The following is a 144,179-nucleotide window of genomic DNA, read 5'->3' as shown; positions in this document are numbered from 1 at the left end:
AACAGGCCATTCCCACAAATTAAAAAAAAAACGTACCAATAGCAGCTACATCCAAAAAAAGACAAGCATCTTAGATACCAGTTAAATGTTAACAGTGAATTTGCATCCATTAATCCTAATTATTGCTTTTACCTCAAATCTCACTCACCTTCTATACCACTTTAGCCTGTATTCAGGGTCGCAGGGACCTGGAGCCTATCCCAGGAGGCTTAGGGCACGAGGCAGGGTACACCCTGGACAGGATGCCAGTCTATCACAGGGCACACAAACATGCATACACTATGGCCAATTAGCCTAACCTGCAAATCTTTGGACTGTGGGAGGAGATCGGAATACCATGCAAACTCCATGCACACAGAGACGGAAATCGAAACCAGACCCTGGAGGTGCGAGGCGACAGTGCTAACCACTATACCACCGTGCCGCCCTAACTCAAATCTATAATCTTTTATTTTGTTTTGCCCTAAAGTGTATGTCTTTAAGCCATTCAAAATCCCACAATCCTGTGAGGTTGAATAAAGTATGAGAATCCAATTCATGATGAGCATGTTCATCCTTGTTCTTGTAGCACTTCAGGCTATTTTTATGAGGTGCAGGACTAGAGTCAAGCCTCGAGCCAAAGCAAGAGTTTAGGAGGATTCACTAACACTAAGATCCTATCAGTCCAGCGGGCGTGCCGGGGTTATAACACTTAGACACTGAACGAGACATCATTTCAAACATTGCTTCCTTCCTGCCCACCTTTTAGTGCTGACCACTAAGAGACTCATTATGAGTTCAGTGTCCTGGAGAGAATTTTGAGCAGATAAATGGATAAATTCAATTTTAAGAGCATTAAAGGGCACATAAAGAGCATTTTGAGCAGATAAATGGATAAAGTGCATGTATGAGAACATGTCTTCTGCAAGAAAACGTGGATTGCACATAAAATGTATATCTCTATAAGCATTAAATATATATTAAAAATTTGTAAATTGAATAATAAATAATGTATACTGTAATAGGAAAATAATCAACAAGAGGGTTAAAGAAGTGGCGTCATGTCGGGGAATTGTTATATTCCATAATATGTGATCAGTATTGTAATAATTTCTATGTTGTGCTGTGATAGAGAAAAATCAATGCGCAAGTGCTGTAAAGAATTATCAAGTTACGACTCCGAAGGTTGTTGGCACAACAATGACTTGGTCATAATTGCTTTTCTGTTATTAAAGAACGACACATTATACTTATGTGTCTATAGCTAGTCAAGCTTTAGTCAAGCCTGAGAAGGGTGCTGTAAGAATCCCCTTGGTGTACATTGCAATGACAACTCGCCATCCAAACTTTCCTGTCTGTAGCATGCTTGTAGAACGTCAGTGAAGACCCTAAGAGGTGTCAGTTACACTGTTAAGTGATCAATGCCGTAATTACCATGTTCTTAATAAGATCTTATTGCATCTTGCTTTTAATGCATCTTTACCGGGAATTTTTGGAACATGCCAAAAAAAAAGCATGGCAGCTCCAGGTCAAGGAAGACAAAACTCAAAACTGCTCACATAATCTTTGCTGATGTAGTGTGAATGTGGCTTCTCATATATCTTCTCAAAGGACAATACTATAGAAATAAAACTTAGTGTAGATATTTTAGTCATTGTGCAGCTTGTATAACAGTATAGATTGAATGTCCTCTGAAAATAACTCAACATACAGCCATTATTGTCAAAATAACTGGCAACAAGAGTGAGTGCACCCTAAGTGATAACAGCTGTAACACCATGCAAAGTCACATGACCTATTCACATGATGGTCACATGACCATCATGTGCATGTGTTTGTCAGTGGCCAAGTATGTCTCCAGACCTAAACCCTATTGAGCACTTGTGGGACGTCCTCAAGTGGACGGTGGCGAAGCCACATGTGTCTAACATCCAGCAGCTCGGTGATATCATTATGGAAAAGTAAAAGAGAATCCCAGCAATGTGCAGTCTGGTGGTGCTGTGCTAGACAATTTCACACAAAATACTGACACTTTGGACAAAGTTTTGACATGTTCACTTAGGGTGTACTCATTTTCATTGCCAGTTATTTGGACAATAAAGTCTGCATGTTGAGTTATTGTTATTGACTGTAAATCTGTACTGCTATATAAGCTGCATATCAACTACACAAAGGTATATTAAATTTTTATTTATATAGTATTGTCTCTTGAGAACATGTACTCACTTTTGTGAGATACTGTATGTATGGTATATTGTATCGTATCACACCACATCGTATCATATCTTATCATATCATGTTGTATTATAGGAGGCATAGTGGCTTTATCTAACATCACCGTGATATTTAAAATCTGGACTCTTGTCCGTTTAACCTTTCTCCAGATACTTTTCCCCAGAATTTATTCTACAGTCCAAAGAAATTCCATGTAGGCTGTTCTTTCCGAATTGTACCCTGTCAATGGTTGGCACCCCATCCAGCCTTGTGCCCTGAGATCCCTTGTGTAGGCAGCAACCTTTGTCCCAGGAATCCTGGCTGAGAATCTGCGTATACGATATAAACACTGTTTACGGTGAGGGGGTGCAGAAACACTTCGACCACTTACCGCAATAAATCAACATGCTAATAGTGTGTATGGTAGTTTCTTTCAGACACTCATCTTTTTTATTTTCAGTTCTGTATTTTTTGGCACATACTGTACAGTATATGCACCTTGTAATAGAGATAACAGATACATCCCAACAGTTTGTTTTGACAATCATATCTGCTGATGCAATATCCCGAGGCTCGCGAACGGTGCTTTCCACTAGCGTAATAAAAGCCGAATGGTTTTTTTGTTAGCGGAAAATCAAGTTGCTTAAGTGAGAATTACAACATTGGCCTTCCTTTGCTTTGCAATTATAACATAATGTGCAGGTTGGCTAAATACAGGTCTGCAGCTTCTGTCACTCTGTGTGTTTGCTCTGTAATTTGCAATTAGATGAAAACCCTTTGCATGTTGGTGTTTGGGATGGCTGTATTAATTCAACTCCATTCCCAGAAAGGTGTGGAAACAGCAACCACAGCAACTGACACGACTATATCAATAAAATCGCGACAATGAAAGATATTTTTCCATGCAAAACTATTGATGTGAGGCAAAGCGTTCATTTAAAACGCCAGCCATATACAGTATAATGCACATCTTATAGTAAAGAAATGGACATGTTGTCTCTGTGAGAGAAAAAAATGCTCATCATGAACATTTGTAGTCTTGTTAGAAACAAGGTAGGTGAGACAGTCTGGGAAGCGCATGAGGAATGGCCTGTGTAATTGTGCCTAAAAGCACTTTTTCACCAGTTATGTGAAGAAGAAAGAGTTCTAAACAGACTGAAGGTCATGACAGCTGTAATTCAGGGATTTTCTCCCATGGGAACTCGGCTGTTTTCCATTAAGCCGACGCTGGTGCGGGCATTCTATTGGTGCACAGAAAAAAAAGCCTTTAAGAAAAAAATGCAATGTATGTTTAAGCCAAAATATAGTTTGTTTGTTTTTTTAGGGAAATAATTAAAGCCTTTTTTATTAATCATATTTTAAAAAATCTTATTTTTCCTGTTTGACTAACAAATTAACTATTTAGGTGATATTCTGGCAAAAAGGGTAAAAAAAAACACTCTCGGGCTGAGCAAACTGTCATATCTCCATGACCGCAAGCTAATTATTAAACCTCATTTGGATGCATGAGACGTGTTAACAATGAGAATGTGTAGTATAGTTATACAGTACTGTGGAAAAGTCTTAAGCAAGCAAATATTTTGGTCTTCTCCAAGGAGCCAGACTTACAGGTACTAGTAATTTTGTGATGTAGGGCTTAGGGAATAGTTCTCTAGGCTTTTTGAAAGACTCTTTTAGCTCATATTGTCAGTCCAGTCCCTGTACCTGAGCAGTTTCAGAGGGGAAAGTGCTATCCCTCCTCTTCTGTGTGTGGGGGGGTTCTGGCTTGTGTTGCTGTGATTGACAGTGGCTGGGAATCCCCAGTACAGTCCTGAACTTACTCTTAGCCATTACAATTACAACATATTTAAAGGAGTTAAAGGGAGGCCAGCATTTCAGATGTGAAGCAGGCAGTCTGATCATGGCTCTGGTGTACTGAGAAAACGTTTTACCTTGATGGTATTCAAGCACTATAGTGAAAGTCCCGCTTTGACTTGAACAGGATTGTATACTTTCTAAATACACTACCGTTCAAAAGTTTTAGAACACTTTCTAACTCCATGATGGTTCCTGATTTTGTATTCTTTCTACATTGTAAAGGAATGCTGAAGGCGTCCAAAAAATGCATTAATCTCCTTTGAACAGTTGATGGTGAGATGTTTCTGCTACTTCTGCTCTGTAAAGACTTCATAACGCCTCTAATCTAAGGTGCTGGTTGTTAATTGGTCATTTTTCAGGCTGATAACTCTAAATGAACTTCTCGTCTGAGGCAGAGGTAGGTTTTGGTCTCGCCCTCCTGGGACGGCCTTCATGAGAGCCAGTTTCATTATGGTGCTTGACGGATTTTGCAAATGCACTTGACAATACTGTTCTTGCAAGAACTATTACAGAAAGGCTGACCTCTGTGTCTTAAAATAACAACTAACTGTTGTTTTTCTTGTTGTTACGTAATTACCTAATTCCATATGTGTTATTTTATAGTTTTGAAATCCCCAGTATTGTTGTAGAATGTAGAAAATAAATAAAAAAAAAAAACAAAGAAATTTGCAAGTGTTCTAAAACTTTTGAACGGTAGTGTATATGCCTTGCATGAATAGTTACACATGCACATAAAAGCCACTCGGGTCATTCGGACAAAATATCTCACAGTCACCAGTTCTAACTCAAACCTTTTGGGTGCTCATAAATAGTTGTACTGAAGTGTGTTGAACTCCTTAGTCTTTGTAATGAGAGGTTGCTTTCTGGAAAATAGAGGAATTATAAGACTTTGACAGATATTTATGAAGGTGTTTTTTTACAGCATGTGGTTAAGCACGAGAACTATGCAGGAAGATTAGAGGTCCGTGTGATTTAAATGTTCGGCAGTTTATCGATGCTGCTGCTGGCATGTTCACGAGTATTTTGTAGTTCAAGTGTTAAAGTGTAGTGGATCCTTTTTATTAATTATATTATTTATAAATTAGTTTATTAATGAAAATTTGCCTTTTTGTTATCTACGTGTTGTGCTTTAACTCATACGCGGCTTAACGCATTATGTCTATAGGCTTATAATAAATACCATGTGGATTATTATACCGCTTAGGATCACAAGGTATGCATTAAAAAAAGGCGTTAATCCTTCGTCTGTTATTTTTACCTCTCTCGGGTTGATAATTTTTCACCAACAGCACAAGTTAAAATGTTTTATACTTTTTATACTTTTGCAATTTCCCCATCCTTGAATGCTTCCTTTATAAAAGAACACACCAAACTTTTTTTTTTCTATTTATAGAATAGAACGTCCAAAAATCATGATAGTTCTTGTGCTATGTTATAGCAGCTATAAATGGTTGTTTCCTGACCATCCTGGTTTTTTTTTTTATTAGTCCAAAACATAGCTTGTCATGTTACCAAGAAACAACAAAAAAAAATAATCCTGATGTTACAACTTTACCGGTTACAAATCACTGACACTGGAGACTCCTTCCATAAATGCTACGTCAAATGTGGTAATTTGACCTTTTTCTAACCAATCAGATTTGAGAATTCGAAATCATCATAGTGTTTAAACCAACAACCAACCAACATTATCTCCTAACATAGTTAACAAATCCTTTGCTCTTCTTTCCACCTGATTTCCCAGACTCACAGCAGAGATACCTAAAGGCAATGAAAATGGTGTAATGGAAATATCTAGGACCTCCTGGGCTTCGATTCAAGGGGATTGTAATAAAAATAAAAAATAATACAACAGCACGCTGTCGGCACACGCTCTCCCCGATCGGATCGCCTTGCCCGGCTCCTTGGCACAGCGGTGTGGGAGGAGATTGGGTTAAAAGACGAGTGTTCTGTCTTGTTAGGAGAGGAGGATTTTGGGTTTCTTCCCCTCGCTGACTCAGTGGAGGGGAAAAGATAGAAGGGGAATAAAGAAGGGGCAGAAGTGAGTCATAACATAACCCTCACTCTCACGTAGAGCTAATGAGCAGGAAGCACTGAGGAATTCCACAAACTGGGGAATTTACCTCCAATGAAAATGATCTATCACTAAATACATTACTTTTTATTTGTGTAAATAGATGCTGATTTTCCTCAAAGTATATCCTCTAATCAGTGTAACTAGGAAACCTACAGTGTGTGTACAAAACAATTCTTTCTGCTCAGTCATCATAATTTAGTATACACTCTCCTTTACAGCCGAAATGCAATAAATTTTTACCGTTGGTGTGCTGAAAAACCATGGGATCGATCTCAACACCGACCTGCATACTGTGTTTTTCATCACATTGAAATTATCATGACCTTTACAATAATTTACAGTACAAGGAACCCTTCAAGAAATTTCTCATAAATGAAGGTGTACAGTAAAACTGATTGACATTTCCAGAAGACTTCAAACACAGTACGGAGATAAGACTCTTACGTGGCTTGGAGCGCATTGCAGTCATTCCCGTGAACATTCAGCGATTGGAACGTCTGATCCTTAAAAATCAACATTTAACTTGTCACCAACTTGCAGAAAAGACGCATCAGTCTGTTGGAACTGTACACACAATCATTCACCAGCACCACTTGCAGGTTACAGGAACTCAGCTGGGAGTTATTGCCATTTCCCCCGTACAGTCCTGACCTCGCTTCCACATGTTTGGGCCATTAAAGGCGATCCTGGGAGGCCAGCATTTCAGATGTGAAGCCGGCAGTCTGATAATGGTGTTTAAGCAGTAATGAAACCGTGGGATAAGTGCATTAGTGAAGCGGGGGATTATATAGAGAAATAAAGAGTCTATAAAAACTGGTTCAACTTGAACACCCTTTGTATATAAATTTAAGTTGATTTATTAGTTAAAAAAATAATGACTAAACGTGATCCGAGATGACTTAAATGCTCTGTGAAGTTGCATCATAAAAAAAAAACACCAGCAGAAATCAAAGATTCATTTAATAGCAAAGTTAAGTCTTTGCAAACACACAATGTGACAAAAACTCGGACTGTAACTGACAACTGCAACTGTCTTAGAAACTTGAAATTAGCACTATCGTCCTGCACCCCCAGGGTTGGGGTTCGATTCCCGCCTCAGGGTCTGTGTGCATGGAGATTGCATGTTCTTTCCATGCTTGGTGGGTTTCCTCAGGGTGCTCTGGTTTCCTCCCTCAGTCCAAAGGCATGAAGATTAGGCTAATTGGCGTTCTCAAAGTGTGAATGCTTGTGTGAAAGTTGACCCGATCCCTACCACCGAGGTCCTACCACGATCGTGAAAATGGGAGTATATAAAATAATGGTCTCCACGATCCCTAGTTGGACTTTAGAGGTTCCTAGATGGATGAATAGATGGAATGGATGGAATGACATCTGCACACCGTGGAGAAAAAGAGTAACCAGGATTGAAGTGGATTCCCCATTACATCTTTAGAAGACCCACAAGGTTAGAATGATGAACTGGGTCACAATTTAGCTCTCAGTGTAATTCTCTTTTCTGCATGTTTGTACTTTGTACTTTTTTTTATGACTCTGTACTGTGTGTCTCTTTTCAGGACCCAAAAACACACCTTGTGGTTCAGGTTTGATTTAGCTGAGATTTGAATGAACCGAATTATGGCACCATACCTGCACGTCCATAAGCTCATTCATACTGCGACAGAACATTCCAGAATAGTGAAATAGGATGTTTTAATGATACTGATTACAGCTCAGATGAAAGAGACGTGAGAAGAAAAAGGAAATCGCTATAGCTTTGCTCGAGGCCAAATAGCCCAATACCTGTAAAATTCCTGTACAGACAGAAACGTATAACACTGATCTACACCTCTCACTGACTGATAATATTCCTAAAACCCTGATTTATGCCTGAGTTGATGACATGACAGCGGTCTCTGTTTGACAGGTTTGTTTTCAGTAAATGATGTCCTGTAGTTTGTCTTTATTATGCCTTAGGAATGAACGTTAACCAGTTTCCTTTCTCACTTTAATGGTTAAAATTGAGAAGGTAAAATGAAAAGAATATCAATCATGTAAAATAAGGTTTAATTATATTTTACGCAACATTTTTTGTGTGTCAGTTGGTCAAAAATGCCTAACATACATGTTTCTTCTTCACTGTCTAATTATAAAATAATTTTTTTACTTATATGGAAAATGCCTGTTAATTTTTATATATATATATATATATATATATATATATATATATATATAAATTAACAGGCATTTTCCATATAAGTAAAAAAAATATTTTATAATTAGATTAAATAACATTAATTATATACCATTTATTAAAAAACTTTATTAAAAAAGTATTTTGCTTTTACACTTATCACAATATATGTTTTAGTTTTACATAATATTTTTCCATTAGTTTTTATTAAACTGTTACTGTATGATGATGAATATTTAACAAATTATTAGAAAATGTAACTGTTGCTTCATATTTTGATGTGGAAATCTATGTTTTGTTCATGCTATCTGCACATGTAATACAAAGGGAATCATTTATCAGTTAAGTCAAGTACCCTTGATGTTAGAACCATAATGTACCTTCAATTCAGTTGTACCTTAAAAGGTAAAAAATTGGATCATCAGATGTCTTTCCCGTGCCATTATGTGTACAAAAAAAAGAAATATAAAAGGGTAAAGATGTAGTAGGTGTGTGTGTGTGAGACAGCAACAGTGAGGATTGAAACATCAAGTATGAAATGAAATGTGTGTAACAGCAGTAGTGTCATTGTCCATGTTCAAAAGTGCAAGTTAGTCCTAGAACGCGAAATGTGCAACATATGAGTGGTGAGGAAATGTGCGATGTGGCAAGTAATGTGTTCCATCATAACACTGATGTGTGAGCAGAAAAGCAGGCTGTGTGTGCATGTGTTTATGGTGAGAAGGAAAAAAAAGTCAGTTGTTTCTTTATGTTATAAACTAACATTGGAACAAGTCTATTAATATAAATGTGTGAGCTGAAGTTTCACTATTGTCAGAGCCGCTGTTATAGAGAATTAATCAACACCTTTTAAACAATCAGAATCCAGAATTTAACAGCACTGTGGTCACGCAGCAATGCTTTCAATCCAACCTCAGTCAATAATAATAATAATAATAATAATAATCTGGAACCCATCTAATAATCAACATATAAATATAAAAGTTAAGACTTATAATAATACATAATAAAAGACAGAACACAGCCCTAAAACCATACAGCAATGTAAACAGATATATAGCACTACTTACTACATTCCAGGGTTAAAAAAAAATATACCGTAATTATACAGACTGAAGGTGTTTACAGGTTTGTGGCCGTACTCTCACATTTTTTAGCTGCATGCTTTTAACACTTCTGCATAAGGATCCGCTTATGCCAATCTTCGGAAGTCCTAAAATACGTCCTGTTTCACGAAACGTGATCTTCCTGGAAGCTGCTGTTCATGGTGGTGTTGTCAGACATGTGAAACCTTCAAACTTGTGCATCCTAAAATTAGTTTGGGAAGTTCTGTTACGTGATAGTGTCTGTTTGATGTGTTTTAGATGTGATGACATACCGTGGAGTTTCGATTCCATGACATAAGTTAGTGCACTGAACTGATACAGCAGCGCTAGCAAGAAACATGTGTTGTGCTGAACAGTTTAGCCAAAGTAAACTTTTATCCTAGAGCAAAATGTACATGCTTACTTACTGTACAAATACATAATACATATATACAGAAATGTGTAAAAGTTTGTACCCCCTTTTTAAATTTTATGGGTTCTTGCGTAAAAACATAATAAAAATTACCGGATTGTAGAATTTAAGAGGGTAAGTTGCAGCCACTTGCTGCTAATCATCAGCCCTTGATTAATTCATTATGAGCAGGTGTGCAGATGTCTATAAAAGCAGGACCTTTTGCAGTTTGCTTGTCTAGAGCGTTGTGTTAACACAATGCCAAGAGAGAAAGACGTAAACAATGGTCTTAGAGAAGCAACTGTTGCTGAACACCAACCTGGAAAGAGTTATAAAACCATTTCCAGACAATTTGAAGTTCAACGTTCTACAGTGAAAAGGATTATGGACAAGTTAAACTCATTAAAGACAGTTGCCAATAATTGGCAATCTTCGTAGGAGCTACAGCTCAGGCTCTACAGGCCTCACAGAGCATGTTAAATATTAACGTCTATTACAGCACAATTAGAAGAAGACCGAACAAGTAATGTTTGCTTGAAAGGGTTTTCCAGGAGAAACCTTTTCTGTCTGAAAAGAATGTGGAAGCATGACTGGGGTCTGCTCATGACTGAGATTTTTGGAACAATGTCCTATAGAAAGATGAGACCAAGGTGGAGTTTGGTTGGGATTAATGCCAACAGCAGAAACACCTCATACCCACTGTCAGGCACTGCGGTTGAGAGGTGCTAATTTGGGCTTGTTTTGCAGTCACTGAGTTGATTATGAACTTTGCTGTATACCAGTGTATTCTAGAGTTGCAAATGTGAGGCCATCTGTCTGACAAAATTGGGTCATGCAACAGGACAATGATCCGAAGCACACAAGGCAATCTATATTACGATGGCTGAAAAAAGAAAAATCAAGGGTTTGGAATGCCCTAGTCAAACTCCAGACCTCAACCCAATTGAAAAGCTGTGGCAGGACCTTAAGAGAGCTGTGCATATGCGACTACCCAAAAACTTGAATGAACTAAAGCAATGTGGTGAAGAAGAATGGGCCAAAATTTCTCCACAATGATGTGAGTGACTGAGGAGACAGGGGTTTAGATGTCTTCATCATTGTAAAAAGAAATAAAAATCAGAAGAGAAAATGAAATTCGAAGGTGTGTCCAAACTTCTGTATGTATGTATGTATGTAACTTCTCGCATACATACTGTACATACATACAGTACGTACAAGCACGCAGTGATTTCATTTTTAAAGATTAATTGTTAATAGTTATATATTTAGGCCATATTGTTAGGCCTACATTTTCTTTACTGTTAATATTTTCAGTGTGACCTCTGGTGTGTGTTATATAACTCTCACACACACAAATAAATACTGGAAGCATACTGATTGTTGGTGTGCCCATGAGTCTGGTCTTACTCCCAGATATTTAGCTGAACGTTTTGAAACATCCTGCATAAGGATCTGCTCATGCTAATCTTAGGAAGTCTTAAAATATGTTTTTAAGGGGCATGTTCTTCTTTCTGCAAGCCGGCTTTCATTGTGGTGTTGTCACGCTTGAAACCTTTAAACTTGTGCTTCCTAAAATTAGTTTGGGAAGTTCTGTTAGGCAATAGTATCTGTCTGAAGTTTTTTAGATGTAATCGCATGTCGTATAGTTTCTATTCTGTGACCACAATGACATAGGCTGATGAGATGAGTTGATAAAGCAGCACTAGCAGGAAACCGTTGTGGAACAATTTAGCCAAAGTAAGCCTTTATCATAGAGCAGTAAGTACGTTTAGGGGGGAAAAAAGCAATTGTATGTTAACAGCTGATTTTCTTTAGGAGGAAATAATTTTATGGTAATAATTCTGAGTGGTGGTTAGCACTGTAGACTCGCACCTCCAGGGTCGAGGGTTTAAGTCCTACCTCAGGTTTGTGTGCATGGAGTTTGCATGTTCTCTTGGTGCTTGGTGGGTTTCCTCCAGGTACTCTGGTTTCCTCCCACAGTCCAAAGACATGCAGATTAGGCTATCTTTCCCCATAGTGAGTGTGTGTGTACTTTGTGAGACCTGCGATGGATTGGCACCCCCTCCAGCATGTGCCCAGAGTCCCCTGGGATAGGCTTCAGGCCCCCCACAACCCTGTATAGGGTAAGCGATATAGAGAATTAGTGAGTTTGAATGTAATTCAGTAGAACAAAAAAATTCAAAAGCAGGAAAATATGAGCTACTATTATTTGTTAGGGAAAGAAAAACAAAGAATGAAACAAGCAAGGGGTAGCTCAGTGGTATTGAACTGCTGATTGGAAGTTCCGAAGTTCAAACCCCAGCACCACCAATTCGCCAGTGTTGGGCCCTTGAGCAAGGCTCTTAAATCTCAGATGTGAAAAAAAATGAGAAAATGTACTTTACTCTGGATAAAGGCATTTGCAAATGCAAGTGCAAGCAGATATATAAGGAAAAATGCATTAAAGTGTGTTAATATAACAAAGAAAAAAGGAAATAAATAATTTAAAAGCTTTTTAATCAAGAAAAAAGGAAATGTATGTTAAATTATTCGATTTAGATTTCAGTTTTGTTAAACAAACCAATCAAAAGTAACTTGTGGTTATGAATTTAAAGAACAAATAGATACATAAATGATTTCATCCATCCATCCATCGTGCAGGGTCATGTGCGGCCTGGTGAGCACTGCGGATGAGGTAGCAACCCATTTCAGGGTACACATGCATACGTACTCACACAACATGGAAACACCAATCAGTCTACACTGCATGTCTTTGGACTATATGAAGACGCTGGGAGCACCTGGAGGAAACCCACCAAGCACGTGGAGAACATGCAACCTCCACATCCTGGTGGTGCGAGCTGAGAGTGTTCCCCTAAACTGTTGTGCTGGCTGCATGAAAAAACTAAATAAAGTTATTCATGTTTAAGTAACAGCATTGCATTTAGTCGACATTTTAGTCACTATCAATATCTTAAGAATGATCTCTGTGTTATAAAATTCACAAACTGTTTTAAACTGATAACGCACTTTGACTGACCTCCTCTGGTAAACCTGAGACAATACAGCTGTTTATCTGAATCAGCATTACAGTAAGCGGTGGGCCTCTGGACACAACAACTCCACCTGTGTCATCACATCCATTATATTAGTTATTGAGGTTATATCACTCTTAGCCTGTTAGACTAATCCATCAGAGTGCATGGGTTTAATTTAATCCTAAATATCATATAAATCATCTCATAAGAAATGTAAACTTGGATTAAATGACATGCTAAGGAATTCAACATTAGTACAAAACATTATTGCGTATATTCAAATATACTGTAAATGTGTATAAATGTGGACTACATGAGTTTGTTTTATTTATTTTAGCGTTAAAGACACTGTATCTGCTTACACGAATTCTCAAGAATTAGACATGATAATGTTTATGTGCATTATTGTTCAAATAATCAGTACAACAAATACAATGTGATGCTGTATCAGTGTTCACGAACTATATGGCCAAAAGTTTGTGCACCCATATGTGCAAACGATTCCAGAGTCATTCCACTTTATGATAATCTCTTGACTCTTCTGAGAAGGCTTTCTACTAGATTGTGGAGTATTTCTGTGGGAATTTGTGTTTATTCAGCTACGTATAGGTTTACAGCATTTGGCAGACACTCTTATCCAGGGCGACTTATACAGTACTATATTTATCTCATTACACATATGAGCAGTAAAGGGTTAAGAGCCTTGCTCAAGGACCCAATAGTGGCAGCCTGACACGACGACTGTCCCGTTGGAGCAGCGTGAGTTGGCCAACTTTGTGGCCAAGGCTTGGAAAAGACCCCATATGCATACTTGACATTTTACAGTGAACTAAAGGGGAATCTGTGGCTCCGGCAGCATGCGGATCCTGATGTCCACATGCTACCATTACCTGTGAATGTAGTGTGCGGTCAACTCACTGCCGCAACTCATACTGTTTCTTCTGCCTGTCGTATGTGCCATCGCTTTCGACGCATTGCAGTCTGATCCAGGATTTCAGTAGCCATGAGCTTGGCCTGACGTACCTCTTTTGAGTAATAACATAAAAGGTGATGATGATACTGACTACTGTTACATCACAGCATGACATAAAACATGATGATGACGACACTGCCTACCATTACGTTCGATGAGGAACACGTCTATGACACGCCTGCAACAGAACTAACTGTGCAAACACACGACCGACGCCCAGCACCCACTGCGGATTCAGCGAGGTCGCTGCCTCCTGTTACATTGGGTGAGGAACACGCCTGTGACCCGTGACAGTATGGCGAAGCTGATGATGACACTGCCTACTGTTACAGTCGGTGAGGAACATCTGTGACCGGATACATGAACCTGGCTACTAAAGACAGACCCGACCACACGGTTCAGTGTTTTTGTGTGTATCGAAACATGTAGTGGGTCTAACAGCTGAGATGGAATGCATGCATTGGACCGTTTCAAACTGTTGACGTCCATATGCTGCGCCTCAGTCCAATGCACTGTGAGTGCAAAGCAGGTCCGGTCCGCCTCTCTTACACATTCATAAAAGGTTCATTTTAAACATAGAAGTATTAAAAAAAATCCCATGTGCTACTGTATATTCCCTTTTTTGATGTAGTCTATAAAAAGCTCTAGTTCAATCCCCAAGTAAGAAAGGCTGAGCATAATTCTACAGCTTTTGCACTTATTTACAGTAATGAAGTATGAATTTTTTAAAATACAGTAGTAGTCCTATAGTTTCTAATAATTATGCTATAGGAATTATCAGGGTGGGGAGACATCATTACAAAGTGTGGCAATGTACTGTACAGTAGTAGAGATTGTGAATAGCCCAATGCAGAACCTCAGAAAGGAGACTGAAACCTCTTTAGACAGCTAGAACAGCCGAGAAAGAACAAAGAATGGCTTCCACACCTTGATGTGTCATACATGTCTGATTAATACAGGGTCAAGGTCATACCGTTTGGCACAAAGATCATTTAAAGGTATATATTCGAAGTGCAAGTCTATGCATGATGCCAGACTTACAGGAAGGCTTACAACGAAAGGGCAATCATGTGTACAATCTTAAGGTAATATTTGCTTTTTTATAATACACGTGAAGACATTGACATGTTTTTGAAATGCCGTGATAATAATTCGAAATAAATTCTTGATACAGTGCTTATGTGACAGTCATCTAAGAGTCCCTGCTTTAGTTGTGAAAATCAGGACCACAACATCTGCAGAGAATGAAGAAATATAATGGATTAGTGCACTAAAAAGTGAACAGGGTGTGGTTTTGGACACATCCCGAGTCTTGCACCGAGCGAGTGGAACAAAACAGCGGCTGCGGCGCACTGGCGCCTCTGAGCGCAGCCGGTGATTGGGTCTATTGTAGGGCTGTTCGAGTCCAAAAAAAAAAAAAAAAAAGGTCAGAGTCGACTCTGATTCTGGTTTAGAGGTCTTGGGATTCAATGGAGTCGATTCAAAGAGTCAGTTCCCCACAATGGTTTGTTTGTAGATCACCAAACCTAAAACACAGGATTTAAAAGGGAGATCTTGTGAAATAAACCGAGTGATTATTAATATTTAATAAGTGTGTTGTTATTATTAAGCAGTATTATCACAGGAGGCATAAATGAGGTTTTTACATATTATCTTTACATGCTGTTATGCGAAGAGATTTGAAAAGTACTGGTATTACCATTTATGCCTGTTTTCTGCCCAATTGTCCCGAGATCTACCACGGCCATGAAGTGCACACTAAAGATAAGAAAATTATTTAAATGTCAACTTGGATGTAGTGTGTTCTGTAGGTGGAAAGTTCAGGAATAAAAAGCTCTGGGAAAAGGAACAAATTGAAAAAGACGCCTTTATTTTTGATGCATATACATTACAGCACAGGGAAATTCTCTTCTTCACATATCCCAGCTTATTAAGAAGCTGGAGTCAGAGTGCATGGTTGGCTATGATACGGCTACCCAAGGGACCAACAGGTGCAGTTTGTTGGTGTTGAGGCTTAAACCGCTGACCCTTTGATCCTGTAACCCCGAGCCTTAACCTCCGAGCCAACATTGGCCCAAATACAGGGACTAACGAGTGATTTCTCTCTTTGCACACAATTAAAGCAGCACCTTATGTACCCTAGGTGGCACAAACCACCCATAAAGCACTATACTATTGAGCATGGCAATATTTCAGACTGAATGTTTTCTCAAGAAGCAAGGCAAGGTCCCAAGGTCAGATTACCGTGTGTGTGTGTGTGAGATAGAGAGTTTTACATGATCTAATTATGTCCGTGTAGATTTCCTTTGGGTTCTCCGATTTCTTCTCACCTTCCAAAAATATGCCAGGAGGTGGACTGCTGAATCTAACTTGCCCTTTCGTGCGATCGAGCGTACCAATGCTAGAATTTAACAGCTCATAATTTTTTTTTTAAGTTTCACTTGTAGTCATGAAATCTTCAATTTAGGATCCTCAAACATCAGGGTAAGATTTTCATCCTTTTTCTTTTGTCCGATTCAGTGTATTGCATTGTGTCAGTAATCTATTTATCCACCATACTGAAGAGTAATTTCCAGTCAAAAGCATTTGTTCTGCTGATTAACAAATAGGATTAATCTTCTATACTAGTTTATTCTGTACGGGGTCACAGGAAGCCTCTTATCCCAGGGCAGGGTACATTTATACAATTCAATTTGGGAACCCAATTACCCTAATCCACATGTCTTTAGGACAGTTAACCCATTTTAACCCACAATTCCAATCCATCCATTCACACACTACAGGCAGGTAGCCTATTAGCCTATTGTGGCGGGTCCACAGTGCTAACCATTATGCCACTGAACCTCAGCATATGAATTTAATTTATTCTAAAGTCGAGTTCTTAAGGTAATCTTCCATATTTCCATACAAATTTTATACAAATTCCATAAGCAATAACACAAATGCAGACAGTCAAGAACATTACAATATTACAAAAAAAACATGAAAAATTACGTAGCTTCTTATTGTGTGCTAACGCAACGTCGGTAACGTGGGTCACGTTTTTTGAAACAGTTTTACTGACAAAAAAAAAATATCGTAAAATTGCTTCAATTGGCATTCCAGTGACGCAAAGTTTTGAACAGTTCCCGGTTGTGTGTGCCACTTAGCCGGCGTTCTGTTCGATTCAGTGTATTGCATTGTGTCGTGTTGTTACTCTTGTTTGCACATTTGCACTAGTGCACTTTAATGTCATTTTTTTATAGTAATGTTATTTTTTTATAGTTGTATAGTTCTTAGATAGTTTTGGTAATTTACAGTATGGTGTTAATTTGGGATGTATGTAGCACCTTGATCCTGGAGAAACGTTGTTTCGTTGTACTATGTACTAATCTGTTTTCTTTTGTTATCTCACACAATAGACACTCAACACACATTGCTGCTAACACACCAAGTCAGGATGTAACACACTACTCATTAGGTTGCACGTTTGCACATTTACGCACATGGCTTACATGTTGCACACCTCTGACACTTTGCACATTGCTCTGCTCATGTTTGGACGTTGCTAATATTTCACACAAATGAGGACTAACTGCATTTAGCTGTAATTTATCCTTATACATTGACACGTCATACACTTCTATTTCATTAGCAACCTTGTACATGTTGTACATTTTTTCCAATTAATTCTCGCAGAGAACCCCTACTCTTTAGGTCACGGGTGATCATGTAAGCATTTCACTGCATATCGTACTTTGTATGGCATATCCTACTGTAAATGTGACGTTAAAGCTCTCTTTGGGAGTGACAATGATGGATAGGATCAAGAACGGGTTTGTCAGAAGGACAACCCATGTTAGATGTTTTGGAGATAAGGTCAGAGAGGCCAGATTGAGGTGGTTCGGACCAAAGAGGAGATTTATGGATGTACTGTAGTGAGAGAGGACATGAAATTTTCTGGTGTGACCCTTAAGAGGGAACAGCCAAAGACAAAGGAGAAAAGAAGATGGCTGTGTACATGAAGAATAAAATTTTTATTTGAAATTTTTTATTATTTAAAAAAAAAAGCATGCTTTTTTTTTGGCAAAATTTTAATTATTAAAGCGAAATTGTTTAAGAGAGGGCATTCGTATGCTGAGGTTCCACAAGTGTATTGGACCAGTTAAATATGAGCAGTGTGTGTGTGTGTGTGTGTGTGTTCCTGATTTGCTCTCAATGTTCCATGAATACCCTCCAGCACTGGGAAGACCAATGAATGAATGAATGAATGAATAAGTGTCTTCTGCTTGTCAAACTGACTGAACTGAATCATTTACACAGAATCGACTCATGAATCACTGTCTCTGCGAGTCGTTTTCTGGAATCGACTCTTACCCTGGAGCTCTACTCTTATTGCCCATGTCTGTGCTGCTCCTGCTGTGGTGTACAGACCCAGCTGAGCACATTTCACTGTTAATGACACTGTTATATGGCGGAGCGGCCCTGCACAGGGGCGACACGGCTCAGTCACGGAGAGGACGATGGACCGGATCGATCGAGATTACCGGTGAACGATGAGCAAAGCTGCCGTCAGATCCAGGACGAGGAAACGCAGACGAAGAAAACAGGTTAGTGTTTAGCACCTAGCTTCATTCTTGTTTTTTTGGTTAACTTCTTAAAAACTCTTCAAATATCATCACACGACCTCATAATGCAGCTCTTGTGACACGTTACAACTTCTCTCATGGCTGCGATTTGAGCTTCATTTAACGCTTGTCATTAACTGCAAGATGGGTAAATTAGCTAGGCATTTTTCTTTTTTTGTTATTATTAGCTTTCGGGAAATTAGCAAGTGTGGACATTGACCTTGTGCACCGGCTTCCACCCATGCTAACCGAGTAATATATTTTACAAAAATCTATCATGGCAGTTTATTGAAATAATTTTAGCGTTTAAAACACGACTTTTACATTCTTTTTATTCATTTCTCCCCTCTTTTTTTTTTTTGCTTGGAAAAATAACACGAATTAGCTCGCTCGGCTTTCCACAGCGACACTAACCGGCTCCTGTGGAATGCCGCTAAGACGGTTAGCATCGCTAAGCTTATTTCCTGTCCGCCATCTTGGATTTTTCTATTCCTATCCGCATTCTGGGTAATCCCAGTCCCAGTTTGTGATTGGCTAGTTTAACAGGTCCTGCCTTCGGATTGGGCTATCGATTGATGCGACCCACCAATCACAGAACAGGAGGGCGGGTTGTGCCAGAAAACGGGTGCAATGAAGGACGTCTATGCGGGGAGGGGGTTTCGAAGCCGATACAAACTTCCAAATTTCATGGTAGCCTCAGGGGATGACATTATTCAACACTGGACACATGAGACTAATATGTGTGTTTTGCAGGTAATAATTAAAAGTGATCCAGGATTTAAGGGTATTTTTAGATAACTTCAACCCTAGCTAGGATGAAGAAGCTAGCTAGCTAGCATGCTGACAGGCTGTAGGCCCTGTTGCTCAAGCAGGCAGTCATGTGAGAGTGCAGAAGGCCTGACTGGAATTGCACCCACAGAAGAAAAAAAAGAAAAGAAAACTATTTACATCTAGTTAGGTACAATAATAATCTGTCTTAGTTTATAAAACAAGCTTATCAAAATGTTATTAACAATTTATAACCATTCCCCCCCTCTTGGTTGTAGTTTGCTTGTCGGTGATGGCTGAGTCAATCCCACCGATGACAAACATCAGCTTTACAGGCAAAAAGATTTTAAAAGTAATACTTAAACGACTACTTACATGTATACAAATCGCCCAAATCCTCACCTATGTCCGTAATATAGTCATTTTGTTCGACTGTAACATATTCAGGTATCTTTAAGGTGTTACTTTCATAGGATGGGAATCACCAGGGACCGGCTGATATGATATGATCACAGTATTTCTATTGTGATTCTGTAAATATCATGATTTTTTAAAATTAAATAATTAACGTTGAGGATGTGAAACGAAGCAGAATTTCACCAGTCACTTCTCGATACGATGTTATCACAATACCCAGGATGCACCCTGATTTAAATCGCGATTCTACAAGTATTAAGGTTTCATATCCCTATTCGATATTGGATGACCTGATGTTGTTACAGTTTTAAAAAATTAAAAAATAAAAAAGTTTAATGGGTAAATTAATGTAGTGCGCTCCCTATAAAATTAGTATTCTTAAGCACAAAAGCGCACCATTTAGATAATAAACTTAAATATTAAATGTTTACCTTGACTTTAAATTAAATTGAGCAAAGAAAGCTAAATTTTTGCTGATCAACTCATCTGTCATCTACCATAATTATTATTTGTAAACGAACTTGGCAAATAATTACAATACAATAGTACAAAAATACTCTTTTTATAAGTCGCTCTGGATGAGAGCGTGTGCCAGATGCCTAAATGTAAATAATTCAATCCTACCACATGGGATGAAAAACGTGTAAATAGTGCAGAGTGCTCCACCTGTAGGAGTATAAAGAAACATTTTACCCCCTCAAATGCCTTCCAATGTGACGGTGAGCGTGCAGAGTCTGGTCACTGGCCGATCGACTGGTTCATCTATATTGTAAATGTAGAAATAGTTTTTTCTTTTTGAATAAATATGTGATTTATTACACAAAAGAATCATGATTCATAAAAGAATTTAAAAAAATCCCACTCTGTAGTTTTTTTTATTGTACAACAGGAATGGTTTTAGCAAAACAAGTTAGTTCCTGTTCTCACTTATGTTATTGCAGCCATAAACAGTCATCCCCACACCAACTTCTTGTTACTGAAGATAAAAGGATAAGAAATTTTTGTAATTTTTTTTTTTTTTTTATATATAGAATCCTGCCTGCTATGGTAATGATTGGCTACAAGAAGTTAGTTTCATCTCAGATTGGTTAGATTTTTACTGATCAGAAAGTGTAAGCCAATCCTAGAGCCTGAAGGCGGGACTTACACTGTAGTGTTTGTCGACACAGATTTCACCATGTGATCGATGTTTCTGTTTAAGTCATGGTGTCAATCTATTTTTGTATCAGTTTAAGTTGTTTTAAATGTGATTATTAATTGTATGGATTATTTTAAGCTAAAGATACAAATGTTGTTTTGTTTGTTTTTTTGTTTCTTTTTTCTTTGCAAGACAACACAAAAAATTACTACTTTTTTTCTCGTCTAAATTTTTCTTTAGTTTTCAGCTACTAAACTGCCTTCCTCAGCACAAAATCGTAGGTTATCAAATAGCTGTAGTTTTTTTTTTTTTTTCTTCTTTTTCAGGGTGACATCAAATTACACAACAACTCTACTTACTTTTAATTGAAGCTTCTGGTTTAGCTTTAGATTAATTAACATGCATATTTGATTGACCTATATAACTGAATATACAGTGCAACACAAAGTCAATTTTCTTTTGTGATTCAATTCACAATGTGAAACTTATATATTCAGATAAATCCTGTAAAAAGCATGATTACTGCATATCAAAGTGGCTTGGCATGGAGGCGATCTGTCTATGGCACTGCTGAGGCGTTATTGAAGACCAGGTTGCTTTGATGGGAGCTTTCAGTGCATCTGTTGGGTTTGTTGTTTCTCCTCTTCCTCTTGACCATAGCCCGTTGATTTTCTAGGAGGTTTAGGTTGGGCAACTTTGCTGGCTCTTCAAGTGCAGTAAAATCAAACCAGTTAGTGATGGTTTTGGCACTGTGGGCAGGTGCTATGTCCTGTTGGAAAAGGAAATCAGATTTTCTGACCACCGGTCCAGTTCTTATTCTCCTTAGTGCAGGTAAGACACTTTTGAAGTTGCCTCTGGTTTAGGAGTGGTTTGATACTTGGAATGCAACAGTTGAGGCTCTTGAGGCACTGACTCCAGCCTCACTCCTATCAGGTTGTTGAAATGACTTGTCTTGGCAATCTTAATGTCTACAGTACTCCCTGTTGTTTTTGCCCTTCTAGTCAACTTTCTATGAATATGCTTTAATACAACAGCTTCTGTAACTTGCCCTCATTGTAGAGGTTGTTGATGATCATCTTATGGACAACTGTCAAGTCAGCAGTCTTCCCCATATGTGATCCATTTCAGTCCATACATAATACATAAACATCCTTGCAGAAAACTTTGCCAGATCAATAATCATTCTTTGTTAAATAGCATCATGTTTCTGAAAACTCTTTTCCATTTTCTAAAATATTAGTGGCTTAAATGTTTTTTTTTTTTTTTTTATAACCCCTTTTTTTGGAAGGAACTGACTTGATTTTAAAATCCTTCACTCAATCTTTGGAATTTTTGTTTTATTTCTTTTTCTTTTTAACATTCATTTGTATACATGTTAAACCTAAAAGTTTTATGTTTTTTTTTTTTTTTTTTTTTTTACATGTAAAACTGCTTTCTTTTTTTTTCTTTTTCCTGGCAGGTGTGCTGACAATACTAAAGATAATGAAGTGTATCATGTATCATAACATTGTCTTGAAAGAATGACAATATGATGTTTTTGCCCTGCTGCCAAAATTTATGTTCTCTGTACAAGTCCCTGTCAGTGAGCCGTCACTATAGAAAATACATTAAAGTGAGCACATTTATATTAATGTGTCATTTGTTGCTGCTGAGGAATCGGCAGTTAAAAATTTGACAGCTAAAATGTTTTTAAACGTAATACTTTTTTTGCATCTTTGTCAAAATAAGAAAAAAAAAAATCTTCAGCTCCTGGAAACTTCGTGAAGTTGGCTGACTGAAATAGCTCTACTAAACGAGATTATAATCTGGTTGTTTAGCTGTGAGAATAATTAATTCTAATGTGTCTAATGTTGATGTGCTAAAGCTCAGTGAACATCCCTAATATGACTGGGCTGCATTTGGACGTGTCAGTATAACAGAGGTTAAAAATAGGAGGAAGTCAGACTATCATTGAAATCAGCATCACCATTTTTAAAGTTTTTATTATCTAGTCCGTAGCATTATTTAAAACATGACTGTTCTATGTTCCATAGATTTTTTTTTTTTCATATATTTTTTTCTTGTCAGCATTTTCCCATTACCAGAGCTTTGGGTTTAAAGCGTCTACCATGTTTAGTTCCTGCGATACCAAGGTTGCTGTCTGCAAGCTCGTTTTGCTAAGTTATGCAAAACATCAGAAGCATGGCGACGACATACTTTAAGAGAAGTCGTTTGATGCGTTGTATGAAAGGTCCTGTGGCGTGTCAGTCAACTTCACTAGTGTAAATAGCATTAAAGACATTAGTGGAAAGCCGAAACGAAAGTGTCCGAGCGGGTCCAGTGCTAATCTAGTATTTCAGGCCATTACCTTTTACCTTGCAAATGTTGACTAGGCTCCTGCAATGAGAACTGGTTTAGATTTGTACTTGATCTCTTGTTAATCAGATGACTTAGTTTGATTTTGTTTTAATTGCCCATGTGGCCTTTTTCTACCCACAGAGAATGGAAAAATAAATGGATTTGTAGTTGAGGGAGAGGAGATTCCCACTTCCCTTGACCTAGACAGCTCTCGGCATTCAGTGAGCCAAAATGGTAACAAACTCCGACTAGAATCCGACTTGAACCCAAAACCCTCTGGACAGCCCCCACACACTGGCCTGAAGGGGGAAAGGAAAGGCAATAACACTAGTAGAAACAGTATGGACTGCAAAAATGACAAGCCCTCAGAGTTGACCACACATGAGGGCAAGAAAGAGGCCCTTGTGTCTCTAAACGGCATAGTGACACTGAACTGTGGGCCACTCACCAACGGTTATCCCGGCAAGCCAGGCACGGACAACGATGGCAGTGGCTCAGAAAGCGGTTATACCACACCGAAGAAGCGCCGAGCCCAGAGGAACGGCAAATCTTTGGACAATGTGACTGCTTCAAGCCAGGTCAAGGCCATGCAGCAGGCCAGTAAGCAAGAATCAGGGCCGGCCACTCTAGAGCTGGTCGACAGAACCTCAGCCGTGCAGGTGGAAATCAGCCGAGCCTCCTCAAAGACAGACAGCCATTCCAGTGGCTTTACAAAAACTAGGGAGGCAAACACTACCCCACCTGCGGTACTGACATCTGAGGTTTACCGGAAAAGCACTGGGAAAAAATTTGAGGATAAGTCCACTAAAACGAAAGTGGCAGCATCAGCTAAAGAGGACTCGTGGACTCTGTTCAAGCCACCACCCGTCTTTCCTGTGGACAATAGTAGCGCGAAGATAGTGCCTAAGATCAGTTATGCAAGCAAAGTTAAGGAGAACCTCAATAAGGCAGCCCAGGCCGGCACTGAGATTCCCGCCCCTGCTCCGCAGGTACCTGGGAGGCCATCACAGGTGCCTATGTCAGCTGTGAAAACCATCACCTCGGCCAGCTTTAGCAACGGTGACGGCAACACCTGCCCTCTGCCTGGTCCCCACTTCAGCTCGGTCTCCAGTTCCTCCCCGGTGCCAGTCTCTTCAGCAGGCTCTGATCATGTAGCATCTTCCTCCAGCGGTAGCTGCAATCCATCCACCTCGACTACCACACCTGAGCCCAGGAAGCCTAATCTGTTTGTTTACCCCCTTTCCGCCTCCTCCTCTTCCAATATGCAACTGTCTCTCCCCAGTGGCCGTCAATCCGACCCCCCACCCAATCAGAAATCTCTGGGCGACATCTTCCAAAACCAGTGGGGTTTGTCGTTCATCAACGAGCCCAGCAGTGGCCCGGATGGTCCGGCGTGCAGCTCGGCAGCAAAGGACAAACCCGGACAGGTGAGCTTTCAGGGAGGCTGCACTGCCGCTGTGGCAACACAGACACACAGCTCCCCCCAGAGGCTGGATACATCAACTTTCCCAGACAAACGGACTAGCATTCAGAGCGCGAGTAAAGGAGGACATCCCACCCCATCTCCAGTCAGCGGGTCCACCGACGACTCGCTTCAGGCCTTGACCCTCGAGGTGGATACACAAAAAGACGATTCTGGGGTTTCTGGTGCAATAGTGTTTTGCTCTTCATCTAAGGACGTTGGGGCGGAGCTTCCGCAAAAGTCGTCTCTGCCCAGAGAAAGCTACACTAAGGGCTTCGAGAGGAAGGCCAGCTGGGACTTTTTTGATCTTAAAGCTGCTGTAGTATATCACACTAAAGGTGAACAAATATAATTTCTTATTAATTGCACAAATATATTTTTATAATTTCCAGTTTTTAATTTGATGTGATTTGATATGTAAGTACTTATTTAGTGTACCTTGATGATTTATATGTTAATGATATTAAAACTTGAGTGCACTAGGTTAATTTCAGTAAAAATATTTCCATTACTTTTTAAGTAACCCTTTAAACTCGTAGCATGTCCTATTCTCTAAGTTGAATTTTCTTATGCAAAAATTTGACACGAGATTCCGGACAGTTTATGTAATTTTTTTTTTGTTGTTGTTCTTTTTTTTTTTTTCAGAAATGGAATATATTTTGAATTTGCAAAAGCAAGGTAAGTTTCTAAACTTTTTCTTTTTATGTGATTTTGGTTAATAAAATGCATTTTAATAGTTTTTTTTTTTTTTTAACTAATTACTTTCCTGATATTAAGGTACCTTAAAGGGTAAAGTTTTATTTTAAAATGTCTGAAAAATTATCTTCATGTAATAAGGAAGAGAACCAGACCAATACAAGTCTGATCAGACTAATATAAAACCTAAAATTAATGCATGCCTGTAAATAACGCAACGTATTACATGACAATATTACATAACATTTTCAGATGGAAACTAACACAAAAAATATTTTTTAATATAGGCTGGGTTTTGCATGAAAATAGAAAGGAGCGAGTGAGGCAAAGTTAACAGAAGAACTCATATTCCCCAACAGCTCAGTAGAACCTACCAGCTGTTTTACTTACAGCACTGTATAAATATAAATATATCTCCAAAGGTATATATGGCCACCAGACTCCCATGTGATTGTTGAAAATCCCTTTTCATACGTCTTTCGCTTGCCACCACTCTCACACTGGAAACACTTTAAACCAGAGTGTGGATTTTGTTTATTCAGCTATTAAGACCATTAGCAAGCTCAAACGCTGAGGAGGCTCCGGTTTCATTTCATCTCAAAGAGAAACAGTGGGGTTGAGTTCAATCAGGGCTATGTTTAGGGCGCTTGTGTTCTTCCAGTCCACACTTAACACACCATGTCTTTACAGAATTGGCTTTGTGCACGGGGGCATCGTCATGCCGGCACACAACCCCTGGACTCTAGAGCAGTGTTCTTTGGAGTGATGAATCACACTGCTCTGTCTGGCAATCCAATGGACCAGTCTGGGTTTTGCGATTGCCAGGAGAACAGTACTTGTCTGGAGGGTACTATGACGTGGGGTTGTTTCAGTTTCAGTGAAAGGAATTCTTAATGTTTTAGACATTTTGGACAATTGAGTACAGTTTGGGGATGACCCCTTCCTGTTCCATAATGACTGTGCACCAGTGCACAAAGCAAGGTCCATAAAGACATGAATGAGCGAGTTTGATGTCGAAGAACTTGACTGGCCCGCAGGGGCAACCTGGCCTCAACCTGATAAAACACCTTTGGGATGAATTAGAGTGGAGAATGTGAGCCTGGCCTTCTTGTCCATCATCAGTCCCAAAAATACTTGCAAAGGGTGGGCCAACATCATATTAAACCCTATGGATTAAGAATTGGATGTTAATCAAGTTCAAAAATATGTGAAGGCAGGCAAGCGAATACTTGTGGCAATATAGTGTACCTTTTCTTTACCAAATCTATTCTAGATGAGTAAAGCACTTTTGTAGGGTCAGAGTTCTCTATTCGAGATGAAGCTGAACACTGAACTCGTGAGTCATGCGTCGTGGAGTTTAAGGAAGATAATCAATCAGCACTGATTTGCGTCAAACCTCTTAACGCGAATGTAGCCTCTGGATTTTTGTGCTTTTATAAAATGAAACCGAATTAAAAATAACTAACTACTTCTCTTCTCTGTTTCCAGATCCAAATCGTGTAGTGCTCTACAGTGAGTCTAAGAATGGTCCTGATCAGTGAGGCTCAGTCGGGACACGCCGTCTCCCTAGCCAGACTCCGCTACGGTTAAAACACAAAAAAAATAAATAAATAAAAAAAAGAGATGCGCTTCAAGAAACCCGGTCGCAGCCTCTGACTCGGAAATAAAACGTCGTGACTCAGAAGAAAGGACGCTCTTGAGGCGGAGCGTTGAAAAAGGCTGAGCACAAAGTGGAGAAATCGGGTTAGCTGAATAAACTATGAGAAACGAGGACCTGGAGCCAAGACGCTCTGCTTTTAAAGCAGGCCCTGTTTTTTTGTTTGTTTGTTTGTTTGTTTGTTTTGCTAAAAACAATAATAATTATTATTTTTTGTTGTGGGGGGAGGGGTGGTTTACAAATTCACAAACTCGTACAGTACGGCTTTTCTTTCAGAAACGGAGGAGATGGCAGACTTGGTCCTGCTGGCTGCCTGAGATGAGGAAGCACCTCGCACCCAGACGCACGTGTTCGAACACACTGAAATACTTTTGACGGGCATGTTTAAAAAAATAAAAAATAGATATATATGTCGCCCTCTAGTGACTGGGGGGTTAAATCACTGAGATGAACTGTTCAATGTTTTAGGGGACACAAGAAACCGTTTAGGTCGTGCTGGCACTTGCTAAGGCCTTGGGGTAATTGTCTTAATTTTTGTGAATGAGTTTGGACACGATTTCATTGTCTGCTTTTTTTTTTTTTTCCTTTTAACTTCAGTTATACTTAAAAAGGAAATGAAATTGTAAGGTTTCCAGGGTGCACTTAAGTGAGAATAGACTTGCGAACTGCTGTCTGCGTACGTCTTCTGGAAGATTCACTAGTCTTACCATCGTCGCCGCCATCATCATCGTCGTCGTCTTTTCACCTTCCGCGTCACTTTGTAATGCTGCCCGCGCACCTATGGCAGACACGGAGCTATAATCTGACTCTTTTTTTTTTCTTCTTTTTTAAATCATTTTACATTTTTTCAGTTTTATATTAACTTTTAGATCCTAGTGGACGAGTAGATAAGATGCGATACACCACAGATGTTAAAATCGCTTCAGCACCAGTATTTTTTAATTCATTTCCTTCAAGTCTCTCTCTCTTTCTCTCTCTCTCTCTCTCTGTCTGTCTGTGTGTGTGTATGTATTTTTTGCACAAGGAACCGAATCTGCTGTTGTGGTGCGAGTTGTATTTTAGGGTCAGAAGGCCACAGTTTCGCATGACACGATAACAGTTTGTTTGATGCACCCATTTCTTTTTTTTTCAGTGCACATTGCTTATTATTTTCACAGTTAAACAGGGCTCTGTTCCTTTAAGCTCATGGATTTATAATGTAAAGCCGGCTTTACGTTTGGAGCTCGGCTTCTCTACTTGTTTGGTTTTTATTTTTTTGTTTCTTTCTCTCTTTAGCGTCAGGAAGCAAATATTAAGATTTAACCTTTCATTTTCCATCTATTTTATCTCATCGCAAAATAATTGAATCATATGTTTTTTTATATATATATATAATGAGTAGCACTTTATGTAATTTTAAATCGTATTATCTTCACAGAACGTCGACAGATCAGCGCGTAACGGAAATTATAGCAATTATCGATAGGAGACTAATTTCTAACAGAGGTCCTTTTTAAAGGAGAAAAAAAAACGTGTTAAAAAGATTATAATAAATAAATAAAAGGAATAATTTAGAGAATAGTGCAAGGAGAGTGAAATGAAATGTACCAACAGTGTTATTGCCAAAAATGAAAACAAGGATGTCTATGTTTGACACCAATATTTTTCTTTTTTTTCTTCTTTTGTTTATCTAACAAAACTGATTTTAAACTCTAGTAGAAAGCCAAGTGCATCATTTATCTGTGTACTATCTCTCTCTCTCTCTCTCTCTCTCTCTCTCTCTCTTTCTCCCTCTCTGTTTTTTTTTCCCCTTTACACAGGGTCCTAAACACTGCCAGCTCCAGAGGTGGAAATAATGTACAGCGATTATATTATTATTATTTTTTCCTTATTATTATTATTATTATTATTATTTGAGATGAAATGCTGTAACAGTTTCTTTGCCTTTCTTTTTTTTTCCTGTCTGTATTTTTTTTTCTCCTCTCTTTCTGTTTCTGAAGCTGGCTCACGGTTCAGCCCTGGATTATTACAAGACATTTCACAGCATCAGCCAGATAATGAACTCGTACATCACAACCGTTTTATCTATATAGATATATATAACGCTAAAGGTTATTTGTTTGCTTTTAATATTTCTTTGAGATGCTGCTTCTCTTTCTGGTTTAATTGCTCTTTTTTCCCATCCATTTTTTTAAATAATTTTTTTTTGTTGTTGTAATGCACTTCCACTGCTTTCTCCTTGACTTCCTAACAGTCGTGTTAAAAATCAGTTCGCCTGAGTCGCTCCCTAACCATTAGCGAGCATAGTGTTTACTTTAAAGCTTCTTTTTATTTCTTTTAAAAGAAGGATGTGATCAGAGAGGAACAGAGCTTCTAAAGGGACCCTTTAAAATTATTATAAATTGATAAAATAAATATTGTTAAAGCTGGTGAGTGTTACAGCATGTGCTTTTCTTTTTAAAAAAAAAAATCGTGAAAATATTTGAAGTACATGTGATCCATTTCCAGTTTCAGATTTTTTATATTCCCCTGAAACTGGGGGGCATATGTGATAATCCCCTTAAAATTTGTCATTTATTTGCTGCGAAAGAAAAAAAACGTATACAAACAAAAAGATTATCGTGTGCATTAATTATTTTTTCTTTATGTGAGCCATTTACATTCTCATTTTTCTATTTTATAGTTGTTGTTTTTTAAGTAAAAGCAAAAAATTATAGTGATCACGAGAATATTTTGATTTTACAAGATTTTTTTTTTAAACATACATTTGGTGTAATGCTTTTTTTTTATCTGTTCCTCAAAGGGAATGATTGTGCATGAACTCCTTAAATTCTTGTTTTCTTAAAAAAAATAATAAGAAAAAGAAAAAAAAAATGTGTCCTGGACATCATATTATGTTTTTAAACCTTTTTTTTGTGTGTTCATTTCATTTTTATTTTTTTAGGGAATTACTGCTTATGCACTCTTGTGGGGTTTGTTTGTTTGTTTTTAAAGAAACATCAAACAATCCTGTGGAAACTCTAGATGATCATGTGTACGTGTGGGAAAAATATTTTCATGATTTTTTTTTTTTTTTCCCTTTCAGAAAGAAAGTAAAATGTTTTGTTTATCAGTCATTTAAGCGTTTGCTTTAAGAACGTAACGAAAATCTTGTGAAAATGGAAAATTATCTCTTGGGCAACATTTTCCTATTTTTACAGGATTTTAGTTTTTTTCAGGAATTGTCGCAAATGTCCCTTTAGAGGCTCCGTCCAGTAGAGGTGTGCATGAGACTTTTTTGAGCCCTTCTCCTTTTCAGTCCTGCTCATATTTTCTCACAGGCATTTCGCAGAAAAAAATGTAAATAAAACAAAAAACTCCCCAACAATTAGCAGGATGGAGAGACCCTAAAAAGAACAAAAATGTTATTAGTTATTGATATTTAACATTAATGGAAGGAATCTCCAGCATCAGCGCTTACACAGCGCTGTGTAAAAGTAAATGCACCCTTGTCTCACATCTTTTTTTTCTTTCTTTTTATTATTTATTTATTTACAGTGGAACCTCGGCATGCGAATGTCCTTCCTTACGAATTTTCACATTAAGAATTCAAATTTTGCAAGAAATATGCATTATACAGTTACACTATAAAAGTTTTTTTTTTTTTTTTTTTTTTTTTTTTGTGTGTGTGTGTGTGTGTGTGTGTGTGTAAGGGAACTAATGATCTACATTTACATTATCATGGGAAAATGCGTAATTTTCGCCTTAAGAACTTCCAGAACTAATTGAATTTGTAAACTGAATTTGGTTCTGCTGTATTTATTTATTTTATTTCATTGTTTTTAAATCCTTATGCACACCTCTAGCTCAACTGTGTAGTACTACAGCAAACGCCTTCTTTTTTGTTGTTCTTGTTTAACCTTTGAGTGTGCTGCAATTTTTTTTTCTTCTTCCTTCCCGCTCCCTGTGTGTGGAGCTTAAAGACTCTGATGCACATTAAATCTAATCCCTTGTCAGAGGATACACATTAAGTCTTTATTTGATCCGATAGAAGCACTTATTCCCGTTGGTTGTAGACTGAATAGAGTAAATAAATAGAAAAAATAATTATAAAAAAAAGATATATATAATAGAGGTATGATTATGCACACTGAGCGTCTAAGCCCTTGATTTCCAGCTCATGAGCGAGTCAGGACGTGCGAGAGCAGGGAGAGATCATCATCATCGTTACTGAATCCAGACTGTTTATTCTGTACATTAGAAACCTTTCTACGTCCGCGTATACATTTTTCTACTACACGTGTTATGTTTGTCGCGTCGTTTCCAGACTGGTGCGTCTGGCCGTCTGTGTGTCCGTCCGTCCGTCTGTATGTCTGAGCATGTGTACACGTCTACATCTAACCGCTCAACCACGCGCAGTGTTGAGAACTTGCTTACTCCCGAGTCCAGGCCGCGTTGCCTGCGCTGTACGAAATACTAAACCGAACCATCAGAACATGGAGAACAACAACAACCCGCTCTGTCTCTTTCTCTTTTTCTGTCTCTCTCTCGCTTTCCCACATCCCCCTACTCACCCCACACACACACGGTTTAAGTTGTGCCATGTATGGACTGTTAAATGAGTATCTGATGGTGCGTGTTGCTCTGTCTGCATTTCCTCCTGCGGTAATGAAGACGAGGCGACGCCGCGCTGCTCCACTCTTCTTCCTCACTGCTAATAAACTCCATGAAAAGGAAACGCTGTGTGTGTGTTTAATGTTCATCATCATGCAGGGAACGAGCACACAATGCCATCATACACACGCACCCACACCGGTTATAGGTGTCATGACTCCTGTGTATGAGGGAGTGTGTGTGTGTTTACAGTAGAACCTTAGATTACGATCACAATTCGGGCTCATATTCCAACACACTTGTAAATCAAAGCAAATTTCCCCATAAGAAGTACTGGTAACTCAAATTATTCGTTCCACAGCCCCAAAAAATAAATACATGAAAAATAATTAATACAAAATATAAAGTAAAAATAAAACAAATTAACCTACACTTTACCTTTTAAAAAAAAAAGTAAAAATAAATCCCGTCGTTTATGCGCGCAGGAGCTGTGTGTGTAAAGCTAAAGTAAGAGGAGACTCTTACTTTCAGCCCCTCCCATCTTCCCCTTCTTTCCCCTTCTTACAAAATAAACCTTTTTCCTCTCTTTTTTAAATTTCACACAAACACACATTAACGGAAAAGACTGGGTGTAAAGGCGAGAGAGAGAGTGTGTGTATGTGAAGAGGCAGGGTGTCAAATTACGCGCGTGCACACATGACAGGCTGAAACAGAGGGAGAGAATATGGATTTTTACCCTCTAATGAGACTTTCTTTGCTTTACATGCGCGTGCGCACACGTGTTATAAGAAACAGTACAAGCGCTGTACACACGCGCTTACAAACACAAAATAAAAAATGTGGTCACCACGTTATAGCAAACAGTACACACTCGTAAACCAAGACTTGCTCGTTATTCAAGTCAAAATGTATTACATTTTTTTGCTTGTCTTGCGGAACACTCGCAAACCGCGTTACTCGTAATCCGAGGTTTCACTGTATTTGTGAAGAGAGAGATTGTGTGTGTGTGTGTGTGAAGAAAGATGCGTGTGTGTGAGAAGAGACGTGTGTGTCTTTGTGAGGATAGAGAGGTGTGTGTGTGTGAGAGAGAGACAAGAGATGTGTGTGTATTTGTGAAGAGAAAGAGATTGAGAGTGTGTGTGTGTGTGTGCTATGAATCTCCTCAGCTCTTTTACATGATTTAACTCAGATTAATAGTTTTCTATGATATTCTATTTAGTGTTGAGTCTCGACATAAAATCCTGTGTGTGTGTAAAAATCCAATATAAACACTAGTGAATGATGTCGTTTAGATAAACCATAAATTGAAATCATCCAGCTTCGTACCCTGCTGTGGAACATAATGCTTTACTACCACTAGGTGTCACTGTTGTCTTATTTAATTGGTGTCATGTGAATAAATACAGTTCATTTGAATCAAATCTAACAATCAGACCACATTAAACATGTCTATTCATCACTTTTTTCCCCTGAGCAGATCTGATTAGATATACAGCTCAGAGCCGAGGAGGTCTAGAGGAAATATTTCACCGAATATTACGATAACGCACAACATTTATTAGGAGTTTAATAAACGTTATTTGATCATTAAATCATTGTGTACGGTTAGTGTCATGATGCAGTATGAAGTCTGTAACGTAATAAACACGTAATGAGGGGAAGTGAGCACACTGTAGGGCAGGACGACTCGAAAGCAGCGGGAACAACAGAGAACGTCCTCCACGATCATCTCCATTCCTACACTGCATGCTCAAATTAGCAGGGAAGAGATGCACACCTGAGAGCATTAAGAGGAATCAGAACTCTTGGAACGATCAGCCGAAACAAAGAAATAAGCCAAAGGCTCTCTGGAAATAATTCAGCTACATTTGTATGGGGAAAGAACACACAATGTATTGTATTGTCAAGGACGCCACGTTAAAAGTGATGAATCACGCATTTCCAAAAGGTTTCAATGAATAATATACAGTAGTTGCAAGAGACGATGAGCGGGCCCAAGCACCAGAAAGACAGCAGCATTGAAAGGAGACATATTAATACTATTATGACATAATTAAAAAAAAGGGGGAATTAGGACCTAAAAATCTTTCAGCAAATACAAAGAAAGAAGAAAAAAGACTGAGCGGTAAAAAATAGCACGAGAGATTTTACGTCGTAAAGATCAGATCATTCGTCAGAAGTGTCTCGAAGCAGCAGTGTGTGTAAGTGTGTGTGTGTGTTCTTTGTATTCTTTGTCTTGTTTGTGCTCCAGGTCACCTGTTTTCTGCCCCACTTACACACACACACACACACCACGGTTTGCTTCTTTGTTCCACTCAGCATTCCTGTGTCCTCTAAACCCGAAAGCCTCGAGCCACACGACACACACACACACACACACACACATTCACTCCCCCTCTCTGTGACTCCACCATTACTCTGTCATGTAGCACTTTATTTTTCAGCACTGAATCCATAAATACACACATTTAATAAATGTGTGATAAAGAACAATATTTAGTTTGACCGTGTGTTTGTAGTGCCATTTTTTCAACAACTACCCTATGTCACGCCACAACATTTAGTCTTCTCCATCAAGACTTTCAATGTGGTCAAGGTCAGGGATGAATGTGGTGGCCGGTTCATGTGTGAAACTCTGAGTCCTGGAAGTATACCTGTTCCATCAGGGAAGAAGCAAAACTCCATTTAGATGTGATAACCGGGTCATTCAGGTCGTCAGCTGACTTTATTTTATTGCCACATAACGTTGCCGAGTCTAGACCTGAGCGACTGAAGCAACCCCAGATCATACCACTGTCTCTAGAGGCTTATACAGTGTAAGTGATGCATGATGGGTGATTTGCTTCACGCGCTTCCCTTCTTACCCTGACACGCCCATCGCTTTAGCAGAAAAAAAAAAGTTTTTGGTTTACTAGCGAGTATAAAGATTAGCCTTTAGAGCGATGGGAAAAGGTCACGTGACCTGATAAGTCCAGATTGAGCCTATTCCAGCGTTTCCCTTCTTACCCTGACACACCCATCGATGAGGTCACGTGACCTTTTTCCATTACTCTAAAGGCTAATCTTAATACTCGCTAGTAAACCGAAACCTGTTTTTTCTGCTAATCCTTACTGTTTACTCCCAATCCATTGAGTTCTCATCACATTTTGTGTCTGGGTGTGTATGGAAATCTCTCACTTTCACTATTAAACATAGCATGAACATGATTTCTACTGTTTGTTTTTTTTTGTGATAGAACATCACCAAGCATTTAAGTCATCTCCAATCACATTCATTCATGATTTTTCCATGAAGACTCCTCCTACAGGTTTTAATCATGCTTTTGACAGTCCTTTACCCAATTCCGGTCATTTCAGTAAACCCCCTTGCTTGATCCAGGATGATAATTTGACTTTTCTGAAACACAGTAACATCTCCACCATGATACGGAATCCAACATGGTAGTTTAAGGAATACGAAGCTCCTCACTGCATAGGGTTAAAAGAGTTGTTCCCACCTGAAACATTAATTACTGCAGGAATTCTCCAATCATTTCAATTATCTAGTACATTATTACTTATTATGAATTACATATTTTTTCTTGTATTATTACTTTTAATAAGCAATGAGAGGGCACTGGTGGCTCAGTGGTAGGTGTTTCCCTGCCATGTGGAAGGCCCAGGTTCTCTTTTCAGTCAGTGCCTTAACCACGACCACTGGATGCAGTGCCGGTCCCACGCCCGGATAAAATGGGAGGGTTGCGTCAGGAAGGGCATCCGGCGTAAAACCTGTGCCAAGCTTGTATGTGCGGACCGGATGGTCGCTGTGGCCACCCCTTGCCGGGAGCAGCTGAAAGACCAACAACTTTTGATTAACAAGGCTGTATTTTTTAATAAAGTCGGTATCACACCTCGAGGTCACATTATTAATGAAGATAAAGACAAAAGAAAGAAACAGCTCCTTTCTTCAGGAGAAGAAACGAGGAAAGAACGAAAGAAAGAAAGAAAAGGAAGAAAAAATGGAAACCTTTTGGAAACTGTTTTTCAATAATTAACTAGTTTTATTTATATATTAATGACAAGATTATACAACTGTCAAAGTATTATTATTACTGTACGACGTCTTTAAAAAAATCATTGTAGTTTCCTGATATTTTGTTTGTTTCTTTCTTTATTTTTATTGCCATTTATTATTTTAATTGATTTCTTCATTTCTTTGTCTTTTTGTGGCTCGGAGTTGAATAACTGTTTTCATTAAGTCTTTTCTGTGCAATTGAGCAAAATAACGAGCAAGATATTGACTTCCTCGACTGCTGCCATCAGTACTGCTGAACTTTCTCCTGTATCTAAGAAACCGTGCTATGGTTAAACGATTATTTTTAGAGGATGATGTGAGGAACAAGAGCGAAACGGAACATTCGTTCTTACACTCACTGTAAAGTTCACATTCATGCACAAAGTGTCCTTTATAACAACTGGAGTTAAGTCAAAGAACAAAGCCTTAGAGTTTAATATGAAAAAATAAAAACAAAGCATTTTTGTTGACTGGAAGTTTGATTCTACTAATTATCAATTAATTAATTACATAGTATCAGAGTATCTGTGCATTACATGTTATTCTAGTACTGTACATATCTTTAACATCTTCATGTTTTGGCTTTAAAGAGCCAGACTTTCTTGTCTTCTAATGTAGTCTTGAGAAATAGCTCTCCAGGCTTTTTTAATTGTATCTTTATGCACTTTGCAGGCTGTCGCTGTAAAACATTATACTGTTTCAGTGGTAGGTGGAAGGCCCGGGTTCGATTCCCAGCCAGTGCCCAAACCCCAGCCACTGGATGCAGTGCCGGTCCCAAGCTCGGATAAAATGGGAGGGTTGCGTCAGGAAGGGCATCCGGCGTAAAACCTGTGCCAAGTTGTAGTGCGGACTGGGTATTCCGCTGTGGCGACCCCTTGCCGGGAGCAGCCGAAAGAACAACAACAACAACAACAACTCTATCTATCCAGTAATCAACCCCTTAATTACTGTAAAAAAAATCTGCACAAACCAATTAAAGGCAGACCAATGACATTATTAAATTAAAACATCATTTTAAGCTTTAATGAAGAGATGCTCCAAAATATAATTCAATCAATCTATTTAAGCATTTAGTGATGGATTGGCATCCTGTTCAGGGTGTACCCTGACTTGTGCCGTAAGTCCCCTGGGATAAGCTTCAGGCCTTTGCGACCCTGTACAGGTTAAGCGGTGTAGAACATAAATAAATCAATTAACATTAAGAAATTATTAACAGTATATAGTTAAATGATGTTTAAGTAAAAAATATTTGATATTAAGTATCAATGTTATGAACAAATCACGTTGTTGGACTGTTTACACTTCAGTATAGAAATGCATGGCTTATTTATTTATTTTTTTGCACACCTGTTATAGACAATCGATGAACTTATTTGAACTGGACATTTGGTCTAACCTTACAAATTAACATTTTCCCTTTATAGTAATTGATAATTAATGATTTTAACTTCTGTCCACCCTTATTATGTATACAGTACAAATATACTGTACAGTACTAATAACACTTTTAACTTGTTGCTATTTTCTCTTTATGAGTGCCAATAATTCTGCGGTGCATTCTGTGCATGTTATATAATATCCATGAGTTTCCTCTTTGATAATTACCGCATGTAATAAATTCTGCTAATGTTTCCTGCTGAGCTGCTTAGCAACACATTGATGATTAGAGAACACATGGCAAGAAGCTGAACTGGAACAGAAGTCTTAGTATAGAGTTAAATAAGTGATGAAAAATGTGAATATACAAAGAAATAGTGTTTATAATATTGATATTAATATGAATATATCATTTCTACAGCAATCACCATTAGCTGCACCTCACAGCACGTCCTCAGCGATTTACGCAGCTTGTTCGTGATTACGCTCAAGGTTGAAGGAAAGTGCTATTTTTGTAACAACATCTTCCCTTTTACAGCTTGGGGTTATCTTTATAATCTGTAAGCTTAACAGACACACTGTGAGTTTAGTTTGAAAGAGCACAAAAGCCTTTAAAAAAAATCAATCACCCACCAACAGCGGGGCTTTAATGAGACGAGGGAAATTCATGAACAAGTGGAAAACTGTTTTCTGATTAATGTGCATTTTGCAAAAGACTTTCTGTTTAAGGAGGCTTTCCCACATTCTCGAGGCGAAATCCTTAGTTCACTGAAGACAATTAGAACTGTGCCAACCCTGTGAGTAACTGTCCAGAACTGTCTAAGAACTTTCAGGATTTACCTACCAACTGTTACAAAGTACCTACTACACTTCATGATTTGCTTTAAAATGCCAAGATTTGTACAAATAATAAATCTATTAGAGCATACTATTTAGTAGTTAAGTGCACAAGTTGGGATTTAGTCGTGGATTAGGTATGTATTAGATGGTACTATTCAGTAGTTTAGTGGAATTTAGTTCTGGATTTGGTATCTATTAGAGCGTACTATTTAGTAGTTTAGTGTGCAGGGTGGGATTTAGCCCTGAATTTAATATTCATAAGAGCGTGCTATTTAGTAGTTTAGTGCGCAGGGTGAGATTTAGTTCTGGATGTAATATATATTAGAGTGCAGTATTTAGTAGTTTAGTGCGCAGGGTGGGATTTAGCCTAGGAATTTAATATTCATAAGAGCGTGCTATTTAGTAGTTTAGTGTGCAGGGTGAGATTTAGCCCTGAATTTAATATTCATAAGAGCGTGCTATTCAGTAGTTTAGTGTGCAGGGTGAGATTTAGCTGTGGATTTTTTTATTATTTATTAGAGTGTACTATTTAGTAGATTAGCCCTGGTTTAGTATCTACTAGAGCGTACTGTTTAGTAGTTTACTGTGTAGGGTGAAATTTAGCCATGGATTTAATATCTATTAGAGAATACTATTTAGTAGTTTAGTGTGCTAGGTGGGATTTAGTCGTAGGTTTAGTACAGTATCTATTAAAGCGTACTATTTAGTAGTTTAGTGCACAAGTTAGGGTTTAGCCCTTGATTTAGTATCTATTAGAGTGCACTATCTAGTAGTGTAGTGCACATAATGCGATTTAGCCCTGGATTTAGTATTAATTAGAGCATACTGTTTAGTAGTTTAGTACACAGGGTGGGATTTAGCATCTATTTAAATATACTATTTAGTAGTTTAGTGCAGGGTCAGATTTATTTGTGGATTTACAATTTTTTAAAGCATTTACTCCACAGATTTGTTTATTAAAGCATACTATTTATCAGACAAAGCCGAGGTTGAAAACTTTGTATAAAGTGTTTGTGGGGGCGTGGTCAAGAGAAACAGTAACCGTGTTATAGAAATTCTGTAAATATCATCAGTACCATAAATATTTTTTCAGGTTTTCACTCAGGATTATTTCAACCTATAAAAACACATCTAACTTACAGTATTATCCTTGTGCATTCTATTTAAAAAAATATCTCACAGCATTGATCTGTGAATACAAGTTTAATTTTGGTATAAAGTGCAGTTGAGATTTTGGTCATGAGGTCAGGGAGGGAAAAGTAATCATCTCCCACTTCAGAGCAGAAGGAGCCGCAAGCGGTCCGCTTTCTCTAATATCCATGTCGAAATTAACTCTCGATGTGGGACACGTCACGGTCCTTCAGCAGAATCAGGACTGCACTTAAAAGAGGACAGCCTTATTTTAAACCCGGCTAGGGGATTAATTGCTGTGTTTTAATCAGGGCTGATACTTAATGAGACACGTCGAGCCATCACCTTTCCTGGAATTTTCCATGTTGCTTGGTTCACCTTGTACGAGCTTAATCTTAATTGAATTGTATGAGCTGCTTCCACACATTTTCTGGTAAAGGATCAGCAACTTAAATATAATAAAATATATACATACGCTGTTTACACATTGAATGTTTCTAATGTGCAAGCGGCTTTTATATCTCAACTTTATAGTAGGATCTGACCATGTAATTTAATACTTCGTCTTTTAATATTTCTTATTCTGTTATACACCCTTAGGAGTACAATGACAATAAGTACTATCTATCTATCTATCTATCTATCTATCTATCTATCTATCTATCTATCTATCTATCTATCTGTCTGTCTGTCTGTCTGTCTGTACAGACCATCACCACATATCAAAAAAAAAAAACTTAAATATGAGCTTCTTATTTTATTTTATAGCTCTTTTTTTATATACTTTTAAAAATATTTTATTGTACTTTGATGTAACATATTTTCCCTTCTATTGGTGTTTTTCCTTTAGGTTTCATTTTAAGATCTATTAATCTTACCGATGTTTGTATTTCATTTGGTTTATTTCATCCTCACTTGCTTACTCACTTGGTCATTTATTTTCTATACAGCTTATTCTGTACATGGTGGCAGGAGGCCTGGAGCCTACCCCAGGAGACTCAGGGCATTAGACGGGATGCCCCCCAGGATGGGGTGGCATTATAGGAAGCGTTTGATTGCTGTAATAGCGAATAAAGACTTTTGTATTTTTCTTTTACTGTCACAGGCTTTCCTTGAGAATTTAATAGCTGGCAGCGTCATCATCACCTTTTATGTCACACTGTGATGTAACACTAGGTGGCGTCGTCATTAACTTTTATATCATGTCACATTGTGATGTAACAGTAGGCAGTGTCATTACCAACTTTTATGTCACACTGGAATGTAACAGTAGGAAGCATCATCATCAACTTTTATGCCACACTGTGAGTGTCACAGGTGTCCCTCATTGTAGGCAGCAAATAGGACAAGCAGAAGGGCTGCCAATATGTTGAAGCAGCGTGAGGAGCGGCAGCGAGTTGACCACACACTCGATTCGCAGGTAATGGGTAGCACACAGGTGTCAGGTTCTGCATGTGGGCGGAGCCATGGGTAAACTATAAAATATATATTTTTTATTATTATACTGTATAAAATATAAATATTTATAGTATATTAAGATGAAACCATTCAAGCATAACGTGTTCATGTTATGTTAAAGAACCTTTTTATTGTTTTTTTCCAGTTAAAAAAAAAATATTGTAAGCGGAAAAATAATTAAATATTGAATTCAAAGTATATATATATATATATATATATATATATATATATATATATATATATGTATTTTAAATTCAATAATATATATATATATATATATATATATATATATATATATATATATATATATACTTTGAATTCAATATTTAATCATTTGTACCCTCACAATATTTTTTTTTATATTTATATTTTTTTATATTGTATATACAGAGTCATCAAAAAAAATGTATACACACTTCAGGAAAAGAAAAATAGGATGATGCTTATTAAATTAATATAACAATAATATCATCATATTATTATCATATTATTATCATATACAGTATATAAATACTGTATATAACATATAGCAATACATTTTGTATTAAAATATTTATACAAGTTTTTTTTTTCCTGAAGTGTGTATAATTTTTTTGCCTGCGTCTGCATATGTATATAAACTCAAATATCATTTCCACTATTACTGAGTTTGGTGGCAAGGTGGATTAGTGGTTAGCACTGTCACCTTGCACCTTCAGTGTTTAGGGTTCTATGCCTCCCTCGGGTCTGTGTTCATGGAGTTTGCATGTTCTCCTTGTGCTTGGTGGGTTTCCTACGGGTACTCTTACAGTCTAAAGACATGCAGGTTAGACTAACTGGTGTTCCCACATTGCCCGTGGTGTACCCTGTATACAGGCTAAACAGTATAGACGATGAGTGAGTGAGTGCTGAGATCTGTGTGCAAATACTACATACAGTAAATTATCCAACCGTGTTGATTGTGCAGTGAAGAAATATAAGAATTCCCCAAACTTTAATATTTAACCTTAAACAGAAATGACATTACACTGTGCTCCATGATGTCATGCCATGGAAGTGAAACAGGATGTTAGAGGAATAAATAGGCCCAGTATGCGTATGCGGATAAACTTATAGAGTTTTGCTTTTCATTTTAATATTACAGAGTGATAAGTTCATTCAATGGCAAGGACTTATGAAATACAGTCCCCTATATATGAACATTCAAGTTATATTTAATCGTGGAAGTTACTGTAGATCACATGTCTGGTGTACATTGTCAAGTGCAAAAAAAAAAAAAAAAGCAGTGGCGATGAAGCTAGTAGTGCTGAGAAGCGTCAAGCAATAACGATGTGAAAATAATTGAAGGAATGTGGCAAGGTGAAAAGATGGCAGATGTCGCTCGTTCAGATCAGATTAGCACGATTGTAAAGTAAAAAAAAAAAAAAATTACTGTAATATGCTGCGTATAGCTAATTGTCTTGGTATCCTAGTACCTAGACTATGAACAAATTGGACTCTCGGAACAGAACTCGTCCATATGTAGGGCGCTTACTGTATTTATAAAGCATATATAAACTATGAAACGTCATTTACTTATTTACAAAAGTAAAAATAAAATAAAAATAAAACAAAATTTATTTAACACACCTGTCCAGGTGTGTGCATTAAATTTCAAATATCTTACAGGCTAAACCAAAAAGCAACAAAAACAAAAAAACAAAAACAACCAGATCTTTTCGTTTGTCTTTTGTAACCACTGACAAAGACAATAAAGTTACACGAACGGTGATCACACAAACTTGGCCGCCCTTTACCTTTTACCCTGGGCTAATCAACGATTTGAAGAATAATTGGCCAGCGAACGGTGGCAATCATTTCAGCCCTGAAACGCGCTTCAAGTGGCGGCTGATAATTGGTCGCTTCGCCTCGCCTAACCTCGTCCGTGTGAAACAAACCCTCCGTGAGCCGCCATTTTGGCTCCGGGTTTCCGCGCCACCGCGTGGAAACGCGCGGCTGTTCCTAGAGCCGCAATGGCGTCAGTTTCGCGGCTGTTTCTCCGCCAACGTATTGGCTCGCGTGCCTCGAACTCGCTCTGTGATTGGTCCGGGCTCCTTCAATCACAGGTGGGAAGAAGGCGTTACAACGTCTCCGCGAGGCAGAAGATCAAAAGGCTGATTTTGTTGCATCGGAGTGCACTTACCGAGCGCGCGGGAGCCTTGCTGGCGAGCGCGCGAGTGTAGGGATCGGGCACGGGATTTGGGATCGAGTCGCGGTTTGAGTGAGTGAGTGAGTGAGTGTATGTGTATGTGTATGTGTATGTGTGTGTGTGTGTGTGCCTCTTTAGATCCTGGCAGCACCATCCGGCTAGAGGGTGAGCCGAGGAGGACACTGACTGCTTGTTTTTTTTGTCACTTCCAGCAACACTGGATGTTTTTTATCATGATTTCTTCCCCTCTCTCGTGCTAGTGGATTTCCTGGATCTACCCATCTGTATTTCCAAACTGGATTTATTTATGATTTGTGCGCTTGGATCTAATAACTAACGACGCAAAACACGCACGCACAGAGGAATCGATGGGGAAAATAAGTTGACTGCTGTCTTGGGAGATTTGTTCCCCCCCCCCTCCCCCCTCCTTCTAGGGAATCCACTGCTCTTATTTTTGATCACCAACATGGGGATCTGGGATACCTAGCGCGGCTTGGGTGCTTGTCACATCTTGGGGTTGCGAGCAACAATTTCGGAGTGCCAGCCATCCAACCTCCTGGAGGAATATAAAGGAAATAAATGAAATAAAGAATTCCAGCCATACCGGTGATAGGATCTATAGATCGATAGATCGACAGATAGATTCACGCGCACCCAGGCAACGATTTTTTTGGGGCATATATGGAGGGAATCTGTTCGACTTTCCAGCCGTGCGTAAAATAACTTGTTCCTCCTTGCAAACCCCGCATGCAGTCCCGGAGGTGGACGCGGCCTCGGTGCATGGATCAAGCGGTGAGATCTAAAAGATGAACGCAGCATTTCGCACGCTGACACGCATCCGTCGGTTCCCCCCTTTCACACTGCAGGAGAGGGAAATAAACCCGAAGGTGGAGCAGATGCGAGGCCAGGTGCTTCCCACCTCCACCATGCGGGAGATCTAAGGCCGCGCACTGGATCATCCACCACGGGGGGAGAGGGAGTTTTTTCCATCACATCAAACATTATTTTGTTTAGTTTGGCTTTCTTTCTCTTCCTAATTCTTTTTTTTTTTTGCTCCTTTCTTTTATTTGTTGTTTATTTGTTGTTTCATTTCTAGTAGGGATCTACTGAATGCTTGGCATCCTGCCTGTAAGTTAGTCAGAGAGAGAGAGAGGGATCTTCTTCTCAGAAGTAGGTCAGATCCTGCAAGATAAAGCTGGCCAAAATGGGAGTGACTCTTATCACTCATGCCGATATGACATCTTGTTTACTTTTCTAAATTTAACCTCCACTGGATCCATGACCGCTTGACCCCCCTCGTTGCTTCTTCTTCTTCTTCTTCTTCTTCCTCTCTCATCATCTCGGCCTGTCGGGTTTCTGCCTCGGCTCTTGATTTCTCGCTTCCCCGACATCCTTCCCCTTCTTCCAGGCTCTACCAGAAGTGCGTATGGCTCTTTGCGGGACCACGGCTGCTAACACGGCTAAAATGATGGCGGCGTACACCGGAGGCGCTTCGGCCGTGGCGTCGGCAGCCCACCATCCACACCACCACCACCAGCTGGCGCACCTGCCCCCTCCGCACCAGATCCACCACCAGCAGCACCACCACCATGCCGGGCAGCACCATCTCCAGCAGCAGCAGCAGCAGCAGCAGCAACAGCAGCAGCAGCATCCCGCCCCAGGTTCGGCTGCCGCCGTCCATCCTGTCCAGCAGCAACATGCGTCTGCTGCCGTCATGCTCAACCCGAGCCAGCAACAGCAGCAGCAACCGTATTTTCCGTCGCCCGCACCCGGCCAGGCCCCTGGTCCGGCTGCGGCTGCGGCGCCCGCTCAGGTGCAGGCTGCGGCTATCAAGGCGCACCATCACCACCATCAACACCATCTACAACAGCAGCTGGACATCGAGCCTGATCGGCCAATCGGATACGGGGCATTCGGCGTGGTCTGGTAAGTCACAAGCGGTTTTGTTTGAAATGCTCTTTGGTTCTGAGGTTATATTATGGAATTGCTATTGGACAATGATGGTGAACAAATGCAGTAACTTTGAGTTTCTCCAGGGTTTCTCAGTTTCACTTTGGAATACACAGTTCCCAGCGGTTCCCACCCAGGTTCCTGCTCTCTGTATATGTTAGTACTGTATGTGAGTTGTGTTTATGAGTACAAAACATTCAAAACGTTGCAGAGCAATGGGTAAGGAAACCTTTAACTTAAAGATTTGGTCACAACCTGACCAACTTTTGTGCCTAGTTCTGCTGGTTCCTTTCAATCAATCATACCTGCTCCAACTGAACCAAGACACCAAAAGCACACTCCTAACCTAACAAAATATAGAGCGGTTGTCCTAGATGTGGCGGATTCAAGGAAAAGTCAAGCTAGGCATAAATGTTAATCTTCTGAATTGATGTCACGAATCTCCTGAACGCCAATGGAAATTTCAGTGTATCAAAGTGTATCAAAGCCTGGTTGGCTGCTTTGCTAAAAAATTCAGTTCCAGAAACAGTTTCTATCTGGCTTCACGTTCTAACTTAAAACATGCACGTTCCTCCCACTAGATGTATCTTTTCACCAGCATTCTAATGATAAAACCCTGATTGAAGCTAAACTGGAGATCTGGAACTCCATCAGTTGTTTTTTTTTTTTCTTGCCAGGGTTAGTTCCTCTTTTAGCAGCCAACATCTACTTCAAACAATATGTGTTTTCCCAGGTGCATGAGGTTCTTTAAAGGGGCTTGAAATTGAACTACGTGGTATGATTTTGATCTCCACAAGGAGGAGGCTTGGCAGATTATTGAAACTGGACTCTGGACCTTTTCGTGACCATGGCTGACCTCTTCTGCTCCACATTTACATTCCATTTGCGTCTCTTCATTTGGCAGACGCTTCTATCCAAAGTGACTTTTACGTCTGAGACGGGACACAATCCAAGCGTATAGATGAGCATTAGAGAGGGTTAGACCTTTACCCAAGGACGTTGAAAAAAGTGCTTATTTTCTGTGATTTTGGAAGCCGTAGTATTTTGAACACCAACCCGCTGGCATTGACAAATCATTAAGTCCTTTGATAGGCATGATGGTTGAACATGCTTTTGTGCAGTTTACTGGAAAATATTTATAATAGCCAACCACTGGAGCTGAAAAAATTTAATCATGGTATGGCAAGCTAGTGAACTAAGACAGACGCATACTAGTATAAATTCCTCTATAGGAGATGACCAGCCATATTGGATATTCTTGAGTTAAGCCCATTGTGTTTTGTGACCCTGTCAAAAAGTTTAACCTTTAACTTTGAGTAATGGTTAACTGTTTGAGTTGAACTAATCGAATGTGGTTTATGCGCTTCGCAACAGGCTTTACTGTAAAGTTACTAGAATTATAGCAGGAGAGTAACTGAATCATATTGAGAATTAAAAAAAAAAACATTTGTTTTGCGCCAGTCTTTCATCGTAAAATGAAGAAAAATAAAACGGTTGTGACCCCTAGGTTGATTAGTCAAAGTGGCATTCTGGCGTCTGTGATTTATAACCAGTCCCTCGTATCTAGGTTGTAAGTTAAATTCACTAGCAAGTTGAAATGAGCCAGGTTAATCTAAAACCAAGTGAAAATAACATTAAAGGGTAGCTATTCTGAAAAATCTTTTGTCATTTTCCAGGTAGGTCTCTTGTATGGGTGCACAAACCAAAAAACGTCCTCCTTTATGTCCCTTTTCCATTTTTGTACTTAGTTAGGATCTAAACAAGCTTTTTAGATTCCCATCCTGTTGTGATGTCATATAAGAAGAGCCCCGCCCCCAGAACGTTGATCACCTCTGCAGTTCTGTAGTAGGGTGTGGCTCAGCAGTGGCTCATTTTTAGTTTGCTGTGTAGAAAAAGCATTATCTGAGTGGTGTTTCCGCTGGAACACTGTCACACACACACACACACACACACACTTTAAGACACTCGTTAACTCGTTAAAACAATAGTAAAATATGGGACCATTAACTCTAAGTGGAATTTTATTAAAACGAAGGAGTCGTGTTACTAAAAAATGTAAATCTACATATGGATGAGTGGGAAGTTCAGGAGCGAAAGTCCTTCTGGCTTGATTAGATTCATCTGATGGAACATATTGGGCTTTTTTGGGATCGATAATAAGAGGGTCTTTAGAAATTATGTTGCTCTGAAAAGGGTCCCTGTGTGCAAAAAAACCCCTGAATACCAGGCTTTTTTATTAAAAAGTCACTCGATGTCTGATGTCTATCTACATCCACGCTTCTGTAAGCCATGGGGAGGAATTTGTCCCAGTAAGTGATCTCTATATCGGCCCTGATGGGAACAGAGCAGAACGGTTTGGACGAGATCACCTCTCTAGGCGGACATCGCTGATCACTGTATGTAGCAGAAATGATTTCGCTAGTTCAGTGGTAGCCGGCGGAACAGATCAGCATTACCTGCCTCAGCACAAACGTGGTCTACTACAATAAGAAATGTGTATGATTTTTCACACAATATTTTGGTCTATTTGATATTTCTAGTGATTTCACATTTCAGAGATCCAACCTACTAACCCGCTCCTCCATCTACCCATATGTGAAGAGTACGACGAAGTAAAAACATTAAGAACTAAACACGATTTGTCAGAGCACTTAATCTTCCTGGGTTTTCCAAAGATGAGCTCCAACGCCTGCGCATATGGCAGCGCCTCTGGTGCTGGTCCATTTATCGACATTCACAGACGTGCAGCCAGACGCTCCACTTTCAGTCTGTTCCTGAGGTCAGGCCTAACCTGACAAACACTGGTTTATATTAAATTAGATCAAAGGACAAAGTATTCTAGATCTTTGATATTTCAACCAGAATGCAGAAAGTTAAATTTCACTAACCAACATGTGGGTCGATGGAGGGCAAGGTTACCGGGTTGGATCTCTGATGCTGTGCCTCTCTCTTTCGTGTGCTCTTAAATCTTTTTGAATATTCATATCTGCCGGGTAACTGCATTAAAATCAGCGGGGTTAACATTAGTCAGTCTGTCTCGCTAGCCCCCGCTACCCGAAGAGACGTTGCATGTAATCCTGTTGCTAACGACAGAGCAGAGTTGCTGCTTTCTTTCATAGAATCTTCTATATAAGTGGAGTTACTCCATATGGCCTGGTGTACGATCCACTGTGCCACGTCTGCCGAGAATGCCTTCATCCCGGGATCCGTTGCTTTTACTGCCTCTCAGTACGCCGCTCTCGCGGTAGCAGAATAAACAGGTACAGAGGCGCTACAGTGCGAAGGAACTGTCCTGTACTAGTTAATCGTCCCCGATAGCGACCTTCTCCTGGATGGATTTTTAAAAAGGCTGGGCAAATACACTTGAGCCATGTCGAATACAGTGCATGTGCAGTTTCAGTTTCGTGCATTTAGCTGTCAGGTTTCACTTTAGGTTCAGACACAGAAGACAGCGAGAGAGGTTTGTACTGGTGAGAGTTTGGCTTTAAAATGTCATTTTCAGGAGGAAACCGTGTTGAAGTTTGATAAAAGGTACTTCAGAAACAACATCCTCTTACTAGCATGTGAAACGTTGTTGAGAAGTGTGAACTGAACCGGTGGAAATCGAGCCTTTTAGAAAACGAGCGAACTTTTTAACTAGACTCTAATATTGTGTGTGTGTGTGTGTTTTTTTTCTTTTCTTTTTTCTTCCTTTGTCTTTTTTTTGTGTGTGTGTTTCCACATGCATGCATCAGCTCATCTGTTAATTACCAAATTATTCAGGTGTGTTACCGCAGGGAAAACGGCGTGCAGTGATGCGGCACCCCGGGAAACAGCGCACAAGCTCAAGCAAGGAGTGTGTGATTGTATAAGCCATGCTATAAAGCTGTTTTGCATGTGGCTCAACTTACTATATGATATTAGGGATAGGAATCACCAGTCCCGCCTTTTGTGTGCATGGAGTTTGCATGTTCTCCCCGTGCTTGGTGGAGATTAGGCTAATTGGCGTTTCTAAGTTGGCCGTAGTGTGTGTGTGTGTGTGTGTGTGTGCCCTGCGATGGATTGGCACTCAATCCAAGTTTTTTGGAGTAGGCTTCAGGCCCCCATGCGATACAGGATTATTTTTTACCGGTTTTGTTTTGTTGCGATTCTCATCAAACTCTACAGGAAGCTGTTCTGCTTTCCAATGTGTGGATAGTTCAGAGTGCACCACCTGTAGCGCTATAGAGGAACAGCAACATTTTACCACCTCAAATGCAAACATATAGAAATTAAAATTAGATTTTGTAGTCGGTGTAACTATGCATGAATTTCCATACAAAAGTATTTTCCGCAGTTTTAATTTCAGTGTGCGCTAATGTGACTGTGTGTCCGAATATACTCGAAAAAGGCCGACCTGTGAATTGGTAAGCTAAGGCATGGGACACATCAATACTGCCGATGTTTTAATTCCTCAGATATTTAAATGATCCCACCCTGAGGTCCTGCCCCTTCCTTCCTTGTTTCTCCCATGTTCCTCACTCGCGACTCACACAGCACAGACACAAGAAGAACCTTATAATCGGCGTGTACCTGGTTAAAAATAGCCGCGAATGACGTAGAGATTTGCGCACTTTAGAAAACGTTTTTTTATTTTTGGAAGACCGTCTCGGTACCTCCAGCTCTGACTCAGCTCCCATGAGTCAGTGTGGCCCAATAAGCCAAGTGTCTGTGTGAACAGTGTTATCAGAAATCCAGAGCGCCATCAATCTCCAAACGCAGCCTGGGTCTTTTAGGCATGACGAGGAACACGCGGAGCTTCCGTGGCTTTTTCCGTCACCCTGCTTGCCTGTGCCACAGGAATCTTCCCCTGACCTTTCCTCAGAATCGCTTCCTGCTGCTCATTGTCCGATTTAAATCGCCTCTGTTCTCTGCTGGTGTATTTTTAGCTATCCTCCAGAGATCCAGGCTGAACTGCTAGACCCATCCAGGGTTTCCTCCATAGATTTATTTGCCGAAAAAAAAAAAAAAAAAAAAAAATGTCCTCGCTTAACGCGCGACCCTGCTTTTACACCTAATAGTTTATTTCTCGAGGCTAAATCAGAACAATATCGATCAGTTTATTTAATAGTTTTTATAATGCACTTACAAAAAAACAAAAAAAAACCTTGCTTGAGGAGTGTGTATGACTGTAAATGTCTTAGTAAAACATGGAAACATCTCACCCAAGCATGGAGAACGCTCAGTAGTAGTTAAAAAAACAAACAAAAAAAACAACAACATATATACACTGTATATTAGGGCTGCAACAATGAATCGATTAAATCGATAAAAATCGATTACTAAAAGCGTTGGCAACTAATTTCATAATCGATTCGATGTGAAAACATTTGATTATTTGAAAACCAAAAACAAATGTAGTTGAGCGCAGAGCGCAGTAAACACACTCGGTCTCGCGCACTGATGCTAGCAGAGTTCAGCGCCTCGTAGACAGGGCGGAGCAAAAATTAAAAAACGAGCGGAGGTAGAGAAAAGATACATAGCGAAGGCGGGAAATGCCTAATCGGGTAAATGTCTCCCCTGCTGGGTCCTAGTGCGCGTCTTTCACTGGTATAATCAACATCCGCGCACGTGTGTACTGTTTACTATAACACTGTGACCACGTGTGTGTGCGTGTAAAACTAAAAAAAAAAAAAAGTATTTTGTGTCTGTATGTGTGTGTGTGTGTGTACGGCGCGCGTGTAAAGCAAAAGCAAGTCTCATTAGAGACGTTAAAAACCCATCTTCTCTCTCTGCTAAAGGCTTAACCTGCTCTTTGGCTGCTATGTGTGTCTGTGTGTGCACGCGTGCGTCACAGTGTCCTACTTTCGCCTTCACCAACACACACAAACACACTCTTTCTCTCTGCTCTACCCAGAAACTCTGCTCTGTCGAGATTCTTTTCAAAGGTGTAAAAAAAAAAAAAGTGCAGGTTAATTTGTTTTATTTTTACTTTACAGCAGTGATTTCGTTAGTGTGTCTTTAAAAATTTAATTTGGTTTACGAGTGTTTTGGAATAAGAGCCGCTTCCGGAACGAATTATGCTCGTAATTCAAGGTTTCACTGTATACTGTATATTTGGCAGATGTAAAGCATACATGTCTGTTTTTTGTGTTAGTCCATTTTTATTTTATTATTATTATAACAGCTCGAAGAGCAACATGTTTGTGCACTTTGTAAAGATTTTAGTTCTGTTTTTAAATAAAGGTTGGAAATAATTAAATTTCTTGGGTTGACAGATGAATCGATTATTAAAATAATCGTTAGTTGCAGCCTTATTGTATATAATGCAGCTTTGTGCATGGCATCTTGTTAACATACAGGACACATGGCATTTTTGCAGTTCTACAGCTCTGTCATTTGGTTTAGCAGTTCAGCATCTCGCGTCAATAAACAGTGTGAAACCCAAATCACACACTGTGTTTGATTCACTTCCTGCCTTTGAGTCGATTCCGGGGTGATTTCTCTTGCTTACTGTGTTTACCTGGATGTTGTCGCTCACCTGTAGGTGTGGGCGATATGACAAAAATATCATGTTGCATGCTTCGGAAAAGAGACATTTCCATGCATTCTTTTAGGCGTTTTACGTGTATCATATAGGTTTATATAGGTTTTTAGAGCCGTGAAATATATGTAGATTTAACTCGATTTTATTTTTAGCCATTGCATTTTTTTATTAGATTAGATCCGATCAGTACATGTTCAGAGCCAACGAAATGGGTTTAGCTTCTAACCAGAGGCACATAAGCGTAGACTATACAGTAGTGCAATAATAGGCATAAGTCACTGGAAAAAAAAAAAAGCTAATTCTCAGCCTGTTGGCGCCGGCTCTGATGCACCTGTTAGCGTCCGCGCGATGGAAGAAGAGTGAATAGCCCATGATTGGGGTGAAGGGAATCTTTTATAATGTCTCTCGACCCTTTGAAGACAGCGTTTCGTCTCTGATTCGTTTCAAAAACGCTAATGTTTGTCTTGTATGCTTCCAATAACAATATTGAAGTATTAAAAACTACAAAAAGTAAAGTGCTGTGTAACTTATGTTGTCGACTGTGAAATTGTCATGTCTCATACAAAGCGATTATATATTTGTTTATTCGCTTTATACTCCAGTCCAGTAGGTGGCGGTAATGCACTAGAAGTGATACTCTCACAAAATGTGAAACATTCTTCCAAAAAATATATGATTTTTTTTTTTTTTTTCATTTAATGTTTACGTTTATAAATCATTTTACATTTGGAAGTGAAGTGATTCCTAATAAATAAAAACTGGTAATTGCAACAAAAGATCAATTAATTTGCATTCCTGATTGAAGTTGCAAAATGAAGAAGAACATTCCACCCGGATGATGTCGTTATCTGCTTAAAGAACTTGAAGGGGTGCACGATATGACAAAAGTATCATATGATACTCGGAGAGGCGGCACGGTGCCTTTGTGGTTAGCACTGTCACCTTGCACCTGCGGGGTCCGATTTCGATTCCCGTGTCTGCGTGCATGGGGTTTGCATCTTTTCCCCATGCTTAGTGGGTTTCCTTCTGGTACTCCGGTTTCCTCCCACATACTAAAGACAAATGCAGATTAAACTAACTGACGTTCCCAAATTCCCGCCTGTTGCTCCAAGTCTCCGGGGATCGGCACCCAGACTTCTTACGACCCTGTATACAGGATCAAGCAGTATGGACGATGCGATGATGAGATACTCGGTGGATGGTGGAACAAACAAACGAAACGTTATGTACTTGTACAAAATGTTTGTAGTATCATGGAATAAAGGTTTGCTAACCAGATGCCAGTGAAGCAGTCACGCTGTAATTTTAATTATGAAAAGCTGAAAAATATATATTTATACTTGTATATACAAAATGGCAGTATGTTTAAATAAAATCTGTTAAATTGTAGAAATTAGAAAAGTGTACACGATATCGTTTATCGCAATGTCGATACCGTGTCGTCATATCACTCAGCCCTACACCAGTGTTTCTTTCATATGGACCAAGTGCTCGGTATATGACTCAGAATTATATTTAGCGTTTACTGAAAGCCCGATGAGGTAGGGGATTTCCGTTTTTAGACCACGTTTCTGAGCTCTAACCCTGACTCACAGCTGATCCTGCGTGCTCTTTATAAACCTGGTGCTTTTTGACCGACTCCTTGAATAGGCAGCCTCGGTGCACTTACTCTAATAGCCCATGCAGCAGGGCTACGGAGGCAAAAGTAACCCAGTGTAAAAGGAGAATTAAAGCCAGGTTGGGCTGTGTGTAATTTGCTAAGCGTGGGTTTTTGGAGAGCGCGCTAAAAGTGTAGCAAGTGCTCTCTGATGCGTGCAGCTGCGAAAGGTTGAGTAAATTGGCTGCGGCGGTGCCGCCGAGAGCACGCGTGTCATGTGTTGGCTTCGCGTGTTCTGTCCAGATGGAACAGGGCTTTCCAAATTAAAATTTAATTCCCTGCTGTAAAACCACTTGATTTGCAGAGTTAAAGCCTGGTTGTATCCACACAGGTTTTACATACGTTTGCGCGCGTGTGTGTGTGTGTGTGTGTGCGCGTGTGCGTGTGTGTGTGTGTACGCACACGGCTGGCCGCAGTGCAGGATCGCATCGCTTTTTTTATTTAACGCACGGTTTACGTTTCTTTGCGTAGAGTATGTACTGACTGAATAGCGTCACGGTTCATTAGTTCGTGACCCTTTTGGAAGGAATTCAACCTGGAGGAAAATGCATAGCAGACAGTAAACTAGTCAATGAGCGTTTCTGCTGTGTTCTAGCAGACAGGAAATGAAGTGACGCCTTGTTCCTAGACTAAAGTGTAAGGAAATACCCCGTTTCACATGCATTATTACATTAGAACCTTAAAAAAACAAACAAAAAGAACCTACTGGCAAACATGATGAACGGAGAGCTAACTGGGAATCCGGATGTACTTATCTCCTTGCAGGAATGTTGTCCATGCAAAGATCTCACTTTGAAACCGCCTGAGCAAGATCGGACTAATATTAGAACAACAAAAGGAGGAGGAACTTTTTTTTTATTATTATTTTACATGTCGCAACTTCTCTAGCAGGTGTTTCATTTAGCAGTTTCGCTATAAATACCTGAGTTCCAGTTATAGAATTTGCTCAAGGAAGTGTTTGAATTCAAAATCATTTTTTTATTTTTTTTTACTTTATCTTGTTTAAGAAACTATCCTAACTGTCATTTAGAGCGTCGGTATCAGAACATTGTCAAAACGTGTTACATGCGAGACAACTGTGAGGCGAAGAAAAACATCAGCTTGCTCATTTTCTTGAAGTAACATGATGTGAGTCGTGAATTGAATGTACTAAATATAGTTTTTATTAGATATTTAAAAGCTTGTGAATGCAGACTGAAGAAAAGTGCCGTGTTTGAACTATACCTGTGTTGCTGTAGTTTGGCTAACAGGTTAAATTATGCTACGAAATGCTAACTAGAGAGACGAGGGAGGCCGCGTTAAGGATAGCAACGAGATATCCATGAAAGCTTGTGAAATCTTATTTTAACCAGTAACATTGATGAGCATTATGATTTTTTTTTTATTTTTGTGCAACTTGCTCTTTTGTTTTGCAAAGGTAAAAAAAAAAATAAAAAATGGCTGCAGCTGCCGTCACTAGCATTAGCCGCTAGTCAGTGTTTTTTACTAACTTTATCACTTGTTAGCAAGGTCAAGAGTGCTGGAAATCTGAAAGTCAAGATTGTAAATAAATGTAACTATGAGCTTCAACTATAAAATGTTATGACGTTTTTATAATGCAAGTGCTATGTGTTATACACGAGTTACTTATTTTAATAAAAATAAACAACTAGAGTCGTGGATTCTAGCTAGACTGTTGACTTGATCCAATTTGTTTTTGCGATTTTTATTCTTGTTTAAATTAATTAAGGATTATTGTCTGATTTGCCTCAAGCAGCTATATTTTTTTCCAAGTTTTAAAGAATTGAAAACTACCTAAAGTATTTAATAAACTCTGACGCGTTGTGTAACCTGTGGTGTTGATTGTATACGACCTGATATTTAAACAAAGTGATAATCCTTCTCCTCCACACTGGCGTTATTGCTCCAACTGTCGACTTTAAAATCATAAAACGATCCAATTTAATAAATTAAACTGGCCAACAAAAGATTGAAAAAAGATTAAATTGAACAGATCTTTCGATAACACACCGTGTCATTCACGTCTTTATCCTTGTTCAGCATTTTAAAGGATAAAAAATAGTAAAAAGTCGCTTTTAAAGCTGAAAACAACGTGTTCCAGTGGAAAGAAAAGTAATCGTCTATTGTCGTCGTCAAACTTGATAGATTAAAACTATCACAGAAGCTAAAGGTGATTCACAATATTATCGTCAATTATTAATTAAGCCTATTATAAATCCAACAGTTTAAGAAACGTATTTTTTCTTAAATTTTATTAATATGTGTAAAAATGTACTTGTAAAATTTCACTAATATGGACGGTCAATAAAATTAGGTTTTATTGTTTTATTAATATAAAAAAAACACATTTTGAGGAGAAAAAACTAAACTTTTTTAAAGGTTTTAAAGCTACAGTATACAAAGTGCTTTGACACATTTTACATTTCCAATAAATTGTGAGATTTATAATGTGTATATAATGCGAATATACAAATATGTTTTCGTGAAACATTATTAAATTGTCACTTAAACAAGCTAAATATAAAAAGGCATGATCGTAAAATGGGGAGGAGCTTAACACTTTGATCAAAGTGGCCAAGTTTCAGTATATATAATGATTGGGAGCAGACCAACATAGTAAACAAAAAAATCCTGTTGAGTTTAGATTTCCTTTTAATTTGAAATTCAATTTACCTTTTTTTTTTTTCTAATCAAGATTTAAATTTAAGCAGTGATTTAAAAAGTCCAGCCGTGGTGTAGAAGATTAAATTCAAGTCACGTGGGATAACGCGCTGTGTGACCCCCCCCCCCCCCCCACAGAGCAGCACACAATAACAGCAATCACATCCCGATAAGAGACGTCTAGCAGCTGGACGTGTGTATGTAATTTACAAATAATATATGCCTTCCATTAGTTTTCCTCTACTGCTAAATTAGCGTTATCTATCATTAGCCACGCTCAACCTTCTTCTCCACGGCCTCTTAGAGCAGCATCAAAAGGCCACATCAGATAACAATATCTCCGTCTGGATCGCTTAATCGTTGCCCACATGACTGGTGCATGTTTACACGCGTGGCCTCGTTGGCCCGGTCGTTAGAGTAAGCTCAGGGGAGCGCTTCGGGAAGAAATTCCAAGCCACGAATGGTTTATTTTTTTGAGATGTGTGTTTCGTGATGGTGTATTGATTCAGGATTCAGCTACGTGTTTACTATATTGACATCCAGAATGATCTAGTGAGTCAGTTACTGTTGTTAAATTATTTTCATAATTAGCTTGTTATTCTAATGTACAGCTTCTGTGATGAATTTACCGCCAGCTGGTAGACAGATCAGTTACGCGATTCCTGCGTTTACGATTTCCTGACATTTTCTTCTGGAGACTTCGAGGTGGATGGATCTACATTCTGTAACCATGACGTCAGTGCCAAAAGCATTTTGTGGGAATTTCTTTACACTGTCCCTCTTTTTACTGTAAAGTAAAGTGATTTTGGACTCGCTTCTGTTTGGACTTTTGGATACGAGGGTGGGCGAAACTGGATCACTAGGAATTTTAGATTTGATCTACATGTCATTTTAACGGGATGAGATTTAGCAGAATAGTCGAACTATCGACCCAGTGCACCTGATGTCACCGGTCCTGATGTTTATGCTTCCTTTGCTTTTTTTGGAAGTGATTTATTAAACCTGATCGAATGTTGTAACCGATTACTGAACAACGCGTGTTGAATTTGTTGATGTGATGGGTGTGCCCAAGCGTCCTGTGACTTTTCTGAGATTGGAGGACAAAAGAAGGTATATAAAGTCAGGACATTTGCTTGAGCATCGTTTTAGAATGTCTCACACTGTCTGAACCCGTATTCATTTGCACAAGTGTTTCTGTATGTAATCATCTTTTATTTAAGCCTGATAAGTTATTATATCATATACCTGGACATTGACACGATATACGATATACAATGTTTAAGAATCGTTACCAATAAACCTCGTATTGATTAAACTCGTGGAAAATCTTCAAATGTGATTAAAAGCCATTGAGGTTTAACTCCTGTCCATCCTGGTGCCTGAGACGAAGCTCTCACTTCATTATTCACTGTCCTCATTCGGCTGCCAGCGTTCACGCTTCACTTTAGCAGCCTGTCGAGTTTGTCATTTCAGATCACGAGAAGAAAATGTAGAATTATTCCACCAGATGATCAGTAGACATGTGGCAACCGCTGTGGAGATATTCTCACTGTTGCAATAGGACAAGGTTTAATTTCTTTCTTTCTTTTTACTTTTACATTTCAATTTTTTTATTTTTACTTTTCTTTCTGTTTTTTTCTTTAGCCGTTTCCCCCTAGTTTACCCTTTTTTTTCTTCTGTTTTATTCTTTCATTTATTTTTACTAATTTTATTTCATTACAGGTTTTTTTCTTCTGCACTTACAGTAGGTGTTCAGACTTGCCATATTTTTTATTTTTTGTTTGTTTGCTTATTTCTTTTTCTTAATTTTTCAGTTTCCTTCCATTCATCCTCTTTTTCACTTTTTTATTTGATCTTCTTTTTTCTGTTCGTATTTTTCTCTTTCTTTTCTTCTTTTCTTCTTTCTTTCTTTCTTTCTTTCTTTCTTCCATCCATCCATCCATCCTCCCTTTCCAGCATGTTCACACTTGTTCTTACCTTATAACCCCATTTTTTGAATTTTTTTTTTCTTTTTAATTCTTCCGTATTTTTTTTTACTTTTTAAGATTTTTGTTAAAAAAATTTTTTTATGTATTTTGCTTATATTTTCAGTTATCATGTTTTTTCCTTCCTCCCTTTGTCTTTTTTTTTCTTCCTTTTCCATATACAATTCACATTTACATTATGTGCTTCTCATTTATTTAACTTTTTTTTTTTCACTTTGTTTTACAGCATGTTTTAGAAGTTTAGGCTTTCATATTTGCATACTTATCTACTTTTTTCCTTTTAATTTTTTTTTTAACTATTTTAGTTTCCTTTTTTTCTTTCTTTTCATATATATCTGCCTTATTATTATTATTATTAATTTATTTTTTATCGTTTTATTTTTTCCCATTAATTTAATGTTTCTCTCCTATTATGTTCCTCCTCTTCCCCCGGGTTGGGCCGCTATAGTGTGGTGGTGATGGAGTGGTAGTGAAGGCTGTAGCTCTAGAGTCTTGCGACTCACCAGTTAAGGTAAAAGGAGCTACAGGTTAAAGCCTGAGAGCGCTGGGTTCTGTGGGACACGACTCTAAGTGTTGGAGTTAACATTAGGGTTCTCTCTGCAGAACTCTAGCCGCTGGGCTCGCTCACCTCGGCCCGCGGGTCTTACGCTGTGATTAGCCAGACGGCCGATTAGTTCCAGACGCCATTGTTCACATCGGTCAATTATTCCTGTGTGTGTCATTATAAAACATTTAACACTGCTTGGTGTGATGTCGAGTCGATGTGTAGCTCTGCATGCCGTCGCTCGTCTCCTGGTCCTGAGGCTGGAGAGCAGCAGAGCGCTGAGCCGCGGGCACGCATCGCTCAACGCATCGCTAACAGGACGAGAGGGCACTTCTGGGGTGTGTGTTTGTTTTCTGGTGTGTATGTGAGTGTTAAACAGCAACCACAGAAGCAGCTCGAGAGGCCCTGTGTGTTTGGCAGATCCACAGCACGATCCGAGCGACGGCTGAGCTTTGAAGTGCAGGCAGACAGACGTGCAGGCAGACAGACGTGCAGGCAGACAGACGTGCAGGCAGACAGACGTGCAGGCAGACAGACGTGCAGGCAGACAGACGTGCAGGCAGACAGACCTGCAGACAGATTTTATATGCTGTACATTTAATTATTATTAGTCTTTCTATACTATTCTGTTTTTCTACTGCTGTTATTTTCTTGTGCCTTATTTCGAAGCTTTGGCGATACGAAAGTAAATATTTGTCATGGCAATAAAGTAGCTTTAAATCTTGAGAAAGAAAGAAAGTCTGTGAGAGTGAAAGACTGAGATGCAGGTTAACCTATATTCCCCTCCTCTATCACGCTTGTCCTACGCTCGTAGCTTCTGTTCTTTTGATCTTGATGTTTTACTTTCATTTTTATGCCGTGTCATTTCTTTCTTTTTTTTCTGCTCTTCTTTTTACTCTGCTTTATTCTTTACTTTCTTCCTTCCTTTCTTTTTTTGCTACTTTTCTTTGCTTTCTTACATTTACACTTTTAATTTTTTATTACGCTTTTAATACTCTTTCTTTCTTTTGTTTTTCCTCGTATTGCTATTTGTCTGTTTTTCTTTTTTTTATACAGTATAGATTTTACTTTTTTTGCTTGTTGTTTTCTTTTCTCATGTTTCTTTTTTACTTTTATTATTGTTCTTCCGTCCCTTTTTTCCTTCTTTGCTTCTTTTCTTAGCTTTAAAAGAAACATTTACACTTCACGTTCACATTTACATCTTTTTTTGTGTTTGAGTGTTTTTACAAATTAAGATGTTTTGTTTTTAACTTTCTGCATTTTCAAGCACTTTTTCCCCCCCTTCTTTTTTAAATGTATTTTTTATTTGTCGGTTTTCATGTTTATCTCCTTTTTGGCTTTTTGTTAAGTTATTGATTCTTTGCTGTGACCTTTCTTCACTTCCGTCTCGTGTCTCCATCACGCTCCTCTGGGCCTCGGCTTCATCCCGACCTCGACAGCGCCGTCTCTGGACCCGTTACAGCACTTCTATTCACCCCAGCTTCCTTTCTCTCTCTCTCTCTCTCTCTCTCTCTCTGTTCTCTCAGTTTCCCTCTCGTTCAGCGCGGCTCTTTTCTATTACTCGGCGTCGCTGCCTGAGCTCATAAAGGCTGCGAGTGCTTTAAGCTCCGTCTCATTTTCCCTCAGATTTAATCAGGACTGAGGACCTGGAACTGCGTGGAAGCGTCCAGACGACGTCTGTGTGTGTGTAGGTGTGTGTGTGTGTGTGTGTGTGTGTGTGTGTGTGTGGTGTAAAGGCTCTAGAGGTTACGTCGTCTCATGGTCTGAGGTTGGAGATGTTAATTACTGAAGCTGCTCACAAGGAAACCTCTCCTCTCTTCCTCCCCATAACACAACCTGTCTCTTTCTTTCTTTTTTTCTTGAACTTTTTTCCCTTTATTTATTTACTGTACTTTTCTTTAGTCTATAATTTTTTCCGTTTTTTTTTATTCCCACAAATTTGTTTTTTATTGTTTTCCTTTTCCTGAAATCTTTCTTGTCTTTGTTCTTGTTCTTCTTTCTTTGATCATATTTTCCAGTCTTTTCTGTTATTTCTTTCTATCTGTCTATCATTTACTTTCTTGTTGTTTTTTTTCTTGTTGTTTTCCTCTCGTTTTTCATTCCTTCTTTCTTTTCAAGCCTCTTTTTCAAATTCTTTGTCTGTCACACTTATTTGAAAAAATACTCTTTCACTTTTAGTACTATTTCTCTCTCTCTCTCTCTCTCTCTCTCTCTCTCTCTCTCTCTCTCTCTCTCTCCGTGTTAATTGAAAAGCCCGGCTCTAGCTAGCGGGGGAATCTTTCCATTTCGAGCCCTGACACTTGCGACATTCCTCATGCTTATTTCAACCGTCTCATTAAACGCCACTCTCCATACAGAGAGTCATTTATCTGCATCTCTCTTAGCTCTGTGTGTGTGTGTGTGTGTGTGTGTGTGTGTGTGTGTGTGTGTACCTGCAGTATGCAGTGTATGCTTGTGTGTGCACTGTATGAGCTACACGAGACAATAAGAACACACACCGTGTATTAATGACCTTAATAACGCTAACGACATGGCGGGGGCGCGCGTCTCTGCGCTAGGATGTCTCTCTCGCAGATGCACACGTCCCTGCATTAGCTGGTCTTTGCGCGCGTCACGTCTTGTCTCGTCTCGAGTCTTAGCTACATTCTACATTGTAGAAAGCAGTGGAGGCAGACTGGCTTTAGCTCCCATGGTGCTTTGCAGCTGCTGTACTGCTCCATGTGACTGGGGTCAGGTGATCAATCAGCTCCTCACAATCAGACTGAAGTGCGTCCCGAGTTAAAGCCCTTCCACTGCGCTGTTTGAGACAAGCAGCCTGATTTTATTTATATATTTCTGCAGCGCTGTGGAAGCTGCTCTCGACACGCTTCCTCTGAATGTCTGCTGTGATTAGTCTCCAGCGCACACTGAGACAAATCAGTCGAGCTGCCATGCTTCTCTCTCCTCTCAGCCGTCTCTGTCTCTCTCCTCTCAGCCGTCTCTGTCTCTCTCCTCTCAGCCGTCTCTGTCTCTCTCCTCTCAGCCGTCTCTGTCTCTCTCCTCTCAGCCGTCTCTGTCTCTCTCCTCTCAGCCGTCTCTGTCTCTCTCCTCTCAGCCGTCTCTGTCTCTCTCCTCTCAGCCGTCTCTGTCTCATTCTGCTGAGCCGTCTCTCTCGCATCAGAGCCGTCTCTGTCTCTCTCCTCTGAGCCGTCTCTGTCTCTCTTTCTCTGAGCCGTCTCTGTCTCTCTCCTCTCAGCCGTCTCTTGTCTCTCTCCTCTTAGCCGTCTCTCTCTCTCCTCTCAGCCGTCTCTGTCTCTCTCCTCTCAGCCGTCTCTGTCTCTCTCCTCTCAGCCGTCTCTTGTCTCTCTCCTCTCAGACGTCTCTGTCTCTCTCCTCTCAGCCGTTTCTGTCTCTCTCCCCTCAGCCGTCTCTCTCATTTTGCTGAGCCGTCTCTCTCGCATCAGAGCCGTCTCTCTCTCTCTCCTCTGAGCCGTCTCTGTCTCACTCCTCTCAGCCGAGCTGTCTCTCTCTCTCCTCTCATCCGTCTCTCTTGCATCAGAGTCGTCCCTGTCTCTCTCTCTCTCCTCTCAGCCGTCTCTCTTGCATCAGAGTCGTCCCTGTCTCTCTCTCTCTCCTCTGAGCCGTCCCTGTCTCTCCTCTGAGCCGTCTCTCTCTCTCCTCTGAGCCGTCTCTCTCTCTCCTCTTAGCCGTCTCTCTCCTCTGAGCCGTCTCTGTCTCCTCTGAGCCGTCTCTGTCTCCTCTGAGCTGTCTCTGTCTCCTCTGAGCCGTCTCTCTCTCTCTCCTCTCAGCCGTCTCTCTCTCTCCTCTCAGCCGTCTCTCTCTCTCCTCTCAGCCGTCTCTCTCTCTCTCCTCTCAGCCGTCTCTCTCTCTCTCCTCTCAGCCGTCTCTCTCTCTCTCCTCTCAGCCGTCTCTCTCTCTCTCCTCTCAGCCGTCTCTCTCTCTCCTCTCAGCTGTCTCTCTCATTCTGCTGAGCTGTCTTTGTCTCTCTCTCTGTAACCCCCATCATTCTCTCGGTCACCTGTCTCTCCCTCTCACCTCTGTCTCTTTCTTCTTCTCCTCTCCTGCGAGCAGTCTCTCTCCTCTCAGCCGTCTCTCTCTCTCTCTCCTTTCAGCCGTCTCTCTTTCTCCTCTCAGCCGTCTCTGTCTCCTCTGAGCCGTCTCTCTCTCTCTCTCCTCTCAGCTGTCTCTCTCATTCTGCTGAGCCGTCTTTCTCTCTCTCTCTCTGTAACCCCCATCATTCTCTCGGTCACCTGTCTCTCCCTCTCACCTCTGTCTCTTTCTTCTTTTCCTCTCCTGCGAGCAGTCTCTCTCCTCTGAGCCGTCTCCTCCGTGTACTCTCTGTCCTGAGAGACGCTCAGATATTTACAGGCTTTATAAAACCAGGGGTTTGTTTTTATTCTCCAGAGTACCACTTAACACTCTCACTTTCTTTACTCTTGTTTTTTCCCCACAGTTTTCTCATGTTCTTTCTTTTCATCTATTGATATTTTATAACTGTTTTCTTATGTTTTTGTTTTTTTGACAATTGTTGAAAATTTATGTCTATTATTACGTTTTCCTTCCTTTTTTCCTTCAAGTAATCTTTTGTTTTGTCACTCCTTTTCTTAAACACTTATTTTTTCCTTATTTATTATTTGTTTGTCTTTCTTTCTTTGATCCTTCTTTTTGTCTTTTTTATTCTCGCTGTATTTTTGATTGTCTATCTGTCCTATATATATATATACACAGTATATATATATATATATATATATATATATACAGTATATATAATTTTTTAATTATCATTATTATTTTTTTATAATTTATTTATTAATTTTTTTGAGTTAGCTGTACATGAATACGATGCAGGTCCGGGTGGATAAGTATAAGGAAAAAAAAATTAAGGAATAAAAAAGCTGTATTGATTCCCCGCTGCTGTAAGGAGGAGCGTGTTTCTGACGTCCTTACGCCGAGCCCTGGTTGTGTGATTTTTTTTTATTTTTTATTTTTTATAAAAAAAAAATTCCGAGCGACACAAACGGATTTGGATGCAGTAACCATATCTTCCAGTATGCTGCCTATTTTAACAATGGAATTTGAATATGTCTGGCCGTCTGTCTGGTTTGTTTGCCATCCATTCAAAGCAGAAATGAGGAGTCCGCCTTGAGCCAAGCCATCCGTGTTTGTGTTGCTTTCAGAAGAGCCAGCTGCGGCCGCTCCCTACGCCCACACGGGGTTACGCACATTTAACGCCATGCTCGGCTCCGAGAGCGCAGATCCAGATCGGCCTGCTTCGTGCCTCGACTAGACCCGGCTTGAGCAGATGTTGATTTTTTTTATTTATTTTATTTTCCTTTTGATTTAAAACATGATGAACTGATTCTATAAGACAGTGAAACTATCGTTTCCCCTATTTCAGGTTTAACGAGAGTACGTGTGAGGGTGTAGTGATGATAAATGTCAAGAACCATCTGAATCATGCAAACCTCACTGGATGGTGGATTTTCAGGTTATTCCATCCTTTCACAAGTGCCGTTCAAGTCAAAGCGGGACTTTTGATTGTGCACTACATCAGAACATGGTTAAGAGAGTAAAAACTCCCTTTATTTCTCTATATAATCCCCTGCTACGCTATCAGACTGCCTGCTTTATGTCTGAAACGCTGGCCTCCCAGGAACTCCTTTAATGGCCCTTTAGAATTTAATGAAAAACATCTTGGTTTGATCATCAAAGGCGTTCTGTTTGTGCATGACCTCATACTGTAACACATTACGGGAACTTTGCTGGAAGTTATTTACACAACTCTTGTACAGTTCCAACCACACTCCAAGCTATTTTCACATCTTTGGGTTTTTAAAGGAGTTCATGGGAGGCTATACAAGCATATAATTAACACCTAATTAATTTTAAAGCGTTCAATTAAGCAGGAATTCAACCGAACAAGTTCTTTTGTCTCTGAGCAGGAAAAAGTAAATGCGAGCAGCGTCAAAAGCGAAAATGTCGGTCATGAGCACGGCCGGTTTGCGAATACGCTATGAAGATGGTGTCCCGTCAGACGCCTCGCTTTACAACTCCTTGCCAAAGACTGGTCTTTCTCCGCTCGCGTGTCCGCCCTCGCTGTGTGTTGGGAGAGGAACGGAGGATCAGGAGGTCTGACTCAGTGTTTGCTTCACGCTCGTGTCAGCGTGGTACCGGTGTACATCTGCTCCCACATCACACACGGCTTCGCAGTGGGCGTGTAATGATGGAGTGGACGAGAGGACGCCGTGTTAAGACGCGCCGTTTCGGGGGACGAACACGTCCACGTTAGAGTCAGATAAAAGCTAGTTGGAATTGTGAACCGTCATGACATGCAAAGCCGATCAAAAAAAAGTGTGGCAAAGTTTGGACACCCCTTCAGTTTCCAGTCTTGTACTAGACTGTACTAGAAAATCAGTCCACACTGGATTAGACTGGAACTAACTGTAGCCTTATTGTTGACCGTGTAGCTGAGAAAGGCAGAAGGCCGAGGTGATGAGGTGAGAGATCTGCGTGTCCCTCAGCACATTCTGCGGTACGGTATTAGAGATAAATCCGGGGCTGGAGCTCGAGCCTGGAGCCGAGAGAGAGACAGAGAAGCGAAGTGACTGGCTGCCGTTACTGGAAGCGTCTCGAGCCAGAGCGCTCCCTAGACGCGCTCTAGACGATCTGTCTAGCGTCTAGAGCATTTATTTTGGCCTTCAGAAGTGGCAAACTGAGCACACACACTGTTTGGACCGGTTTCTTCCTCTTAGAGCCTGGAATGTCTCAAATTAGCTTCTTTATACACGTTTGTGTGTTGTTTATTTTGTTTTTTTTTACGATTTGTGCTTTTTCTAATTTGTTGAAATGACCGGAAGATGCTTGGGATTTATTTATTTAAGTATAATAGGTGATAATGTTTTTTAGAAAGACATTTTAAGCGTTTATCCACAGTATAAACCATATCAGGTAGGAAAAACGACTCGGAAGAGGTCGGCCCCAAAAGTATTGGCACCCTTATAGGTTAATATTGATTGATTTTCAAGTTAACGATACAGGAACACTTTTTCCTCCTTTGTAATAATAATAATAAAAAAAAAATAGTATTAAGTTAAAAATAATGCCTTGATGATTAGTAATGATAGCGATGATCATTCTTAATTATAAACTGCCGTTAGTACACGGCGTCGACGTTGTAAAGAGTTTGTGAAAACAGTTAGAAGGTTAAAGATAAAAATAAGCTGATCAGCATCTGGCACATGACTGCTCATAACTTCCCCTCTGATCAACATTTACATCATGTGGTACAAGGTTCAGTTTTCATGGTGTACGTCCCTTTTTTTTATATATTTTTTTTTAGAGTAAGCCATGATGAGTCGGACTGTTGTGTAAGTGTGGAAGTGTGTGTTTGTAAGTGTACAGTATATGTGTGTTTGTAAGTGTACAGTATATGTGTGTTTGTAAGTGTGTATGTGTGTTTGAGTAAGTGTGTATGTGTGTTTGAGTAAGTGTGTATGTGTGTTTGATTGTAAGTGTGTGTGTGTGTTTGATTGTAAGTGTGTGTGTGTGTTTGATTGTAAGTGTGTGTGTGTGTTTGATTGTAAGTGTGTATGTGTGTTTGATTGTAAGTGTGTATGTGTGTTTGATTGTAAGTGTGTATGTGTGTGTTTTCGTAAGTTTGTTTGATTGTAAGTGTGTATGTGTGTTTGTAAGTTTGAGTGTGTTTGTATGTTTGAGTGTGTATGTGTGTGTAAGTAAGTGTGTATGTGTGTTTGATTGTAAGTGTGTATGTGTGTGTTTTCGTAAGTTTGTTTGATTGTAAGTGTGTATGTGTGTTTGTAAGTTTGAGTGTGTTTGTATGTTTGAGTGTGTATGTGTGTGTAAGTAAGTGTGTATGTGTGTTTGTTTGTAAGTGCGTGTGTTTGTAAGTTTGAGTGTGTTTGTAAGTTTGAGTGTGTTTGTAAGTTTGAGTGTGTTTGTAAGTTTGAGTGTGTATGTGTGTGTGTATGTGTGTGTGACAAACTCTGGTTGAACAGACGGACTTTTCTGAGCCTGGATTCAGGTCCTCCGGTGTATGAAACGTAAAGCTATATGAAAGAGTTCTGACTGATGTACTGACACAACCTTTCTTTTATTTATTTATGGTATCATAATGTTCTCATCTACTTGCTCTTATTGTACAGTAAGACTTGTGTTCACCTTCATTAAGAACGTTTCAGTGCATTACATTGTAAATTGACTGGAAAATCGTGCTGAGTAATTAATAAAGAAAGTAATGTGTAATTGGTATAATCTGTGCGGAACAGAATAATCTCTACACGCATTATAACGTGGGCTGGAGGGGTACAGTTAGAAATAAAACTGTTGCCTCGTTTTCTTAAGATCAGTATGACGAGTAGTATTAGCAAATAATTTGGATTATGAGCTTTAAAAGTGTTGAGGGGAAGAAAAATTAGTACAAATTTGGAGTAGAAACGCATTGTGTTTGTGTTGTGTTCCAAACAAAAGCAAAATACAAGGATTTTGGACAACAATAATGCATTTATTATTATTATTTTTTTTTTGACTGCTTCATGTTCAGAATAAGTAAAAAAAAGTGACAGAAGCGGCACAAACGCCATCGCCAGACCCTTGAGTTTTCGTCTCCAGCCTGCGTTGTTTTTTTGTTTTTATTTTTGGAGTTTGACTTTTTTCATAGTTGATAAAGAAACTTTTAGTGAACATTTAAAAAAACAACTTTTTTTCACACTTGGGTGTGTCTTAGTGTGGCTTGTGTGAAGGTTCCCGAGACAGAGCAAGAGGAAATTACCAAACACGAGAGCGCAGGGTGGGGTCCTGAGCCGTTATCTGTGTCGAACACCTTCCCCTTTACTGATATCACCACCCTAACAGCGCTCACATGCTCTCACACACACATCTCACACACACACATATGCTCTATCGCACGCTTACCCGGGTGTATTGGATCTCGTGCACTTGCTGGCTGTAGCAGGTGTGTGGAGAGAGCGAGGCTCAGGAACTGCAGCGCACCTCAGGACAGTGTGTTTTATGGGTTTATTACATCTCTCACTCTCTGTCTTATTAATCTATTTAACTGTAAAAATCACAAACCAATCATGATCTGGACAGTTTCTCATCTATCCTAAATTAATTTTGGGTTATGTCGCGACCAGCGCAACACGCGACATGCTTCGGGAAGCGGTTTCCATACTGATGTGCGCTCTCGAGTGGCACAGTGGAATCGTGATCGCCCGGTGGCGCACATACAGCAGTTATTGTGTAGATGTAAACGATAAAAAAAGAAAGTTACGATTGTGTTTTTGTGTACGGTCAGTTATAGCTTTTTAATAAAGAACAAAGAAAGAATCGTCAGGTCCTTCTTAAATCTTTAATATCGGCCAAGAAAGTTGCAATCGGCGCATCTTTAGCAGCACAAAAACTTTTATTTTACAAAGAAACCTTAGTGCACCAACTGTTTAACAAGAGATAGAGCTTATAGTGGATATTAAATGGAAAAATTTATGACGCAGTTCAGATAAAAAAAAAATCGTCTTGCAGGCACTTTTTATCATGATGTTTAAGAGAAAAAACACATTTTTTCTCAGTTTTATTTTTGCAACTAAATGCAACTTGATGCACCGGTATGTTGTGGTGCGTGTCATTTACTGCATGCAGTGTGTGTAGAAGAAATGACTTGTTTTTATTATTATTATTATTATTATTATTATTATTATAGCATTTATATGAATAAAAAGCAGCATCTATCCTTCATTTATATTAATGTCTCGAAATATTCACAGCTTAGAAACCCAGATGTGGCTGTGGTCTCTTCTTTCTAGAGAAATAAAAGAAAATAGGGAAGTTTTAGTTTTTTGTTGTTGTTGTTCTGTAGGTCAGTGTGTATAAGGTTGTCATTACTCGTTATTTCAAGGCCAGAGAAGCATCACTGTGTTTTTCTTGACCTCCGTCTTTGAAAATCCTTCGCTCTAAATTGGCCATACGGCTGATCCTATTTGTGAGGGTTTACCTGAGGGCAATGCGCACACGCGCACGCTCTTATATACGTACACACACACACACACACACACACACACACACACACACACACACACACACACACACACACACACACAGGAGCTGTAGTGGGGATTTAGGGGAGTGGGGAGAGAAGTATGAGGAATGTGAGGCAGATTAATGACCCGCTGCTGTATGAAAGAGATTTGTGTGCAGGACTCCGTCCTGTGCGATGCTCTAGACAAATAATCCACAACATGGTGGCGTATCGTAGCGGAGATATTTGGCTCCTTTCAAAATGGACTCTATTCCAAAAACAACATGAAGTGTTTTAATTCTTTTGGCACTACAACAACTTATTAGCCAATATCCACAATTTAAATTTTATTTCCAAACGAAATGTTCTACTTTTTTTTTACATGCATTTTAACATTGTTTAACAATTACTTAAATTGGCTCGTCCTTGATAGAAAGAATATTACTGTCACTTTACTTCGTTTTCATATAAGTAACATAAGAGTATTTTATAAGAGACTGGAGTTTTTCTCGCATTGCTACTGGCAGGTTTTGAAACTTGAACGTGCTAAAAAGACTCGATGATGAACAAACCTGCCAATCATGAACTAATAGAGTGAAAATTAATTTTTTTTGACTGAATTAGGCTTATAAACTTTTCTGAAAGAAAAAAAATATGTTCTTAACTTGTGTTTTATGTTAAAGTATTCCTTGTTTGTTATTTTTTGCCTGCTTGAATCGCCATCCGATGACAACCGAATGATGGATCAAATAAATACCACTTGAGAACGGATTTCATGCCCACTCTCATGTCTCCTCCACTGGTCACACTTGCAGGATTCCCCAACCCCCTCCTCCCCACACTCTTGTTTTTTTTTTTTTTGGTTGAACCAAAAGAGTCATGGTATAATCCATTATCTGCCATCTTTCTTTTGGACTTCTGTGGCCCTTTTACTGATCGATCTTGACAGCAGCACTGTGTGTGTGACAGAGAGAGAGAGAGAGGGAGAGAGAGAGAAAACAAATGTGCATTCTTTGTATTTTGGTATGAACCTGCATGTATTCAGCCTTAGTTTGCTATGATTTTTGTGCAATAACTCTGCATTCAAGTAAATTTCATCTGACAAGTTTCTGTGCAGAGGTTCATACTGTAGTGAAGAGCATGTGTGTGAAAAATTGTAGTACTAAGCGGTACTATCACCATGTTGGAACCAAGGGGTAATCTCCGGTTCTGAAAAATGAGTTCAAAATGTGCAGTTCCTCAAATGTACGAAAGTGATTCAATCCCCATAGACCCCCGTGTTAAACTTGCATGACTTTGAATGACCATGTTTGCAGTAAAAAAAATATATATATAATACAAATTTTTTTTTTTTTGGTCTCAATTGCTAGATTTCCTATTTATGGCAACTGTAGGGGGTAAATGTTTATTTAACTCATCAGTTAAAATTACATTAGGCCATAAAATTATGCGTAATTAGGGTGCGGCTGGTTTGAGTGATGGTCGCATTCGAATGAAATAAAAAGGGATTGGCATGTGGCGTAAAATCTGTGCCAAGTTAACTTTTCCTTAACAAGAACAGATGAAAGAACAAGAAGAAAAAGAAGAAAAAAAATACAGAAAAGGCATACTTAAATGAAAGTAGAGATATTGTGTTGATTTCTTATAAATAGAAGCCTCTCCAGTTGTAATTAAAAAAAGATTTAAAAGTCTTGATGAAAATTATTTTAATAAAAATAAATAGAATGCAGCTAAAGTTCTAATAGATTAAGACTTAAATTTGCCCATTTTAAACCACTTTTAATCAATTTATTTCCTCTAGTTTGAAATTATTAGATTTTTAAAAAAGATTTAAGAAGGAATAAAGCGTCAACATATTGTTTTTGCTTTTATTAAAACTTCATATGCATGACAAAAAAAAACAACGGTTTTAATTTTTAAAATATTTTTATATTATGTAAAATGTATGTTAAATATTAAAATATCTATATCTTGAGATAAATTTATACTGTATATAAAACTATTTGTGAATATGTTTTCTGAAAAGTAACTGATAAAATTTTGGTATATGATTTTTTTTGTTGTCCATTCTTAATTAGAAACTTTTTTTATTTAGTTTATTTTTATGAGATTTTTGAAGATAATTTTATTAAGATAACGTGAAAATATCTATTTAGGTAACACGTTCATTTGATTTAAATAACTTTAGAAATCTTTTATGTTTTTACTCTTTATTTATGTAACATCGTTAGTATCCCAACAAGTAATATATTATAAAATTATTTAAAAAAATATATAATATTTATTATAATTTTTTTTTTTTTTTATATGTATGTAGAATAGTTTGGCTTACTGAGTCACAGATATTTTATATATTTTACTACTTTCAGTAATACTGTCGCGTCCTTCATGGTCATAATAAATTTAATGTTACATTCACAAAAGGAAGCCACACTGGTACAGCAAGTTTAATTCTGTTTTTGCAGAATTCGCTGGTATTTTTTGGAAATTTGCATACACATAGTGCTTTATTGTGCTTTACAGCGTATTTTGAAATGCAGCTTCTTTCCCTGGAATTTCCTCATTAAAGGAAATGGTTTTCTGAAACAAGTGGCTCCCCGAAGACCGAAAAAGTTATTTTATAAGCTCGAGCGCTAAAGAGCCACGGGCTTCGCTATGTGCGGAGAAGTAGAACAGCAGAAAGCAGATAATAACAGATGATAAGCTAATGGTCTATTATCTCTCGCTCTCTTCCCTCTCTCATTATTTGAACAAGCACCTCTTACTGCAGTAATATTTACAGCTCTGTGATTCTCTCTCTCTCTCTCTCTCTCTCTCTCTCTCTCGGCTGTGTGCATTGTTTCTCTGCAGTGACGCAGCACGCTAAGTGAATTAGAGCGGATCGCTGTGTGGGAGTCGCAGGTTAACTACCGTTAACCTGCTCACATTTAATATAACCAGGTGAGGGTTAACAAAGAGCAGGGCCGCGGTATTGTCTCGACAAAGATCTCGCTGTTCTTATTCCAGCACTCAGTGTTTATATATATATATATTTATTATTATTATTTTTTTTTTTTATTAAAATCAGTGACTAGCTATGGTTCATTTTTTTTATCTTTATGCTACAGCACTAAATTATGGATTCTGTTTAGTTAGATGATGTAGGTGATGATTAATTTCCTAAAACAGCATCTCTGACAGTGGTGTAGCTGCCAATTAAAGGTTTATATTATTGTACTTGTTGTATTATAATACCAATATCAATACCAACCTCGGATAACATGGGAGGGTTACGTCAGGAAGGGCATCTGGCGTAAAACCGCTTTTGCGACTCCTTAACAGGAGCAACAGAAACACCTTCTGAACCAATTTCTTCTTCTAGTGGGTCTAATCCTCGACGTAGCAATAACCTTAGCTCAGACTATATACAGTAGCTTGAACTGATCATTGTATCAGCAGCTGTTTAGAAATGACTCCTGACTTCCTCTTTCTCATGGCTGCCCCGAGCTCCCTGGATTTTCTCGCTGTGCCGTGTGTCAGTTTAATCCAATGCATCCTGTGGGACAAACCCGCTACCAGCTGTAGTCCATCATCATCACCACCACCAACAGGAAGTTGAAAGGATTTGACCGTGGCCATTTAAAAGACATTTCTGGGCTTTCCACATTGCTAAATGGACAAACTAAGTGGGTGTGTGTGACCTCAGATATCATAAAACCTAAAATAAGTTCAACCATGTGTTCCAAATTCTTGAATTTGTTATTCTTTAATTAAAGATGGATGTTATGAAGCGTTTCGCCCCAGGAAAGGACAAGTTCAAAGAAATCACTGAAAACCCCATATTGCCATGACAGTCATGTTCCTGCAAAAACATTATACAAGCTGCTCATGTTTAGTTTTCATATGACATGGCGGACTTTTTGGCTCACGAGCCGAATATGATATCGATGATTGTCTGGAAAGCTCTTATGTAATGAATGATGATGATAATCAGACTAAGGTGTACAGTGGTGGCCAGATTATTAATACAACATATGACTTTCATATAACGGATGATGTTACTAATTAGTTGGAGACTATCTGGGTGAAGGGTGGAGATAATGAAAGGGTGATGTGACAATCGTGTTCAGCTTCTGGAGCCATGGCCTCGGTCCTGAACCCAGGAGAAAACTGTTAGATGATGAAGAAGGTAGTAACCGTCAAATGATCTTCAGGAAGCGGTCAGGCAGGCATGGATTGGACGAGTGACACCAGGGTATCATTGTTGTCTTTTTTGACTCTATGTCCAGCTGAATCCAGCAGGTTTTGACGAATGAAAGCCTGCATATGCATAATTATCTTGATTTGGATTATCCTTAAAACATTGAATTTCACTTGCGTCTCAATATTTTTGGCCACCGGATGATAGAGTAAACTGATTGAAGCTTGGTCCAGACGAGTTCCATATCTGATCAAATAAGGAGTATCTTTTTTCGGCATGCGTTATTTTACGATATGATTTTATAGCACTGGTTATTTTTAGCTTTGTGTCTGGGTCAAACCCTGAACACTCGTATCTGTTTAATGCTGTTTGACTGTCGCAAAATGGATCTTCATAATCCGCTTTATGGACAGATTAGATCAGAAAGTGGAGGTCAAAGGGCCAAAATCCTTGGCAGTGATTTTCCCTTGTTAAAAAAAAAATAACCTGAAAAAAAAAGGAAATATCTTTTTCAAACTTCTCCCCTTTCTGCCAGTAAGTTGGATTTACCCGTCCTCCTTTAAACCTTTTTATCTTCTTATTTAATATACAGTATAGCACTGAAGGCTTGTTCTTGTAATATGTAACATGTTTCATTTTCCCGTAACTGGGTCAGTGACCTAAATCTGCAGTCACCTTGTGAATGATTGCCGAAAGCCTTCAGATCTGTTAGAAAAGCCTTGATACAGGGCTGAGGATTGAGAGACAACACACAGATTCCTCTGGCTGCTTATCTCACACATACTGAATCTCACATACAGGCTGCAGGAAATCAGTATTAATATGGCATTCTATTGGCTCTGTACATGTAATCTCCACGGTAACAATATAACACATGACATCGTAGAGTTCTCCAAAACATGTCTGTTAATTTTCTAGCTTAAATACAGTTTAGATTCTGCTTTCCCGATTTTTAAAAAAGTGCCATTTCAGTGTTTGTAGTTTTAAACATCCTGTTCTTGAATGCCACGTTTTGAGCGATGTGCATTTTCCCAGCCAATCAGAACGCAGAACCTGGAAACAGCTGGCAAAAATACCTCCTTTTAAACCGTTAGTTGTTTCTAACCTGAATTCCAACGATTTAAGCACAGGGGAATGTATACATTTATACATTTTTGATTCAACGTTAACCGATTTAAAACTTACAACACAACTAAGAAGGCTAGGTTAGCCGTTAGCCGGTCACATAACAATCTTTACATTTTAATAAACAGGTGGCCCGGGGATGTCGTTCCTGTGAAATTTAGGATATCATAACGAAATAACGTTTTTATATCCACATAAAGGATCTGTTGCTAGTAAACGCCAACGAAAGCTACAGTTTTGCGGTAGAATTAACCTCACCGCGCGTATAAATACAACAAACAAGTTTAACAAACGGTAAGTTTAAAATAGTAGCATTACTGCTATAGGATCCTGTAGCATTTAGCATTTGCGCGAAATGTAATCAAAGTTCAATGTGACATGTTATTAGCAAGTTAAAAGCAAGAGGTAGAAACAGGTTGAAACGATTCAGTGTAGCTTCAGGTCTATCATACTGTATCTCTTGTAGTGACTCGTAGACTAAGTATTGTTTAGTCTACATGTCGATACCTCGATTTTGATTCCGGTTTCTGAATGATACGTTTTTGAAAGCGATTCCATAAGATCCATTTTAGCTACATACACATTGTATGTAGCTGTGAACCCTGGCCGCCCATGACCTTGTTGCCTTGTTTTCCTTCCTTGGACCTCATTTGGTATGTCCTGACCCCTACAGAGCTGCAAGTTGGGGAATTACTCTGACCCAGTCGTCTAGACACAACAGTTTGGCTCTTGCCACAGTTACAATATGTTAAAGTGGGTGGGATTTATTAGCCGTTAGGCAGCAAGTGAACTTTTTTTTTTTTTTTTTTTTTCCCCCTGAAGTTGATGTTTTAAAAGCAGAAAAAATGAGCGTGCAAAAGGATTTGATCGACTTTCTTTTGAAATGTGACGTCTAGACGACTGGGTCCAAAACTGCAGCTGTTAACGAGACTTTTAATTAATTAATGAATAATTTTTTTGCGCATAATTGCAATAAACATTGAACCTTGTTAATTTGGACAACATATTCTTTTTTTATTTTAATTTTGTTTCCTTTTCTATGCTTCGCTCTGTAGAAGGGTTCACGGTTTCTGTTTCGAGTGTGTTTCAGTATCTGTGTGAGGAGACCAGACGTCTCACACTGACTCCTTGTTCAAAGCGCTACTGAAAGTGTGTCAGGCGAGACGTGAGGGGACTCCAGATCTCACCGCAAGACGCGCCGCTGCCTCTGCCTTTTCGATTTATTATGCAGACGTATGCTAATCCGTGTCTCGCTAATCCGAACATGCTCCTCATGCTGAGGTTGGTTTTTAATGCAGTCGGCATGTTTAACGAGCTCAGCGATTTTATTTATTTATTTATTTATTTAAATAAATAAAAAAGTAAGGTGTTTTAGGTGATTAACATGTTTAGCAAAAAGTGACGAGAGATTAAACGAACCGAGTAGCTGACCAGGAGAAAGCTCGTGAGCTCTGATGCTGCGAAAGGAGCCGGGTCCGGGTTAATTAGAGGAATCAAAGTGAATGGGGAAGACGAGTTGGAAACACTGCAGCCACTGTGTTCTCCCCTGCTGCTCTATCAAAGACTCGGATTCTCTGTAATTCTCTTTATGTTTGTCCGTCGTGACGGGTGAAACAGGACATCATTAGGTTTTCTCACGAGATGTGTGTCTGCAGCGCGTGAACCGTGATACCTGGCGAATATCCGCGGGAAAATAATGAAATAAAATAGATGACACACTTTACTAATTACATCATCAGACATCACCAGATCGGTGTTTGATGTGCGTCTGCTTCTTTAGTCTTGTGCTCTGGATTACATCATGCCCCATTCATCAACCTGGACCTGAACACATTGATTTAAATTTGTAGTTTTATAGGTTTTTTTTTTTTTTTTTTTTTTTAAAGAAATGGTTTTTGGAAACACATTTCTTAATGATTTTTAATTGAAATCTGTAGATAAATCCAAATCTAACCAAGGAACCATTGCACATTCCCTTATTTAATTTTAGGGCAAAACACGCCCAAACCCGGGCTTTCAGAGGTTCAGCTAAAGGTCAAGGGTCGTCTTCCATCTGTCTGACCTCCTGACTCGTCGGAATAACCGGATCTAATCGAACATGCTGCGAGCAAACTCGCCCCCTTTTTTCTCTTCGTTAAAAAGGAAAATCAGTTCATAATGCTCGCTCGTGTCTTGATGTGATTTCTGTGAAATGAATTGCAAATTGAAAACGCTAAACAAGTTTTTTTCCTATCACAGGGAGCTGTTACCGTGGTAACCAGGTTAACCATCACTGTGCAGTCGTTAAGCAGTCATTAGGCTTCCTACCCGCCTCCCGGAGGTTAATGTGCTGTAATAAGATATAATTACGGAGTCAGGCGTGCACCTGTGAGGGCGGACGCCTCGGTTCGATAGACACCGCGGCCTCTCGAGTGCGGCGTGAGCGGCGAGCTCGACGCGCCGCTTTATCGATAAATAACAGGGTGAAGCGACGTTTTTGTAACTTAATGATTGTTCCAGGTCTGCATTCGCTTCTTGAAGTTGCTTAGGAGAAGAAAAGCGTCGTGGTTCCAGCCAGGCTTGGATCACATACGGATAATAAATAAATTGATAGAAGAAGCTAACTGTTTGAATCTAATCTGAGTTCAGGCTGATTTTCGGGTTGACGCGGCGTTCTGGCTGAAATCGTCTCGTATTGATTCGAACGAGTCTGGACAATCTGTCTGAGACGCAGGGTACAGATTTAGCCATGAACAATCGATGTGCTCCGAGGCACAGGACAAAAGGCTATCTCCTCCGAACAGCGTGACAGGAGAACCCGAGGATTTTCGCTCGCTCGCTCGTACACCATCGTCCTACACTTGGAGTTTCCTGAGGGGAAATAAAAACAAACAAAAAAAAAAGTTTTTTCTTTTATTCCCTACCGTAAGGTGTGAGTCAGTGTGCTGCAAGCCAGTGGCATGAAAAGCAAAGCCAAGACTCCTCCAACACTCCTGCTTTCTTTAGCACAAACTCCATCTCTGGAAGCCTGCTACGGCTTTGTGTCTCATCACGCTAAGGACTCGGAGTGGCCGCGGGTGGCTGGTTGGGGAGCGTACCGCTGCAGGAAGTGTGAGCCTGATCAAAAAGCAAGAAATGGAATTCATGTTAATGTCATGGGTGGGACATAAGCAGACTTGCTGGTTGAAGCTGTTGTATTAGAGGGTATCTCGGGTAGTTCAATGTTCATACAGTTATGAACAGTTACAGTTCATACACTTTTCTGCGATGGTATAGCTGCTACTATAGTATTTTTTGCTTGTTTTTACTATTTTAGACTTTTGGCCATTTGACAGACACTCTCATCCAGAGCGATGTACATCTGAGCAGTTGAGGGTTTATGGCCCAACTTGGTTGTATGGGGTTTGAACCTGGGACCTTCTGATTAGTAGTCCAATGCCTTCACCACTGAGCTACCGAGTAACTTTTTATCATAATTTTTTTCCACCATTACAAACTGTCTGAATGCTGGTTATATTGTGCGTATAATGTTTATTTTCAGTGTGGTCATGAATGATGAGTATCAGTAATATGAGTGTATGGTAAAGAGGAAATCACTCAGGTGTCGATTTAATTTATATTGCGATTCTGTAAAGATTATGATTTTATAAATATCCTGATTCAGTATTAAGCGTTTTTCAGATTTTGTTAGACTTGTAAACAAACAGACAGGATGCTGTTTTGCCTGGCAATATGTAAATAGTTTAGAGTGCACCACCTGCAGGATTGTAGAGGAATGGCAACATTTTGCCGCTTCAACTGTAAACGAATGAAAATTAAAAATTTTGGAGGCAGTTTGGCGACACACGAATTGCCTGGAAAAAAATGGTGCTACATCACTGGATAATTAATTTCTTTTTACTCTTAAATCACTATTACGATTAATTGAGGATTTTGCTTCGATTATAATTAACGGATGATTCAAATTATTATAATTTTTTTGCCTTCTCAGCGTTACTTGACATGGTCTGTACTGCGAATAGGCTCAACTATTAAACCTGGGAGGGGGGGGGGGCGTTCTTATATGAGGTCACATTAGAGGGGAATAGGTCTAATTAACTTACAGCCCTGGCAAATAAAAAAATGTAAGAAAAAAAGATGATCATTACATTTCTGAACATGCTTTCGTAACGTATCATAAACGTGTTTGTGTTTTGAGTCTCGTAGCGTTCTGGGTGTGTGTTCGGTAATCTGTAAATGTGCGTTTGCATCTGAGATTTTTATTGCCAGCCTTTTCACAAATGCTTGCCCTCGATATTCACTCAGATGTTAAAAAAAAAAAAGCAAACATGGCTTGGAGAGGTATGATTCACGCGACCTCGTGTTTTACACTGCAGCGCATTAGCCTTCACCAGAATACACTCTGCTTTTCGTGCTGAATGAGTCAAAGCAGATGTTTTTACAATAAGCTGATCCTGAGGCTTTTAAAGGAGGAGGACAGACGGTTTTATAGAGGTTGAATGTTTTATTTTGTGATTGTTAGTAGGCTGGTGATTGAGTTCTGAGAGTCAGGGCGACGGGGTGTTTTATCGTGGTGGTGGTGGTGGTGGGGGGAGGTTGAGGGGGATGGGCTGAGGGGAAAAATGGCGATGTCAGTGTAGCCGCGTTCATGACGTTAACGAGTTTAATCACATCCGCCTCCCTCCTCAGTCGCGCTGGGAAACACTGCAGACGTTCCTGCTGAGATCTCCTCCGTCTCCACGTGGTCTCATCCTGATCATCTCCATCCATCAGTTCATATATGTGTGTGTGTGTGTGTGTGTGTGTGTGTGTGTGTGTGTGTGTTCTAGTGAAACTTCTCAAGGCGTTTATTGTTAATAATTTATGCAGCCAATCGATATTTTTGCCGGTAGATTAAATAAACACCTCAAACCCGTTCCTTCACATGGAGTGTTTTGGAGAAGCGTTTCAGCTTTAAACAGGCGTGTGGTGTTAAAACAGGAAGTAATAATTTAAAAGGTTGCCGAGAACAGTGTTTCAGCTGCTTTAATGCTCGTTTTAAGACAGGAAGTAGAAAGAGAGCAGCTCAAATCATTGCGTATGAGGCGCGTTCACACCGGCTGCTACGGCTGGCCAATTTATTAGAAGTTTCAGTGGATCTTTGTAAAGTAGATTTATTTTGTTACATGGATAAGTCAAATGAAATAATAATGAAAAAAAAAATTGAAGTGTGCCATACTGTATATTACATAAAAAAAAAAATTATATTAAATTTTAATACATTTTTTTGTATTTATTTTTTTATTTATATTTATTTATTTGTTTGTTAATTTTATTTTTATTGTAATTTCCTGGAGTTTGCACTGCATTAAACATGGAGATTATGTAGGGGGTAAAAATTTTTTTATTTTTTTTATTTTTTTTATTTTTAAACATTTTGTTAAAATTCTGGAGCAAATTTGGGTACATTACATTTCTTAAATGTATAATACTATATCTAAATAATTTTTCAGTACCGAATGGCAAGTTGATCACGAAGTTCTGTAACTTATATATGTTAATTAAATAAGTCTTTAGTTTATACTGTTGTTTGTGTCCACAGATTAATTATGTTACAACATGTTCTTAATATAAAGTACTTAGATAAAATCTAACACATTTTAAGGTTTAGTATACAACATATGTAAGTTACTTGGGTTACTTGGACTGTTTAAGAAATTAGCATCATAATTAAAAATTTAGAAATGTTGATGTTTAAAGTGATGCTTTGAAAAAAATTCATTGGCAAAAGCCTCTAAAAAACAACAACAACAACTCCTAAACAAAGAGTTTTTATCTTTGACTTTTAAAAGCCTCAACATATCTATATAATTATTAAATATATATTTTTTATCTATGGGCATCACCAGGGAACTTCCGATACAGTATTATCCCCTCTGTGCCGATTCAATTTGTATTGGGATTCTATACGTATTACAATCTTATAAATATCCCAATTTCATATTTCTTTGTTTATTTACTTGTTTATTTATTAGGGGTTTGTAACTTATCAAATAATTTGCTCCCTAACACCCAGGATGATGTGCTGTGTGAACAGTTTAGAGTGCACCCCCTGTAGGATTGTAGAGGAACAGACATTTCAAATCCAAACATGTTCGAAACTAAAAAGGTGGTTTTGGATTTAGCGTGGTGATTATTGGTGATAATTGGTGATTATTGGTGATTATTGGTGGCTCAGCGGTAGATTTTTTGCCAGCTTATATGGAAGGCCCTGGTTCAATGCCAACCAAATGCCCAAACCCCAGCCACAGGATGCAGTGCCGGTCCCAAGCCCGGATGAAATGGGAGGGTTTTATCGGTCTCCGGTCTGGTGTGCGGATTGGATGGTCCACTGTGGCGATCCCTCTACAGGAGCAGCCGAAAGACTAATAACAGCATTGTGATGATGATCGTGATCGCGATGGCCATCTATACTGACCCTACACTCCAGCAATGGATAAAACATTGATGCCTCTATTTGACATAACTTCCCTGACCTTCAGCAGGATTTAGATGAGAGCCTGAAGTAGTTTAATCCAGCTCCTGGAGTATTACCTCCAGATTATCAGCCTGCTCCTTTAGCCGGATTAGATCTGCCCTGGATTAGAGCTCGATTCTGTAGGAAGGGGGATCTTTAGGAACAGGAGTTGGTCTTCAAATCCAAATATAATCACTCTTCTTCTTTTCACTTTTTTCAAGTAGCCATCCCTTCACCATCACTCTTTCATACAAGGCGACAGTTTTGTTTCTAGTTCCTGCAAAAAGAAAAGTTGTGAATGGCCTCCTTAGTCAGGCTGAGGTGGTGTTGGTGTGGGTTCAGGCTACCAATCTCCATCCATCCATCCATCAATCAATCTGTTCATCCATCCATCCATCCATCAATCCGTTCATCCATCCATCCATCCATCCATCCATCCAGTGCTTTAGTCTATTATTTATTAAGCAAGAGTTTTTCGCCAGTCCTCTTTAGATACAGTTTTTATTTATGTAGCGCTCTTGAAAGGTTTGACCGTTCCCTGTGACTCCTCCAGAGTGACTGTTGGCCTCACGGCGACTTCCCTCGCCAGTCTATGTCTTGTTTTAGAAATAGCGCTTAGCTTTGTAGGTGTGATACAGCTCTCACTTCCCCACTATTGATCCAAAAGTCGATCACTTACTGGGATTTCCAACCTCTTGGATATAATCTTACAACCTGTAGCGAAGTTCTTAAATTAGATTAACTTCTGTTTAAGTTTCTCAGACTCAAGAAGAATCATTCAATTTAATTCTTTTACCTTAAGGCTGAGTATTTTTTCATTGGCAGGTTAACAGTTCAAGAGGTGTTTTCGTTTAGAAAATGGATCTGTTTTAAGAAAAATATGATGTTACATCTCAACGGACTCTCCTTTAAAAAACAAATCCAATAGTTCACTCAGTTCAATCGCGGCTCAATAGTGTCCTTGTTAACAATTAAGACGGCGTATTTAATTTCAAGCTTCCAGAACCTGAGTGGGTGTAAATACTTATGCAGGCAGCATTCTTCAGTATTAGATTATTTTTTTTATTATGATTAATCAAAAAATGATGTTCACTGTAAGGGAACTTGTGTTCACAGGAAAAATGCTGACAGGATTACTATTCATACAACAGCATCCTTGACTCAATAGAGCTGTGCGATTGAATTGGTTATGCAAATGAATCGATCTTTTTTTTTTTTTATTCAATGCTGTTAATTGAATCCAGTCGAGTCAGTTTCTGATTATCAATTGATTCGCACTTTTTAAAAATATTAATGTTAACTTCTGCAAACATCAAACGGTCAAAAACCTGAGCTTTTGCAGCAACAAAAAACAAACAAACAAAAAAACTCTTGCATTTTTCATAAAGTACTTGTAAAATACTCTTGATTTGCGAAATTAACACTTGCTTTAAGTTAATGTGCAGTTGGTGCAATACCGCCACCTACTGGACTGGAGTGTGAAGCATAAAATTCACAAGAGAAACAAACAAACTAACAAACAAACAAAAAGTAGGGGCTGTACCATGAAATCAATCTTTTGTTTATTCATTTAGAATTAATTCAGAATTCTATTCTATTCGATTCACTTTCGACCAGCTTTTGCTTAAAATACAAATACTATTCAAATCCTACACAATCTCCCATGATAACCTTCAGTAGGTTGGTGCAACACCGCCACCTACTGGACTGGAGTTTGAAGCAAAAAGAGATCGCACTTTGTACAAGCTATGACTTTCACACAATCCGCGACACCAGTTACACATACTGTAGTTTCAGTGTTTATTAGACACTTTAAGTAGATATTAATACTTCAAAACCTGATAAATAAACAACAGACAATAAATATAAATTGGAACAATAGACCTTAATGCTGTCGAGTAAAGGTAAATTGAATTGAAAATCACAATGCCTAAAACTCAGATTAAATCTACAGTCTGTTTACGATTTACAACACGATTTATAAGAGACAATGTTGTTTAGTTTTTAATATTTTAATTCTTTAAACCCGTGAGAAATATAACTGACACGTCAGGCAATGAGCGTTAGTGCCATTGATTTGAATCAAGTCGTTAGTTCACCTATGATTCATAATAATTCTAGAATTTATACAAATAAGAATAAGAGATTCCTTGGCGGTTAAATACTTTTGTAAGCAAGTGGAATAGGATGCATTATACCATATTTTGAACTCTGAGTTATGAAACCGTTCTTAATTGTTAGCTAGACAAAAAGTAATAACACTGCGATAATCTGATGTGAAAGATTTTTTTTAAGTTGTATAATTTTTTTTTGTCCATTTAATGATCACAAACTCAGTGGAAAAAGAAAAAGGGGGAAAAAAGAAAGTGGAGAAAGCGTTAACTTTACGCCCACGCTATGGTTTAATTAGCCGCTCTCCATTCAGCTCTCTAGCGTCCCACTGTGACGACTTCTTGCCATCTTTAAAGCTGTTATTGCTGCAGCTTTGCTTCCTCGTGGACAACTGTCTCTGTCTTTAGTCTTGTGCATCTGATCTGTGCGTTGCTGTTAGCATGGAGCTAGCACAGGGCCGGCGGTTGCGGGGCGTCGCGGAGGACGCGCGACCTCATCGGCTGAAACCTGGGATTAGCAGCAGGAAGGAACCTGAGGATTGTTTGTAGCTCGTGTTGTTCCATAACATTTGTGATGAGGTGCGCGGGGACGCGACGCTACACGCTCCAGATATCAGCCTTCTGAGGATTTACAGCCGAGTGTCTCGCTCCTCTGCTTGTTGTGAAGGCAGCGTCTGTGGGGATTTAGACTTTTTTCCGTCTGACTAGCGTGATGTTTCGTCTGTATTTTAAACGCGATGCTGCCTGTCGTTTAGCTCAGACTTCATTCAAAGTTAAACCTGCGACAACACGACTACGCTTTCACAACTCTCATTTACACACTTACAGTAAACGCTTCAGACGCACCACGAAAATAGAGGCAGCTCGAGTGTCACACTAGAAACCCATCACATGCTCGAATAAACACAACTTATTTGTTAACGGAATTATATTTGTTTTTATAAACCTCTGCTTAAACACAGACAAAAAACTCCAAGAATAGGATCAGTGCCTCAGTAGCAAAGAGAGAAAAACACACTGGTGTCGTTTGTGCTGAGCTTTTAGCTGTGTGTCCGAGACGAGAGTGAAGCAGGGAGATGATAACTCTGTAAGTCTGAACTTTGAGCGGAGTGTGTGTGTGTGTGTGTGTGTGTGTGTGTGTGTGTGTGTGGTTGGTAGTTGTCCCACAGCCGATTGGGCTGATGATCAGACAGTCACACTGTATGCCTCTAGTCCGCTCTCAGCTTCTCACCGTTATCTACTCTGCCGTTCTCTCCTCACTCAGGTCTGTGACGGACCCCCGGGACGGTAAACGCGTGGCCCTCAAAAAGATGCCCAACGTCTTCCAGAACCTCGTCTCATGTAAGAGGGTCTTCCGCGAGCTGAAAATGCTCTGCTTCTTCAAGCACGACAACGTGAGTTCAACCAGACGCCCGGCGACCGACAGCTAAACACTTTGTGTGCCGTCTGTGTGTCCGTGTGCCGTCTGTGTGTCCGTGTGCCGTCTGTGTGTCCGTGTGCCGTCTGTGTGTCCGTGTGCCGTCTGTGTGTCCGTGTGCCGTCTGTCTGTCCGTGTGCCGTCTGTCTGTCCGTGTGCCGTCTGTCTGTTCGTGTGCCGTTTATTTGTCTGTCTGTCTGTGTGCGTCTGTATGTCATTTGTCTGTCTGTGTGCCACCTGTCTGCTATCTGGCTGCTTTCTGTCTGTCTGTCTCTTTTTGTCTGTGTGTGTGACTGTGTGCTGTCTGCCTGTCTGTCTGCCAGTGTGCAGCTTGTCTGTCTGTCTGTGCGCTCCCTGTGTGCAGTCTTACTGTCTGTCTGTTTACTGTCTGTCTGTCTTCCATGTATTGTCTTTCTTTCTTTCTTTCCCTCTGCTGCTGTAAGTTCGTGGTGTTTGATCTCGGCCAGGCTGATGTCATGTGAAGGTTAGTGTCAGTGTCTGTGCTCGTCATCGTCACTGCTATTGACTCTGTGGACTTCTGTGTTTTCTCTCTCTCTCTCCCTCCCAGGTCCTGTCAGCCCTGGACATCCTGCAGCCTCCTCACATTGACTACTTCGAGGAAATGTATCCTAACCAGTGTGTAGCAGACAGAGTTCTGTGTCTGGCGTTCAGTAAGACCTCAGAGCTTTTTGTAATTCATTAGTGGAGCTTTTCTTTACTGATTAAACACTGCGAGAACATGACTGCTAGCACCATGGCATTGGTTATTTTCCGACAGCACAATGCCCTGAAGTGTTTTACTCCACTTAGACAAGTTTGACTTTCACGTCTGTAAACTTTCACTGAGTTCCAGGGAACGGGTTTGAATCGTCTGTGTGTATATCATGCACTATTTAATTAGAATCTTAGTGTCTCTTGATGTCAGGGTTTGTTTTTTTGTCTTTTAATTACCGTCACACACCTACACACACCTACACGCGCACACCTACACGCACACACACACTGTCCTGAGACACACCACTGTCCCTCACGCTGTCCAAACACAGTGCAACAGTTAGCTGTAAATAGCCCGCATGCTTGCTGTCTCACCTTTTTGTCCTTTTTTCCTTCAGTCTTTTTTTCTTTTTGTTCTGTTTTCTTGCCTGTGCGCTGGTTTCTGGAGCCGGCGCTAAGCTTGTGTAAGCTTGCTTTCTTTCTCTGTCATTAAGCCTTCTTTCTTTCTTTCTTTCTTTCTTTTCCTCATCATGCCTTTCTCCTTTTTTTTGTTCTTTCTTTCTCTGCCATTAAGCCTTTTTTCTTTCTTTCTTTCTTTTTTCTTTCTTTCTTTCTTTCTTTCTTTCTTTCTTTTTTCTTTCTGTTTATAATTAGGCCATTTCTCTTTTTTTGTTTAAGCCATTTGTTTGCTTTTTACATTTTTCATTGTCATTTATTTATTCATTCCCTTTTTTTCAATTTTTGTCTTTCTTTCTTTCTCTGTCATTAAGCCTTTTTTCTTTCTTTCTTTCTTTCTTTCTTTCTTTCTTTCTTTCTTTTTCTTCCTCATTAAGCCTTCTTTCTTTTTTTGTTCTTTCTTTCTCCATCATTAAGCCTTTTTTCTTTCTTTCTTTCTTCCTTTCTTTCTTTCCTTTCTTTCTTTCTTTCTTTCTTTCTTTCTTTCTTTATAATTAGGCCATTTCTCTTGTTTTGTTTAAGCCATTTGTTTTCTTTCCTAATTTTTCATTAATTCATTCATTCCTTTTTCTCAATTTTTGTCTTCAAGTCTTTCATTTCCTTCTATCTATCATTTACCTTTTTCTCTTTATCTCTGTATAAGCTTTGTCTATTCGTGTGCGTTCTTTTCTCATGTCTTTCCTTCACTTCTTAATTACATCTCTCTCTCCTTCTTTCCTTCCCTGTAACACCGCATTACATTTATCCAACTGTTTAAATCTGTCATAGAACTTAATCAGGAAATTACCCTCGCCTCTCGCTCATTAAACCTTTGAGTGAATGTGTTAAAAGATCTTTTAAACACGGAGCTAGCTTTTCTTCCATTCGAAGCTTTTGCATGAATTAAGGAGAATTGCAGCTCTGCAGAAAGCCGTATTAAAAGCCCGGGTGTTAATGAGCGCACTGCGCTCTCCTGTGCTCTGGACTTTGAGCTCGAGCTCATGCGGTGTGAACAGACCTGTGTTTATGGCCTGCAGAAAAACTCAGCTTATGGATACGTTTATCTTTCTTTCTCTGTGTGAGCTGAGATTCCTGGGGATTCTGATGTTTATTCAGCGTTGAGCCGAAAGTCTGATACTCGATCTAAAGTCTATTAGAGGCTTCAAAAGCCTGAGCTGAGGGACAGCTAGAGTTCTGCCTGGTGATCTTTCTCACGCTCCGTAAGGAATACTTCAACAGTCTGGTTTCATTCTTTAATGGTTTTCAGATTTGTTCGAAGCACTTCTTTAAAATATTGCTTTAATATGCATTTCTTTATACCTTAACATAGATATCCTTGCACTAAGGGAGTGTCTTTGCTTTTGCTGAATTTAGGTAGATTTGCTAGATATAGTGTAAGAATTAAATCTGCAATTTTGCACCTCTTACAGTATTTGGGTGAGTATAAAAAAAGCATAATTTATTTGCCAAAAAAAAACTGCTTTTAAAAGTAAATATGGCTGCAGCCAAAGCAAGAAGATATTTAACAGGAAATAAATGTTCATAGTTTACAAAACCATAAGAAACTTTACAGAAATATTAAACCTAGGTTGTTGTTTTTTCTCATCTTTTGGTAAGTTGTGTATTTATGGATAAGTGGATGGATAACTAGGTGGATGGATGGCTAAGTTGATAAATGGAGGGGAAGAATGATGAGTGAGTGGGTGGGTTGGTAGATGGTTAGCAAGGTGGATTGGAAAGTATAGATGGATTAAATACCAGCCTGTGGGTAGATGGACAAGTGGATGGATTGGCAGGAGTTAAGTGATGGATGGATGGATGCATTGGGGGCTGTTTGGGTGGATAAAGGAGAGTGGTGGGAAGTTGGACAAGTGGGATACTCGATGGTTGGATGGGTAGATGGAAGAGTTGTGTGGATATATTAATGAATAAGTTTATGGGTGGGTGGGTGGGTGGATGAATGGGTGGGTAGATGGTTGAGTGGTATGAATGGATGGATGAATGGTGGGTGGGTAAATACATGAGTGTATGAGTTGGTAGGTTGTTAGCTGGGTGGGTGCATGGGGAGATGTGTGGATGAAAGTATTGTGGTGGGTAGATCGATAGATGGATGGGTCATTGGAAAGAGAATGGTTGGGTGGGTGGGTGAGTATCTGAATTGATGGATGATTAGTTGAAAGATTGGCTGGCTGGGTGGATGACTGGGTGGCTAAACAGTTGATTGGGCATATTCATGGGTGGATGATGGGATGCGTGGGTAATTAGATGAGTGGATGGGTTGGTGGGGTTTTTGTATAAGGTCATGGAAGCATGAGTGGATAAAAGGATGGTGGGTAGTTAGATGAATGGTTTCGTGGGTAGATGGATGGGCAGATTTGATGGATGAATCTATTGGTAGAGAAAGATTGGATGAATGGATAGCCAATAGGATGGGTACCTGGATTGATGCAAGGGAATTTGGAAGGTTGCTTGGATGGGTGGACGGCTGAGTGTATTAATGACTAGATGCTTGATTGGGCGTATTCATGGATGGATGGATAGTAGATAGTTGGATTAATGGTTTGGGGGGTAGGTGAATGTGCAGATTTAATTAAAGGTAGATTACATTACATTTACATTTACATTTAGGCATTTGGCAGACGCTCTTATCCAGAGCGACTTACATTTTTTTTTATCTCTTTACACATCTGAGCAGTTGAGGGTTAAGGGCCTTGCTCAAGGGCCCAACAGTGGCAACTTGGTGGTTGTGGGGTTTGAACCTGGGATCTTCCGAACCGTAGTCCAATGCCTTAACCACTGAGCTACCCCTAGCCCCTAGATTGATGCCTAGGTAGATGGATTGGTCCTTGGGTAGAGAATGGTTGGATGGATTGATGGATGGGTAGCTGGATGGATGGGTAAATACATGAATGGATGAGTATACATATGGAGTACTGGGTGGATGAATGGTTGGCTAAATGGTTGATTGGGCATATTTATGGATGATATGGTGGGTAATTAGATAAATAAATGGGTTGGTAGATTGTTAGCTGGCTGCGGGGGATGGGTATGGAAGGATGGGTGGCTGGATGAATATATAGTGGTGGGTAATTAAATGATTTGGTGGGTAGATTAATAGGTAGATTTGATTTGGTTTATTTGACTAAAGATGGGTGGATTGCTAGGTAGATGGATGGGTGAGTGGTTAGACTATGGTTGGTTGAATGAATGGATGGTTAATAGGATGGGATTGATGGAAAGATAGTTGAAAGGTTGTTTGGATAGTTGGGTGAATGGATGAGTGTATGGATGGCTGGGTGGATAAATGGTTGATTGGGCATGTTCATAAATGAATAGATGGATAGGTGAGTAATTAAATGAGTGGATAGGTTGGTGGGCTGTTAGCTGAGTGGGTGTATAAGGGGATGGAAGAAAGGGTGGATGGATGAATGAATGGATAGTGGGGAGTAGGTATGGATGGTTTAGTGGGTAGATGGATGGGTCAGTGGGTAGAAATTGGTTGGAGAAATGGATGGATAAAAAACAAATAAATAAAATGGGGGGGATCACCAAACTATAAATATGTATTTTACGTTTTTCTTTTTTAATGGCTAAGTGCTTATGTGTGTATTTAAAATCATTACTGTATCAGTGTACATTTATAACACGATCATATTCATATCCATACAGTACGCACATATAAAATAGATTTCTAATTCATGCTTTTTTCGCCCACCTGCTTGTTAGACAGTAACGATGTGAATAATGAAGTTCCGCCGTGGACCTCGTCCTTGTTTCAGTCTAAATATGGCTGCTGCTGAACTGCGTTCCATTTCTTACTTCATGCAAGCTCTTGTTTTTTTTTTTTTTATTCCCCTCTCTATTTTTTTGTGAGCAAATGATGAGAGCGCTCCATTTAGCGTTTTTGTTGTAGTGATTGCTCAGCCTGGCTCTTAGTCGCTCTGCTGATTGCATTTAACCCAAATGATGGATGGTTCTGTTTAATCGGTACAGATTTACTTCCTGTACAGGAACACGTTCATTTTTCCTGGCTTCGCTCTTTCTAGGAGGTCATTAAGTATTTTCCTGATACGCTTTTTTTTTTTTTTTTTTTAAATGTTTGGGTGTGATTTGTGTGCACTTGTTCATTTGTGTGTTTGGTTTTCCTTCCTGTTGTGCTGCTTAATTAATTTGTCGTCTCTGATCATTGGGTGGGTGGAGTTTAATGGAGACGTATGTTAGAACAGGGGCTTAACCTAAGCGTTTCTCTAGTGTGTGTGTGTGTGTAACCTGTATGTGTGACTGAGTTCACATGTGCACTCTGCTTGCGTGTGTGTTTCTGTGTAGCCGTAGTCTTTGGGGATGAGATATTTACATCCTCCCCCCACCGGAAATCGTGCTTCTTGTTCTTTTCTGAAACAAAGGATGCTTGAATCAACACACACCTTCAGTTGTCATAAATATAATAATAATAATTATAATAATAACAATAATAATCGATAATTTGTGTTGCACCTAAACCTTATCCTTAACTTAATTAACCTCGCTACTGTATCTTAAAGAAAATATGTCTCATTTGGTTTTTTAAACACATTTTATTAAAAAAAAAAACAAAAAAAAAACGTATGTTGGAGTCTCTTCGTCGACATAATTATTACTGTAACTAATTAGTGCTGTAATTAATGCAATGATGAATTCTATTAAAAAAAAAGCACTTTTTCTCCAGGGACCCATCTAAATCTTCCCAAGGTCAAAACTGCGAGTTATTTATTTATTTTTTAAGCCGTGTATGCTTTATATATTTTGTATACCACGACATAACGACATGATCTCACACTCAAACATATATCCACACACACAGCTGTTCCCCGTTTCTCCTTGGCCCCTTTAGTGACTCCTCGTTCACATTTAGCCTTAAATCCGGCGTCACAATCAGCTCTTTCTTTAAGGTCTTTTTTTGCTACTGTGGATTTTATCAGCAAGACGTCAGCCCTCTTTAGTCCACTGACCCCGTGCACACTGACGGCAAAATCAGACAGGAGCTGATGCAAACTGATGCTATTATTAGCCTTGATGGTAGCACAGGGATTCAGTCTGTCAAGGCTCTGGAGCTCGCAGCTGCATCCTGCTGTGGCGTTGAATCACATTCACTAAAACTTCAGGCTGAAGAAAGATCCTTAATAACATGTTTATGGCTACGTTCGGACGTTTTGTAAAAACTTCAACACCTGCATTAAAAACAAAAGAAGAGGAAAGTGTAAATACATTGTAAGATAGAAGTGGGGAAACTGCAATACCAAATTTTTATGATAAATTTTTTGGATTTAAATACATATATGAATCTTCATTTATTTATTTTTTTACTACATTTCTACCTTAATTAGAAATGTCCTGTCTCAAAATTTTAGGCAATAGAAAATTCCAAATTAGGAGAGGAAAAAGTTCAGCTTAAAGGTATTTACTTAGTAAAAAGTTCAGGTTAAATATATTCAATTTAAATATATGTAGTACAAAATTATGTTTGAATATTTAAAGGTATTAGAAAGTTCAGGATGAAAAAAAATCAACATTGGGAAAAAAATCTCATTCCGTAAATTCACATACAGTAGTAGAACATTCAGATTTTAAACTGAAACCTGAGAAAATTCAGGTTCAAATTTTTTTTCAACAAAAAAAACTTTTTTTTAGCTGAAAATTTAGGCTTAACTAATTTCAGTTAAAAGAAGGATCCAATTTAACTAATTCAGGTACTATAAAATTTTAGATTCAGTAAATTCATTTAGCAGAAAGTTCCAAACCAAAAGTTTCAGGTAGAAAACTGAAGTGCAATAGATGGCAGCAAATATAAAGTTCCAGTATTAGAAATTTCAAATGTAAAAAAATTATATTAGAGGAAAAATCTATGTTTAATAAATTCATGTAGTAAAAAATTCATGTTTAATAAATTCAGAGAGAAGAACATTAAAACTAAATAAAAATCAGCTAGTAGAGAATTACTTTTTAGTACATTTGTAGGTACAATATTTTGAATATACTGTACACTTAAACGGACATGCTGGTGTACACATCTGTACACATATAAATAAATACATACAGTATATGTTGGAGTGTATATAGGAAACCTCTGGTTAATTGGTTCAATAAATTTAGGTAAATATTTAGCCTTAATTAAGTCCATTAGTAAAAATTTAACTAGTACAAAAAAGTAAGTTGGTTAACTTGGTCACTTTATGTATCTTTGGATGTAAAAATTTAATTAGCAATTCAAGTCATAGAAATGCGAGTGTTAGAAATTTAGATAAAACATAACTCGAACCTTAAGAGTGCAAACGAGCTTTCGGCTTAATTATAATCAGTTCTGATATCTAAAATACTTTTACTTTTGGAACCATAAGTTTAGAAAATGGCAGCTTTTTAAAGCTTGTACAAGCCTATCTTGTCTTTCTAGAGTCATGTAACTTTTTACAGCAACTTCAATTAGAATTAAACTCCCCATCAGCTGTCACCTGCATCAACCTGTTCAGAAGCGCAGGAGACTCAGTGTAATGTGTAAACTTGATCAATGTGACAGTGATCCCTTTGCCACCATGTAGTGTTTTAAGTAGTGACAGCGGCAAGCCTGCATTCGCTCCAGATCAACGTCAATGTCAGTTTCAGCTCTTATATTTATTGCCTCCTTTATCGTGAAACATACTGTAGTTTTGTCCAATAATGAAATCAATTATTGTTACAGTACAGTTATAACCACATGAATCAATAGATAAAGATAAGTTTAAAAAAAACAGGGTGAGTCAAAAAATTTTTTGCACACTGGCTGTAGAATTATTTTAATGAACTTTTAGAAAAGAAAAACAATTTTTTTTACTTAATTTCTTACTTTTCAATACACTTTGTCCATCTGTCACCAAGCGTTCCCCGTTCCCTCATTACAAATACATCGCTGTCTTCACTTCTTCAACGGAATGTGTCTTTGTCCTCGTAGTTCTCGTCAGATAGAGCGAGATCAGGACTAGAGGGAGGACGCTTCAACACCTTGAAATAAAGTTTTTGCAGAGAGTCAACAGTGTGGGCAGAAGTGTGCAGATGTGCATCGACATGCGAGATCACGACGCCCTCGGATAGCCGTCCTCTGCGTTTAATCTGACGTTTAGGCTTCAGCTCTTCAGTAAGCGTCTCACTGCAACGAGCACCGTCGATTGTTGAACCTTTTTCCTGATAATGTTCCAATACTGACCCTTTAGAATCCCAGAGAACTGTAATAATGAATTAATTTTCTAGCTGATGGTTGACCTTTTAAGCCTTTTTGGAGCAGTGACTGGGGAGACAGGAGCCTTTAACGGAAAGTGCTGATTTAATCGCTGGAGTGTGGATAATTTTTTGACTCAATAAATAACCTTGTGATAAAAAAAAAATACACATATTAGATGTGTGCAAGATTAAGACTTTTTCTCCTTTTAGCTCCCATTTCTAACATGTTATTAATCATAAGCTCTCATTATAAGTTTCGATTCTACAAAACCTGTTCAAGCAGATTAAAACCAACCACGGTCCTGGATTTTGACCTACTCGAAGTCCATTGGCTTTTTCTTGTTTTTTTTTTTTTCATTTTTATGTCCTTCTTTTTTTTTTTTACCACCTACCGTTTTTTTTTTTTTTTTTCCACGAGCTTCTGATTGCATTGTTGACTCTCTGCCACTGCATATGACATTGCCATAAAACATCAAACGCTAGAAGATAATGAGTTTCTCTCCGGGTTGCGGGAACAGGTCAGGCCTTTGCGCCCGTGTGGAAATTGAACATCGCCGAAGCGTTATCGTAGGTGGAGGTGCCGAGCGTCTCTGTGTCAGCCTGCGAGGATGCGAGGGCGTGGGCCAGGCGTCCTCCTTTGCTTTGAGAACCGTTTTCTCGCTAGCAGAGTATGCTAAAGGTGTGAGAATGTGCACCATGCGTGCAGATTGCTGTCGCGTGCGAACAGGGCGAGGCGTGGCGGAGTTTATAGAGCAGGCTGTTAGTATTAGTCATTAAGTCATGTGCGTTTCGAGTTTCGAGCTTTCCAGAATGTTGTGCCTCTGTGGCTTTTCAGCTCATTCGCTTGTGGCCACACACACACACACACGCGCGCGCGCACACACACATGGCCAACGCTGTAAAATTCAGTTATAACGTCTTGCTAGTGCAATATGTAGTTAAAGAAGGAGTGGTTTAAACGATTTATTTGAAAAACTTGTTACTGATTAGATTTTAGATCCAATCCGAGAAACTCATTAAAACCTTACAATGTTTACTCTTTGCTACCGGGAAAGAATACAAACTCCTGAATGATTTGTTTAGGTTTTTAGAAAACCGAATTTTACTGTACAGATCACTTCCCAATGGGCTGTGATACATAATAATATGAAGCACCTGAACATCTTATGTTAGACTATTAAAAAATTATTTGTTAAAGAAACAAAACAATGGACATAAAAAAAAATTGCTGTCAAATTTATTGTGCTGTGAATCACAATGAAATCAAAATCAAGGTGTATGTACTTTATCAACACTACCGTTGAAAAATACATTCCAAAGTTCAGCGGAGAAGCTTTCATATGAAGCTTTTGAAGTCCCACTGAGATAAACAGAGCTGGTATCTTTCAAAGTTCAGTATTTTTAGGACAGATTTAAAGCACCTCGTTCAGGTTGGCCATTACTTCCATTGTACCCGCGTTTCTGATCACAAATTTCACTTTCGGTGCGCAGACAGATTATAACAACCATGACACAGTGGTACATCGAGCTAAGTACGCCATACCTTAAGAATTTTCTTTGAGAACTGTAATTTTGCCTTGGCATACAAAACATTTTCAGCATACGAGAGACCGAACTGAGTCTAAATTGCATGTATGTCCAGGAGCCATTCAAAACCTCATTTATTTATTTTTGCTTTTTGTTCAAGATTTAGTGAAGACACAGCACCATGGGTTCCAAGAATGTTGTCAAAGATGGTAGCAAGAAGAAAAAGGGAGCCGCTTTCAGTTTGGTTTTTAAAACAGTCTGTGCCGAGAGGAATCATAAGTTAAGGTTAAGTGAGGTTTAATGTCGGTTTATTTTATATTTTACTTCATTTACATTTTCTTTTCTAAATGGTGTGATTGTTTTTATACGCAAAAATATATTATCATCTTCTTCTTCTTCTTTGTCTTTCGCTGTTCCCTTTCAGGGGTCATCTGCCTCCATCGAACCCTATCCTCTGCATCCTCTTCTCTCACACCAACTAACTTCATGTCCTCTCTCACTGCATCCATAAATCTCCTCTTTGGTCTTCCTCTAGACCTCCTGCCTGGCAGTTCAAACCTCAGCATCCTTCTACCGATATATTAACAATCTCTCCTTTGAACAGCAAAAATATATTATCTTAATGTTAGAGATTGTTCATATTGGCAATATTTTTGGACGTCTGGAACGGATTATCTGCATTTACATTATTTCCTATGGGAAAATGCGTTTCACAATACAAAATTTCACCCTAAGAACTCACGTCCGGTCCGGCGCGGATTAAATTCCTATGCCGAGGTACCATTGTATACGGTAATGTACTCACATTTTGATGACAAAATCCAGACTTTACCTTTAAAGCATTTTTTTGAGACACAAGTAGACCTGTTCTGACCCCTGAGACAACATCAGATACCTGTACTGTACAGGACTGTCAGTGTGACTCACAGCACAACCTCAGATTATACAGATATACACTGATTACCTTTTTTTAAACAGTTGCTTTAACAAATCATTTGTAACAGTCTGAAATAAGATGTTCTGGCGCGTCAGATTATTATGTATTACAGCCCCTGGAAGTGATCTGTAAAATTCTTGCAGGGCTTTCGGGTTTCTAAAATCTCTGAACAGGTGTCGTGAAATTTGCATGAAGCCTAATTTTCCACCCAGTAGAGTATATTTAGTTTCTGGCACAGCGAGGGAAAAAAAGGAGAAAAAAGAGACCGGTGAGGACAGCAGGGCTGCGTGTCGATCCGTTAATCCTGCACGACCGCACAGCTGGAGTGCAAATTCAGAGAAACTGCGTGTTAATGATGATGCGTACGTGTCTGACGCCGGGGTCTCTGTGGCCGACGAGCGGCTAGATGTGCAGGGTTTAATTAACGAAAACATAGAAGCAGCACTTTCTCTTTCTCTCCCACACACACACACACACACACACCCCACAGAGCAATTAGCAGCTGGTCAGCAGGTTTCTGCAGCTGGAATGGTATTATAGTGATGTACAGTATTGTGAGAACCAAAGTACTGCACACTACCTGTCTGTGTTTGTGTTGGAGGAGGAGGAGGAGGAGGAAGAGGAGGTGAGGGCTGGCGGGATATATTGTTGTCGTCAGTGCTTTTTGTTTGGTATATTACTAATAAGGATTGATGTGTGTGTGTGTGTGTGTGTGTGTGTGTGTGTGAGTGAGTGATGATGCTGCTGCGGGAGTAATGTAGATCCAGCCGCTCAGGAGCAATAACGTGACTGCAGGCTGTAACGTGATGCAAAAGACGCCTCACTCGGTTACAGAAAGATACAGAGCTTCATTAATCAGCTTCTAGAAACGATCTCTTCTTCATAAATCTCTGAAAGTTTTTGTTTAGTGTTTAAATCTTTTTTTAAGCATGTTTAATCGAAATCTGATGTTTATTTATTAGGGATATTAATATTAATAGTGGGAAAATAATCAATGGCAAATTAATTATTTTGTAAGGTATTTATAAATTACATTAATTAACCAATTCATTTATTCCTACAGTGCCATGAAAAGGTTTTTCCCCTTCCAGAACTTTGGAAATTTTGAAAATTTGATTTTTTTTTTTCAATTCAATTATTTGTGTTCAATGTCTTCTTGAATTTCTTTTCCTTTTTTTTTTTTTTTTATCTTTTGCCATGCGTTGTTTTTTTTTTTAGATCTTGGGGCAATTACTTTTTCACATAAGGCCAGGTAGGTGTGGATAGCGTTCCTTTAGGAAATTAAATCATCATTTAAAAACATGCACTTTATATTGTGTAACTTTAAAACAAGTTGCTTTATCTGAACCATTTGTGTGACAAATTATTAAAATCTAAAAAAAAAAAAAAAAACAAGCAGAAAGGGGACAAATACTTTTTCACGCCACACGTATATAGTTACATGTGTATTTATATATTAATTGGTTTACTTGTTTGTTTAATTAGAGTTAACCAATTAAATATAACTAATATACGTTTTAGATTTTTATTTGTTAGTAAATAGACTTTTTTAGTGATTTGTTAGTTTTTTCTTATGAATGAATTTTAATAAATTTAAAACTGGTGTTTTTTGGATTATTCAATTAGTTCATTACTTAAATTTTTATAAGGTTGCTAATTATTACTAGTCAACAAGTGGCATTTGTATAATCCTGTAAGTTCTCTAATGTTTCCGTGCTGCTGTCGATAATCTAACAAAGCCTGAAGAATAAATAACTCTAAAATTATAGACTAATTTCTATTTGAAATTGAATCTAACTTTAAAATTTTTTTAATCTGATTTGAATCAAATGTTGTTCAGTGTGTAAAGCAGCACTCCCCTTTTAATCATTTACACCTGCCCTGAGTCTGTAGTGTGTTATGCGTTTCTCTGCTTGAGCAAGTTTATCGCGTAAAAGTTAAAGTGTCACGTTACGTCCTATCCTAGAAATACCTGTTATTGTTTTTAGTTGTTTTACATCACTAGAATAAATGTACATTTATGCATTCGGCAGATTCTCTTAACCAGAGTGACTTGACCGGGTCACTGGGTTAATAACTAGAAGTACAAACGCATTCAAACACAGTTGGGAAGTGCTTTTATGTTTTTTATTTTTTACATATTAGCCCAATAAAGTTCTTGTTCCCTCCACTGAGTACAGTGGAACCTCGACATACAAATGTAATTAGTTCTGGAGGCGAGTTCTTATTGCAGTATGAATTTTCCTGTAAGTAATAATGTAAGTGCAGATAATCCGTTCCAGCCACGCAAAAATTTTACCAATATTACGAAATATATATATATTTTTTTTAAAGTGCGAAAAGTCATATATCTTTTGAAAGCATGCCGATGGTATCGTGGGTCGACTCTTTCTGAGCATTTGTGTTACTTTGCAAACTTGCCCCGCTTGGCTTTCCGCTGATGCAAACAACTTGTGAGCGGCTCCTGGACGTACGCGCAACTTAGCCCGTGTTCAGTTCGGGTCGTTCGTTCATTTGCCGATAAACACTCTGTACGCTGAGGCTGATTTCTTGGCAAAGTTCAGTTCTTAAGGAGAGAATTTGTACGGGAGGGCGATCATACTGTATGTTGTACACAGACGGTGTGTTTGTCCTCCCTGTTCAGCTGTTGCGTGCGTGCTTGATAAAGCGCTTAATGAATATCAGTCCTGGTCTTTAAGGGGTTAAAGCTTCGGTGTGGAGTTTTTGCATAAACTTGTGTGTTTTATTCAAATCTTTGTCAATTTGTGTTTTTTTGTGTGCGTAAATGGAGTAGGTGAGTGGTACAGTAGTTATTCTGCTACGTGAGTGTGTGAGTGTGTGAGTGTGTGTGTGTGTGAGTGTGTGTGTGAGTGTGTGTGTGAGTGTGTGTGAGTGTGTGTGAGTGTGTGTGTGAGTGTGTGTGAGTGTGTGTGTGTGTGTGTGTGTGTGTGTGTGTGTGTGTGTGTGTGAGTGAGTGCGTGTGTGAGAGTGTGTGTGTGTGTGTGTGGTGCACTAATGTAGGGTAAAAGCAGCCTGTGATCTGCTCCAGTGCTTCTAGTTCCAGGCCATCACATGTGTGTGTGTGTGTGTGTGTGTGTGTGTGTGTGTGTGTGTGTGTGTGTGTGTGTGTGTGTGTGTGTGTGTGTGTTAACTCCCTCACCCGGTGGAGCGCTTGCCTCCGAGGATGTGTAGTTTGCATTTCAGCGAGCCACTCAAGCTTAGCTGTCATTTGCATGAGGATAATTGTGTTAGATACGTGACAACAGCTCTCTTGTGCGTCTCGTATTCAGCGTCACGTGCTCCGCGCCCGCCTCATAAGCTAATCTCTGTAAGCTTTTTCAAACACGCATGCATGCACACACACACACACACACACACACACACACACACACACACACACACACACAAAAACCACAGGCCAGGTATTAGGCAACACTCTAAAGAATTTAGACGTCTAGCTGCTGTGCTTTGGGGGTTCGCAAAAGTGTTGGCAAAAAAAATAATAATAATCAATTATATATATATAGATAGATAGATAGATAATAAATAGCGAAGGAAAAAAAATTAATAAAAAAAAAACTGAGGTGCAGAAAAGGAATCAGGTTTAAGCGATGCTGGCTGCCAATCAAATGTTAAGGAACTTTAACTAGGAATTAATAAACTATTGAGAATAATGATGGTTAAGTTCAATAATAACTAAATAGAAAAAGGCTGTGTACTGTAAAATAAGCAACTGATAAGAAAATTACTTTAAATACAACTTAGTAGTATCAATGCAAATGCAAAAATGTACTTTATTCTGGGATTCCTTGTGCATTTTTTTCAAGTCACTTTTTCTTGTTTTTCTCACATTTTTGTAGCCACCAGTGTACATTTTGCACTTCGCACTATTCGTTCAACCACCAGTTTGTGTTTTGCATTTAATCCTTTGAGAAGCGAGTGGAGTGTGTAAACTTTGTTTTTTTTTTTTTTTTTTGGTTATAAGGCAGTGCTTTTAAAAGTAAACGAAAAAAAAAAACTATAGAAACGTTCAATTAAACTATGTAAAAATGAATACATTATACTTTAACAGATTTATTAATATTATTATTAATCAATGTAAGACCAGTTTACATTTATGCATAAGATGTAAAATAAGTAATTTAATAATTAATAATAATTTGTAATGAAAAAACAGTCGCCGTTTGATTTCAGTTGAAATTTCAATGCATTTAAATACTTTTATTATTATTATTAATATTATTATTATTATTATTAGTGGTGGTGGTGATGGGAAAAACTTTTACTTGTTTAACAAATATATTGCAAAAACTTGTGTATGCAGATCTGTGGAAAAGTCTTGACACCCCCACCCCCCCAGCCCCCCTAGTTTCTTCAAATTAAAATAAATTAAATTAAATGATGTAGATGAAACTAAACAAATGTGAATAATGCGACAGGCTGAAAAAGTGCCTAAGGATAGAATTTAAAAATTGCTTATTTATGTAACAACCTCAGCAGCGACCTCATTTCCCCTCTCGTCTGTTCCAACCACTCAGCATCAGGAGTGAACTAATCACCGGCCTGATCACCTGTCATCATCTGCACCTGTTTCTCACTGGGTCAGGCCTTAAGTTAGATGTGTTTTATGATTCATAGGTCACTGGGTGGCTTAACAAAAAAAAAAAAAAAAAAAAAACACATTCCTCTAAAACGGCGCAGGTACAGGGACTGGACTGGACTGGACTGGAAATGAGAGACAAACAAGTTGTTGAGCCTGAAGAACTCTTCCTCAAGACTACATTATAAATATAAGAGTCTTTTGCAATATAAAGAAATAAAAGTCTGAGTCTTTGGAAGCAAATTAGGTTTGCATGTATTTGCACTAAAGTATTTCCAAACTGAAAAGGCCTTTTTTCGTTACTCAGAGCATTAACATGGTGACGCTGTCCTTCCTTGTTCTTGTTTTGTTTTTTTATTTCTATTCACGTATGTATTTAAATGTTGTTCAGGCGTTAGTGTTCCTGAGCGTGACTTGGTGAACCTGCCCTCCTCCCTCTTCCACACTCGACCTTGTAAAAGCAGCAGGAGTGTGTGTGTGTGTGTGTGTGTGTGTGTGTGTGTGTGTGTGTGTGTGTGTGTGTGTGTGTGTGTGCGTGTGTGTGTGGAGGGAAGTATAAACCAGCCTTCAGGGGGCTTCTGCACAGTAATGTGAAATGTCAGCAATAACACACACACACACACACACACACACACACACACACTTTTATACGTCTTATTCAGGAGCCATCTTTACTCCAGTAAAAAGGAAGTTGTTTCAAATCTAAATCGAGTACAAATAATTAATATTAACTATTTGCTTTTGCTTTTTAAAAAATTTTTTTTTTATTTAATTTAATTTTTTTTTGTTCAGTATGAATGTATATCGCGTAAACTGGAGGTTTGGAGTGTGTGTGTGTGTGTGTGTTTGTGGCTGTTGATTGAGTAGATTAGTGAAACTGAGCTCTGGTGGTGGTGTGTACACACACATGTTCCTCGCTCAAGTGTGTTTGGATGGCAAATTTAACAATAAACCACACACACACACACACACACGCACGCACACACACTCACATGCACATTAACCTGAGCTGCTGAGCAACGGCATGTTTGTTTTCTTAAATTTTCATTAATAATAATAATAATAATAACAATACCTAAAATAATTTATTTTTTTGTTCGCCCCGTTTTTATTATTAATATATTTATTTACTATTAAATTAATATTATTGTTATTAATAATTAGGAATAAAAAGAAGAAAAAGTTGGCTACTATCTTTGTAGTTTTTATTCAGTTATATTTAGATTAAAAAAAAAAAATTCTCATATAAATTACGCTCAAAGAGAAAACACAAATATTTTTACCATAAAACAAACCGTGACCCTGATTCAGAATTTTGTGTCTATTAAGAACAGAATAAAACACTTTGGAACATTGTGTTATAGGAAAATAATGACCAGCGTGTAGTGTAGTGTGATTTTGCTTTGAGTTTTATTGCTCTTAAACGACTGAACAATTCTTCAACCGTTCTAACGTCCTATTGTTAAGCGACACATCTGTTTACTGCTTTTATGGACTGATAGAAAAGCATTAGGAATCCAGCCTGAGGGAAAACGTCCTGTCGCAGGCTCGAGTTAAACACCGTGATTATTAGAGCTGTGCAGATTCAATCAATCTGATGTTTGTCCATTCAATTAATTTAATACGTTTTCCAATTGGAAATCATTTCTTCTTATTAAATTATTTAGCTAAATTTAAGAACATGGACTAATGATCTCATTAAGAGGATGTGTTGCAATATTTTTATTTATCACTATTAAATAATAGTAAATTATTGATAATGATGATTCATAAATTCCAGACAATACACATATTATATAAGTTATATATGAATTATATTATATATATAAAATGTAAAAGTAATCAATTGTGGCATTTTGTGCTTAAATAATTGCACAGGTCCAAACCGCGATTTGGACTTTTATCCGGTTAATTGTGCAGCACTAACAGAATCAGTGCGTCAGTTTTCCATTTCAGAATCACGTTTTAAATCACTTGGGTCAACTTAACAGCCCTAAACAGTCTAAAATCGACAAATCCCTTTAAACATAACAGATTTTACAGAAAAAAAAAAAAAAAAACTGCTTCTACCTTCCACAAATGCTCACCTTTTATGGCTTCTTCTTTTGAAGTTAAAGTGCGCTTGGTGCAATATCGCCACCTACTGGACTGGAGTTTGAAATAGAAAGGAGAGAGAGAGAGAGAGAGAGAGAGAAAAGAGGAACACTTTGAACGAGACATTACGTTTACACAACCAAAAACACAAGTTACACAGTATTTCGACATCTGACATTTTTAGTAGTTTTAAATACGTTAAAAGCTGTAAAAATTACAGCTAAATTATCTTTAGTGTTATTGAATCAGATTTTTTTTTTTTATCGCAATGGCCAAAAGTCGAATCGAATCAATTTACCAGGAAATTAAGCGAAATATCAGCAACGAGAACACATTCCAGACGACGTGAAGGTTATAAATTAAAAAAAAAAAAAAACTATTATAGAACACGGAGTATATCTGATCCTGATTCTTTGTGTGTGTGTGTGTGTGTAATATTCCAAGCTCATTATTATTAACTTTTTTTTCTTTTCTAAACAAATTGAAATTCAAATGCAGCTTTTAAAGCCGTAGTTGTTTGCCTTGTGTAAATATCTTATTATTGAAATTCTGTGAGTTTGTGAGAACAAAATTATGTTCATTAAAGCACCAGAAAACCCTTTTTTTCTGGTCTTTATTACCAGCTTTTGTTTTATTACTCATAGTACTGGTGTACTGTACATGTACAGTATGATTTAAGTTTTTTTTATGTTCCCTGTGTGTGGGGTGTTGACGGATAGAACCTCGAACCGTTTCAACTCTCTGCATCAGTCCTGAAAATGTCCAAGGAGATGTTATCGCTATAGAGGCGTTTTATGGCATTCTTTATGATCTTTGCGGCGGTTTTTTTTTTGTACCCCGAAGAGCTTTTGCTTGGTGCCCTGGATGTTTGGTTTAGACTTGGGCCGAGCGGCGACGCTGTCCATTAGCGCATCATGGGGCAGGAAATGAGCTGCTCCTCCATCTTTCCCTCCCTATCGACTTCCCTAGGGGCCTTCAGCTAACCACACTGCTTTTAGCTAATCTCTCACACACCGCCACTTTGCTCTCCGTGCTCAAGCACACACACACACACGCACACAAACACACACACACTTCCTTGTGTTATTTATAGTGCTGTGTTCTTCCTTAATGAAGCTCCTAATGTAGCTATGTGGTGACGGAGCTGATGCAGAGCGACCTCCATAAGATCATCGTGTCTCCGCAACCCCTCAGCTCCGACCATGTCAAAGTCTTTCTCTACCAGATCCTTCGAGGTAAGAAACCCCCTCCCCACGTGTATATATATATAAATATGATATTCACACACAGACACACACACGCGCATCTGTCCAGGTCAAAGTGAAACACATCCACAGATACTATCCAAATCAAGATTTTTTTTTTCCTCTAGCTCCTCTGAGACAAAGAGAACTCATAAATAATTCACCTGTAGTGGAGTTAGAGATTCTTAAAGGTGCAGGATGTACCGTGGCGAAATCTTCCCTTCTGGTAGAAGAATGGATATTGCAATCTGCTTGCGTAAGAACATTTCATAACTGGATTGTGCTCTGCTGCGTCTGTGAGCGGAGGTGCCAGTTTCTACCAAATAGGTGGCGTACTTTAGCTGATTATTGATATTAGGGATAACGGGAGGCGAATGATTCGTTAATGAATCAGGATTCTTTTGTGTGGTCATTCATGTTTCGCCACACTGACTCCAAAATACGTTTTTTTGTAAATATTATTACATTTATAATAGAGATGAACCGGTCGATCTGCCAGTGAGCAGAATCGATTCGATTGGCCGTGATCAGCCCCAGATATAAACGATTCTGTAACGAGTACAGCGCGGTAGTTTCCGGGTGGCCCAACAGAAACGCATCATCAAAGATCGCACACATTAAAAGCCTCCCATCTGCCATTTTCTCCAACTCTATGAACGAATTAGCCAAACACCGCAAGCACCATTCAGTTAAAAAACACGTACATCAAAAGCTCGCATTAGAAGCGCTCAAAGTCAAGTCAAGTTGAGTTTCGAGACTTTGGAGGCGTTTGAGGCGGTAAAATGTTACAGTTCCTTTAGAATCCTACAGGTGGCGCACTTTTATGACATTCTCTTATATAAGGAACAGACTGCATTTAATTACTCATGATACTTTTTAAACTTAGAGGTTTAAACTTAAAACAACATCTGTAGAAAAAACGTAATATCACATCAGGATGTTTATAAAACCGTGATACTTACAGAATTGCAATTTTAATTAAATCGGGACCTGGGTATCGTGATGATATCGTATCGGGAGGCGACTGGCGATTCCCATCCTGTATCACTTAATACAGCAATACGGGAAATTTACACTAAAACCTGTTTATTGTGGAATTCGACAAAACCTATTTGTATTTGGAGACATCCTGTTGTAGAATTAGGATTTTTTTTAAATAACAATTTTTTTTTTTTAAATAACAGGTCCTTTTAGTATATTTTTACTTTCTTATACTGCATTATATCATTATATTTGGAATGTAAATTATTTTTGTCTGAAAGTGTTTAACTGTAAAAAGATTTTAAAATGAATAATCAATTATGATTAGTATTATTTTACATTATTATTATATATTATTATTATTCGTATTATTATTGGTAGTTTTTAAATAAAACACTATTGTATTAATATCAGCTCCAGATTTCAGTATCGGTTCCAGGAAAGTAAAAGCTCTCTGATGTTCTCAAACCAGGTTTTACAAATATGATTTTCTGGTTGGATTCTGTTCTATCTTGATATTAATTAATATCTTTGATATCAAGCTGAAACTATGGGGCCGCGTCCCACTCCGCATTCTGCACGCTCAAAATAATGGCGAAGAATTAAAGACACGTCAGACACCATTACATGATTTGTGGCACATAATCATAAGATCTAATTATATCTCTGTTGTATCCCTGATACGATCTGTCAGCGCGCTGCTCGTGCGGGTCTGCGCCGCCAGATTACCAGATGTCCACCAGGCTCTTTGAGGCCAATTATCACGAGCTATCCGACTCAGACACAGTGAAATGGAAAAGCCTTCGCTGTTACGTTAACGATTTCTGCAACAGATAATTAAGGACGAGTTTTTGGCTGCACTACTTTCAGGTTCAGTGACGTGGGACGGATCAGAGCTGGAAATTTTCCATTTGATTGGATGTGACGGCTCCGCTCAGGACTGTAGGTTGCTACTGTATGACGACATTTTCATTCTCATCAAAGGGCTCGGTGGGCGGGGTTCATCGTGGAAGAAGCCACGCCCATTCTGATAGAATGGTTTCATGTTACAGTAAATACGGCTTTGATTTGAATCGACGCTTCACTCTAAGAGCAAGTCAGAAGTTGCCTCTAAATAAATAAATAAATAAATAAATGAATAAATAAATGCTCCCACATAACAAAGCCACTGGGTTTCCTTTTAATTTGTCATGCCTCGGGATGATCGCATTAGACGTTTAGGGGATTTTCTCACTCACTCGTGTGTCATGTCTTCAGGTTTGAAGTATCTTCACTCCGCCGGCATTCTGCACCGAGACATCAAACCTGGCAACCTTCTTGTCAACAGCAACTGTGTGCTCAAGGTCAGTATCGTCCTTCAGTCTCTGCATTCCTACATTTTTTTTTTTTTTAAGCATTTTAAAAGCAACATACTGAAGCATGGCTAAATGGAAGTGTAGTTTTAGCTCGTTTTCTAAAAAAAAAAAAAAAAATTTGCATTAAAAGAAAAATTAAGGCAAAAATGATAATACACACATACACACACACACAACAATGTGACAACCTGTTAGGTGAAAGGTTGCAATAATAACACTGAGAGCTGCGTATCTAGTGGTAGAGATGGGGAAATAAATAAATAAAAATATATAATAATAATAAAAGACAGGGATTTTTGTTTGTGGACCGATGATGAGATTTAACTACTGCTTGTTTCAACGTTATCTAAAGCGTCTTATAATAATCTGAGTGCATTGCATAAATAAAAAATAATAATACATTCTGGACTTACTCGTGATAAAGACCCTTTATTTACCCAAAACAAGCCTTATCTTTCTTTTTAAAAAAACAAAAAAAAAAAAAAAAAGAAGAGACCGGACACGTTATTAATTGTTTCATAACTTTACTATATGCTTTTAAATAGAGCTTGAGCTCGTTTTAGGTCTTTAGGTTTATTTTTAATTTTTTTAATGAATGTTTCCACTGAAACAAAAATAAATACAAAGTACAAAAACTTTTTTTGTTTGTTTGTTTTTGGCTAAAATCTAAAACAAAGGACATTCCAAGTAACAAATGTGTAAAAGTGTTGAGCCCCCTCCCCAATTTCCTCATATTAAATTAAATGATATAGATTAAATAAAAGAAACAGGAACAAATATTTTACTCCGCGTGTCTGCAAAGTGCTTAAAGATACGATTGGAAAATCGGTTGTTTATGTAACGGCCTCAGCAGCAACCTTGTTTCCCCTCTCGTCTGTTGCATAGCGCTGTATAACAGTTAAAGTTGACAACTTTGAAAACTTAGTTTTTGGTGTTAGAGGTGCGTGCATTCATGGAAATCAATGAAGCATCCAGTAGTAAAAAAATGTTATTAATTTTATGTAAATCCTTCTTTAGAGACTTAAATGCACCTAATCTTTAAGTTCATCTTTGGAAAAAAACCTTCAATCTAAATGACCCAGAATGGAACACACACACACACAGATGGGGCCTGAAACTATCTCAGAGTTGAATCTTTACGTCCCGCTGTTTACTGTACATAGAGGCTTAACCTCACCCTCAGGGCTCTGTTAGTATTTCTTACCCTTTTTTTTTGTTTGTTTTTGGTCTAAAGAAGACACACAGTATGGAAGGTTCTTTAAAGTAAGTAGACAATAGTGTTGTCTGTGTATTACTTTGTGTAACGTTGGAGGCGACAGTAATTCAGGTCTTATATTTTTAGATCAAACGCAACCGCACGCAGAAACGAGCCCATCTTTGGCTGCACGAGGTCATGGCTGCTTTGGGATTGATTTATGTGCTTAAGTCCCAGCATAAATCTTTATTCCTGAGCCCAAAGGCAGAGCAATGCTAAAACTGTGTGTGTGAGTAGGTCATGCAGCTAGAGAAATGTCCTCCGGGCAAAATATGGAGGAGATGAAGCTTTCAGGCTGCAGATAGCGAATTATTTAGCATGCATTACCTCATTTATTCTTAAAGCTCCGTTTCCAGAAAGAGAAAACATTTTTCCGTACTTGAAGCACTTGTTCGGCGAAGTCCGTGTCTGATCGGCCCTCTGCAGATCGCACTGCAAGGTTTAATATCTCTTGTTTTTGTTTTTTTTTTAAATCTCCGGGATCTCTTTTTTTTTTCCACTTTCACATGCTGGCACGCTCAGCACTTTGATTTTTATCATTTCAGTTTGAGTGGCGATTAACATCTCACTCCTAAAATCTCACACTTTCTGTTTCCATGTGACAGGCCTTTAAGCGACGGAGAGACGCTCTGAAAGAGTTTTGCTTTGCTCTGCATTAATCTCTCTCTTTCTTCTCCTTCGCTTGCTGTCGACCAGTTTATTTTTATCTGAAGCCAAGCATCGCTTCTTTTTTCCCCGTTATCGGGCGTTCTTGGTTTGTGAGTGAGTAAATATGGTATTGATTACAGCGGTACCTTGCCATACTGATTTAATCTGTTTGGAATCTCTTCTTAAGGTGAAATTCCGTGTTGCGAAACGCATTTTCCCATAGGAAGTAATGTAAATGCAGATAATCCGTTGCATGTGCCCAAAAATATTACCAATGTTACCAATTTCCATCACTATAATTATATGTTTGCATATAAAAACAATCAAAACATTTAGAAAAGACATGTTAATTAGGTAAAATATGAAATAAATAGACATTAAACCTCACTTAACCTTAATTTATTCCTTTTGGCACCGGCTGAAACTTACCAAACTGAAAAGCGGCTCCCTTTTCTTCTTGATTCCGTCTTTGCTAACATTCTTGGGACCTGTGGTGCTGTGTCTTTAATAAATTTTGCGCAAAATACAATAAATAAATAAGTTTTGATCGGTGATTTTCAGGTGAAACTTTACATCTCTTTACATTCTGCTGTATTTACTTCTCACAATAGATCTGTGATTTCGGTCTCGCGCGGGTGGAGGAGCCTGACGAGTCGCGTCACATGACCCAGGAAGTGGTGACGCAGTACTACCGTGCCCCTGAGATCCTGATGGGAAGCCGCCATTACTCCAACGCCATCGACATCTGGTCCGTAGGCTGCATCTTCGCCGAGCTGCTGGGCCGACGCATCCTCTTCCAGGCCCAGAGCCCCATCCAGCAGGTACCCCCTTACTCACACGGGAAATCCGAGACAGATAGAGGAGTAATGCCATAGTTATATCATGTCCGATTGGTCTAGGCATCATCATGAATAAATCTGACTAAATATCAATAGGGTTCTTGCCATCAGTGATGAATCACAGCTTTCATGGAGATCTGCTAGACATGAATATGGCGAGAGACGACTGGCTTAAAATTAGTTCTGGGATTTCCGTCAGAAACCAGGATTCATGGCGTTCATCTCGATCAGTTACAGTTAGATCTAAAACTGGTCAAACCCTGCCCTCCTCAAACCCTGCACTTTAACACATCCTTTACGATCGCACTAAAAAGTGAGAAATGAAGAAAGCGGGAGTCTGAACGCAGCAGGGCCGAGCTCAAGGCCGTCTGTTCCTAACGGCCATGAAGCCTGATTTATGGGATGGAGGCCAGGATCCTCTGCTGAACAAGCACTAAAGTCAAACACTGATACTTTACAGTCTGCTTAATGGAATGTACTGGAATAAAAAAAATCCACAAGACGAGGAAGAGGTTTTGTTTTTCTCTATCAGGTCACAGCTAACGCGATCTGCTAGGATTTTATTTCATACAGTAGCTGTTACAAAGTAATCCTGGTATAGAGAAGAGAATTACAGACATCAAAACTCACTAAAGTAATAAACAAACTGAATACATGCAGGAACTCTAGTGCTGCACATACAAATAAAAAAAAAAACTGCGCTATCTGCTCCTTCCGCTTGCGCCAGCTCACAGACGCCCCTGATTGGCTGTAGAGTCGTGATTTAAGTAGGAGCAGGAAGTACCTCTCATCCCTCCCCTTTAAGAGAGCTCGGCCAATCAGCTCTCTCTAGACCTCCAGCTGCGAGAGGTTACAGCATCACCCGGGAACCGAACCAGCGATCTCCGGATGATAGGACGAGCACTTTACCACTGCGCCACTCGGAGGCGTATTTGTTCATTTTTTCATTCGTTTTTTTAATTCATGTCTGTTAACCTTGGTAAATCCATTTAAACACTGGAAAGTACAGTTTAAATCAGGATTATGATGTGTGTCAAAATAACACCAACGTAAAACTTTTGACTGAAGTGTTCAGCCCTCATCAGAGCTTAATTTTCTGTACCAGTAGCTCTGCTAGTAGTCTCACTACAAATCACAGGTTTATATGAAAACATCGCTTACCGCTGCATAAACGTTGTAATATTGTCGTAATGATAATGCGATGACGTGTACCGTCAGGACGAAATAGTTTTTGTTAGAAAGTTAAGAACAACTTTGATGAAGTGATGACGAGATAACGTTGAAGGAACGACCTGAAAAAACACAACGTTGCAAACGCAACCTTAAACTAATTGAATTGTACTGATTATTCGGAGCTTTGATCCTCGTTAACGTCCTTTTGCAAAATGTCCGACTACATCCATGGTCCCTAAAGTGTCCAGCAGGGTTTAGAATTCTGATCAGCAACGGACCAAACGGCTTCCCACACACAGTGTGTGTATCTCATGTCGCGCATCTGTTTCATTTTCTTTCAGAAATATTACTGTGGGGTGCATCTTAGCTCTCAAAGTACCCTACTGTAATATGGTGTTTTTCACAGCATTCAAACCACATCACATCCACTTTCACAGAACACATCTTAGACTTTTTTACACTTTTGTCTACTTTCCAATTTCCCAATATTTCAGTAAATTGCTGCTGTTTGGTATTTTTTGCAGATATATGTATATGCATTTATTAGCATCATCAGCATGCCCCCTAGTGGTCGAGTGGTAAGAACCCAGTACTCCCACTGCAACAACCAGTTGAGTCCCACTCTTGCCATGGATTTAGTATTATTACTGTTTGTGCAACATTGTGTTAGGAGGCATTCGTTTAATGTTATCCCAGCCATCGCTGTTCGCATGTATTTACATCACCTAGACACCTACGATCAATGTTGTCCAAACGTCCCTAGCGTATCCAAATTTACATTTAGGCATTTGGCAGACGCTCTTATCCAGAGCGACTTACATTTTTATCTCATTACACATCTGAGCAGTTGAGGGTTAAGGGCCTTGCTCAAGGCCTCAACAGTGGCAACTTGGTGGTTGTGGGGTTTGAACCTGGGATCTTCTGAACTGTAGTCCAAGGCCTTAACCACTGAGCTACCCCTGGCCCAGGGGTATATAAAATACATCATGACATTATTTTGACAACCAGGAATTCCTGCTGGTTAGATTCAATCAGTCAACTAACACAAGGGCTTATAGGATGGATGCTTCATGTAATTGAAGCTTAAAACTAAATTGATCAATGAACAATTTAAAGATGGAATCTACAAAATCAGCGTGTTGTATAGCCGTGACTTTACAGGTCCCGTATTCTACTAATTCTTCAACAAGTAAACATAAGTTCTAGAGATTCCCCAAAGTGTATGTTAACACATCAGCTGAAATTTCCCTTTAGATAATGCTAATCCATTTTCTCCACTATTCGATGATGACCTTCATTGTGTTCCAGCTAATTTTAGTTTAAACCCTCTCTCCTGATGGATACTTTTCGAAAAAAGTTTGATATCGCTTCATCAACCTTCGTCAGACCAACAATCTAAAGAATCCAAGAATATGTCAGGAGAATCCTACTAAATACAACAGCTGGTCTTTATTTCGGGTTTATTTGAATAATTTCATTCAATGACAAATTTATGATAATGACATTTGCACCCGAGTTTGAATGCGGTTCATTTGGCACGCTGCCACATTTCTACTTATGAAAGGGTATGCAAACCTATGCATGCAGGGTATTGTAGATACCCCCTCCGTTTTTATTCCTAATACAGATTTTCCAGTTCTCGCCACAGCATTTTGAAAAGTCAGGGGGTTTCCTTTGAAAGGTCGCATCTCTTGTATCCGCGTCTTTAAACAATACGTATGGAATAAAATATGCTGAGGTGTGGTTATAGGAAACCTGTTCAGCCTGGTGTGACGCGGCCCGAGGCCATTCAAGTGCATTTGCGTCCAGAAGCGATAGACTTCTGATAAAAAATAGAGGCTTAAATGACTATTTATAGCTGCTATAGTGTAAGTGAAAACAGGAACTAGTGTGTTTTTATGTAAATGCAGGATAAAAAAATAACTAGAAGCAGATGTTGTTCTTTCATTAATAAAACCTTGATGGCTAATTGATGTATCAGTAAGGGAATAAAACACTCCATTCAAGGATAATACCTGACTTTGACAACAGACACTTCATCACGCCATCCTGTCTGTGATTATTTTTCTATAACACCATGACACAATGTGTTTTATTCCTTGCTACACACAACCCCATGGATGTAGGCGAAGTGTGCCTCTTCCAGCCAAGCTCGTGATGTCCGAGTACGTCTCATCTGCACGCCATGCGCGCTATGCCGCCCATCGGTTGCGGGATTCTGATTGGTCAGAAGAAGCAGCCGTTCCTGAAGGGAAGAAAATGGTCTTAGTTGAATTGGCTTCAGGAAAAAGAGAAGGCGCGGGTTCTATTAATATCTCAGCTCCAGCTGTTCCTCTTCTGTATGTGTGTGTGTGCACGCACATGTCTGCTTATCTTCTTATGTGGATGGAGAAGTGTGTACAGCTGGCCATCCTCCCCGGCTGGAATGTGCACACACAGCACATCAACGCCTCCCCCCGTTTACATCTTATACAATGCTCTCCAGGATGGAATTCAATTTACGGGAGATTGTGGTTGGCATAAATGAAAGAACAATAACTCCATCCATTCATCCATCCATCCATCTATCCATTTATTATTCATACCACTGAAGGGGGGTGGAGGAGGGGTTGCTGGGGTCTGGATCCTATCCCAGAGAAATGGAGTACACCATGGATGAGGTGCAAACCCATCACACACACACACACATATAATCCCACACCTGACCTACGGAGCATGTGTTTGGACTGTTGAAGGAGTATTTGGAGGAAACCCACCAAGGAGAACATGCAAAGTCATGCACACACTAACCCGGAGATTCAAACCTCGCGTCCCTAGCTTAGGGACTTCTTTAAATGATGTTTTCGTACTTCGAACTGACATTTAAATCATTTAAACTATTTATGATAGGTTCATGAGAAAAAGATTAGGAAAGCTTTGTTTAATGAATGCGTTGTTAAACTGGACCAAAAAGAGTATCAATCGCATTTAGAAAAGATGCTGAGCGCAGTACAGTGATGAGACTCTTAACCGCAGTACGTCTTTTGAACCGTGCAAATGTTTTAAGGAAGTTTGTACGTCTTGTGAACAACAATCCAGGTCTCAGAGCCTTCTGCAGTCGTTCCCGTGAACATTGGGTGAGTAGACTGTCTGATCCTTGAAAATCAGCCAATAACTTATCGACGCTTCTGGGTGTGTGTACACACAATCATTTAGCAGCACCACTTGCACGTTACAGTAACTTGGCTTGGGGTTATTGCCACATCCCCTGTACAGTCCTGACCTCGCTCCCAGCCTTTTCCATACATTTGGGACATTTTAAGGAGTTCCTGGGAGGCCAGCGTTCCAGATGTAAAGCAGGCAAAGCAAACTGAGATAAGGGGAGTTTTTACTTTTATAACTGTGTTTTGCTATTCTGCACAATCAAAAGTTTGACGTAAACACTCCTCTTATAGGATATCATAAATATAACATTAGAATTAGGATTAGTTTTTGCAGGGTGGGATGTCTTTATTTGTGATTCGGAAAATTACTTCTCATGGTTTATGTTCTCCATCTGACATTTAGTTTGTTTCAGGAACAGCTAATGCTGATGGAGCTACAGATTTTTGATGCTAGGAATGACCTGATGAAGTAATGGTGCATATTCAATTATTTAACAGTTTTCTTTCTCTTTTGTCTCTCAGTTGGATTTGATCACTGACCTGTTGGGGACGCCGTCGTTGGAGGCCATGAGGACGGCGTGTGAAGGAGCCAGAGCTCACATACTGAGAGGACCGCATAAACAGGTACATCTGATGACGGATTCACGCGATTTTAGCCCCGGTTCCCCTGTCTACCACCCACCCCCTGTGGGGCGAGTACACCCCCATCGCGAGTGTAGCGCGGGCTGATTAGCACGATTAGCGATACTGAAACTTTCCAGCACGTTTGATTTTCTCAGTGATGGAAAGTGACGTGTAGTGTGAAGCCCTTCTGTAACTAGGTGCAAGTACAGCGATGAGAATTCTCAGCACCGAGAGTCCGGCAGGAGATCAGATTCATCTCTTTTCCCGTGCGCCGCAGGTCCCTGAACCCGGTTTGTCATCCGTGTATTTGTGTGGGAGAGCGAGAGTACAGTGTAAGCACGATAATAATGCTTCTGTCAGAACTTATTAGTCATGTCATACCAAATGGTTTGTCAGTAACAGTAAAAATAAACATGACTTGCTTCCTGTGTAAACGTAACTGGGTTTTATTTGCGCTATACCCTGCTCGTGTTTCTAATATTAGCTTACTGTTTCCTTTTACAGTCGGAAGATCTTGTTTTTCTCTGTTAATTAAAAAAAAAGAAAAGAGTTTGGATGAAGTAGCGTGCACATCCGTACAACACCAAACCATTGAGGTTTTAAAACTCATGTACTGTAGGATGCGCGCGAGTGGAAGGTTTTGTGTTTCAACTCGTACAGTAAGTTGGTACTAAAAGCGGTTCTGATGAGCTCAGAGCTTTAGACTTTCTACAGTGGACACTATGCATGATGGGAGCATCGCTTCATGCGCTTCCCTTCTTACCCCGACACGCCCATCACTCTGGACTCATCAGATCATATGACCTCTTTCTATCGCTCTAAAGCCCGATCTTTATGATTTATCTTAAAAAAAGCTGATAAGTCTCACTAACTAGTGGACACACAGCTGTTTAGTCCCAATCCTGTGAGCTCTCATCACACTGTGTGTCTGTTAATCATCATACTTTTACTATTAAACATGCAACTTTACCAATGATCTCCAGTTATGGTAATAAGACACTGCATCAGTTAGAAACCCTCGAATCCCTTAAAGGCTCTTGCAAGTTTGTGCTTGTTTTCAAAAGGCTCCAGGTTCATGCATCTCTGCTTCGGTGACCAGGACTTCCTGTTGAGTGACAGCACCTCCTTAAGCACTCGTGTGGTGTTTCCGGCTCTGCTTTCTCAGCCGAGCTCAGCACTTTTCTGTCTCGTGTGCTCTCTCTCTCTCTCTCTCTCTCTCTCTCTCCGCTTCCTTTCCTCTGGCATGCTGCAGATTTTCCAGACCTCGTTCTGAACCTGAGCCATGTCTGCAGGGAGTGGGTGGATCCCAGGGCCTGGTCCTTATCTCCCTGTGTGCTCTGCCCTGGTTCTCTGGCTCTGGTGGTGGGCTCGAGGTCTGCGCCGCTCCGCTCTGTGCAGATTCTTAAGCTCTCTGTTTGTACACAGTGTGTTTTCGAGCACAGGGTGCATGTGGCTTGGCAGATATGGAAGATAGTGTAGCCTGTGAAAGCAGAGGGATACAGTATGAGAACAGCCCAGTTTTTTTTTTTGTTTTGTTTTGTTCAGTTCGGTTCGTTTACAGGCATGACTTTAAAAAATTGCTTGTTTCTAATTTATATTTTTCTTTTTGTTTTTAATCCCTTTTATTCTTGTCCTCCAGTTACTTCTTTATCCTCTTTGATTTCATCTTTGCATGTCTTTTCTTCTAATTGTCTTTTCCCCTCTTCTTAGTCCCTCTTTCTTTCTCTCATTACATCATCTTTATCATGTTGTTCATCTTACTTTTATCCCGTTGTTTTATCCCTTTTATGTTTTCTCCATTTTTTTTTTTTTTTTCCTCCATTTCTCCAATTCATTTTCTTCTTTTTCTTTTTTTCTCTACTTTTCTTGTCTTCTTTTTTCACATTTTACTGAACGTTTCTGTCCTTTTTCATTCTCATCTCATTTTTCATATTTACATCTTGTTGATTTTTCATTTTATTAATAGTTGTCTTCTTTTTTTTCTTCTTCATGACTTTTTCCTTGTCTACTTTTCCCCCCATCTTATTTTACAAATCCCCCCTTTCTTCCTCCTGTTTCCTCATTCTTCCTCTTCCTTTCTCAGTTTAATAAGTGTCAAACTACTACGCAACGTTTAAAACATGGAGAATTATTACTTTAATTATTTACTGTTTATATTATTCGAGAATTCTGTGTGATTGTTTTCTACAGGGCAGCACGGTGGCGTAGTGGTTAGCACTTTCCTCCGGGTATCTCGGATCTCCAGACCCCCAGCGACCCTGTATTCAGGATTAAGCTGTTATATAAACCATGAAAAGTTTGCTACAGTACATTGTAAAGGCTCTCGTGCGTTTTTGATCGATACGGATCAGACGTAATGTCGTACAGGTGAAAAGATAACGTCTACAGTTAAACCTGAATCCTGAGGCATCACGTTTAATAAAGTAAAAAAATTATCTGCAAAAATTCATACGTTAACTTAAATATTTGATATATTGGGTTATTAGTTTCTTCATTCGTCTGTAATTGATATATTCATCCAGTAGCCTGTTTTCATTTTCAGATTTTCTTAAGTAGGACAGATAAGATCATTTACTCTTTTTTTTATGATAATGTACGTGCAAAACAATATTTTAATTAGGTGACTCCTACCATACCCTGCACCGAACGTCTAGACGCGGCGGGACCCGTATCCGGTCGGCTTCAATCTTGATTGAGCAACGCAGTGTAGAAGCCGTGCGCTGACACACTGGTGGACTCTTTAGGAATTAGATCAGTAGGCGGTGCACTAATTGCACTGTTGAGCTCATTAATTACAAGTACTTGGACCCTAGCGATCACTGCGCGCCACTGTATTATTAGTCGCTGTCGTATCAGTAGTAGTAGTATCAGTATGGTTTTTACTTTACGGGCGTGACCTACTGTAGTTACTCTCTAGTTATAGATATAGGAAGTTTTGTGTCGCATTTAATTGTATTTGAAAATAACAATTGTTATTTAAGAAAAAAAAGTTAGATGATCAATTATAATATTATAATTGTATGATTGGTTGTACACTGTGTATTTTTTTTTCTTCAAGTATGCTGAAATAACTCTAATTTTTATGTCTCGAACTTGCTTTATGTCACTCCTTCTCTAAACGCTCTGTTTCAGTGTCTATGTAAATGAGCGCCTCCTATGCCACGCCCCTCCAGAAACCATCGTAGCCGAGTAACAAGTTGGAGGAAGGGGTCTTCTTATATGAGGTTACAATAGTGGGGAAATTTTATTATATCGATTAAGTCCCAGTCAATTAGACAAATGGAAAAAAAAGCCAAAAACTGGTTTTGTTTGTACACGCATGATTTAGACGCATCTGAATGTCTAGAATGTTTTTTTTTTTTTTTAACATAATTTCTCCTATCCAAATGTTCTTCGAATGTGAAGCTGATTTTAGCCGTTACTGCGCAACACTTCGGGGGTCTGCTTTGGTCGACCATATATCCATGATTGTGTGTGCGTGTGTATGCGCGTGTGTGTTTGATGCTGGGTGTTGGCTCTGCAGTCCTCAGCAGCCGCACAGAGAAAGCGATACGCAGGAACAGTAACTGCAGAGCAAGCACTACGGCCCTCCACTTCCTGTCTTGCATCGACCCACCGCACGGCCGCTGAACCAGTAGCACGCCTTTCTCACACTCCTACACACACACACACGCGCGCGCGCGCGCCTATGCGTAAATCTTATATGTTTGCTAAACTGGTGATTGTCATCGGACCACGACTAGGCCCCTTTTACCACACCCTTTTACTCGTTCTCACACACACACTGACATTTGGCTGACCTTGTCATTCTCTCTCTCTCTCTCTCTCTCTCTCTCTTTCGCTCTGGTCTGTGTAAGCTTGGCAGGCTTCAGCACAGGATGTTTTAATCACATCTATCGACTGCTGCTCTATTTACAGGCATTGTTCTAGATGGCGGGGCGGTGTGGAGAGGGCAGGGAGGTGGCATACGCTTCACTCCACTCACACACACTTGGGATGATGAGGTTACTCGGTGTCACTGTGGTAACAGGGTGATGACAGGGACACCGGCGAAGTGTGATAATTGTCGCTAATCAGCTACACATTTAATTATACCAGGTCAAAGTTTCTAAAGAGGGGCCACCTGGAACTTCATGGTGAATGTTTAACGTTTCATCAAAAGAGACAAATTACAGATTAAATATAACAAAAAAAAGTAATAATAATAATAATGCAAAATGAAGAAATGCCCTGATATATCAAATTAACATTTTATTTGTAACATACACAGTCATACACAGTACGATATGCAGTGAAATGCTTAGACGACCGGCTGTAAAACAATTAACAAGAAATAAATCGTGAAACAAAAATAACAGTCAGTTTAGATGAGACAAAATGAAAATCGAACAAAATATAAATTTATATATATATATATTATAAACATAAAAAATATAAAATTTTGGAAAATAATATATAAGAAATATAAAAACTTGCAAAATTAAATGGAAATAAAAATGGAGATATATATATATATATATATATATATATATATTTTTTTTTTTTTTGGGGGGGGGGGCAGTCCTCTTTTTTTCTGGGCGGGGCTTAAACAAGCCAATTAGATTTCCCTCTTCTTCTTCTTCTTTTTTATTATTATTATTATTTTTTCCCCAATTTTCTCCCTAATTTAGTCGTGGCCAATTCCTCCCCGTCACTAGGGGGCTCCCACATTAAGGCTACTACCATTCAGCCGGGAGGGCGAAGACTATCACGTGTTTTCTCTCAAACCGCGTGACGTCAGCCGACCGCATCTTTTCGAACTGTTCGCTCACGCACCGTTGGGGGCGGAGTAACACACTCGGAGGAAAGCGCTAGCCGCTCCCAGGATGAGCTCACAGACGCCCCTGATTGGCTGTAGAGCCGTGATTAATGTGGGAGCGCAAGTACCTCTCATCCCTCCCTCCTGAGAGAGCTCGGCCAATCAGCTCTCTCTAGACCTCCGGATGATAGGGCGAGCCCTTTACCACTGCGCCACTCGGAGGCACCCCTCTTCTTCTTCTGTTACTTCTATTAATCTTATTAATGCAGATTTTCCAGACCCGTCTTCCTTAAAACGTCTAATGCAGGGATCTCCAAATCCAGTCCTGGGGGTCTAGTGTCCAACCAAGTTTGGCGATTCTTCTTCTCAAACACAGCTGATTTAACCAATCTGTTAATTACTAGGTTCAGTGGGTGTGTTTAGGTGTTGGTGAATTACAAACTGTGCTGGTCACTGGCCCTCCAGGACTGGATATGGAGACCCCTGGTCTAATGCATCCTTCCCTGATCTTTCGACATGTTTCCCTTTCAGTACCACTCAGTATCTTGTATGTTGCATCACCGCCACCTATAGATATCTCTCTCTCTCTCTCTCTCTCTCTCTCTCTCTCTCTCTCTCTCTCTCCCTCTCTCTCTCTCCTCAGCTTCCTTGTCCTTTACGTCTTTCTCAAAAACATTAAATACTTTCTTCCCTGATCACTCACACACACACACACACACACACACACACACACACGCACACACAAATCCCTAATCTAAAAGACTCTTAACATTGCCTTTTCCTTTCCCTAGTTCTTGGAGCTGTGCCACCATATTGCTTTTTTCATCACTCTGTTTTCAACCTGTTGTGACCTCATATAAAAGTAACCCCTCCCCCGGCTTGTTGCTCAGCTCTGCAGATCTCAGACGAGCTGTATCTCAGCGCTAGCTCATTTATATACACAAGGCCTGTTGAAATCCAGTTTTGGAGGACCAACGTCCAGCACCAACACTTAAACATACCCATGAACCTGGCGACCAACAGATTAGTTGAATCAGCTTTTAGAGTTTGAGTGGAAACCTCCCCAACTGTGCTGGAAACTGGATTGGAACACCTCCAAAATGAACATTGCAATGGCATTGAAAAACATACTTTTGGGAAACGCAGAGACTATTATAGAAATAGGGGAAGGCTAAGTCACAATTTATCTGCACTCTGGCTGTAGAATATTTTTTGCCACGAATGCACCCCTGTCATCATTTCTTCATCAGAAGTGAATCTTCTTCCTTGTAGAGCTGCTTTCAGGGGACCAAACCCGTTGAAGTCCAAAGAAGTGCGATCAGGACTAAAGCAGTCACCTGCGTTTAATCCAAAATTTAGGCTTCAGCTCTTCGATAAGCATCGTAGCACTGTTAATTGTTGAGCATTTTCCCTGATGGTGTTCCAATACTTCTGGCCTTCGCGATGAGAATCCCAGGAAACTGTAAGCGTTGATAAATTTTAGAGATTTCGTTGTGCAGATATCCAAACGTTTCGGTTTATGCTCTTCCGTGAGTTGTTTTGGTACCAGGGACACCCTCAGACCACAAAAAAAAAAAAAAAAAAAAAAAAAAAAAAAATCACATGCTGCTCTTCTTTCGTGCAAATCACAAGTGAGGCGTCTATTTTTGTTCGCACCGCAGTTACAAATAAACTGATGTAACACGTTCACACCTACACAGCAGTGACTGGCGAGACAGTAGCCTTAAACGGAAAGCGCTGATAAGAAGGCTAATCGAAGTTTCAACGTAATTGGTGTGTGGATCATTTTGACTCACATTCGCATAATTTGGACCATTTAAATTCGAGTCAAATTAATAAGAAAATGTGAATTCTCTGCGTATGAACATATTAACAATTAATAAATAATAGTTTATTGGTTGCGCCATTGCAGCCGAATTAAATATGCATCTTAGCTTTGTTGGAAAAATGTTCAAGGAAGAATTCATTCCTATTGCAGAAAGACTTGGAGTTCTGGAGAAAGATGTTCGTCTGATAAGAAATTTGACAATTTAGACAGCTTTTCGTAACGCAAAGAAAGACACTACGGAAGTTAAGCTAGCCGTAGATTCTCATCAGGAAAAGTTAGCAAGAATCGAAGATAAGAGCCGCCAGTCTAACATCCGTCTAGTGGGGTTGGAAGAAGGTGCGGAAGGAGATGACCCTGTGCGATTTATACAAAATCATCTTCCTAAATGGATTCCATCTCTCATAAGGTAATGGAGATTGAAAGAGCCCACCGTGTATATTCAATTCAATTCAATTTTATTTGTTTAGCGCTTTTAGCAATTTTCATTGCCGCAAAGCAGCTTTACACAGTCAAAAGAATTATTTAAGTTTGTATGAAATGTGAATTTGTATGTATCAAAATGGTCAGTTTGTCCCTGGTGAGCAAGCCGAGGGCGACCATGGCAAGGAAAAACTCCCTGAGATGGTAATAGGAAGAAACCTTGAAAGGAACCACACTCAACAGGGAACCCATCCTCATCTGAGTAAAACAGAAAGCAGTAAATGATCTGCATTTATACAGTGTGTAGGGTGGGAGGCAGTTCAGCTATAATAGCTGATGTGAATTGATGTTAATATGAAGTCCAGGTAGTTATTGAAGACCCAGGTAGACTTGTAAGAAGTTCCAGTCATGAACTATCGAACTGTCAAGTCCCCAGAGAAACAGTTGCCAACACCAGTCAAGGCCAGAACCATTTTCTAGGTAGAGAGAATCATCCCCAGACACCAGACGCATCCCAGAGAGACACACGGGGCATCCATGTGACGAGATCTTCAGCCAGAAGCGGGGCACCAGGATGGGTCAGACAGGTCCGGAGGGCAGAGGGAGTCTGGATCACTGGCAGCTCAGGAACGACATGTGTAGCTCGACAGAGAGAGAGAAAGAGTGAAAGAGCTAGACAGGAGGAGAGAGGAAAGAGAAAGAGGGGGGAAAGAGAAGAAAAGGAGAGATGGCAGTGTATATAGTGGTGAACGCTCAAAAACAACCCCGCGTACATTCATATTCAAGATTGGAATGCGATCCTCAATGGAGCTCGAGGTGTTGGACAGATCTTGTATATGGGAACGACGTTGCACAGCTGCTAAGAGGAGAGCGATGACATTGGCAAGGAAGAAGCTAACTGAAGCCCAATTACTTACGTTGTTGGTTCCATAAATAATGTTAAATATGCGTTTATGTTTGTATATGCACCCACGGAGGGTGATCCTTTACTTTTTCAAAAATTATGTTTAGTTGCAAGTTAAGGTGACTGTCCTATGATGTTTGGGGGCGATTTTAATGAGGTGTTGGATCCCCAGTTAAACAGATCCCATACCTCTAAGTCTGATACAATTATCTCTGGTTGTTTTAATTCATTCTTGCATCATTGTTATGTGTGCGATGCCTGGCGTTTATAAAATAATGGTGCTAAAGATTTACACTTTCTTTTCAGCTCGTCATAAGTCATTCAAGGATTGATTATTTATTTACTTTATTCTCCTTCTCTTATTCCATTTATTAGGGAAGTTAATATTCTATCACTTCTTTTATCTGATCATTCTTCAGTAATGACATCTTTAATTCCTGTATCTTTGGGTCCTAGACATCATACTAGACAGTCCTTAACTAAGCCATTCAAGATGCTAAATCCAAAGCTAATATCTCAGCTATTAGACATGAAGGTTTAGTGTATACCCAACCTCAAGATATAAATAGAGCATTTGAATCCTACTATCAATACTGGATTCTGTATACTTCAGAATCCAACACTGACTCAACAAATGTTGTTTCATTTCTTAAAAATTAAAATAATTAAGTTGAATGATTCTCAGCGTGAGATAAAGGCCAGACCTTTGAGCATCGAGGAATTAAAATCTGCTCTGGACTCCACAAGTAGTAACAAAGCTCCTGGACTATTGAAGACATTATGGGATATAATTGCACGTTTAATTCTTAACTTCTTTAATTTTGCATTAGAAACAGGAGCTTTACATAGGGACCAAAATACAGCGTTAATAACACTATTGCTGAAGAGAGCAAAAGATCCACTTGAATGTTCAGGCCAATTAGCCTTTTATCTACAGACTCAAAGCTAACAGCAAAAGTTTTGGCCCTTAGACTCGATAAGTGCATAGGAGATTTGAATAATTATGATCAATCAGGATTCTTAAGGGGAAGATTTGCTGCAGATAATATACACAGGCTTCTTCATATTATTCAACAAGCAGATTCATACCCAGCATCCTCTGCAACCCTCTCTCTGGATGCAGGGAAAGCATTTGACAGAATTGGGTGGAATTTTCTGTGGTCTGTTCTGGGGCATTTTGGGTTTGGCTCCTTTTTCTTGAAGAATAGTCTAAACTATTTATTTTGATTTCTCAGCTAGGGTTCTCACTGGCCCTTCTAACTCCCCTTCCTTTTATCTTGGCAGAGACACACATCAAGGATGTCCCTCGTCACCTCTGCTCTTTAATTTATCTTCGGAGCCCTTGGCCCAAGTGATTTGACTAATAACTATTAACTCCTATAAGGTGCATAAATACATCCCATAAAATTTTACAATATGCCGATGATTTTTTGTTATTTGTATCTAAAATCACACATACAGTCAATTAACATTTAAAACTATTCAATACATTCAACTCTCCGGGTACAAAATTAATTGGCGCAAATCCACACTTATGCCCCTAAATTTGGCTGCTAAATTAGACATTTAGTCTTTACCTACTATGACCAATTTAACTTGGAATGATAGTTTTTCCTTGTATCTCTAAGTGGAACTATCAGTTTCTTCTGGATAAGACTAAAAGTAGCCTTCGCTGCTGGTCTCCGCTTTGTTTGGGACTTTATGGCAGGATAGCTACTATTAAGATGAAAATACTCCCAAGATTAATTTTTTTGTTTTCAGTGTTACCTTTAGCACCCCCTATGGGCTACTTTGGAGCGCGCATTTCCTGTGGAACAATAAACGGCCCAGAATTTGTCTCAAATCTATGTATCGAATAAAATCTCATGGTGGCTGATCTTTACCAGATTTTTGGTCTACAATCGGCTTGTCAGATGAGATCGCTTAGGATTTGGATGGATGTCTCTCCTTTGTACCATGGCGAGCTTTAGAGATGAATATTCTTTATCCAATCCATTTGCAAGATTTAGTCTTTACAGGAATATCCAAAAACGTTCTGGATAAGATAGGTCCAATCCTAAGTCACTCTATTAAAATTTGTAAAATGGTAGAAAAAAATGTGAGTTTTAGATCCCTATAGCGAATCTACCCCATCTGGCACAATAATAATATTTGTACTGGCCATAAAACGTTCACTTTCAAATCCTGGGCTGAATGTGGCATTTATACCTTAAAAAAAATCTTTACAATGATTGTGGAATCAAATCCTTTCAAACTTTAAAAGCTGAATTTTTTTTTGCCAGGATTCTCCTTTTTTCTCTACCTGAGAATAAACTCTGTGTTGAAAGCTCATGGTTTGCCATGGTCGACTAAAATATCTCCTCATCCTATGGTAAACTGGACAGATTACAGTACAGACTCTCGAGGCATTGTGAGTAAAATTTATAAATCACTTGTCGTACAACAATACTCCAACATTTCTATTAAGGGTTTTTTAGGGGGAGGGAACTTAGTACGGTGATCAAGTGGGACACAGTCTGGGGGAACTGTTTTGCTACCTCAAAAAAACCCAGCTCATCAAACGATTCACCATAAACTAATTTGTAAAGCCTATGCCGCTCCCTATTTACTGTATTATATTAAATGAAAAGAAAGTCTGACCCCCTTTGCCGTTTATGTAGTAGTGCAAGCCAAGGGACAGATCTACATATGTCCTCAAATCGAAATGATTTGAGAAGGTGATCCTGAAACTGTGGATAGACCCAGCCACAGGTTTTTTTTTTTTTCTTTTTTTTCCTATATACCTATAGACCTACCCAGTGGCTTAGTGTTTAGCATTGTCGCCTTGCACCTCCAGGGTCCGGGTTCGATTCCCGCCTCAGGTCTGTGTGCATGGAGTTTGCATGGTAACCCCCGTGCCTGATGGTTTTCCTCACACAATCCTAAGAATGCAGATTAGGCTAATTGACGTCCTCAATTTCCCCGTAGTGTGTGAATACGCATGTTTCAAGGTCACATGGTATATTGACAATACTGGCTATGTGACAGAGCGTAAAGGTACAGGACTGCGATTCTCTTGAATCCTGGAACGTTATCGATCATGAAGCTTTTTACTCCTTGAGATGTCCACCCACAGGACCAGCGAGAGAAAGTTAAGAGAAATATCTCTATTCGAGCCAGACGTTTATAAAGGCATCTCTTTGGTCATGGGACTGGAGAATGGACAAAAGTGAAGCAGAAATAGAGGACAAGTTTGATTTGGAGTCTGGATCATCTCAAGGTTTCTTCCGTATGCCTCCGGCTTTGCTCATTAGGGATCTAAATTTACATCCGGAGTTCTTTAAACCTGCTTAGTGGCAATGTCAATCGTTCGTAGTGTCGTACGAATAAAACTGAATTGAATTGAGAGGAGGATATGAAGAGAAAGAGAGTGAGGAAATGAAAATGGGAACTGGTACATCTGAGTCCACCGGGGACCTTGTTACAAGCTATTAATTTTGCAGCGCTCTTAGGATTGAGAGAGAGAGAGAGCGACAGAGAGAGAAAGAGCTTTTAGGATTTTATAGCCTCTCGTGAACTGCTACACAGATACAAAAGAGAGCAAGGTTGAATCGTGGCTTGTAAATTCCCCGATCCACTTTATCTGCTGCACCACCTGGTTTTTGTGCCTGGAAAAGCTGGTAAGCTATCCAGAGACAGATGTATGCATGAGGCCTTGTTGTTGTTCCTCTAAGAGGCGGCGGCGGTGGTGGCGGCATGATCAGATTTCCACCCACACACGCACACACACGCACATTCGCACAGCATCGCTCGCCCGCATGCAGAGGGTGGCCTGATGGTCCGAGGGTGGACTGTCCAACTCCGATGGATATGGAAAATGGGGGAGTGTTGAGTAACCATGTTCAAAACTGAGGCAGATGTGGCCTCCCAGGTGGATGCGGTGTGTGTGTGGCCTTGTCCTTTCATGTTTTTCTCAGCTATAAAGCGCAGATGGCTGCCTGACCTTTCCCTGAACCCACAGCAGTGCTCCAGTGTAACTAGCCGCTTTAGCAAAGCGCAATATGGTCAGACTAGTCATTCAGGACGTACTGGAAATTAGTCTGTCCATGGTTATTGTTGCATTGTTTAGTATATCATATGCTAGATTTTTTTTTTTCCTTTATTCCCACCATTTGTGTCTCTAAAGGAAGAGAAGAGTCAGCTTTTAGAGTCTCAGAAAAACAGAAACTAGTAATTAGCTCCAGCAGGCCAGTAAAAATACTTTTCCAATGCTTTTTAATGTTCTTAATATATATAACATTTAAGCCTTAGATTTTGTTACTTATTGTACAATACTGTGTCCATACATAAACTATTGTGCAAATATCTTGGGCCACGCCTTATTTCATGCAATTAAATGATGTACTTTAAACGAAAGAAATAAAAACAAATATTTTACTGCGACAGGCTGCAAAGTGCTTAAATATACGATTATAAAATAGTTCTTTATGTACCAACTTCAGCAGCAACCTCATTTCCCCTCTCGTCTGTTCCAACCACTCAGCATTCAGCAGTATACTAATCACCAGTCCTGATCATCTGTCATCATCTGCACTGGTTGAGGCTTAATTTAGATGCGTTTTTAGGATTAAATGTTTTGTAGGTCACTGTGTGATTTAACAAACAAAAACAATAATCTAAAACTGCTCAGGACCAGCGACTGGAGAAAAAACAAAAGACGAAAAAAAGTCCTTCAGAAGGCTCGGGGAGGGGTCTCAAAACTTTTGCATCGTTTTATATGTTGGCTTTATGTCTCTGCGCTTTGCATTTGCCCACCTCATGCACCATTACTTTACTTATTATAGATCATAGGACCATAATTTGGAAGAAAGCCATACTTTTCTGACAAGCGTTTTGCGTTTATCACCTTGTTAGCAAGCGCACCTTGAGTGCGTTCACACCAAAGAAAGGGTGCAAAATATTTTCCAACAGGAAACCGACATGTTCAGTTAGACAGGTGATATAGATGAGGTCATTTCTACTGTGTAGTGTTTGGGAAGCAAAACATGGTGCAAAGTTTCAGACATGTTTACAAACAGTCTGGAGAAGTGGCTAATTCAGATGAGGGGTGAATAGCTGGCTGTTCCTGTGATGGTAGTTGTGGTGGGTGTTGTTCATTGACCTGAAATACTGGGGGAGAAACTGTTATTTTCATAAAATAGGAAAAAAATCTGTGTTTTACTAAAGACATACAAGTAAATGTTGAACACTGCTACTTGAATACTAGTATGGTGGTATTTACATATTGTAGTAATACACCGGCACCTCGGCATACAGATTAAATCCGTTCCAGAGGCGAGTTCTTAAGGTGTGATTTCGTCTTGAGAAACGCATTTTCCCATAGGAAAAAAAATATAAATGCTGATAACCCGTTCCAGCCACCCAGACATTTTACCAATATTACCAATTTCCAACAATATAATCATATTTTTGCCTCTAAAAACAAACCATTTAGAAAAGTACTGTAAAAAAAAAGTGAGAGATGGAACAAATAGACAATAAACCTTACTTAACCTTAATTTATGACTCCTCTTGGCAACGGCTGCTTTAAAAACAAAAAAAAAATTGCTCTTTTTTCTTTTTGCAACCGTCCTTGCTAACATCTTTGGGACACATGCTCATTACTAAATCTTGCACAAAATGCCAAAAAAAAAAAAAAAAGCCACAAAAACCAGTGTAAACTTGCTTCTGGACGTACGCGCAACTTAGCTATGGCAAAGCAAATTAAGCGGAAATTCGTAAGTTGGGGAGTTTGTAAGATGAGGTACCACTGTATACATCGTTTAGTGCTGTTGCTGAAGCCCACACGAACTGTTAAACCGTTATATAAGATTACACACTCGCTGTGCACATTAAATATTAAGATTTTTGACCAATTAAGAAGGTAATGTGGTTTAAAGCAATTCAACAGTGCTGTATATCATTTAATATATAATCCTATATATGATAAACAATACTATATTAACTATATATATTATAAGATTATAATAGTGTATATATTTATAATATAATATTATACTGTATATAATACTACCATCCAAATCCTGCTATTTTATCCGAAAAAAGATTGCTTTTAAGTGTGAGTGTGCACGTCCCTGATGCTACTCGATCTCAGTGTGACTTTCTAGCCTTCGTCCGAACGCTTATCTCTCTATCTCCACCTTTCAGGTTAGATTTCCGTTATACCACCTTATACAGACACAGAGAGCAGCCTGTTTAACCAAATCCACTTCACGCTTTGGCAACTTTGTTGTCTCTTAGAGTATACACACACACACACACACACTCACGTGGATGAGGATGGTGCGCTTAACATGCTACACACTGATTCTCATTTCCTCTCTGAGTGCTGAGTATCAGTGTAACCGAATACACAAATCCATTATTAGGAAGGAACGTACAGTATAATGCGTTCTGAACACACACTGAAAAACCTGTGCGCTTCGAAAACATAGCAACATGAACAGGAGGTTTTCACTTAAATGTTCGCTCGAGCAGACACTCGTTGAGATCAAACAAAGATAACATTCTTTAATGGACATGATGACACTACGACTAACTCATGCTACTGATTATTTTCCTTTAACAGCACACCATGGACATAAAAACTGTAAGAGACAGCAAGATCATTATATCACATGCCTGTCTCCACTTATGCATTTATGGTTTGGCCGTCTAAACAGTTAGTAATCCTGCTTTTTGTACTTTTGTGTGTGAATGATGCCTCGGTCTGTTGTGTGTTGGATGACTCCCTCTGTCTGTAATGCGAGGGTGGAGTGTGTCGGAGCAGGGACGAAAGCTGACGATGCTGACGATGGTGTGATGGTATGCGTCGGCTTCCCTGACTCATCATTACTTTAATTGAGATTTTTCGATCACGGGGAGTGGAGAGCCCCTCAGCCTCCTCTTCAGCTGTCTCGGGTTAATCCGGGAACTAATACCAGGAGACGCTAGTGCATCACGTCCAGTCACCACACGCGAAAACTTGCACGAGCTTAACAACCTGGGCGGTCGCCTTGTTGCGCACAAACAAATGGCGCGTTCTCTATTTTAATACTCAACATCATATTCAAGTCCCAAAGGCGTTGTCTCGGTGTAGAGCGCTCGTTGCTTTACCTCCTATTTGCTTCATCTTTTCACTTTTCTCCCCCGAGGCCCTCCACATCATCAGACTTCTCCCGATGAGCATGAATCACCAGCCAGCGCTTGCATGCGTTCTTTAAACCCCTCAGAAAAAAAAATCTATTCAGGGAAAACAAATGATTATCACTGGGCTTTTTCAATCAGTGCTGCTGGCGAGCAAGCGTTGGGGTAGCCGGGTGGGCGGAGGAGATAATTAGACAGGGTTAAAAATAACGCGGCTCTTTGTTTGTGCTGTCCCACGTCCTCCACAGCTATCAGCACACACATCGCTGACTGTCAGGACGAGCAAAACGAAACGAACCAGACAGTCAGGTGCCAGAGCTCCATTCATAGTCATCTCCGGGCTCAAGAACGTCCCCGAACACTCGCTGTTTTGTTTGTTAAATAATTTTCGCAGCGACAGCCACAAAGAAGCTTCTTTAGGACCCATAACGGGTAGGGTCGTGATTGGTGGCCTTAACAATGGCCTCAATTTGTGAGCGTTGTTTTGAAAAATGTGCATTCCAGTTCAGCAGAATATAATGTTCACAGATTGTGTCGTTCTCCTTGAGACAACTGGTTTTAGACTATGAGTTAGCCACTTAGCACTGTGTTATTACAGTATCTCTCAGCTGACATTATTCAGTATGGGAGGAAGATATGAGAGGAAAATCGATGCAGTTCCATATTGTGATTATTGTGCAGCAATTTACAGGTATCACCATACTGACTCCAAAATAGATTTTATTTACAGGTAGTCCCCAACTTATGAATGAGTTTTGCTCCGGGAGCATGTTTGTAAGTCGGATTTGTTCTTAAGTTTGACAAAGTTCAGGTCTTGTATGCCTTTGACACAAATGTACAATGTAAAGCATACCAATCCACTCAACTAAATCTCTGTCCTCTTTCCACACTCTGCCATCATGTGGCCAAAAAACATAACTGCACCTAAGGATTTGACTCTAACATGAGCGTCGTCTCTGCGCCCATAAATAGCAAGGTAAATCCCGGACGCCATTTTGTCTCAGAGATGTTTTTCTCTGTATTGGACTGTGGAATAGGATTATTTACCATTGGATTGGATACGATTCATTGAAACCGGCGAGGCCGACTCATTCCTCCCTCGCCCCTACACGCACACGCGTACACATACAATATACCGGACTTTTATACGTTCATTACACACTGAAAATATTGTATATAATTGTAAATATTGGTATCTGGTGCACTGCAGTCTCTTTTTCTTCGCAATAAGGTGGAAAAAAGTAGCTCACCATACAGCAATACAGGTGAGCTTCTTCCATGATTGAGCATTCACGTCTGCATAAATTTAACTAAATAGCTATACAGGGGCCAGACCAACCAATAGAGAATTCTACTTCGCTGTACGTCCCCCCTCAGAGGCAGAAGTAGAATTCTCTATTGGTCGGTCTGGCCCCTGGGGACAAAGTCTCGATGCAAAATGCCACGAATGTTGAAAACGACAATAAGCAGGCACTCGTTAGAGCTGTGGACCTGTCTCACCTTTTTTGGTAGTGGAGATAATGGGCTCTTCCACTGTGAAGACTGTTGCTTCGTTCCCAGGGTCCTACCTGTACACCCAAGTTTCGTCATCGGTATTAATCCTTGACATGAAGGATTGGTTACCTACGGCACACTGACGGAGTTATTGGCAGACTTTGACGCAATGTTACTTCTGGTCCTGGGGATGAACCTCCGACAACTGCAGCACTGTTGCAAAATCGATGCAGTTCCATATTGTGATTATTGTGCAGCAATTTACAGGTATCACCATACTGACTCCAAAATAGATTTTATTTACAGGTAGTCCCCAACTTATGAATGAGTTTTGCTCCGGGAGCATGTTTGTACAGGTGAGCTTCTTCCATGATTGAGCATTCACGTCTGCATAAATTTAACTAAATAGCTATACAGGGGCCAGACCAACCAATAGAGAATTCTACTTCGCTGTACGTCCCCCCTCAGAGGCAGAAGTAGAATTCTCTATTGGTCGGTCTGGCCCCTGGGGACAAAGTCTCGATGCAAAATGCCACGAATGTTGAAAACGACAATAAGCAGGCACTCGTTAGAGCTGTGGACCTGTCTCACCTTTTTTGGTAGTGGAGATAATGGGCTCTTCCACTGTGAAGACTGTTGCTTCGTTCCCAGGGTCCTACCCGTACACCCAAGTTTCGTCATCGGTATTAATCCTTGACATGAAGGATTGGTTACCTACGGCACACTGACGGAGTTATTGGCAGACTTTGACGCAATGTTACTTCTGGTCCTGGGGATGAACCTCCGACAACTGCAGCACTGTTGTGGATTGTCCTCCGACAATCATAATGCACAAGTTGCCCATTTTCACACAGAATAGAAAAAGCAACTCATGATGAAATAGCGGACGTGGTAACACACAGGGTCAGAATAGCACCAGTTGCACAGCTCCTGATGTGCACATGACGATGTCTTTTGGCACGCTGACTTATGAAGGTCTGCGCTCCCTGTGACTGTGAATGAGGTCTTGTGCTGCCATCTGTTGGTGTCCCGAAACATTTAAAAACTACTTCGTATGTGTTTGCATTTGAGATGGTAATATGTTGTATCAGGATTCAGTATTTATAAAAGAGCGATTCTAACAGTATAGTGATTATTTCATCAGCTACTAACTGGTGATTCCCGTCCCTATTGTTCAGCTTGGATTCTGCGTTTTGATCTGAAGTTGGAGGATTTTAAGCATTAAAGTTTTATTTTCCTGTTTCCACAGCCCTCACTTCCTGTGCTTTACACCTTGTCCAGTCAGGCGACCCATGAGGCAGTTCACCTGCTCTGCAGGATGCTGGTCTTTGACCCAGTAAGTAAACTTCAATTCATTTGTATTTGTTTGACATTATAGGTAAATTATGTTATATTTTTAGAGTATTTCTAAGGTATACTTACTAGTAGTTTTTGTTAATGTCATTTTTTATGCAAACGCAGCTTTGTTTATTTAAATCTGCATACATTTGAATAGATTTATAGCATGTTTAGGCTCCCTTTCCTGTTGCAAGGTGAATCTTGTGCAATCTAAAATGTGTTATTTTTGGATTGACTTGGATTTGGCTGCACCTGTGTTTCCTTCGATCGTGATTAGTGTTCTTGCTCCTGTTAGTTAAAACCGTCACCAAAACATGTTTTCGTGATTATGAACTGTTCCTCCTTCCAGTCAAAGAGGATCTCGGCTAAAGATGCTCTGGCTCACCCGTACCTGGATGAAGGGCGTCTGCGCTACCACACCTGCATGTGTAAGTGCTGCTACACCACGTCGTCTGGCCGGGTTTACACCAGCGACTTCGAGCCCGTCACCAACCCCAAGTTCGACGATGGCTTCGAGAAAAATCTAACATCAGTGCGGCAGGTCAAAGGTACAGTCTTTCTTTTCAGACCACATTTTCTCTTTCTTTCTTTCTTTCTACCTTAATCTTTTTCTTACGTTTTCTTTTTCTCAACACTTAACCCCCCTTTTTTTTTTGTTTTTTACTTGCTCTGGTTTCTCTTCTTTCTATCTTTTCAGCCCACTGTCTTTTTCTTTCTTCCTTCCTTTCTTTCTTTCTTTCTTTCTTTCTTTCTTTCTTTTCAGCCCACTTTCTTTTTCTTTCTTTCTTTCTTTCTTTCTTTCTTTCTTTTCAGCCCACTTTCTTTTTCTTTCTTTCTTTCTTTCTTTTTCTTTCTTTCTTTTCAGCCCACTGTCTTTTTCCTTTTCTTTCTTTCTTTCTTTCTTTCTTTCTTTCTTTCTTTTTTTCTTTCCAGCCCACTGTCTTTTTCTTTCTTTCTTTTTTCTTTCTTTTTTTTCCTTTCTTTCTAGTCTACTGTGGTTTTCTTTTTTTCTCTCCTTCTTTCTTTGTTTCTTTCTTTCTTTCTCTTCAGTCCACTGTCTTTTCCTCTTTCCTTTCTTTTTTCTTTTCTGCTTCCTTCCTGTCCTTTTTCCTTTTGGTCTTGCTTGCTTTGTAAAACTTGCTTTCCTTTTTCCTTTATTTTCCTTTTTTTCCTAATGTCTTCGTATCTTTTCTTTTCTGTTGTTCTATCGTATCTTATCTGTTGTCTTTTCTTTTTTTACTTTTCTTTTTTCTCTTTTATTTGTGGCTTCTCTGTTCTGTCTGTCTGTCGGGGCTCCCGCTGTGCCGCTCGCCTTCCCACTTCTGCTGTTTGCTTTCTTTCCGTTCCTCTCGTTTTCTCTCTCTCCTTTTTCAGAGGCCCCTCCATCAGTGGTGGCCTCTCACTCTGTCAGCGACGGCCTTCAGGCTTAAAAGCAGGCTTACCCTGCGACCTGCCCAAAATAGCCCTGCCCTTCCTCCTCCTTCCTCTTCCTCATGTCCTGCCTGTTCCATGTTACTGCTGGAGGATTAGCGAGGGTGGACGTCAGCCGCCTGGAGACCGAAAGCACATTAGGCCATGTAGCCATGTTAGGAAAGTAGAGAGAAGATGAGAGGAGGAGGGGCTGTTCAGGGCAGGTCGGGTCTATAATCTGTGAGATAGTAATGTGTTTGGCTTACATCCTGAGGCACGGAAAAATCAGTTTCGTGCCTTGGGGGTTCAGATTTTGTTTGAAATTCACGTAATTACTTTTACATAATATTAATCGTTTCTAATTTTCTTAGAGAGATGCATAAGACAAAAAAATTATGCAATGCAAAAAAAAGAAAATTCTTTGTAAATTTGTTACAAAAATGTAAATTATTAGGGCTCTTTTTATCACTGTCGTTTTGTATATATATATATATATATATATATATCCCTATTTTGTCTGTTTTTCCCCTCTAGAGATCATCCATCAGTTCATCCTGGAGCAACAGAAGGGGAATCGGGTACCTTTATGTATAAATCCCCAGTCCGCTGCTTTCAAAAGCTTTATCAGGTGAGATGAAGGCCCACTGTGTGGTTGTTTCCTTTTCTTACCAGAAGAGGGCGACATTGTCCTTCACTTAACAAGTTCCTGTGTTTGAGAGAATTCAGATCAAAAAACATGCACAAAGTAGGTATAAGAATACAGCGGAACTTAAGCATACAAATTTAATCTGCTCTGGTGGCACAGTGGTAGGTGTTTTGTCTGCCATGCGGAAGGCCCGGGTTCGATTCCCAGCCAGTGCCCAAACCCCCCAGCCACTGGACGCAGTACTGGTCTCAAGCCCAGATAAATGGGAGGGTTGGGTCAGGAAGGGCATCCGGTGTAAAACCTGTGCCAAGCTGTTGTGCGGACTAGATATTCCGCTGTGGCGACACCTTGAGGGGAGCAGCAGAAAGACCAACAACATAATCATATTCAGCCCCCCCCGCCCCAAAAAAACAGTCAAAAACATTTAGAAAACACATGTAAATGAAGTTAAATATGAAATAAATAAACATTAAACCCTGCTTAAATTAAGGTTATGATTCCTCTTGGCACCGGCTGCTTTAAAAACCAAACTGAAAGCGGCTCCTTTTTCTTTCTGACCCGTGTTGCTATGTCTTCACTAAGTCCTGCACAAAATGACCCAAAAATGCAAAAATTTTATGCAAAATTTCAATTCTGAAGGTGAGAACAAATAAGGCAGTACATTCATATGCCGAGGTTCCACTATACTGTATGAATTTTACAGCTGAGAAGATGTAAGACTAATCAAAAGATACGATGCTGCAAAAGTTCAGAATTAGAAAGCAGGATGCAAATTTTTAAGCAGTCTACCCATCAATATTTTTATATTGATTTTTTTTATTATTAATTATTATTGTCCCTTTAAGGGTATGCAAACTTTTGTTCATTGGACTTCTCGTAAACCCCTCCCAGGAACACCAATTTGAATTTTAAAGGACTGTTTTTGACTGATGAAATGCAGACAGGTACTTTCAAGCATGCTTCAGACTACAGATGAAAGAAATGATGTAACTCTCCTCTCTCTGTTTCTCTTTCATCCATCTATCTTCTCATTCCAGCTCGACAGTAGCTCAGCCCTCTGAGATGCCTCCGTCTCCTCTGGTGTGGGAGTAGCTGATGATTAATGATGAACATAACGAAGATGATGATGATGACGATGTGACATGATGAAGACATGAAGTGGGTGGCGGTGGTGGCCACCCACCTCACACACACATGAACACACCTGAACACACACCTCCGGACTACTGATGCCCCTTAAGAAAAAAAAGAAAAGGAAAGAAAAAAAAAATCCGCGTAGCATTTCACTGGAGTTAGCGCTTAGCCGAGCGGCTGACGTGTGTGTATGTGTGTGTGTGTGTGTGTATGTGTGTACTGAAATACTAACTAAACCTAAATGAAGGTGTAAAGAAGCAACCACTGCTAAGGAAGATTTGTGAATAAATAGAGAGAGAGCGAGCGAGGGGGCGGGCCGGGCGTCTTACGTATAGTAGAAGTATTTCCACTACTCTGTAGTCTGTACAGTGGCATGTGCAAGTTTATGGGTGTGTGCAAGTGTGTGTGTGATAGCGGAGTGTGCACACATGTCGAACTACACACGCCAACAGATGAAGACGGACGGCTTTTGTGGACTAGAATGTGTGTTCGATTGAAGGAAGGCTGTTGCCATTCATCCGCTTTGTACGTCACGCTTTATTTATTCACTGATAGAGGAAACGGGTGCAATCACTCCATATAGCACGGAGGGGCGAAAGCGCACTCTACCTCTCTTTCTCTCTTTTTTTTTCTTCCTCTCTCTCTTACACACACACATACATACACACCCCTGCCTCCTAGCTCATTTTCCAGCTCATCACTGTTTTATTAATTTATTTAAGATTAGTGAGTTATTTCATAGCTTGTTCTTGGTTTTATTTTATTTTATCTTTGGTTGCAGCATTGTGTTGTTTTATGCTTTTTCCTCACACTCAGCATAAGACATCAGTATTTCAGTACGTTAGATTGCGTTACTGTGCAGAGATACTAATGGCTAAGCCTCTTAAGACTGCTGTACAACAATGGGGGCTTCGTTGCTCCCATCAGTGTTTCATACTGAAATATAAAGGAGCAGAAAGAATCCCAGGGCCCAAACAGGTCCGGAGTCGGGCATCTCAGATAAACGGGCCAAAATCAGGAGGGGCGTCCCTTAAGGTTCAAATGCTGGGGCGGATATATGGTGGCATCCCTTACCCAGCGGTCACACTAGCAAGTGACAAATCTCTGTTGTTGCTTATTAGCGTATAGAGAATGAAGCTGTAGTATATGTACAACTTCTTAAGGTAACTAGTTAAAAGTGAATACAATTTTGCACTTATCAAGTGCGCTTTGGTTGTTTGACGTACAATACGTGCTAGAATTTCTACTAACGTCTTTCGTCTGAGTAGATTAGGTTAGCAAAGTAAGGTAGCCGTACTAGTTACACAGACTCACCAGTGACTCTTAACAATCCCTGCTTCTTTTTACTTCTCTTTATAATACATTCGTCGTCAATTTTGCATCTCAAACAGCATTTTTTTTTACAGCTAATGTTGTAATCGGGGAACTGAAAATAAATATCAGACCACACTTTCTATAGGACTGGTCTACTGGGCTGATGGTTTCAGTTTATTTGTCACGTCACTGCATTATACACTGTGTTTTCATGGAATCGAGTAGACGTGATTGGTTGTGGGAATCTCGGTTTCGTACATGACATGAAAAATGAGTGTCGCTTTGTCGCTTGCTAGTGTGAATGCAGGGTTAAGGTCGAACGCTGAGTTTGAATATGAAAAAGAATGCTGTATATATATAAACGGCATTCCTCAAGGTTCAGTGCTAGGGCAAATATAGTTCATGAATGAAAGAGGAAAACCGCAGTGCACAAAATAAGTCGTTTTGAGAGATCGATGCTAGTTTCTTTTTTAAGCATGAGTAGAGCTCACGGATATACTCAGCTGCCGTTATAAAATATGACTGAGCGCTATAATGCCAGTAATTACATAATAGCTGATCTAGAAGGAACGTGGATGTCTGATTGCCAGCAATGATTTTCCATAAATGCGATGCGATCAACAGCCATTCCATGTTAACCATGAAATATTCCCCAAAAAAGAAAGAAAAGGCTCTTGTCTCTAAAGACAAGTGCAAGTGAATGTGCATGTATGAATCCAAAGCATGTGTTTCCTTCCACCTGCCTAAAACATCGCATCGGCGATGGCCAAGGTCAGTGACATGTCCTCAACCCTGCATTTTTTTTTTCTTTCTTTTTAAATTTTTTTTTTTTTTTTTCGTTTTTGTTGTTGTTGAAGAAGCCAGGGAAGGAAGGCCTAGTTTCACCTTCATCACTTTCACACTGTCCGTAACGCAATCTCTCAGCAAGGAAAAAAAAAAACAGAAATCTCTCGAAAAAAATAAACAATATTTAATATATTTTTTAGAGGACTATTTTTTAATTTCTTCCTTAAATGTGCTATGGCATGCTTTCCTCACAATCCACTGAATATGGTATGTAAATAAATGAGTAGTTAATAGATTTTCAATGGAAAAGAAAACTACAGTCAAAAGAAAGGCTTACAAATTTTAAAAAAAAAAAGAAGATTCGAACACAGAAGAGTACTGCTGTATAGAGGTCGCATTAGCCTGCACATTTTTTAGGGCTGTGAAATTTGATTTTATTTTTGAGACTTGCATATAATTGTACATATTTTTTCCTTTTTTTTTTTTTTTTTTCCCTGCACTAAAAAAAAGTGTAGATAAAAACATAATCCAGGACAGTATGATTATGAAAAACAAATGACACATAACCAATTATGTTAATTGTCTTGTGTGTACTGCAAAGCTGTGGATATGAGTAGTCTAATGAAGTAGAACCCTTTATTATTATTATTATTATTATTATTATTATTTGATTTTTCTTTAAGGAAACACTGAACTGTTTGTGTATATGTATATAATGAATTCACATTGTTGGTCTCTACCTCTGGAGCTCAGTGACTTGGTTGTTTACCTCCACACATTTTTAATTTAAATGTGGAGATTTAAAAACTTGAATGTCCCTTCCAACTTTTATATTCCTAGAAAACCCTGTGCAAAAAAAATTACAAAAAAATAATAAAAATAAATTAAATAGCAATTGGTTGGAGGTGGGCCCATCTTATACTTGTACAAAATTCCATAATTCCACGTTTTCCCAACTCAGTGTTTTTTCCGACTGTTAGATCACACCAATCATTTCCGTCACGCGATACGACCCACAACGATCGAGGTGATTGGTTTTCTTATCGAAAGATGCGCGTTGAAATTGGAAGTACAGATCCATGGCAGTGCAAACTTTTTTTCCGCAGGTATAGCATGTTCGGGAGAACGATGCCAGACTATAAATAGAGTTTGTTTTCATGAAAGAGACTAAAATTTAATGTGTGTTGGGCCAACTCAAGGTGAAGGAAAAAGAAAAAGGTACTACTCATGTTGTAAAACATTTTTATAAGACATTTGAGGTTTTTACTCAGAGGTAATGGTATTTGCATTCATTTTATGGGATCCAAAAAAGATTGTATACACACTTCAACATGAAAAAAATTATGCCACTCTTCTGATGGTCACATGATAGCATCAACAATGGTGCGACTACTGATCTGTAGAGGAAACATACTACTACACATTGCTGCCATACGTCAATTCGAGTTTTTAAAAAGGCCATAGATAACAACTGTTGAAATGTGTATCCTTTTTTTTTTTTGGACCCTTATATATAAACACATGCTTAAACAAGGAAATAGCTTTGGATGGCATGAAAACAGAGGTGGGGATCATAAGGGACCGGAAGGACTCCAGATGTATTATGTGTTTGAAAAAAAAAAAAAAAAAAGAAAAGAAAAAAAGTGGCCGGTCTCTTTTAAAAAATGTAGATTTGAAGTACAGTGGTGAAGCTCATTAAATGTTGACATTTATGAAAAATTAAACAAATCTGTCTGGTTTCTTTTTTTTTTTTTTTTCCCTTGCCTGCACTCCTTCATACGCCTATTGTTTATGCTACACTATAGGGCCAAAAGTATGTGAAGACGGCCATCACACCCATATCTTTGTGTGCAGGAACCTCCTCAACGTCCAGACACCAGTGCCTGAGCTCACTAATGCTCTGAAAGCTGCTAAAAAAAACCTATCCCATGCTCCAACAGTGTTATAGTGGAGATTATTGTTATAAAAAAAGGGGAAATGAATCTGGAAGATGTTCAATAAGCACATATGGGAAGGATGATTTGGTGTCCACAAACTTTTGGTCATATAATGTTTACACTTTGAATCCTACACACTGCTGTGGTTATGTAATGTGATAACAAGCAGAAATGTAGTGAAGTAAAAGTGTAGATATTTCCTGTATGAGGTAGTGGAGTAAAATTTAAAAAGTATCTTCTAATAAAACCACTCAAGTAAAGTACAGATACAGCATGTGGGAAAAAAAAAAGTACAGTAACAAAGTAAATTTACTTAATTACCTTCTATCTCTGCATAGGATTACCATATAATGTGATATTTTCAATTCAATTTTATTTGTATACCGCTTTTAACAATTGACATTGTCGCAAAGCAGCTTTACACAATCAAAATAATTATTTAAGTGTGCATGAAATGTGAATGTGTATGAATCAAAATGATAAGATTGTCCCTGATGAGCAAGCCGAGGACGACGGCGACAGTGGCAAGGAAAAACTCTCTGAGATGGTAATAGGTAGAAACCTTGAGAGGAACCAGACTTAACAGGGAATCCTCATTTGGGTGAAAATGGATAGCAGGGATTGATCTGCATAAAACTATGTGAGACTGGAAGTTCAGTATAACAGGAGACGTGTTAAATTAAATAGAGTCCAGTTTGTTCCTGGAGGCTGTAGGATATTCCAGTCCTGAACTATTGAGCGACTGAAGTCACAGGTCCTCAGAGAACAGCTGTCTGCATCAGTCGAGGACAGGACCGTCTTCGTGGAAAAGTGAAACCATCCTCATTGACCACACGCATCCCAGGCAGACCACACGGGGCATCCATGCAACAAGATCTTCAACCAGAAGCAGGACTCCAGGAAGAGTTAGACAGGTCCAAAGGGCAGAGGAGGTCTGGATCAGTGGCAGCTCAGGAGCGACATGTATAGCTCGACAGAGAGATAGAGAGCAGAAGAAGAGAAAGCAAAAGAGATAGAGAGATAGCAGTTAAGTATGGTCACAATCGAACAATGTATAAGGTGAATGTATATTTACTGTAGAGTGCAAGCAGGGACTCTGGCAGGACTAACTATGACAGCATAACTAAAAAGGGAGAGCCAGAAGGAAACACAGACATGAGGGCTCCCTGAGGTGTAAAGCAACCAATCACCTCACCGTCAACAAACCTGAGTGATCAATGAGAGTGGGGAAGACAGCATCCAAACATACCAGTTCATCATAATACTCTACGTCCATGAGTCCCCCAGATCTGCTCCTTTAACTAAGGCAAATCAATTGACAAAAATGCTTGGCTAAATAAATAGGTTTTCGATGCGAAATTTCACAAAGCCAATGCAATGTGGATAAGATATGGGTGATGTCCTCATATCTTCTGGTTTGAGTGAGGACTCTCGCTGCTGCGTTCTGGACCCACTAAAGCTTGTTTATGCACCTTGTTGAACAACCAGGCAGTAAGGTGTTACAATAATCCAACCTAGAGGTGATAAAAGCATGAACTAGTTTTGATGAACTAGATGAACTCTGCATCATTTGGTGACAATATACACTACCGTTCAAAAGTTTTAGAACACTTTCTAACTCCATGATGGTTCCTGATGTTTATTTCTTTCTACATTGTAAAGGAATGCTGTTAATTGGTCATTTTTCAGGCTGATAACTCTAAATGAAGTTCTTGTTTGCGGCAGAGGTAGGTTTTGGTCTCGCCCTCCTGGGATGGTGTTTATGAGAGCCAGTTTCATTATGGTGCTTGACGGATTTTGCAAATGTACTTGACAATACAGTTCTTGCAATAACTATTACAGAAAGGCTGACCTCTGTGTCTTAAAATAACAACTAACTGTTGTTTTTCTTGTTGTTACGTAATTACCTAATCCCATATGTGTTATTTTATAGTTTTGAAATCCCCAGTATTGTTGTAGAATGTAGAAAATAAATCACTAAACAAAAAATAAGAAATTTGCAAGTGTTCTAAAACTTTTGAACGGTAGTGTATTTCTTATCTTGGCAATATTTTTGAGGTAAAAGAATGCTATCCTGGTAATATTATCTACTTGTGCTTCAAATGAAAGGCTGGAATCTATAATCACACCAAGGTCTTTTACTGTTGCACCTGATGGAACAGAAAAACCATTTAAAATCCGTGTGATCAGAAAGCTTACTTCTAGCTGCTTGAGGTCCTATGACTAAAACTTCTGTCTTATCAGGATTAAGCAGAAGGAAATTAACATCCAATCTTTTATGTCCTGCACACATTGCTCAACTTTAGTATTATGTTTATGAACTATGTTGCCCAGAGGAAGCATGTAAAGGGAAAAAAGCAGTGGGCCTAAAACTGAACCCTGTAGAACACCAAAATCCACTTGAAAACATGAGGAATGGTCACCATCTAAATCTATAAACTGATAATGATCAGTCAAATAGAATCTATGCCACAAGATGGCCGTTCCCTTTATTCCTACTACATTTTCTAATCTGTGAAGGACAATACAATGATCAATAGTGTCAAAAGCTGCACTGAGGTCGAGTAACACAAGTACTGTATAGTGATGCATCAGAGTCCAATAGGAAGTGCTGTCTCTGTGCTGTGATAAGGCCTAATTCCTGACTGATACAGTTTGTTTATGCTATTTCTATGTAGATATGATCATAGCTGCTGTGATACTACCTTTTCCAGAATTTTATAGATAAATAGAGGTTTGATATCGGCCTGTAATTGGAAAGCTGACAGGGGTCGAGGTCAGGTGTCTTGATTAGTGGTTTAATAACTGCTAATTTAGGAACATACCCACTGCTGAGTGAACAGTTAATTACTTTCAACAGTGGTTCTGTTATTGCTGGAACTATCTGCTTGAGAAAATGTGTCGGTATAGAATCTAATTCACAGGTTGATGATTTTAAAGGGGAGATAAGTGAAATTAGTTCTCTTGCTTCAAGGGGAGTAAAGTGATGTGATGTGATGTGATTAGTTTATCATCTGTATCACTTAAATTGTCTGGTTTTAAAGACTGAATTTTTTGCCTAATATTTTTTGCCTAATATACTTGCCTAAGATTTTGTTGTTGAAAAAGTTTATGAAGTCCTCACTACTGTACGTTGTTGTTGTGGAGATTTCTGCAGTGGTTTTGTTTCTAGTTAATTTAGCTATGGTATTAAATAAAAATCTAGGACTATTTTTGTTATTTTCTATAAGAGTGAAGAGATACATTGACCTAGCAGCACTGACAGCTCTTCTATAGTTCAGGATGCTCTCCTTCCATGCTATTTGGAATACTAACAATTTAGTTTGATGCCATTTGCGTTCTAATTTGCAAACAGTTTGTTTTATAGTGCGTGTGTGATTGTTATACCAAGGAACGAGTTTCTTATCTCTTATCATTTTCCTTTTAACTGGAGCTACATTATCTAAGGTATAACGAAGTGTTGACTCTAAACATTCGGTTGCCTGCTCGAGTTCTGTGGAGTCAGATGGTGATCCAATCAAAGTTGGAAAACTCTGCGAGATTATTGATACTGTGTGGTAGCAAGCTCTGTGTGGTATTTGATGTGAACGTACATTTAAGGCGGTAGCGCGGTGCTGTGCGTACATTATTACTATGACACACTTTAATCGAGACAAGACAGTGATCTGAAATAACTTCAGACTGTGGAATTGTAATTATGTTTCTTATACTTAATCCAAAGAATGATATTAAATCCAAAGTGTCACCTGCTTTATGAGTGGGTCCTACTACACACTGATTTACTCCTACTGAGTCCAGTATGGACATAAATGCTATTCTCAGAGGGTCTTCTGGATTCTCAAAATTAATTTTAACGTCTCCAGCAATTAACGCTTTGTCTACAGAAACGAAAAGATTTGAAAGGAAATCTTTCACAGAGAAACACAGAGTACGGCCCTGGGGTCTGTAAATGATGATTAGCGGAATCTTCAAATGCATTAAATTTAAATCTGTTTTTTTGCATGATAGCTAGATTGTTGTTGTTGGTCTTTCGGCTGCTTCCGACAAGGGGTCGCCACAGCGGAATACCCAATTCGCACTACAACTTGGCACAGGTTTTACACCGGATGCCCTTCCTGACGCAACTCTCGTATTTTATCCGGGCTTGGGACCGGCACTGCATCCAGTGGTTGGGGTTTGGGCACTGGCTGGAAATCGAACTCGGGTTATCGCTGTAAATAACTGCGACGCCTCCTCCTCTACCAGTTAGCCGAGGCTGGTGTATGTAGCTGTATCCAGGAGGACTAGCTTCATTTAGAGCTACATACTCATCCTGTTTAATCCAGGTTTAAGTTAAACGTAATATATCAAACTAGTGGTCTGTAATAGTTTCATTAACAATAACTGTTTTAAATGCGAGAGGTCTAATATTCAGTGTGCTTTTATTTTTTTGTCTCTATATTAATTAAATTACTAAAACAGACTTTGAGTCTTTCTACATTTTTGCTTATCTCGGGGAACAGACACAGTCTCAATATAGGGAACCCTAAGTGACGACTCTATGCAGCTATCAGACGTCTGTCTGCTCTGCATATTTAATGTACAGTTTTTAAATTACAGTAAAACCTTGGATTACAAGCAAAATTCATTCTGGAAGTGGGCTCGTATTAAGAAACACTCGTAAACCAAAGGAAATTTCCCCATAAGCAATAATGAAAATTCTAATTATTCGTCCATAGCCCAAAAAATAGATAGTCCCCCCCAAAAAAAAATTTACCTGCATTTTACCTTTAAAAGTTGCATTTTCCCTTCTCTCTTATTTCACACACACACACACACACACACACACACATACACATTAACAGAAAGACTGTTTTATCAGGGAAATTATCAAGGAACTTCGCTAATAAGTCTCACCCTATCTCTTTGCTCTCTACAAAACATGTTGCCTAGTAGAACTGTGTACCACCACCCTCTGAAACCTTCATACAGGTCTTTAGTCTTATATAGCTAATTTGCAGCTCTGGTCTTTCAGACATTGCCTTGACTTGCATAGTTAGTCTCAAATACAATTTATTAATGACATTTTGAAATTGTAATGATATACAGTATATTGTTTTGATTTTTTATAGCCGTTTTTTATGTTAGATTGTTTTTCAGTTAGTTCCTAAACCACCTTTTTAAAGCTAAAGTTGTTGAGTGCTATCACAAACTATACTGAACCGTAGCATTCATTACTATAAATTTTTATTTACAGTAATGAATATAATATTTTTATTTTTATTTATTTTTTAGTTAAGGCCTAAAAACATGTTAATTTAGTTCTAGTACAGCCGAGAGGGTAATTACACATGCTACAATTACGTTTTTCTATTAATTTTTTAAAAATCAAATATAAAGTAATTGTGCGTTATAATTTGCCGACAAACTAACTTTGTTGCACAATTATTTTAATTATTATAATTATAATTTTAATTGTTGTGTCTTTCCATCAATAAAATACATAATTTAAACACGAGTGCACAAACATTTGCAGAATTATTAATCTAGTCACATAGTCATGAATCCAGTCAGGAATATTTTTAAATTCATATGCAAATTCAAAGTATAAAATATTTGAAGAGTTGGACCTAGCCTGGTCAAAACACTATGTATTTGATCTATCAAACCTGATTGAGACATAATGAAAGCAGACACTCCTTTAAAAAAATCCCCCTTTCACATAAATACCACCTAAACAAATGTGCTAAAACACTACTCTGCTTATATTTCATTCTACATCATGCTATCATTTATGAATAAAATGAGGTAAGTTCATACTGTATTATGATTATTTATTTCATTATTAAGAAAATAAAGAGACTTTATTGCAATGCCACTGTTATGAATTTTTAATGTGCTCTTTTCTTAAGTACCACACGCATCATGTAAAAATATTGTTTTTGCTAAATATCTTATGATGTATGGAATAGTGTAGTATATTATTGCTGTAGTTTTTAATACTACTTTAACTCTTTTATAAAGAGCACAGACACCGCAAACAACACAAGCATGCATGAAAAACCTGTCTATCCAGGATGAAATGGGTGATGGTGTTTCCCGAATTCCGACTGATTGTTTTAGCTCTATTCTGATCATGCCTTAGTCTCATGCCATAAAGGGAATTTTTTTTTAACGTAGGTGAATAATATTTTCTTTATAAGTTGCTTATAAAAGTCACCGCAGTGTGCTAGTGTATAATAATAATAATAATAATAATAATAGCAAGTGATTATTTTGCACCTACAGTACAGTCAGGTTGAAAAGTCTAAGACCACACCATATCTTATGAAATATATAAATTCCATAAAATATATTGGTTTTTTTTGTACAAAATCAACAAAAGGATTTTAAACAAAGAAAGTAAAGGTTCAGTATTGCAAATATTTGTTGTGTCATGTTTTACACTAGTTCCCTATTGAAAAGTAAGCAAATTTCTGCTAACTGTTTTGTACAAATGGTCAGATTTACCTCATGGCAATTTATTTGGATTGAATGCAAGTGCAGATGATGTTTCCATGGATTTGCTATTAAATGGATCATATATTTTAGGACAAACTTGTTGATGCCACACTGCAAAAATTAAAACAAAAAGTAAATTAACCAAATTCTAAATTAAAATTTTTAAAAGATTATTTTTAAATGAACAAAAAAACTTAATGAAAATTGTGTTAATTTAGAATAGAATGAATAGAATTTTCGAAGAATCATGTCAGACTTTTGGACCAGACGATTTATATTATCGCATTTCCAAAACAATGGGCGTTCATATGCAATTGGTCTGGTCTGAATATTTGGAGTGTGGCTCTGAGGATTTGTACCCATTCAGCCACAAGAGTATTAGTGAGCTTGGCCACTGGTGTAGGCTAAGAAGGCTTGTCATCTAGCCAGGGTTCCAATTCAATTCAGGCCAGTCAGCCACAGCCACTCCACATACTGTACATGGGGTTTGTGAAAGAGAGGCGCAGAAGATATCAAGTCCTTAAACATATTCTACACTATGTAGGGACTAGCACAAAGTGTAAAGTTTAGCTGAAACCAAGCAATACTCATTATTCTGATTTCATTATCTTGTGGAGCGTTAGTA

The 144,179-nt window shown here is 39.1% G+C and overlaps 2 protein-coding genes across 2 annotated transcripts; both read left to right on the top strand.

Annotated features, from left to right (window-relative positions):
• The first annotated feature begins 18,135 nt into the window (after window positions 1-18,135).
• Window positions 18,136-30,054, top strand: nufip2 (nuclear FMR1 interacting protein 2). The gene is made up of 4 exons (XM_053507746.1): window positions 18,136-18,373; window positions 23,193-24,851; window positions 25,159-25,191; window positions 26,698-30,054. The coding sequence occupies exons 1-4, from the start codon at window positions 18,235-18,237 to the stop codon at window positions 26,748-26,750; spliced, it is 1,884 nt and encodes a 627-aa protein (XP_053363721.1). The 5' UTR covers window positions 18,136-18,234; the 3' UTR covers window positions 26,751-30,054.
• Window positions 30,055-42,430: 12,376 nt separating this feature from the next.
• On the top strand, window positions 42,431-136,882 carry nlk2 (nemo-like kinase, type 2). Its single transcript, XM_053506666.1, has 11 exons — window positions 42,431-44,391; window positions 82,953-83,082; window positions 83,674-83,729; window positions 101,768-101,874; window positions 104,122-104,207; window positions 106,734-106,943; window positions 111,800-111,901; window positions 129,759-129,845; window positions 130,197-130,395; window positions 131,792-131,885; window positions 132,941-136,882. The coding sequence occupies exons 1-11, from the start codon at window positions 43,892-43,894 to the stop codon at window positions 132,993-132,995; spliced, it is 1,626 nt and encodes a 541-aa protein (XP_053362641.1). The 5' UTR covers window positions 42,431-43,891; the 3' UTR covers window positions 132,996-136,882.
• Window positions 136,883-144,179: the final 7,297 nt, after the last annotated feature.

This window comes from Clarias gariepinus, chromosome 11, assembly GCF_024256425.1.
Source record: "Clarias gariepinus isolate MV-2021 ecotype Netherlands chromosome 11, CGAR_prim_01v2, whole genome shotgun sequence".
Taxonomy (NCBI): domain Eukaryota; kingdom Metazoa; phylum Chordata; class Actinopteri; order Siluriformes; family Clariidae; genus Clarias; species Clarias gariepinus.
Note: the sequence above shows the minus strand (reverse complement) of the source record. Positions and strands in the feature narration are given on the sequence as shown.

Coding starts and splice junctions, on each gene's coding strand:
- nlk2 (XM_053506666.1), top strand. CDS start 43,892: ATGGCTCTTTGCGGGACCACGGCTGCTAACACGGCTAAAATGATGGCG. Junction 83,083..83,673: donor GCTTCTTCAAGCACGACAAC/GTGAGTTCAACC, acceptor TCTCCCTCCCAG/GTCCTGTCAGCCCTGGACAT. Junction 101,875..104,121: donor TCTCTACCAGATCCTTCGAG/GTAAGAAACCCC, acceptor TCATGTCTTCAG/GTTTGAAGTATCTTCACTCC.
- nufip2 (XM_053507746.1), top strand. CDS start 18,235: ATGGCGGAGCGGCCCTGCACAGGGGCGACACGGCTCAGTCACGGAGAG. Junction 18,374..23,192: donor AACGCAGACGAAGAAAACAG/GTTAGTGTTTAG, acceptor TTCTACCCACAG/AGAATGGAAAAATAAATGGA. Junction 25,192..26,697: donor TTTGAATTTGCAAAAGCAAG/GTAAGTTTCTAA, acceptor CTCTGTTTCCAG/ATCCAAATCGTGTAGTGCTC.